At 41.9% G+C, this 121,896-nt stretch overlaps 1 protein-coding gene across 2 annotated transcripts; it reads left to right on the forward strand.

Moving 5' to 3' along the window:
• The first annotated feature begins 43,995 nt into the window (after positions 1 to 43,995).
• AFTPH (aftiphilin) lies at positions 43,996 to 120,120 on the forward strand. 2 transcript variants are annotated; one of them, XM_075535192.1, is made up of 9 exons: positions 43,998 to 44,220; positions 73,552 to 75,494; positions 87,667 to 87,818; positions 90,753 to 90,879; positions 91,212 to 91,268; positions 94,191 to 94,313; positions 100,281 to 100,341; positions 106,150 to 106,273; positions 118,973 to 120,120. In XM_075535192.1, the coding sequence occupies exons 2-9, from the start codon at positions 73,584 to 73,586 to the stop codon at positions 119,112 to 119,114; spliced, it is 2,697 nt and encodes an 898-aa protein (XP_075391307.1). In that variant the 5' UTR covers positions 43,998 to 44,220; positions 73,552 to 73,583; the 3' UTR covers positions 119,115 to 120,120. The 2 variants fall into 2 exon arrangements, with proteins under 2 accessions (XP_075391308.1, XP_075391307.1); XM_075535193.1 differs by lacking the exons at positions 100,281 to 100,341; positions 106,150 to 106,273 and having other exon boundaries at positions 43,996 to 44,220; positions 118,973 to 119,116.
• The last annotated feature ends 1,776 nt before the right edge of the window (positions 120,121 to 121,896 follow it).

Genomic DNA, 121,896 nt, shown 5'->3' on the forward strand with positions numbered 1-121,896 from the left:
AGTGCTTTGTTCTGCTGGGAGCGTAGCAGTTTGAAGGAACCAGCAGCTCCATAGGAGAAAGGTGAGACCTTCTACTCCGATGAAGAGCTAGTGGCTCGGAAGCCCATCAGGGCAGAGCTACCCTGTCCTATTTGGTCACTCTGAGTCACAGTCAACTTGATGACAGTGAGTTTGATTTTGAGTTTGGTGCTGTCGCCCGGTAGAGAACGTGGGAGAAACTAAAGGCCCTAAAGCAAGTTCAGATTGAATGACTCAAGTTAAGAGACTTCAGGTACTGCCTACAAAATTTAGAAGTTACAGTAATTTCACTATTTGGGGGCTGCTATTACCTTGCAATTAGACATATCATTTTGTAGCCCTGGTGGTGTAGTGGGTTATGCGTTAGGCTGCTAACCACAAACTCAACAATTCTAACCCACCAGCCGCTCCATGAGAAAAACGTAAGGCTTTCTACTGTAAAGAGTTACTGTCTTGGAAACCCACAGGGGCCGTTCTACTCTGCCATTAGGGATACCATGAGTCTGAATCAACTCAATGGCAGTGAATTATATATGCAGACGTATGCACAGATAAAAACAACAATTGTATGGAGTTGAATATATAATAATCTATTAAGTGTGCAATAGCTGTCTCGAAATGTTAGAAATATGAGAATTTCCAGTGTGTGTCACAGACACACAAAGTGAGCACTGGTTAGAAAAATGGTGTTGGTGGGATTTCTTGGGGCAGGGTTGCTACCAACGTTCAGTTGGCAACAAAGTACTGTATGTTCAGTCCATGAATTACACCTAGGAGGAGGTATTCCCCCCAAAGTGGATTTTTTTTTCAAAGCTAAGTATTTAATTTTTTTTTTTTTTTTTTTTACAAAACAAACCTTATCACCTTCAAAGAACTCTCCCTTACACTTACTGTATTTGTCAAATCTGCGATTCCATTCTTGGAAAACATTTTTTAAATTCATCTTTTTGAATGACTGACAGCACCTCCCTCCTTTTTTTTCTTCACTTCTTCTACATCTTCAACTCACTGTCCTTTCATGTCCCTCTTGGAAACAGAGAAGTCGCATGGAGCAAGGTCAGGTGAGTAAGGTGAGGATGGCAAGAGAGGAATGCTGCTTCGTGCCAGAAACTGGAGCATTGAGATGGCTGCGTGAGCAGGTGCATTGCTCCTGTGGTGGCAACACCAGTCCCTCATCTGCCACAAATCAGGCCATTTTTGTCACACACTGCTCTGCTATCTTTTCAGAACTTCTAAATAGAAAGCTTGATGAACAGTCTGACCTGGTGGAACAAATTTCAAGTGCACTATCCCAATCATATACAAAAACAAACAAACCACAAATGAGCATTGTCTTGAGCTTTGATTTCACTTGACGAGCTTTTGGAGGGCAAGGTGACAATGGGATCTTCCAGTGACTTGATCGATGTTTGCTTTCAGGGTTGTAAGAATAGCACCATGTCTCCTCAAACGTGACCTTGGGAAAAGTCTGGGTCACTTCAGAGCTGTTCTTTCAAAGCACGGCATGTTTCCACTCGAAGCTCTTTTTCCTGGTCACTCAGAACCTGAGCCACAAATTTTGCAGAAAAACCTTCTCATTCTCACATCTTATGTTAGAACTCACTTAACTGAGCTCCCAGATAATCCAGATAACTCCCCCATCTCTCCAGTGACCCTTGGACTTCAAGACAAGTGCACACATTTTGCCAACATTTATTGTTCGGGAAGTTGACAGATGTCCAGAACAAAGTTTATCATCCATCGACAGTTCACCTTTTTGGAAATGAGAAAACCACTCTTGCACTTGAGTTTTTCCCATTGCGCTGTCCTGTGTTCAACAGCACGACAGTTTCTGCAGCATTTTTCCAGAGCAGGAAACAAAATCTCACAACTGCACACTGTTCTTAAATCGGCCGTGGCCCAAAACGAAGTTCAAGTGAAACTGCTTTTACCAAAAAATTCTCTGTGTCCAGAGAGAACCTTTCCAGGCAATGCCACTGGGTACACAAACTCAGAGGGATACTATGAAAGCTCCACCTAGTGGTTTCTTCTGGGTACCCCCTCATATATCATCACGGATGAATACAAGATTTTTTGTGAATTTCCTTTGACTACAGTTGTTCTATTATTTCACCCACATCTTTATGTGGTTGTTCTGAGGTGCTGGGTCCACACAGGTACACTGTGCTTACATTTTGGGTCGTTGAAGACTCTGTAGAAGAACTTTGAGCAACAATGGTGCCCGTACCCCTTCATAACTAATGGCAGAGAGAGAGATCGTCCTTTGATGAACATCAGTGCCCAGGCAAATTTATTCTGATTTGAGACCTTCACCGTGATCCCATTAAGTGTCTAACAAAGGCTTTTGTGGTAGTGAAGTAGGACTTTAGTTCAGCTCTCCTTATCAACAGAGGAGCACATTAATAATGAACTACTAAACAAAGAAAATATTTTAGATCCTAGTGATTTGTTTCCTAGGTTGTTTAAAATTAGAATGCAAGTTTTAATCTGGACCCATCTATCAGCTATGTGACTTGTTCCACGGATATTTTTTCTTTTTTTGTGTGTGGTCATTTTACTGTTTCTTTTGAGAAGTTTCATAATAATTACTTTCTTATATTTAAAAGTTATTGCATTGTTATGTAGTTGATTCATTTTCTATTGTGTGTATCCATGCATATATACACACATATGTTGCATATATGCATATTTATGTAACAATAACATTTGTCATTTCAACATTTTTACATGTACATCTCAGTAACATTAATGATGGGTTTATCATGTTGTACACATGTCACCACTATGCATCTGCTAACTTTTTCATCACCACTAATAGTTCAATGCTCATAAGGATGATGATTCTTGTTTTTGTTTTGAGTCTTTTCTTTTTAATCATTTTTTTGGGAGCTCATACAACTCTTATCACAATCCATCCACCCATCCATTGTGTCGAGCACATTTGTACATTTGTTGCCCTCATCATTTTCAAAACATTCTTTCTACTTGACCCCTTAGTATCAGCTCTTCATTTTTCCCCTCCCTCCCTCACGAACTCTTGATAATTTATAAATTTTTATTTTTTCATGTCTTACACTGACCAATGTCTCCCTTCAACTACTTTTATGTTGTCTATCCCCCTGGGAGGGTGTTATATATAGATCATTGTGATCGGTTCCTCCTTTTGCCCTCTACCTTCCCCTTATGCTTCTGATATTGCTTCTCTAATTATTGGTCCTGAGGGGTTTATCTGTCCTGGATTCCCTGTGTTTCCAGTTTTTATCTGTACCAGTGTACATCCTCTGGTCTCCATCTCTTATCTGTACCAGTGTACATCCTCTGGTCTCCATCTCTTTTTTTTTTATACACTCCCCCCCACCCCTCCACCCCTCCCCAACTTGGTCTCCATCTCTTATCTGTACCAGTGTATATAGTCTGGTCATGAAATGGGATCATAAGAGTGGTAGGGAGGAAGCATTAAAGAAGTAGTGGAAAGTTGTATGTTGCATAGGTGCTATACTGCACCCTGGCTGGCTTGTCTCTTCCTTGTGACCCTTCTGTACGGGAATATACAATTGTCTACAGATGGGCTTTGGGTCTCCACTTGGCACTCCCCCTTCATTCACATTGATATGATTTTTGTTCTGGGTCTTTGATGCCTGATACCTGATCCTATCAACATCTCATGATCACACAGGTTGTTGTGCTTCTTCCATGTTTACACCCACTTCCTTTCCCTGCCTCCCCTCTCCCATGTCCCCACCTAGAACTATCAATCCCATTGATTTCTCCTCTGGATTGTTTATCCCACCTATCTTATCTAGATAGACATGCATAGGCAATAATAAGCACAAAAACAAGGCAGAACAAAACAAAAGAAAATTAAACAACAACAAAAACTAATAACCAAAAAGGGAAAAACCTACAAATAGTTCCAGGTTTGTTTTTGACCTTTATGAGTGTTTTCTGGTTGAGTCTGATTGAGTGCCACGCCCTGGCCCCCAAATCTATTTTTGGTATTCCCCCAGGGACTTCATTGCTCTGCTCCCCTTGCTCTTCTGTTGCACACCCTGAGTGTTTCTCTCCAGTGTGGTGGGGTCAGATTGGGAACAATCCCTGTACTGTGCCTCCAGTGTTGTCCCTCATAGTGATATGGGTCAGTGAGTGACATCTTGTCTCGTGGGGGGGGGGCGGCCCTATAGTCCTCTCTGTGCATTGGCTGCTCTGAGCAGGAATATCGACCTTGGGACTTGGTTGTTTCATAGACTTTTAATGGAAATCAATTCCCTTCTCAAGGGAATATATATTTCTAGGATTGTGTTTATTTGTTTTTCATGTAAATAGACTTTTCAGTGTTTTCCCAAATGTTTACGATAAACACGTTTTGCGAGGTAACTGGAATTTTTTTTTAATACCAGGGGCCAGTGATAAATGAAACCGCGTTTAAGGAACTTCAGTATGCATCCTGCGCCCCACGGCAATGGCCTCCCATGAAAGAGTCAGCGTGTCTCCTAGAACAGAAAGCTGAGTTCGTGCTAGAGTCAGCTCTGGGGACTAGGATTGCTTGACTGGACTGAGGACAGTTGTGGCCCTGGAAGAAGCTTCCACGTTTTGTGAAAATGTCACAGCTTCAATTGCCACTAGCTGCCGCTAGAATCTGTATTTCTGAGGCCACAGCCCTGCTGGTTTGGGCACCATCACCTCTGTTTCCTGCAGAAGGTGGAGCATGACTCATCCCAACAGTGGGTGTATCAACGAGGGCCCAGTCAGGAAAATCTTAGCTCACTAGGAGAGATTTAATATTGAGTTCTGGTTGTCCAGGAGGAACCCCGCTGACGTTGTGGGTTACACACTGTGTTGTTAACCACAAGTCAGGGGTTCACACACCCACGCTGCTCTGTGGAGAAAGGTTTCTGCTCCCGTGAAGCTGTGGAAATCCACAGAGGCATTCTATCCTGCCCTGGCAGGTTGCTGTGAGTTGGGATCCGCTTGATGACAGTGAGTTTGGGCTGTTTCTTTGAGTTACCCAGCTGTTGCAAGGGCTGCGAAGCCTGTGCCAGGAGCTAGTAGCATTTAGGAGTCTGAGTGGGCAATCACTTACCAATGCCCAGAAGCCAGGGCTGCCTGGTGAGGACACCAGAAAGCGAACGAGAGAAGGCCTTCTCGTGGGAGTTGGGTCAAGGGGGAGACACGACCACTGTTGGAGAGGCCCCTTGAAGAAGATCAAGAGGTGAAGGGAGTTGCGGGAGAGGAAAGGATGATCCCGGGGCTCTTTCTGTCACCTTCTGATCTCCCACTAGCTACAGCTATCCAGAAGCCATGTGCCGTTGGTCCTGGGAAGTGCAGAGCCAAACAGGAGAGAAGTACGGAATAGATCTGAGGACAAATGACCAATATAGTTGTACATCAACTCCAGCCACTCCTGTCCTTGCTCAATGTGCACATGAAGAGAGGATCTGTGGTGGCAGCGATGGGGGTTATGTGTGGGCTCAGCAGCATGGACTTCTACTCAGCAAGGCTCACTTGGGTACTGCCACTGCTGAGTGCCCAATCTAGCAGCAGAGACCACCAAGGAGTCCAGCCTATGGGACCACTCCTTGATCAAGCAGCATCCTGGTGGCAGATTGAGTGCATAGGACCACTTCCTTCATGGAAAGAGGAGCGTTTTGTTCTTACTGGAACAGGCACTTACTCTGGAGATGGACTTGCTTCCCCTGCATGCAATGCTTCTGCCAAAACTACCGTCCATAGGCTTACAGTATGGCTCATCCAGCACAGCATCCATCGCCTTAGATCAAGGGACCCAGTTCGTAGAAAATGAAGCGTGGCAATGGGCCCATGCTCATGGAATCTACTGGCCTTACCATGTTCCCCATCATTCTAAAGCAGCTGGCTTGAAAGAATGATGGAAGGAATGTTTAGGGGCACAATTAGGATGCCAGGTTGGTGGAAACACCTTGTCAGGTTGAGTCAGGGTTCTCCAGGAGGCTGTGTAGGCTCTAAACCAGAGTCTAATATGTAGTGCTGTTTCTCCAAAATTCTCCAGGATTTGTGCATTCAAGAGCCAAAAGGTGGAAATGGGAGTGTCATCATTCACTATCACTGCTAGTGACCCATTCACCACTTTTGTTTCCTGCTTGTGCGACTTTCTGCTCTCTGGGTCTGGAGGTCTTAGTTCCAAAGAGGGGAAGGAATACTCCCACCTGGAGACACCGCACGGATTCCACTAAACTGGAAGTTAAGAATGCCTCCTGGCCATTTTGAACTCCTCATGCCTCTGGAACAACAGACAAAGGAGGGTATTACTGTACTGAATGGTGTTACTGATCCTGATTACCAAAAGAAAATTGGATTCGCATTGCATGATGGTGGTAAAGAAGGATAGGGCTGGAATCCAGGAGATTCCTTAGGTCATCTCCTAATCCTACCATGTCCTGTGATTAAAGTCAATGAAAAGTCCAGCACCCCAATTCTGACATGGTTACTGTCAGGGTATGGGGTCTGCCACACTTGAACGGGTCCTCAGGAGGGACTTTGCAGTTATGGAAAATAATAAAGACAGACAAAGCGGTCCTATGTCAGGACCAAAAGAGGGAAGGTATTTTCCAATAGGTATATATAATGGAGCTGACAGATCTTTTCACAAGGCACACATGTCATACAGCGAGCATCTTACATAGTCAGTGCGTAATATCATATGCATATAATATAATATAATATAATATATCATATAATATATCATATAATATACCATATAATATCATATTTGTGAGTAACATAATAAACAAGCAGTGAGATGAATCATCCTCTTGACCTAGTGCTAGTTGATCTAGAATGCCCCTGAGCCCTCCCCAGGGGCAGTGCTTTCTAAGCAGTCTCAGCAAGAGATGTCAAAGCAGAGTTTCCTACATTTGACAGTGGGCAGGCTATAGAACCTGACTACGCTACAGATAACCTTCAATGCACAGTGAATAGCCAGACGCAGGTATGGCTCATCTTTTATGGTCACTCCTTTATGACAATTCCTTTATGGGGGATTATTGGAGGCACTGTGTTCAGTCATGAGAATGTGTATTAAGATTTTCTTATATCTTATAACCATGCAGGTCTTCCCCCACCAGAGTTGGCTTTCCAGACCCGTAATTTTGAGCATGGAGGATTTAGCTGCATGACATTCTCATGATGGTATGAGAGGCATTTGCAGAACATGAAAATCACCCAACCGTAGAAGGCCAGGGGAAGGTCAAAACTGGTGTGGTCGTGGTGTTTCGAAGCCACCCTGGCTCAGATGCCAGGGACCGCACGGGAAAGTATGAAGAAATGACATTGTGACTATCATTGACAGGGGGACCCACGAAAAGTTTTTAATGAATTGTTCTGAAGAATCAAATTCTACCTTTGGGACTATGTTGGTTATAGCAAGTGGCACAGACTTCCAATGGTGTTATCCCCACCAGGCCACAGTGGATGACATGGCATGAGGGAAGTCGCATACCTCCTTGTCCCGGTTATTGATGCTTAAAAAAGAACCTGAGCAGTGGGATTTGTGGAAAATGCCTCTTGCTACTAAACCCTTAACAGGATGTTTAGGGAGTTTTACAGGTACCAGGCAGTCTGCACTTACTCTAGAAATGAGACTCGGTGTGTAATCTCATGTGCAAAATCGCCTTATGCATTTGCTATTGGGCACATCGTGAGAAATGAACTACATTCAGTGTCACCTGTTTAGACTGTAGACTATAGACATGCCTTAGCCATTCTCTGCTTACAAACCTCTCTGAAGACAGCATCCTCATCTTAAAGAGTCAGTGGGGGCGGGGGGGGGGGCAGGTCCCAGTGCAGAAGAACCACAGATGGAAAGACGGCCCAGAAGCATCTCTCGTGTTGCAGATACTGTCAAAGATGTTGAAGAGACCTCGCTGGTTCATGGGAATGGTCATGGCGGGTATTCTCAGACTTATAGCAATTGCCACCACTACTGCGGCCACAGGAGGTGCACTCCAGGAATCTATTAAAACAGAACATTTTGTACAAAAGTGTCAAGCAGACTTATGTCAACTCTGAGCCACCCAAGCAAAAGTGGATGACAAGAGGAGCTGATATCGAGGACTCAAGTAGAAAGCTAATGTTTTGAGAATGATGAGGGCAGCAACTGTACGAATGTGCTTGACACAATGGATGGATGGGTTGTGATAAGAGTTGTACGAGCCTCCAATAAAATGATTTTTTTAAGTGGATGACAAACTGGAAAGGAAGGTGGCCAAGCTGCAGCAAACAAAAAGTGGTTAGGAGACCAAGCCATAGACGTGCAACAGCAATTGGAATATTACAGACCTTTGTGTAACCCTTTATCCATATAATGAAGCCTTACATTGTTGGTCCTTGATTAGAAACCATTGGCAGGGTTTTCAGGGAAACATCACATTAGATATCAAATAGCTTAGAAAGGAGATCTTCGATACTTATAAGGATAGGTTGAAAATGTCCCCTGGCACAGACACAATTAAACAGTTGGTAGATGATCTGAAGGAATTGGATCCACATGCCTGAGTTCAAAGCTCTGAATTAACTGTTTTGCTAAATGTCACCATTTTCGTCTTTGTAACTGCTTGCTATTCCTGGAGAAAGCTTCGGCATGTGGAAGAAAGTCAGACTGGATGAATGTTTGCCTTTTGAAAGATCTGTAAGCCTCATTATATATCCATTGGGAAATACATTTCTTCTCTTGGCCCTGACATAGGCATCCCTGTGCCCAAGGCGTTCCTGTGCCCCGCTTTGTTTGTCTGTCTTTATGATTTTCCACAATGGCAAAGTTGCTCCTTAGGCCCTGTTTGAATGTGGTGGACCCCCTACCCCGACAGATTACTAATAGCCCAGGCTATTCAGAAATTAAGGTTTGAGTCACCTCACCAGGCAAATATTCACGATCAGCTGTGGTACTCACTGAGGGTAAGCGAGTAGTGGAAGAGGGCAGCTCTAGATACCAGCTACAGCCATGCAACCAGCTACAGCCATGCAGCCAGCTACAGCCATGCAACCAGCTACAGCCATGCAACCAGCTACAGCCATGCAACCAACTACAGTCATGCAACCAGCTACAGCCATGCAACCAGCTACAGTCATGCAACCAGCTACAGCCATGCAACCAGCGACAGTCATGCAGCCAGCTACAGAAACAAGGAGGGTAATTGTTATGAATAATTTCTAGTTGTAAGTATGCACCAAATATTCTTTGTTTTGCTCACTTATAAAATAATGATTGCAGAAAAAAATATGATTGCAGACGATAATATGGGTACATAAGCAAATGTGAAGAAAGCTGGTGGTGCCTGGCTATTAAAAGATACAGCATCTGGGGTCTTAAAGGCTTGAAGATAAACGAGCGGCCATCTAGCAGGGAAGCAACAAATCCCACATGGAAGAAGCACACCAACCTGTATGATCACAAGGTGTCAACAAGATCAGGTATCAGGCATCAGAAGACCCCAAACAAACAATCAAATAGATGTAAACAAAGGGGGGAGGGGGCAGAGTGGGGACCCAAAGGCCTTCTGTAGACAATTGGACATCCCCTCACAGAAGGGTCACAAGGAATGGATGAGCCAGCCAGGGTGCAGTATAGCACTGACGAAGCATACAATTTGCCTCTTGTTCTCTAATGCTTCCCCCCCCCCCCACCGATTATCATGACCTCAGTTCTACCTTACAAATCCAGCTAGACCAGAGCATGTACGCTGATCCATGTAAGAGCTCACTACACAGAATCCAGGACATCTAAACCTCTCAGGAACAGTAATAGGAGTAGCAATACCATGAGGGTAGGGAGAAGGTCAGGGGGAGAAAGGGGAAACTGATCTCAATGATCGACGTATAGTCCCCTCCCCCACTGGGTGAAGAACAACAGAAACATGGATGATGGGAGATAGCAGACGGTGTAAGATATGAAAACAATAGTAGTTTATCACTTATCGGGGGTTCATATGGGTGGGAGGGTGAGGGAGGGAGGGGGAAAAAAGAGGAGCTGAGACCAAGGACTCAAGTAGAAAGAAATGTTTTGAAAAGGATGATGGCAACATATATACAGATATGCTTGATACAATGAATGTGTGGATTATTATAAAAGCTGTACAAGCCCCAATAAAATTATATATATATATATACATATATATATATGATGAAAATGGGGTTAGTGTTTTTTGGGTTGTACTTATATTGGTTGCATCATGTTAGGCTCAAGTATGGTTTTATGATTGTCTTTGGTGATCATGTGTGGTTAAAGAGTTATGTGCAAGTGTCAAGTTGAAAACGGGTGGACTGTGATGGTTCGGGATTATGTCAAGTAGACACTCCTGGCTAAGGGTAGAGTGGAGCTCAACCTTTCAATTGGGTCACAAGCTGATGACACCTCCTTGGGTGTGGCCTTTTGTGTAAGAGAGCGAGACCCAACAGACTCTTAACTCTTTTTGGCCCTTCACCTTCTACTGGGGCTGGATCTAGCATCTGGCTCCTTGATCTCCTGTCGTATCACCTGCCCATCCCAGGAGCCCTCAGCTGACTGAAGATGGTGGACTCATTCAGCTGACTTTGGGGCTCCGTTACCTCTGTATTCACCAGCCTGTGCCCCTAATGTCTCTACTTCATCTTCTCACTTCCTGTTGGTCAGCTTCCAGGAGTCAGGGGAAATCTGATTTGAACTGGATAGAGCTTATCTATTACTACAACCGTGTAAGCCATTTCTTTTTTCTTGGTTTTTTTAAAAATAATTTTATTGGGAGCTCTTACAGATATCATAACATCCCATCGTTCAATCATATCCAGCAGTATTATACAATTGCTACACAGTCAGTTTCAAAACATTTTTGTTTCTTCTTGAACTACTGGATATCAGGCCATTTCCTGATATCAATCTCTTTCTATAAGCAACATAGACAAGTGGCACTGCTCTTGGCTCTCTGGAGAACCCAACCCTACCCAGCATACACATGAGGCAATTGAGAATGCCATGCTAAGGTCAAGTGCATGGTATGGTATCAAGAGTACGATCAAGTCCTCAAAATGTTATCACTGCTTTTTAACACTGTAAAGGGTTCTTTTGAAGGAGATTTGTCCAAAGCATCATTTGATTTCCTCACTGTTGTCTCTATGAGCATTAACCATGGATCCTAGTAAATGACAGCTTGAATCTTTTGTCTGTTTACCCTGCTGTAGTTTACTGATCTATTCGTGAAAATTTCTGTTTTCTTTATGTTGAGGTGTAATCCAGAATTGATGCTGTAGTCTTTGATCTTCATCAATAACTGTGGGGGGAGGTCAGATGCTTACAGACATCCTCCCTAAAGGCAATCCCTGCCAGACTGCTGTCTCCCCCCACCACAGGAGTGGGCCTGCTCCCTGCTGCTGGGGACAATGGACTATTTCTCCCTGAAACTTGCAACCATTAGCTTGGTTCCTGTAGGTGGGGTTTACACCCTACTGATAATAGTTCCTATGGAGATCCAGCTGCCATCCTGACTCTAGGATCCCCCATCTTGTCACATGTATACCCCCAATCCCTCTTCCTATTATGTGTATGTGCCTAGACCACCCCCTCCTATTGCTGTATAACCTATAGTACAACCCCTTACGGTGATTCATGTCTTTACCTGTAATTAGTGGGCTTGCACACCCCCAAGGTATATAGGTCTGGGTTAGCAATAGAGATCTCTCTCTTCTCTCACACCCTCTCTCCCTGGTCTCTCCACCCCTCTCTCCTTGGATCCCTCTCCCCTGTTTCCTTTTCCCCTTGTCTTCCTTCCCTTCCCCCTCTCTCCACGTGGACCACCAAGCGGGGCTGAAGTGAGCAATGCTACTATGAAATGTGTCTGATCCCATTATTGCAACATCTCTTCTATCTCATGCTCTCAATGACATTAATATATATATATATAATGTAAAATTGTGCTTACTGACCCCATGATTAGTAGTGGGAGGCTGGCTCTCCCCAATTCATACTACAAATAACTGCTTCAGGAAGCTGATATCCAGGGCTCAAATAGAAAATAAATGTTTAGAAAATGATAATGGCAACATATGTACAAACATGCTTGATACAAAGGAACTATGGAACGTTATAAGAGCTGTAAGGGCCCCCAATAAAATGATTTTTTAAGTGCTTCAATCTTAAAGGCTTGTAGTTAAACAAGTGGCAGGAAAGCAATAAAGCCCACACGGAAGAAGCACTCCAGCCTGTGTGATCATGAAGTGTCAACAGAAAAGGGTATCAGAAGTTCAAAAACAAGCAACCAAATCAATGTGAAAGGTTGTGGATATAGTGGTGTGTCAGTCCAGGTTGACTAGAGAAACAAATTCATTGACACTCATGTGTAAGAGAGAACTTTATATCAAGAAAGAGCTGATACTAAGAGCTCAATAGAAAGTAAATGTCTAGGAAAAAAATGAAGGCAACATATGTACAAACATGCCTGATTCAATCGATGTATAGATTGTGATAAGAGTTGCATGAGCACCCAATAAAATTTTTTTAAGAATTATGCATCAATAAAACATCCCAGCCCAGTCTAGATCAAGTCCATAAGTTCAATATTAGCCCATAAGTCTGATATTAGCCCATGAATTCCTCTTCAGTTTCATGCAGCACATGCAATGATGTCGAATGCAGGAAGATCACAGGCCTGTGGGTGTAAAGTCCTGTGGGTCCAGTGGCAGTGGACGTATCTCCTGGGCTCTGGCTGCCATGGAATCATCTCAGCATGGCTCCATGTGACTTGTCAACAGGAAGGTGAAGCAGAAAGAGAGTGTGTCCTGCTTCCAGGGAGGAAGAGAGAAATCAGAAGGCCACACCGGTACGGAGGCATCGGGCTGTGACCTGATTGACAGGCTAGACTCCACCCCTTCATCTACTGATCAACTTGACATAAAATTGTGTAACTACCACAAGTGGAGACCCAAAACCCACCTGTGAGGAAGAGCCACATGGAAGGGATGATAAATCCAGGGTGCAGTACAGGACTGATGAAACACATAACGATCCTCTAGTCCAGGTCTTTACTATTTCCTCCCCTTACTATTATGGTTTTTATTTGTTTTACCTCATTAATCATGTTAGGCTTGCATATGTTATCTTGTACATGAAAGCCAAGATATGTTACCCTTCAGAAGAAGTGACTGAAGTAATGGTTCTCTGAGGGTACCGAAAGAAAGGGCGGAAGGGGGGGCTGGTAGCAGTGTTGACTGTATAGCCCCACTCGAGGGGAGCGAACCACAGAATTGTACGTGAAATGATTTATTGGATGGCGTAAGATATGGCTAAATAAATAAATAAGGGTTCCTGGGGGGTAGGGTGGGGGAAGGAGGGGATAAAAGGAAGTTGACATCAAGGAGTTCAAGAAGAAAGAAAATGTTTTGGAAGTGAGTGTGGTAGCAATTGTACAATAATGCTTGATGTGGTTGCACTATGGAATGTTGTGATATCTGTAAGAGCTCCCAATAAAATGATTTTTTAGTCCTTTTGGCTCAGTAAAAGAAGCTGTGTCATCTGTATACAGCAGGTTGTTCATGAGATTCCCTTTAGTTCCGATGCCCTGCTCTTCATGTAGTCCAGCTTCTCACAGGATTTTCTCAACATAGAGATTGAATAAGCATGGTGAGGGTATAGAACCCTGATGCACACACTCCTTGTTTTCAACCACATAGTCTCCTACCACTCGTTGGTCAGGGTGTCATACTGTGGTGGCTTGTGTGTGGCAGTGACACTGGAAGCTATGTCACTGCTATTTCAAATATCAGCAGGTTTTCCCGGGTTGAACAGGTTTCAGCAATGCTTCCAGACTAAGAAGGTATAGTCTGTTCTGAGGGATTAGCCCCTGAAAACCTTGTTGAGACCCATGGGACATTGTCACATATGGGGCCAGAAGGCGAGCCCCTCAGGTTGGAAAGCACTCAAAATATGACTGAGGAAGAGCTGCCTTCTCAAAGGAGAGTCTCCTTTAACAGCGTAGATGGAGCAAAGCTTTGGGGACCTTCATTTGCCGATGTGACACAACTCAAAATTCAAAGAAACAGCAGCAAATGTTAATTATCAGAATGCACAAGGTATGACACTAGGACATTTTGAAATAATCCAACATAAGATAGAACTCAGGCATCAGTGAGCTTCCATGGTATTGGCCATTTTGAATCTAACAATTACTATTCCGGGAATGACAAACTCAAGGGGATTAGTGTCACATTCATCAGCAAAAAGAACATTTCAAGATCTGTATTGCAGTACAATTCTGTTGGTGATAGAATAATATCAATACATTTACAAGGAAGTCTTAGTAATACAATTATTACTCAAATTTACTCACTAATCATAAAAGCTTGTGGGTAAGAAATTGAAGAATTTTACCAACTTCTTCAGTGAGAAATTGATCAGCCATGCAATCAAGATGCATTGATAATTATTGGAGATTGGAATCTAAAAATTGGAAACAAAGAGAAGGAATATTCATTGGAAAATACGACCTTAGTAATAGAAATTAAACTGGAGACCACAGGACAGCTTACTGCAAAACCAACACCTTGTTCATAGCAACCACCTTCTTACAGTAATAGAAATGGTGACATGCACCTAGACTTCGCCAGATAGAAAACACAGGAATAAAACGGACTGTATCTGTGGGAAAGATGATGGAGCAGCTAAATATTATCAGCCAAAACAAGGCTGGAAGCTAACTATGGAACAGACTATCAATTGTACATATGCAAGTTGTAATTGAAGCTGATGAAAATTAAAACTATTCCTCCAGAACCAAAATACAACAATGAGTACCTTCACTGGACTTAGAGAACATTTCAAGAGCAGATAAACACTCATGACAGAGGATGTTCCTATGAGCTGTGGGATGACCTCAAGAACACCATACGGGGAGACAGTAAAACACTGAAAAGACAAGAAAGGAAGAAAAGACCGAAGTGGATGCCAGACAAGACTCTGAAACTTGCCCTTGAAGGTAGAGGAGCTAAAGTGTATGGAAAGAGTGATGAACTAAAAGATCTGAACAGAAAAGTTCAAAGGGCAACTCAAGATGACAAAGTAAAACATTATAATAAAATGTGCGAAGCCCCAAAGGATGGTCTTAAAAGAAGCAGCCATCTCAGTGAGGTGTCAGCTACGTCCACATGGGAAAAGTACATCAGCATGTGTGACCCAAGGACTGCAAATAAAAAATACAAGACCAGAGGAGGGAACAGCATTAGAATTTAATTCTGAGAATCCAGTTTGCAGAAGTCTATGGATGACCATGAGAGCCCAAAATCCATTTTCAGGAGTTTGAATTACACCTCTGGTGAATCTCCTCTGGTCAATGACCAGAGATGCGGAAAGCCTTCCTACCAGACAGAGTGCATTGGAAGGCAGATTAATGCATGTATAATTAGGTTAACGTTTAATACCCTAGTATTTGTTCTCCCATTTGACCCGTTTTAAATCTGTTCTAGTTTTTCTAATGTGTTCTAATGTTTTCTCTTATCTTTCGACTGAACTTTTTCAGTTTTATTTTGTTGCTGGGTTTGTGTTGTGTGTTTTTCCGTATATGAAATCCAGGATGGGGAAGTCTATAGAGATGGTAACTTGAGGAATAGTTTCTTAGAGCTCTGGCAGGGGGACTTGGAAGGGAATGGGGCGGGTGGGGGGGGACGAATAATAATGAGTAAACAAAGAAAACGCCCTAAAATTGGTGTGGTGAGGATGGCAAAACTCTTTTTCATATGGTTAAACCATTGAATTGGTTTTTGTATGTTTGTTTTAATGCTTAAAGAATTGAAGAAACGATTCAAGCCTCAAGGGGCAACATTAAAGGATACTATGCAAAGGATTGAACAATGCAGGAACCGTCAAAAGAAAACGGAAGGAATATATGCAGTCACTGTACCCAAAAGAACTGGTTGCCGTTGAATCATTTCACAGCATGTGATCAAGAACCTATGGCATTGAAGGAAAAAACTAAAGCTGCCCTGGAGGCATTAGTGGGAAAACAGGCTTCAGGAATTAACGAAATACCAATGGAATTGTTTCCACAACCTAATAGAGCACGGAAGCACTCACACTTCTATGCCAAGAAACTTGCGAGACAGCTGCCTGGCCGGCCAAATCTGTTTCTGTACCTATCCTAACGAAAGATAGTCCAACGGAATGTGGAAATTACTGAACAGCATCATCCATATCACATATAAATAAAACTTTGCTTGAGATAACTCAATACTATTTGCTGCAGTACATAGACAGGGAACTGACAGAAAGTTAAGTTAGATTCAGTAGATGCCATGGGATGAACGAGATCATTGCTGACATCAGATGGATGTTTGCTGAAAGCACAGAATACCAAGATGGCCCCTGTGTCTTGCTAGCTGTGCAAAGGCACGCACTGTGTCGGCCATAGTTAAATAGGGGTAGCATGAGGAAGAATGGAAATCCTAGAAGTCTTCGCCATTCGCACGCGCAACCTCTACAGGGACTTAGAAGCCGTCGTTTGAGCAGAATCGTAAGGCTTAACATCGGGGAAGGTGTGCATCAGATTTGTAGCCTCAATCTGAATGTGGAACAAATATTTCAAGATGTTGGACTGTATCAGGGGTGTCAAACTCAACTAAAACACAGGCCATTCGGCGCAACAGGCAAGATTCGCGTGGGCCACATCCCATTTACAAATTCTGTTAAATGTATATTTTGAAGTGAGGATTCAGGAATATGGGTAGGATAGTTAAAACACTATATCATCACTTTTATTTAAACTTTTATTTTATTTAATGTATTTCTAAAACTAAAATTATTCTCTTTTACCTGAAACTTGCCAGCGCTTTCCTCCTACTAGTTTTCACTGACTTACCTCTTAGGTTGTGACCAGAAAATATAACAAAGTAATAAAAACACAAAATGCTGGACAGCTGACAAATGTGATGCACAATCGTAATGGCTTCCCTCTAAAAATGTTAACTAGCGCTGCCGCTAGCTATGATTCATAACAGCACGACCCAGAGTGCTCTTTTTAACCTTTTCGCTATTGGAATCTGTGTGCATTACATGACACTGACAGTGGCAGACATATCGCTTCCAAACATCACCAGAACTGAGTCAGCGCGTTTATACATGTCCACAGGCCCCCAGGAAAGGCACTGGGCCATGTGTACACTTGTCTTCAGTAGTTAAAGGGTTAATGAGCGAATTGTGTATACAGTATCTCCTTGATCTCCCCTAAGCGCTATTTTCTTCATAACAATTTTTTCTATTTTCATTTTATTTCAGAGCATCACAGGCCACAAAAAAGTACCTTCGGGCTTGCACCCCTGTACTATCCGAACAAGAATCTGACTTAAGGATTGGAGGAAGTCTTTTAACAGCCTGTGATGGGCAGAAGATCCGACCTTGCCTGCTGAAAGTGAGAAAGACTTGAAGCACTGCTGATAAAAATCTGACTGTAGCCTTCAGTCTGGATTGCAACTCCCTGTAAAGGAAGCCAAGCCCTCACAAGTAGACCAACAGATAACAGGATGATAAATGGAGAAAAGATCAAAGTGGTCAAGGATTTCCCTTTGTGTGGAGCCACGATCAAAGCTCATGGAAGCAGCTGGAAGGAAATCAAATGACACATTTCAGTGGGAAAATCTGCTGCAGATGACCTCTCTCAAGCACTGAAAAGCCAGGATCTCGCTTTGAGGACTAATTGTGCCCCTCACTCAAGCCATGCTATTCTCGGGCATCTCATGTGCACCTGACAGTTGGACATTGAATAAAGGAAGGTTAAAAAATAATTGATGCATTTAATTATGCTGCTGGGAAAGACTATTGAAAGTACTATGGAGTGTTGAAGGACAAACACATCCGCCTTACAGAGGGTCAGCCAGAATGTTCAACAGAAGCAAAGATCCCACATCGCCGATATGATCTTCCAATGAAAAATCGCCAACACTAGCCCATTTCAGCTCACTAACACCTAAGATATCTTTATGTATTCCGCTTCATTTTTGACAACTTACAATTTGCCTCCAGTCACACTTTGTCCATTCCACATTCTGATTATTCACGCATGTTTGCATCTGTTGCTTTCCATTTTGAGTCCTGCCTCATCAGTCAATGAAGCTCTCAAAAGTTTTGCTTCATCCACCTTACTAAAATCAACTCTACTTTCAGGGTGTAGCTCCTCCCCAGTTCTATTTTGTGTGCCTTCTAATCTGAAAGGCCCCTGATCTGACAGTAGATCGAATAATGCTCCACTGCTGTTCAGAAGCCTAACACTGGCCACATGTTTTGGAAGTAGAGAGCTGGGTTCTTCTTTTCACTGTCTTAGTCTGAAGGCTCTGCTGAAGCCTATCTACCATTGATGGCCCTGTGGCTATTTGAATTAAGGACTGGTAGCATGTCTTCCAGCAGCACACAAATTGCCAAAGGACACCCATAGCGTGAACTTTCCATGGAAATTTCAGCATTAATCTTGACTTCTTGGCGTCCCCAGCACCTAGGACAATGTCCTTTCTCTGAGTTTTGGTGGTGTAGTGGTTACACAATGGGCTGCTAACTGCAAGGTCAGCAGTTCAAAGGCAACAGTCCTTCTGCAGGAGAAAGACAGGCTTTCTACTCCTATAAGGAGGTACAGTCTTGGAAAGCCACAGGAGCAGTTCTGTCCTGTTTCATAGGGTTGTTTGTGGAAACGAACACTGAGGGAAATATGACAGGACTATATGCCCAACTTGTAACAGAGGGAATCTAGAAAGCTTGTATCCATGGTAGGAAAGCCAGCACTTTGGTAAGTTAGCGATAACGTCTTAGTACATTATCTTGGGTTATATATATTCTCAGATTCTCCCGTAACAGATATGCTGCCTTAATGTGAGCACATGGTTGACACTGTCTCCTTGTAATAGGAGACATTCTTGTTATCTCCTCCCGCCTCACCATTTATCCCCCTCATCCCTTCCCCCAATGCATGTAATGGGTTTCCTCACCAGAGAGCTCAGGGGCTTTACTATGGTTACCACCTTTGTGACGTATGTAACTACTGAATATGCATGACTTGTGGCTTCCTACAAAAGTCCCCAAACAGTAAAGATGTTCTCTCCTCCTCCCGCTCTCTGCAGACCTGGCTGCTGAGATCATGGCTGTCCCGGAGGAGAACATGCTACCATGAAATGTGTCTGACTCCTTTATTTTATCTTCTCTCCTACCTCTCCTATCCTCTATGACTTTACTACAACTTCATATCTTATCGCCATACAATTGCACCTACGGACCCCAACCCATGGTTGTCAGGGGCTGGTTTACCCTAGCAGTTGCTATGCGTCAGAATCAACTCACTGGCAGGGAGTTTATTGTTTGGAGTTTTGTGCTATTTACTCAAAGGGTGCACCATCAATGCCACTTGTGAGACATGCAGAATCTTAGACCACACTTAAAATCTACCGGCTAAGGTTTGGCGTTTTAACAAGCTCTCCAGGTGACTTTAAAATGTGAGAGCAGTGTTGGTGTAGATGAAGTGTTCTTAGACCTTGTCAGCACATGTGGTTAATTGTGATCCTGTTAACTTGAACGAATCCGATCTCCTAATCCTACCATCATATGCTTTTAATGCCCTTAACAGTTAACTGCTATGATGATATATGCTTCCTAATGTGCTCTGGGACACAGAAAAAGGACCTTTTCAGACAGTACACCCAAACATCTTCCCAAAGATGTGGTGTGTGAGCTAGTCTTAAAGGATTTGTAGGCATTGACAGGTAGGAAGGAGACGAGTGCTGTAGGCACAGGGAATCAAATGGAATCATCAAATATGTTTTAAAATGTTTAGGGAGCTTCAAGAAATTGAGTGTATATGAATAAGTAGCAGAACAGGAAGCTGGAGGCAAATTTTGAAAAGATCTTATTTACCAAGAAAGAGAGTTCTATTTTTATTATGCAGGTAGGCTAGGAAAAAATTATTGAAGTGTTTTTCAGTAATAAATGACAATTAAAGTTGTGATCAAAGTAAGTCATTTTGAGGTTGAATTTGAGGGAGGTTATATTGGCAACAAAAGCAGCAGATGCCAAAGGGGCCAGTATATCAGGAAGTGGCCCACAGGCCAAGATCAACACTTTTAATCTTGGGAAGTATTCCACCAGCCAGTGGTTGCCTTATACAGTCAAAAACCCCAGCAGCCAAGTGAGGACAGCTTTGCATTGCTGTTTGGTGATGGAGCTGAGCAAGAACAAGCTTCAGGCTAAGTGTTCCAAAAGAAAGAAAGACTGGATTCCCCAGCAGGTATTTTGGCAATCAACATCCAGTTGTTGAAGATGGACTGAAGTCAATGGAAGGCAACACAGGCATTAACATTGCTGATATTTTCAAGACATATGTGCTTACTAAGGTGCAACTACTGACCTCTGTCTAGAGGAATGATGAACATTTAGTCCAGTGGTCTAAAGGACCACACAAACATCAGCCCGAGACCAGAAGAACTAGATGGTGCCCAGCTGCCGCTACCAACTGCCCTGGAAAGGATCACATTGAAGGTCCTGGATCGAGTGAGAGGAAAATGTGACCCCAAACTCAATTCATGAAAGAGACTGGGCTTACTGGTTGGAAGAGATTGGTGGAACCCCCAAGACTGTGGTCCTTAGTCACCCTTCAGTCCTGGAATTAAACTCACCACAGTGTTAGAATAATCAACTGTTAAAGATCAGAAGGGTAGCATTTATCCAAAGACAAAGGACAGATGGCTAGGAAAGAAGGAGGAACGGAAACAGGAAACAGAGAGGATATGGGTTAAAGGAGAGTACATTGAGAGACCACAATGGATGGATTGAAACAAAATGTTTATGAATTATTGAATGTAAACCCGATGATCTCTGCAAACCTTCTCCGAACACATTAAAAAGTTTGTTTTGTTTTTTAAGTGCAGGCACTCGGTCACTCAGCAAACATTTAAGTTCCATATGTATTTGACACGGAGCCATGGTAGCACACAATTAAGTGCTCATCTGCTAACTACGAGGTTGGTGCTGAAACCCACCCAGCAGTTCCATGGGATGAAGACCTGGTCCCAGAAAGATGACAGCTAAGAAAACTGCAGGGCAACGCAACTGTGTCACAAACGGTCACCATGGATTGGAATCGACCTGATAACCACATGAACTTAATACTAATGGAAGGAAAAGCCCCTTGATAGATTTAAGGTTATAAGATTTTTCAGCATTTCAAGCTCTGGGTGTGGAGACCGGAAGCACGGGATTCCTTCTTATCCCCCACTGCACTCTTACACAGCGACTTCTGAGGATTCCACGGAATGGTCATTTGTCTACATTTATCAAATATGGGAGAAATGTTTCATTATTTTTATTGCTGAATGGTAAAGAACCAATTCATTTTCTTCTCAAAGGTCTTATTTCCAGGGCTCTAATGGGAGCTGAATATCAGCTTCTTCTAGGTTGTAAACTGGATTTGGATTATTTGTCTCCTAGGAGCAGCCTAGTGTAACCACATGTTGGACTGTTCATCAGATTGCCAGTTCAAAACCATCATCATCCCCGTAGGAGAAGGATGAGCCTTTCTAGTCCCATAATGATTTACAGTCTCAGAAATCCATAGGGTTTCCTTTCCCATCGGGTAATTCTGAGCTGGAAACGACTCAATGGCAAACTGCTCGTAATAAATGGAGACATAAATTTTGGAGGAACAGCAGCATTGAGACTCCTAATAAGGAGCTTGTTTGGGTAGTGTCCTCACTTGTGTAAGTAGTGGCCCTGGCTTTTCAAAGATCCGCTTTGGTCACCCTCTTCAGAGCCACGTCATCCTCTTCTTGGCATGACTTGTCTATCTTGAACGCCATGCAACTGCATAACAGGAAGAGACCAGGTCTATCTCCTTGGTGGGGATATAACTAATACTCGCGGAAAACCGCCAACCACAATGATATCAGCAACAGCTCACACGACTGGCATTTTAGTCCCAAGCGGCCTTAGTTGACTAGTTGTCTTAGTTGCCAAGGTTTCTCATCACAAAATGGGTGGCTAATGAGAACAGAAATGCTTTGTCTCACAGCGACTGGTGGCCAGGAGTCTGAATTCAGCGACTAGGCAGGGCTCTAGGGGAAGCTCTGTGCTGGTCTATTTGCTCTGACAACCCCAGACATTTCTAGACATTCCTTAGTTTGTAGAAGCACATGGCTCTCGCCCCTCCATTGTGTCTCTCTGTATCTGTTTGTCTCTAATAAATGGAGTTTCTCATGTTGAATTTGGAACCATCCTAGTCTGGAATGTACTCATGTTAGCTAATAACCTCTTCAAAGACCTCTCTCCCAACAAGGTCACACTCCCAACAAGGTCACACTCCCAACAAGGTCACACTCGAAAGTTCTGGAGGTTAGGGCTTAAACATCTCTTTTTAATAGGGCACCACTACATCCATTCAATTTTGTGTACGTTATTTATAACACCGCACCTAGACGTCAAATAGTTCCATGACCTAGGAACTGCTATTTCTAAAAAATTGTTTTAGACAATTATATAACCTATAGGAAAACACATGAACACAAGAAAAACTTTTACATGCATTTGATAGTAGGCTGCACGTTTCTGGAAGACAGGGAGAGTCTTACTCACCTGAATGCCCCGCAGCAGCAAGGACTGTCGTCGTTGTCTTTGGTTGCTGTCCAGTTGGTCTCTGACTCATGGGAGCCCCATACACAGCCATTGCCCTCCATGGGGTTTTCATTGGCTGATCTTTAGAAGTAGATCTCCAGGTCTTTCTTCCTACTCCATCTTAGTCTGGAAGCTCCCTTGGAATCTGTTCAGTATCATAGTAGCATGCAAGGCTTGATAGACAAGTGATGCCTACACATGATAGCACTGTGAGGAACTGAACCCGGACCTTCTGCGGGTAACGTGAGAATTCTACCACCACTACCCTCTGACATACTGGTTAATGTTTGTTACGTGAAGGAATGGTAAACTAATAGACAAAAGAAATTAATACTCCTTTGGCTTAGTGATTTTCAATGTCAGTGTTGGACTGCTAACCACAGGTCAACAGTTCTAAACCATCAGCCGCTCTGAGAGAGAAAGAAGAGGCTGTCAACTCCCATCAATACGGTCTCCGAAAACCCACAGGGGCAGTTCTATTCTGTCCTGTAGGGTCACTATGAGTCAAAATTTGCTCAATGGCAGTGAGTTTGGTTTGGGTTTTGGTTGGAACTTTGGGTGCAAAGCTGTCAATGTCCTTTATCTAGAGAAACCGACACAGTGGGTGGAGCCTGATTCAGTAGCTGGATTTTTTATAATGCAAATATTTTACTCACCTTTAACCTCCTGGTTTTCTTCAATGAGACCACATCTGTCATGCCTTCAATACATCATCAGCTAGAAACCCCAGGGGGTACTCACAAAGCGATGTCACTTATCCGACTCTCTCTCTTCAATGGTTAAAGTACTCTAGGGAATATCCCAAATGAGCTTTTTAAACCCACACTTTCAACGTTTTTACATCCAAAAGAATAAAAGTATTCATCAGAATAAGAATGAAAATTTCCGCAACTGCATAAAATGGAACTAGTTACTAGGAGAAGCAGCAGTCCATTAAGTTTGCAATGCCCTAAAATTTGCTCTTACTTTTATTGTCAGTAGAACTTTATAGGTGTTCTATTATGCCAAGAATATAAATGGTAAACACACACTTTGAAATGATGCCTGTTTCTGTTCAGAGCTGTGAGGGACACACTACATTTCAAACTGTCCACTTCAGACATTCAAATGTGTGTTCATCCAGCAAATGGTAGACGAGCACTGTTCTAGGCACTAGAAACACAGAGCTGAAGGATGTCATTCTCTCCCTTCCAGTGTTGTCGGTTTAGTGGGGCAGTGTAGGAAGTCAAAAGTTATAACGGATTAGAAGACGGGGTTTCACATGTTTGTCGACAAATCCCACTATTTGTAACTGCTTTATTGATGTATAATTCACATATCTTCCTTTTCAATAGTTCGATAATGCTCAAAAGAGCTGCGTGACCGTCACCACAATCAATTTTAAGGCATTTCATTATCCTTGTGCTCGTTGTTAGCTCCCCATTACCCACCATTGATCCAGTGGCTGTCTCTGTAGATTTACCTATCCTGGATTTCATCTACAGAAAGATCAGATCAAAACAAGACAAAAAGCCAATGACAGGACAACTTCTATAGAAAAGAGAGCTGAAAACATTAAAAATGGGAACAAATATACATTAGATCAAAAAGGAGATTAAACGAAAGGGTGTCATATTTTAACCTAACTACATCTGCAGCAATCCTCCCTACCTCGTACTCTTAATAACAAAGCCATTCCCATCACTGCTCCACAGACATAGGGAATTCACTGGAGACCTAATCCACGTGGGGGGCCATGCAAATAGGTTTTGGGTTTTCACTGTCATCCATAGGCTTCTGCAAACCAGGCTTTCTGAATTTAAGCTCTAATATTGTTCCCTCCTCTGGATGTGGCTTTTATGAGTTACAATTCTCGGATCACACCAGTTGGTGTGCTTCTTCTGTGTGGACTTAGCTGGCACCTCACTTAGATGGCTGCTTATTTTAAGGCAAGCCTTTAAGACCCTACACACTATTCTTCCTGACAGCCAGACACCGTCTGCTTTCTTTACCACATTCTGCTATTACACCCATCTCTTCAGTAATCTCTTCATGAGGGCAAGTATTGAGCAGGGTCATGTCTCAAGAACTACATAATTATTATGGCTGTGATTAAACACCACCTCAAAATCCACTCCTATTTCCGTGTTTGGTATATGTCTCTGGTTCACGTTAAAGACATTATTATCATTTTAATGATACAGAACATTATAAATCACCCCCCTGGAGCATATGGCAGTTCAACTGATACTATAATTAATTTCGCCAACGTTTAGAATTTAAAACACTGTTGAGAAAAGGGAGGTATGTATACAAGTATAGGACAGTTTTTTAAACCAAAATACATGGATTGTTGACTTGTGCAAATTATCGATTTAGATGGCTAAACACTATTTACACAACGAAGAGAATGTTTTGAAACTGATTGTGGTAGTGACTGTGCCCTGGAATGATATGATATCTGTATTAGCTCCCAATCCTATGTTTTGGTGGAAGGAAGAGAGATGAAAATAGCAACCATATGGTAGTCTTGAGCTTTCATGACTTGGGCCCCCTCAAAGCAAGAATGTTAAACCAAAGTCCAATGACTTCCAGGTCTAAATCCTTGCGATAGTAGCCCATCTGCTGCTTCTCACACTAGGGTGTTTCACCTTGAGCCCAAGGGAGTATTTCAGTTCTTTTAATCTCTACAGATGTGTTTAAGGTAGAGTCCTGTCCACTTAAGGAGAGTTTCAAGTTGTATTTCTCTGGTGTGGTCTATGAAGGATAGGATGTTGTATACCTCCGAAGTACAGAGTCTCCAGTCCTGGCTGTCTATAGTACACAGCCTGGGTCACCACGGGCCAAAGAAAGACTGGGTCAAAAGTGCCCAGTTAGGAACAGGAAAACAGGCTAATTCTCCCACTGAGGGTCTGTGTATTTAATGTGTTTTTCTCAAAGGCAGGCTGGTCTCTGGAGGTGGGGAGGACCACTGACAGCTGAATATTTACCCCTTAACCCTTGGACCACTGGGGCTTCTCTGTTAGGATTTACAATAGATATTGTTGGTTACCCAATTCATAACCTAATGTTTCTGTCAGTGTTCTCTGTCGCAAGCAATAGAAATCGCCTTTGGTTGATTAAGCAGAAAATAAGTGTATTTAAAATTATGTTAGACAGCTCACAGAATTTTCAGCATAACTCAACAATCAGAATTAGAGGCCACACAGCCAGAAACATCTAAGATCATGCCAAAGAACTGGTCCAGCGAAGATGCTGCTGAAGCTGGTGCTACCAGTGCCACTTTGCCTGCGTCCTGAGCACCAGTCTAACCCTGCTGCCTCAGACAACCCTGCTGTACTATCACCATCACTGTCATCCAAAAAGGTTCCCTTTGGTTCTGGTCCAACCCAAACCACGGCCGGCATATTGACTCTACTCATGAACCTAGAGAAGGCAGTAGAATGCGCCTTCAAGCGGCCAACACTATAAAGCTTTACGGGAACACATAACCTTACCTTTCTGCCCAACTCTGCATCACCAGGGCTCCTAGGGTTTCAGTTATTAGGCCTTTATTCAAAGTCTGGGGAAGAGGCACCACCTAGCACAACCTAGACCCTTGTCTTGTCCAGCTAAAGGCAAGCTAGGAAAGTAAGCACGCACCTGGTTTGCTCATCCATTGCTGCAAAGCCAACCTTGTATCTCTGAAAACACCAGCAACCATATCAAGATTCTAGAGGCTGACTGGGTTCACCTAGACAGTGCTTCTGCCCTGTGCGGTACCTGCTGAATCTAAAACCATCCGGGCTGAAATGTCTGAGAGGGCACGTTCACACAGCCGGCTGTTAGCTGGGAGTTCAGCCGGGCGCTCTTCCCCAGAACACTTCGGCTCTCCTCCTTGGGGCCTCTTCCCCCAGCATGGTGCTCTCACAGGACGTGTTCTCTCTTCCGAGAGGGAGCGTTTCAGCAGCCAGTGCAGAAGCTGCAGGTTCCTAACATCTACCTTTTGACGTTACAGAGAGTCTCATTCTATTGATCAGTTCAAGTCACAGACTCAAGAAAAGATGCACGCCGACTCTCAGCACAAGGAATCACACACACACACACACACACACACACACACACACACTATAGCTATCTTTATTTCCTTTGCTGGCCCTGGCTTTTTTTTTTAATGGGAGGAAGGCTTTATGTCCCACGTAGACTCCTGTCAATGCTAATTCGTAGCAATCCATGGAACAGAGTAGACTTGTCCCAGGGAGTTTTCTCCTCTGTACTCTTTTTGTTGTTGTTGGTCTATACTTTTTACCGAAGCTCTCCCACTGTGTGTGTGTGTGTGTGTGTGTGTTTGTGTGTGTACAACTCGCCTTCAGGTTAGGAGCCAAGCCCATGACCACCAGGACTCCTTCCAGCGACACAAATTAGAGATGTCTCCAAACAGGAAAGGTTACAATGCTGAGCAGTCAAAAAGAATGACAATTGTCCGGTGTAAGAAATGGAGAAGTGGAGTAGCTCAAGTAGAAGGAAGAGTGTTGGAAGTCACTCGGAGAGCTTCTGTGGATACTGCCACTTAAATAGTGCCCTCCTTGTGCTAATGTGACTCCGGCTATTCCCCTGCTAAGACGGCAGCAGAACTGCTACCTGGTGCGCAGATTCTAATGCTGCTGTATTTGCACATATTAGAGGGTTTGAACGAGTGACACTAGACTGGAAGTTTCAGTCCTTGCTTGTTTTCTCCTGGCTACATCGTTAGAACTCTTTTCAAGATCGCTGCTTGCAAGATCTGCTCCAGAATAGGAGAGGTTTATCGAATACCTGATCACCCAGGGAACAGTCATTTGGAAATAAGTGGAAAGAGACTTAGGCCTTATCTGTACCTTCTGGTGCTTTTAAGTAGATCTTTCTTTGAGCTCTTATGATGGAAATATTAAATCGCTGGTCGATCCACCACCTCGATGCAATTCAACGATAACAGCATTTTGCTGTATTTGCATGTCATATTTTTTCTGAGCCACTTTAAAACAAATTACAAATCTAAAGACATTTCAAACAAGGACATTCTCCTAAATAGCCATAGTTTTATTATTATAGAGACAAAATTGAGCAACAATTCTCTGATAGGCTCTAATAATCAGCCCATATTCAGATTTCAATTATCCCCATAATACCTTTCATAGCTAGTTTATTGAGCTGAGGATCTTATCAAGAGTCAGGCATCATGTTTGGTTATTTCTCTCTGGTTTCTTTTCATCCAGAAGGCTACTTTTGAAGAGACCAGGTTATTTGTCTTGTAGAATAATCCATGCCCTGGATTTGTACGATCGCTTCTTTGTATTCCTGCTTAACTTGTTCCTCCAGTATTTCTTAGATGTAAAGGCTGATTTAAATTCAGGTTAGATGTATTTGGCAAGAATGCCAAATGTATTTGTGTGATCTGTGGGCTTCATCCTTGGCCTGGGTCCCTCATGTTGCACCATATCAGGAAGGAATTGAATCATCGTGTTGAATTGTCTCTGCCTTTCAGATTGAGGGTAGGTGGCTTTGGTGAAGTGAAATTACTTGCTATGGCTCTCTGTCAGTTGTCTTTGTAACTCCTGCCAAATGACCGGCTGGGAGCCTGCATCTAAGGTGTCGAGAATTCTAACTAGGGAATTGGCCAATGTTGCCACTTCACTAAGTTTATTGTGAGTCATCTCAGAAACAGGACAAGAGAATCTCACAACTATGATGAAAGGGGAGCAGCAAGCAGCGCCCCTCGGACACTCCTCCTGGAGAAGGGATGGCGGCAGTGACTGAACAGCAGCAGAGACCATGAGACAGAGAGGTGGGCTTCCTGGCCCATGGAATGAGGACAGCTGAAGGTCATCAAGCCGAAGGCTGGCTTACAGAGTGGAGTGCCTATTGGGCATTGATCAATACTAAAGGAGCTTTGTAACATTTACCTGAACAGAAGGCAAGAACCTTATGGCTAAGAGGTCAAGGATCAGAGAGGAGAGACATGGCTGCCAGCATGCCTGAGAACAGACACTAATCTTAACTTGTAACCTATTGGGCTGGCTCCCTATTACATCGAGGGGATTCACCTGAGACTTACTGTGAGGACCCTGCAAATCGATTTTGGGCTTCCATTCTCATTCATAGCCTTCTGCAAACCAGGTATTCAGAATTTAAGCGCTGATACCATTTCCTCCTTCAGATTTGGATTTTATTATTTATAATCCTTGGATGACACAGGGTGGCGTGCTTCTTCCATGTGGACTTATTTGATGCCTCACTTAGATGGCTACTTATCTTAAGACAACCCTCTAAAATCCCAACGATTCTTCTGATAGCTGGGCCCATCTGGTTTCTTCACCACACTTCTTCACCACACTAAGCACCCATATCTTTTCTTGAAGCCTATTTTATCAAAAAACAACAATTCTGGGAGGGTGGATGGAAGGTGAGGAGAAAGGGGGAACAGAATACAAGGATCTACATATAACCTCCTCCCTGGGGGACGGATAGTGGCGAAGTGGGTGAAGGGAGACGTCGGACGGTGTAAGATATGACAAAATAATAATCATTTATAAATTATCAAGGGTTCATGGGGGAGGGGGATTGGGGACGGAGGAGGAAAATGAGGACATGATGCCAACGGCTCAAGTGGAAGCAAATGTTTTGAGAATGATGAGGGAAACAAATGTACAAAAGTGCATGACACATTGGATGTATGTATGAATTGTGATGAGTTGTACAAGCCCCCAATAAAATAATTTTTAAAAAAAACCTTAGTGCAAAAGAAAAAAACAGCACCAACAATTCATTGCTATCAATTCTGAGTCATAGCAACCTTATGAGACAGGGTAGAACTGCCACGGTGCATTTCAGAGCCTATAACTAAATCTTTATGAGAGTAGAAAGCCTTATCTTTTTCCCATAGAGTGACTGATGGTTTCAAACTGCTGACCTTGTAAGGCCACTAATAACATCTTGAGAAAGAGAGAGCAGATTAAAGTTGTCAAGGATTTTATTTTGCTTGGATCCACAATCAACATTCAAGGATGCAACAGTCAAGAAATCAGAAGAGGTATTGCATGGGGGGCCTGCTGCCCAAGACCTCTTTAAAGGGTTGAAGAGCAAGGATGTCACTTTGAGGCCTAAGGTGTGCCTGACCCAAGCCATGGTACTCTAGGCATGTGAAAGCCAGGCATTGAATAAGGAAGACCAAAAAAGAATAATTGATGCATTTGATATGGGGCTGTTGAAGAATATTGAAAACACCGTGAACTGCCGAAAAAACGAAACAAATCTGTCTCGGAAGAAATACAGCCCGAATACCCCGAATACCCCTTGTAATGGAGGACTGTGAAGCTTTATCGGACATGTTATCAGGAGAGACCAGTGTCTGGAGAAAGGCAGCATGCTTGGGAAAGCGGAAGGGAAACAAAGAGAAAATCCTCAATGAGGTGGGTCGGTACTGCGTCTGCCACACAGGTCTCCAGCATAATTGTGAGGCTGGCATAAGACTGGGCCATGCTCAGTTCTGCTCATCATGGGGTCGCTCTGGGCCAGGACAATTTGATGGTACCTAACAATAGCAACAATACCTCACTCCATATACAAAAACGAGTCCAAGATGGATTAAAGACTTAAATATAAACCCTAGAACAATAAAGATCATCTCTGAAAAACGAGGGACAAACATAAGGGCCCTAGTACAGGATATAAACGCAGTAGCAAGCATAATTAAATGCACACACAGTAGAAGACAAGATGACCGGAGCTTCCTAAAACTTGAGGTTTGTGTGCTTTAAAAGTCTTCACCAAATGAGCAAAAAGAACATACCAACTGGACCCCAAAAATGGAAATGACATCTCAGGGGACTAATCTCTAAATCTATAGAAAATGTCAACACCTCCACAAGAAAAGGAAAAACAGTAGAATTAAAAATGATCAGAGGATGTAGACAGATAGTTCACCAAAGACACCCATGTGGTCAACAAACATTAAGAAATGCTCATGGTCACCAGCTGTCCGATAACTGCAAATCAAAATAATGATGAGATACCACCCCACCCCAGCACTAAGAGCAAAGTTCTAAAAAACAAAAGATAACAAAATCTGGAGAGACTGCAAGCAGATTTGAACCCTCATATGCTATGGAAAGCAGTATGGCACTTCCCCCCAAAATTGGTATTAGAATACCTTATGATCCAGCTAGCTCTTTATTTGGTATAGACCCTCAGGAAATAAGAACAGTAGCCCAGATGTAGGCGCTATTCACAATAGCAAGAAGATGGGGGAAAGGTACCTGGCTGGCGTTGGTAAATGGATAAGTACACTTTGGTACATACAAAGTATGAAATACTGCTCTAAAGAGTAATTATGATCCTGTAAAACTCATGTGACATGGACGGACTGGGAGGATATTATGCTGTACAAAACTAGTCAGTCAGGACAGATATTATATACGATCATTGCTACTTTAAAATAAAAGGAATGGTTTTCCCACTAAAAGAAATGATTTTGTTGTTAAAGGGTTGAGGTCTTGGGGAAGGAGAGGCGAAGTTAAAGCCTGGCAGGTGGACAAATGTTAGCATGACCGAAGAAGATAATTTACGACAAGAGGGAGATGGGCAAAAAATAATGAAAATGAGGCAAAACATTAGGCATTTTGATGAGATACCAAATATAAAATGATGATTAGCATCTAACTCACATAAAATTTTTAAAATCATAATAATTCAATAAATATTTTTAATTTAAGGTTTAAAGATTAACCCAGGGCAATAGTTTCAGGGGCTCACAGAACCTTTAATTATGAAATCAGGAGTTTATGGGAATTTGAGATTCTGTTCTGAATTTCCCCCCTTTTGATGAGTATCCATTTATGAACTCTTTGACCACAATGTTGAGTTATGGTCCATTTCTTTGACCTTTGGCAAAGTAGGTAGTTGTTCACCGAGACAAATTAGCTGTCCATTCCAAATCATCAACCTGTCCCTGGCTCTCCCCTTCCTTTGATGAATGAGGTAAATAGAGACCATTGTTATGGCATGGAAGCCTGCTTGCAAGCCTTTGAGACACTGAACAATGAACTAAGAGAGAGAACGGATAACATTTAATATGTTTTTAGGCCCATTAACTGGGATGTGCTCTTGAACCATGACCATAAACCGCAAACCAAGAAACTAAGCCCATGAGGCTGATTATTATCAACCTCAGTAGGTACTTTTTTAATCTTTCCATTTTTTGTTGTTGGCATAAAGAAATCCATTATACAACTTAAAAAAACATTTTATTAGTGAATTGGGTGACTTGCACAAAGCAGAACAATTTTTCATTCAACAAGTTCAACACATTGCTGTGGATTTCAATCCCCACAACGTAACCCCCGCTTGTCCCACTTCCTCCCTGTATCTTCTGTTTCCATTCTACCTTGTTTCCTAACTCTTCTGAACTTTGTGCTGTCCTTTCTTAATCTCAAATAGCCTATTATCCTAAGGAGTGCACAGCTCCCCAGTGTTCACTTTATAGACCTATTATTTGGCTGAAATTTGATCCACGGGGGTGAGTTGCGTTTCCGACCTGAAGGGTCACTGAGGGTCACAGTCTGGGGAGTCCACTAGACTTTATTCCACTAGTAAATTTTAAAAATCTAATAATTTTGTTTTGTTCCACATTTTTCTCTCATGCTATCACACAACTTTTGCTAATTTCATTTCTTACAGGTGTACACACATTGAAAGCAATTCCAATATTCATCTCTTTAGCCCAACTCTTGATCAACAAGATATTTCCGTCACCATTAAGTATCGTCCCCTTCTCCTTCTTATCCCCTCTGATAACGACTAATAAATTTTGTTTTCTATGCATTTGCCTTCTCTTTTTATATAGTTGATGTCATACAATATTTGCCCTTTTGTGACTGACTCAGAGCAATATTTTCAAGGTTCATTGGCTGAGTAGGATTCTATTGCATGTATAGACCACATCTTGTTTATCCATGCATCTGTGGGTACTTGGGCTGTTTGCAACTTTCAGTTAGCGTGAATAATGCTGCCACGAACCTCAGTATGTCTCTGAGCCTCTTGGTGCAAGTATTTTTTGTATAGACCTAGGGACTTGCAGAGCAACTGTCACGCTGGTTTGCACAGGGGCGGTGCCACTTCGCGTCCTCTCCAGCAATGGAAGGGTTTTAGTTTCCCCACAGGCTCTCTAACACTTGTCACCTTCTGATGGGTGCGAGGGAAGGGTCTTTTTCTTTTTATTCTTTAAAAATGTCCTAGTGGAAGTAAAATGCTTTTACCTTTTTAGTTTGATTTGCATCTCTCTGATGCGAAACAGCTTTTCATGTCTTTGGTGACCATTTGAATATCCTCCTTAGTGAAATGTCTATGCAAGTCCTTTGCCCATGTTATGACTTTTTTGTTGTTCTTTCATTGCAAAGTTGTAAAAGTTATGTATGTATATATAATATACAGATAATATATACATATTTATAGTATCTTTATTGTTATTAGATTCTTGTTAGATATGTAGTTTCCAAAGATATCCTTCCAGTTGGTAGTTTGTCTTTTCCCTTTTTTAGTAAAATCTTTTTTTTCCCCTTGACGCGCACATGAGTGAATGAGAGAGCGAGAGAATTAAGTGGTGGTTTTAAAGAAAGATCATTAGTTTTAAGTTCAACAGTTCATACACATTTTGTTGCAACACATTCACTATAATCCCCTCAATGTATTGTCTTCGTAGAGTCTTTTGATGAACAAAAGTTATTCATTTTTATGAGGTCTCATTTATTTATTTTGTCTTTTGCTATTTGTGCTTTTCTGATTACATTAGCTAAGGTATGTTGAAAGCTAGGCTTGACCGTGTTGCTTCTGCTTGTTCTCAGAATTGTGTGGTTTTAGTTTGCAAATTTAGGTTCTTAATCCATTTTGGATTTGTTTTCTTGTATGCTGTGAGGCATGGATCTCTCATTTTTCTGCATATGGGATTCCAATGATCCCAATACCATCTATTGAAAAGATTTTTCTTTCCCCATTGGCTGGACTTAGCATTCTTGTCAAAATTCATTGATCATTGTTGCTATTGTTGTTGTTAGGTATCTTTGAGTCAGTTCCAACCCACAGTGATCCTATGCACAACAGAGCAAAACACTTCCCAGTCCTGTGTCATCCTCACAACTGTTTTTATGGTTGACCCCATTGTTGCTGCCACTGTGTCAATCAATCTTGTGAAAGGCCTTCCTCTTTCTCCTGCTCTTCTGTTTTACCAGGCATGATGGCCTTTTCCAAGGACTGGCTTTTCCTGATAAAATATCCAAAGGACATGAGATAAAGTATCACTAGCCTCGCTTCTAAGGAGCACACTGGTTGTACTTCTTCCAAGACAGATGTATTTGTTCTTTTGACAGATCATGGTACCTTCAATATTCTTTGCCAGCACTACAATTCAAATGCATTGATTCCTCTTTGGTCTTCCTAATTCAATGTCAATCATTTACATGCTTATGAGGCCATTGAAAACATCATGATTTTGGGTCAGGCACATCATAGTCCTCAACATGCCATCCTTGCTTTGCAACATGTTAAAGATATCTTGTGAAGCAGTTGACCATAGATATGTGGATTGATTTCTGAATTCTCAATTTGACTCCATTAGTGTTATATCTGTCTTTAGACCAGAAATTAGCTGCTTCAAATACTGTAACTATTCAGGGCCCTTGTCATTCCATACATTTGAAGAATGTTGTTTTCTATTTTTGTAAAGAAGGTTACAACAGTTGTGTAAGGATTATATTGACTCAATAGTTAGTGGAGTCTCAATAGTTACTTTGGGTAGTATTGACATCTTAGCAATATTAATTTAAGTCTTGCATTCCAGGAACATGGAACATCTTTCCATTTATCTAAGTTTTCTTTAATCTCCTTCAGCAGTGCTTTATAGTTCAAATTATCTGATTCCTTTGAGTCGTTGGTTCGATTAATTCCTAGATATTTCATACTCTTAGATGCTCTATTGAATATGGCATTGCTTACCTAGTTTTCCATTCAGATTTGTCAGAAATTTATATAGAAATGCAATTTTTGTTTGCTGGTCTTGAACCCTATACCTTTTCTAACTCCCTTCACCAGCTCTATAAGTTTTCTTGTAGAGTATTTGGGATTTTCTAATATCAATTAATATCATCCACATAACAATATCAATTCATATCACTTAGTTATGGTTTATGACTCTTTTCATATGCCATTGAATTCTGTTGGTTAGCATTTTGTTGAGATTTTTTCCATCTATATTTATAAAATCTTAACCTGTAGTTTTTTGTTTTTGTCTGGTTTGAGTCCCAAGTTGCTTCACAGAATGAAGTAGGGACTACTCCCTTTCTTTATCTTTTGGAAGAGTTTAAGTAGCATTTCTTAATTCTCTAAATTTTTTGGTAGAATTTCTCAATGAAGCCATCTGGTTCAGGACATTTTATTGTTTAGAGGTTTTTGATACTGATAATATCTTCTTTTTTATGGGTCTGTTGAAACTTTTTATTTTCTCTTGAGACAATGTGTTGTGTGTGTCTAAGAATTTGTCCATTTCATCTAAATTGTCTATATTATTGCCATTTGCTGCCATGAAGTTGTTCATAATATCTAATAATTCTAGTAATTTCTACATTGGTTGTAATATTCCCCTTTTCATTTTTATTTTGGATTTTTGCATCTTTTTTCTTCTTATATATGTATGTGCTTGTTTGGTTTTTGTTAGTCTAGCTCAAGATTTGTCAATTTTATTATTTTGCAGAACCAACTTCTGGTTTTGCTGATTCTCTCTGTTATTTTTGTTTTCAATTTTATTTATTCTGCTCTGGTAGGTTTAGGCTTAGATTGCCTCTTTCTAGTTCCACAAGTTGTTGAGTTAGGCTGTTAATTTGAGGATTTTCTTCTTTCTTTCAGGTGAACATTTACTGCTACAAATTCCCCTGCCTTCACTACATCCCATAAGTTTTAATATGTTGCACTTTAATTTTTATCTGACTCTTTAAAAATTGCTGTTTCTCTTGATCTTTTCCATGAATCCATTGGTCATTTAATGGTGTGGCATACATTTCCATATGTGGGTATATTTTCCAGGTTTTTTTGTTTGTTTTTCTATTATTGATTTCTAAGTTTATTCCATTGTGCACAGAGAAAATTCTTCATATGATTTCAAGTTTTTAAAATTTATCAGGGATTGCTTTGTGACTCAGCATGTGATCTATCCTGAAGAATGATCCAACTGCACTGGAATAGAATGTATATTTTGCTGTTTTAGGATGGAGTTTTCTACATATGCCTATTAAATCTAGAGAGTTCACAGTTTTATTCAGTTCTCTATTTCCTTGTTGATTTTCTTTCTAGATGTTCTGTCCAGTTTTCTATTATTGTTGTAATACCATCTATTTCTCCCTTCAATGCTGTCAGTGTTTGATTTTATATGTAGGTGCCCCAATGTTGTGGAAATGTGTATTTGTTAGTTCTTCTTGATTGGCTTACCTTTTTATTAGATGTAAGGTCCAGTCTCATCTCTTTTAACAGGTTATGTATTAAAGTCTACTTTGTCTGATTTATGAATGCCACCCCAGCTCTTTTCCCTTATTATTTGTGGGAGATATTTCTGCCCCCGCCCCCATCCCTTTGCTTTCGACCTATGCATGTCCTTGGAAGTAAGATGTCTCTTGTAAACTGGGTATACTTTGGTTTGGTTTTGTCTTGATTTGCTTTGTTTCTTTATCCATCCTTCCATCCTCTGCCTTTTAGAGGATTTAGTTCATTATATTCCCTGTAATAACTGCTACAAAGGTCTACTTTAACTATTTTGTTATTTGTGTGTATGTGTGTGTGTGTGTCTTAAGCCTTTTGTTGTAGTTACATAATCGGGTATCAACTTGAGACTATTAAGAGTGGAGGGGTAGAGTTTAGCGTGTTAATCAGGTTGCAGCTTGATGACCTCATTTGGAGGCATGACAGAGATAAATAGCTCATTGGAGGCTAGATTCACACTCTCTGCTATATATTTCTGTTGACAAGCCACATGGAGCTATGCTGACGGAGACAGAGGCCTGGAGCTGGAGGAGCCATGTGGAGACCCTTACCAGAGCTGAGATGCTTCCACTGCCACTGAAACCACAAGACTTTGCACGCACTGGCTTGTGATCTTCCTGCATTCGGCATCATTGCATGGGTTGTGTGGGTCTGAAGAGGAATTTATAGACTGGCATCAGACATATGGGCTAATATCAGACTTATGGACTTGATCTGGACTGGGCAGGGATGTTTTCTTAATATAAAATTGTTCTTTTATATAAAGCTCTTTCTTCTACACGCGTGTCTATGAATTTCTTTCTCTAGTCAACCCAGACTAACACACTTTTTATGTCTTTGTCCTTTTCTACTTTTGTGTTTTGCTGCTCTATTGTTGTGAGATTCCTTGGTTTACTTCTTTCCTTCTGAGTATATATTTTTTCTTAGTGGTAACCATGAATATTATATTTAACATCTTTTTGAGCAATGGTGGTGCAGTGGTTAAGCACTTGGCTGCTAAGTGAAAGATCAATGGTTCAAACCCACCCCATAGGAGAAAGATATGATCATCTGTTCCCATAAAAATTATAGCCTTGGAAACTCTAGGGACAGTTATTCCCTGTCATGTGGGTTTGCTGGGTCAAAATCAACTGCAAAGGCAGTAGGTTTTTTTTTTTGTTGTTGTTGTTTATAACATTCTAGGGAAAGTTGGTAGCAACTAACTTAACATCAGTCGCACACAAGGAATTTCATATCTTATCTACTCCTCTCCCTTTTCTGTTATCACTAATTATGTCTATTTTATCTCATGTGCCCTATAATATCATTTTATCCTTGCTTTTTACATATTTGTTATTTAAGAGCTTGAGAGAGAGGAGCAGGGGACAATCACTAACCAGATGACAGATATGCTAATTTGGGTGAAAGGAAAGGCAATATACAATAATGGGGTGAACAGCACAATATCCCTAAGCAAATAGCAAAGGTAAAGACTACAACATATATAATCCTGTAGTATCATTAATAAAAAATCTGAATCTATAAGTGAATACATAGACAAGAGGCAAGATGACAGGTGTAAGTAAGCCAAAAGGACTCCACCCAAGACTATACAGTTTTGCAGATGATATTTTTACATACATATATGGACATGCTGTAAACATATCTGTGTGCACACCAGAACAGACAAGGGGCAAAATGACATAAACTTCTTAGGCATGACCAAGCACCTTGAGGGAATGAATAGTTGGGTCTGGGAGTTCAGGATTATGGTCTGTGGGATATGGAGGCCAATTGGCCTAACATAGGCCCCAAAGACAACGCTCGACAATCTCCTTTGGTGAGTAACGACGGAGATCTTAAAAGTTTGTGAGAGTCATATAAGGTGCAACTATTGGTGTCCCCCACTTACAGAGCAAAGAAAAGTGAAGCAAGTCAGAACACGTGGAAAGAGTGAGTTCAAAGTCAGGCCGAGTGGGAGGGTATTTCGCTTTGGAAGCTTCTTGTAGCAGTTTGGAACAGTCTGCAACCAACAATTGCAGGGGGAGGGGAGGGGTGTCACACATTGGTCAGATGCCCATGGGGGGTCTGCTTTGTTTCCGTAAGTCTCCTTGGTAAATTGTTGGCAGTGAGTACAGCCTCTACTGGACTCCTGCCTCCTAGCATACAGCAGCTGCAGCCAGCAGAAGTGAGTATAAACTAACCCTACTTGACTCAGGGAGATGTGTGCTTTGGGTTTCCGACAGGCCTCTTCTTAACATTTCCTCAGCACTGTGCTGAGTGCATAAAAGGGTTCAATAAGTTGTTTTCATTAATTTTAAGAGATAACAAAAACAATGAGATTATATACTGATAATTGTAACTCACCCAAAAAACCTCGCTGCCATCAACTCATAGTGATCCTTTAGGACAGAGTAGAACCACTCCTGTGGGCTTCTGAGACTGTTATTATTTACTGGAGTAGAAAGCCTCATCTTTCTCTCATGGAGTGACTGGTGTTTTCAAACTGCCAACCTTTGGGTTAGCAGTCCAAATGCTTAACTTCTACGCCCTCAGATCTCCAGTAATTATAACTAGGTAACTATAAAGCCATTGAAGGACATGATAAATAGCAAAGCTTTAAAAAGCTGTTAATTAAATTTTTAAAACATTTCTGGATATATCATTTATTCAACAAATATGTATTGTCATCCACTATTTACCAAACTATATTATTGAAGTTAGAAATATAGAAGCAAACAAGGCAGAAATTCCTGTCCTGATGCAACTATAAATTGCATAAAATTATCTTTTTATTTTTTCTGTCCAACTCTTTAATCATAAAGAGAAAAACAGATATAAGTTCTTCACAAATGTAATATACTAGTTCTATATTATTCATAGAAATATAATGGAAGCAATATATGTGATGTAAACTTTCTAGTTGCTACATTTTAAAAAGTAAAAGGTGATAACTTAATTTAAGGATATCTTTTTTAAACCAAATATATTTAAAGTATTTTAACATATAACCAATGGTTTTCAATTACTAATTAAATTTAATTTTTTTGTACTGGGTCTTCAAACTCTCAAGAGGAATTGCACACCTTCCACAGACTCAACAATCACCTGAGGCTTAAGAACAAAGACAACTCACTGCCACTCAACTCACAGGGATCCTATAGGGCAGTGCAGAACTGTCCTTGTGGGTTTCCAAAGCTGCCAATCTTTACTTGGTCAAATTCCCATCAAATCAGCTATAAAATGAGCAAAAAATGTTCAGTTATGTCCCTATTACACAAATATATGTACACATACACACACTGTCATTCCACATGATTAATTGTAACATGATTTCTATCTGACATAAATATTTGGCTTAAACACATTCTGTATAGTGGTCACAGCCGAGCATATAGAAAACAATTTTATTCAGAATCTCAATGGGAATTTTTACTTTGGTGAAAAAGAGATTGTACAAACAAGTAGTAGCATAGGGTAAAGAGTGGGAGTTACTCAGGATTAGGAACATGAAACCTGACTTCTAATATTCAATTCTCTATAAATGTACTGGGCTACTGAGGAAAAATTTGCCATTTAACCTCTTCCTCAAACCAACAAAATCCACCACCATTGAGTCGATTCTGACTCATAAGGCCCCTAAGTAGTGTTTCTGAGGTTGAAAATCTATACAGAGCAGATAACCTCGACTTTCTCCCTCAGAGAGGCTGGAGGGTTTGAACCACTAACTTTTTAGGATGTCACTAATCTTACTTGTAGATTTGGAAGAAGTGGAGGAAAAGTTGCTGTTAGACTAGTTGCTGTTGCAACTTTTCCACCAATTTTTTCCGTGGCTCAGATTATATAAGTAGTATTTTAAGATATTACAGTAAATTTTCTCTTGGTTAATCTATCATACTCAAGGTGAAAAAAGAAAAAAACCCCACAACTTTGTATTTTATATTTTACAATGTTGTAACCTTGGAGATGGGAAAAGTGTTTTAAATGACAAAGCAAGTTAAGTTGTGGTTAGGTATGAGAAAACTGTGTGGACTCGAATGGAGGGACAACTTGTGAGACTCGAGTAGGATGGGGTAGCATTTCGTTCTGCCACGTGAGTCTGAGTCCAAACACTCACAGGCACCTAACAAGGCCAGCAACAGCAAAACTGTATTATTGTTTAAAGTGATAAAGTCAAACGGCGTGGGGGGAAAATAATTCTGAATCAGAAAAGCAGGGTTCTAGTCTCAATCCTATTTCATTTTGTACAAAGCTCTATTTTGTACAAAGTACAACATCTTGTGGTTTCATACAAATCACAACATCTCTGATCAATTCTTCTCTAAGACGACGTGAATCTGCTCCACGGGGTCGGTGTGTGAATCATCAGAAATAATAGACCAGTACTTGAACACACTTTTGAGAAGTTGCGCTAATCCCAGGCAGTAGTAATATGATAATGTATCAGGAGCTATCTTTAGTAGGCTTTCCACAAACAATGGTTGTAAACTAGCTGGTTCCTGGAAAAAGTGACTGCCAAGATGGCTTTTTAAAAAGAACACAGAGCATGTCAAAGAATTACATAAGAAGCACAATGCGTCCTCTACCTAGAATGTCAACACTTTGTGTCACATTTGCTTCAGATTTTATCAAATATGACAGTTTCAGATAAAGTCCTCTTCGGAGCTTTCTGATCCATTCCATAATTTATTATAAAATTATATACATTAATAATTACTGATTTGTTTTTAAAAATCACATGCATTGTAAAATAATTATTCTCATCTGAGACGGTTTTCACTTTTTGTTTCTGCAATCTAGCCATGTTCATTTTACCATGTGTTGAATAGTAATTCATACATCACATTTATTCACTAAAAAGCACTTATTTTTGCCCAGAAAATATTTACTGGGCTATAAAAGACTCAAAAGAAATGTATGTTAAGTCCCTTTCAACTTTTAGCTTTCTTTTCTCTTTGAAATGTTACCCACTGGTAAACCCAGAAATAAAGAAAGAAACCAAACTCACTGCCATCAAGTCAATGCCAACTTTTGGCAATCTATGGGACAGGGTAAACTGAACCTGTGAATTTCTAGGATTGTAACTCTTCCAGGGAGTAGAAAGCCCTGTCTTTCTGCTATCCAATGGTAAAGAGGCGCACTCTTATATTGCTGTGGCGCTATAAATTGGCACATCAAAACAATGCCATTAATCCATGACAACTCTTAGCGACCCTATAGAAGGCTTCCAAGGATATAGATCTTTGCCGGAGCAGAGCTTCATCTTTCTCCTACGGAGCGAATGGTAAGTTGGATTTGCTCAGGTTGGGGTTAGCAGTCTAAAATTTACCTAACAGGGTCACCAGGGCTCCTTAAAAATTGGTATAGTCTTTTGGAAAACAATAATTATTTATTTATAATAAATATATGCATTTATTAAATAATTAAGAAAATAAGAAAATTTAAAATATGAAATGCCAATCAGGCATTCATAGCCTTTTGCCCAGTGATTTTCTCTTATTAAGAAAAATATTGCCAAAACTGTATAAAGCCACCTATGTAAAATGCTGATCAAAGTATTATGTGTAATGGTGGGATATGTCCACTAATTGTATGAGTAAATCACGGTGTGTGTGCACTCAATTTTGAATGTTTCATAAGCAATTAGAAGTTAAGGTTTTATAAGATTTTAAGCAATAGGAGAAAATGTTTACAATATAACATTAAGTTTAAACAAGATGTAAAATCTACTTACATTCTGATCACAACTTTATGAAAGTCTACACATAGTAAATATTAAGTATAACATATAACTTTCATAATTCATATAATAATACTTTCAAAATGCAATATGGTCATAATTTTTCTCATTTTAAGTAAAGAAAAAATGTTACTATCATCAGGTCCAACTAATTAATTCTAATGAGTATATTTCCCAGACTTAATTTATCATCTTAAAAACATTCAGAGATAATCATTTTTTTTGGAATGCAATTTGATAATCATTAGAATGCTTATCTTCAGAATGAAGGGCAAGATTACAAATTACAGTTTGGTTGATTGCACTGACAAGCCCAGGCCCCAAACTACTCAATTTCCACAAAGAAAGTTGGACGATGATTTTTCAATTGCTGTCCCTAAGTGAAAAGGATTGTGTCACCATGGGCTACGCACTGAAATCAAGAAGGTACTTTCCTGAAAGCAAGGTTCTGATGTTTACACTCATTATTTTGGATTAAATATTTTCTTGGTGTAGGGCTTCAGGACCTTGTCATTTTTTATGCCGGTATTTCTGGGTAGTACACCTATCAAATTAAAATGAAGACGTGTTCGTTTAACATTGATTTATTTCCAGCTTCTGGGCACACACACAACCATTTTTTGCTTCTTTCCTTCCCAGTCAATAAACATTTGCAGCGACACGAGTTTTGCACAGACTCAAGCAAGCCCACGAGGGAAACCAGCAGGGGGCGAAACACAATAGGAATAAATTTGACAAACTATGGATTTTTCTGACTTTCGTGCCGGAGCCAGTAACAAAAAATCCAGGACCCTCCCAAAGTCATTGGTGCGCCCATGTAAAGCGATACCGTCTCCGCGTATCTTGCGACGACTGAGCTGTAGAGACCACTATGGGTCTGTTTGCGCTCGCTCCCAGGGAATTTATCCCGAACGTCGCAGAGGCTGGATAAGCCGAGATGGACTGCTATTGTCCTCATCCTTCTCCGGATTTGTGGAATTCCTCCACTCCGGGGGCTGGCCCGGTCTCTCTGGGGGAAGGTGTGTTTTGTTTATGTCTGTGGGAGCTGCTGGGCTCTGCTGTTTGCGAACGACTTTAAATTATTCAAATTGCCGGCGCCGGCTAGGAAAACAGATCCAATGCAGCGCCCGGTAGGCTCCGCCGTCCAGGACGATTAGCAATAATCCTCGGAGCCCGGCGACCGGGACGCCGAGCGAGGTTCACGACGCAGGGGGAAAGGGTACAAACGTGCAGAAGAGCGAATGCTTCGACTGATAGTACAGAAAAGATCATTTTTTGGACCTCTTTGAGAGAATGCATTTAAATAGAGAAGTTGGTGTGGCTTCTTTCGTCTCATCGGCTATTTCGCAGCTAAATGAAGAAAAATAACCGCCGACTTCCTCAGCGAAGTGTCAGGTGTTTCTTAACGGCGGTCCCATTCGGCGGCCACTTTCCCTTCGGCTTCCCATCTTAAGTTTGACTTGTAACCACAACCCTTCCTTTGTTGCTTACGAGTACCCGTCGAGATGCCGATTTTTTTTTTTCAAGGAACGAAGTTAAGACTGTCAATAAAAAGTAGTTTTTTCGGGGCAAAAAAAAAAAAAGGGAGGGGGGGACTGACAAATGCTCTCCGGGAGGTTTTTGGACGGAGAAGAGGATACGGTTCTGTCTTTCAAAAACCTTCCAAACGTTATTTAGAAAGGGAGCGCTTGCATCGCGTCCTGAGAGGAACCGTTTCCCCCGGCTGAGAGAAGCACCTGTCACTCGCCGGGAGCGCGGCTCGGGCTGGCGGCCGAGAGCCGGAGGACGTCTTCCCCCCCCCGCCCTCCACCCCCCCACCTCAGGGCTCGACGACTCGCGAGGAAGTGAAAGAGGGCGGCTTGCCCGCACCCAAAATGGCGGCCGGCGCGCTGCGCCACGACGCCTGCGCAGGGATAAGCGGCTGTGACACGAATTCCCCCGGAGTGTCCTCCCCGCCCCCCGCCAGCACCCACTAGCGCCCGGCCCCGACCCAGCCACCTGCGCCCGGAAGTGACGTGTCGGCGGCAGCGGTTCCCCCGCTGCATGATGGGAGAGTGTGTGGAGTGGGCGGGGGTCTCCGCGGAGGAGGAGGTGGCGGCGGCGGCAGCGGCAGCGGCGGCGGCGGCGGCGGAAGAGGGCGGAGGGTAGTGGGATGGGGGGTCCCGCGGCAGCGCTGAAACTCCGGGTTAGCGGCCATGGAGCTCGTTGGCTGACAGGACTGTGAACAGCCTGCTTCCCGCTCTCTCCAACTCCGCCTCGGAATAGCCGGTCCTTCCCCGGGGAGCCCGTTCCTCCCCGGGCCCCTGAGCCATGCCCATCGCGGCCGCCCGGGGCGAGCCAGGTAAGCGCCACCGCTCAGTTCCTCCTGCCGCGCGCCGCCAAGGGGCTCCGGGGACAGGGCCCGGCCCACCGGCGGGACCCTCGCCTGGACCGGGGCACCTGCCTCCCGCTGAGCCCGGGGCTGTGGGGACGCAGCCGGCGGCTCTGCGGGCCTGCGGGCTCCGGGCTCGGGCTCTGCCTTCCCCCGCGGCCGGTGCGGGGACCCCGCAGGCGGCGCGCGGCGCTCCGTGCGGCCCCCGGCCGCTCGCCCGCCGGGACCCCGGCCCGGCAAGTGTGAACCTCTCCTGCGCGGCTCCCACCTGCCCGCAGCTCCGCGCAGCCCGCGCCCTCGCCCTCGCGGGAGCTGTGGAGAAGTTTGGGGCTTCGCTGGGGCTTCCTCTTCCTCTCTCCCCTCCCTCGTGACAGGTGTAAACACCGCCCGCTCGGCTCAGGCCCGAGGCCGGCCGCTCCCGGACCGCGCTGCCCGCCAGCGGCTCGGAAGCCGGCGGATCTTGACCCCTCCGACTGACGGGGAGGAGCACCCCGAACTCAGGCATCCTTTCCGGAGAGGCTCTTTCTGCGCCCTTCTTGCACTCCGCGAGAAATAACCCGAGTCGCCTTCCCAGGTGCTGTGTGAGAAGTTGGGCCGTAACGTGCCCGTTGAGTGTTCACCTTGGCAGCTGCCTCGTCTCGCTTGGGGCACGCAGGGTACAGAGTACGGGGTGAGCGGGTTGACTCCTTTCGCCATCGGAGGAGAGTGGGGACGGCCACCTTTGGGGGTTCTTGGCCGACACAAGGTGTTGCTCGGTTTCCCATTCGATCTTCTGTTTGAGCTGGGGGAGAAGAGGGACGTGCAAATAGTTCACCGAGGAGGAGTGGGGCAAAAGGAAGGGGTGGGTGGGTGGCAAATGAAACACAAAACAACGTAGCCCCCCTTTTAAAGTGTTTGGTTTCGCAGAAAAGTGGCACTGTACTTCTGAACTTTTCCAGATGTATTAAACGGTCCCTTCTACCTGCGTTCTCGGACTACGGGAAAACAAAACAAAACGTTCTTGAAGGTGACATTTAATTGTTGCCGTCAGTTAACCTTGTAGACAAGCTTTAGGGGAAGAACAAATGTCCCGGCAGTGTTGTTGAAAGAGCCCGGTTTGTCTACATGGGATAAACGCATGCTTTCCCAGCTTGGTTGACTGTTGTCGTTGTCATTTTTAGTTCTTTACAGAAGTATATTTGTTTAACGAAAGCAGCCTGTTAGTCTTCCACATTTTGTCTATGAAGATTTCCCCCCTCACCCCCCCCCCCTACTGTATTGGAAGGCCTGGGTAGAACCTGCAGCACAGTGATGGGCACCTGGCAGCTATACACTGGCTCTAGTTCCTCTTTTACATGCGTATCAGATAAGTTCATTGATCTTCAAAGTGTAGACAGAGTTTAGTATATGTAAAATGCTGTTGAAAGTAACTTAACTAGGATTAATTTAGTATGTGGGACATTTGGGGTTCGAGGTTTTCTTGTCTTTTGACTTAGAGACTATTCTAAAGAGAATCCTTTATCAATAAGAAGACCATGTGCTCTTAATTTGCATGGATACATTTTACAGAATCCAGTTGTCTTTCTGGAAAGCCTGTAATCTAGGTAAATCCTATCCTAAAGCATTGCTTTAAATTTTAATTTGTTCCGCTTCGAGTTAGTTAAAAACTAGTTTAGAAAAGTAGTAAGACCGAGTACTAAGTCATCTGTCACATTTCATGAAATAAAAAGTGCTTCCCTTCCCTCAACAGGCCAAAAATGTCTGAATAGCAACATCTCAAAGGAGGCTACCAAATATTTAGGTAAATTGTTTTAATCAAATGCATACCTTCCAAGTTAAAAGTGCCCACAGTTATGTATCTTTGAATCAGTTCCTCCTCTTAGTGACTGTCAGACAGAGTAGAACTGCCTGCAGGCTTCCTAGTGATCTGTACTGGAGCTGCTCGCCAGCCTTTTCTCCCTCCAGTCAGTCAGCAGGGAACCACTGTACCAGCCACGCTCCTTCGTCTACAATTCTTAGTTGTTGCTTTTTTTTTTTTTAAAGGACTCATTTCCCCACCCCCACCCCTGCATGGTTAAGCACTTCTAATTCCTTTTTACGTAGCCTTTCCAGCTTGAATTTCATACGTATTTCTAATATTTAGTCAATTTTGAAAACATCTGGCATGATTCAGATTTTACATAAGCCGTTTTGGTCATCAACCTGTACATAAACGCACATGCACCGGTACTTTTTGCAACTTTATAAGATAATTGTTAACCATGATGTACACTGTTTTCTATGAGACAAATATCTTTTAAGGTGTTTTTATGTTTTTTTAATCCACATAACTCTGTCATCGAGCTGATTCTGACTCATAGACCTCATAGCAACCCTCTGAGAGTAAGTAGTCGTATCTGCCTTTCAGAGAGGAAACTGGCACAGAGATGTCCAATAACTTGCCCAAGGTCAAACAGCTGGTAAGTGACAGAGCCAGGATATAATATGCTACTAGTGTATATAAAGTTTTAAAACATGCAAATCCATGTTTCCTATAAATTCTAGTATATGTAGTAAAAGTATAAAAATGTGCAAGAAATAATAAACACCCAATCCGAATTGCTGTTAACCTTTGGAGAACTGGAGGAGGAAAAGGGATATAGGAAGGACCCATAGGTTTTTAACCTTACTATCTTTAAAGAAAATCAAAATCAGATTTGGCAAAAGGCTAAGTAAGATATAACACCTGCTACGTTTTCCCCCTGGATATTGTCTGGTTGAGATCCTTCATGATCACAGGATCAGATATTTCATTTTTAAACAGTTACATTAAAAATTGTCAGCATTGCATATATTTTGGAAAGACTACATTTTAATTTGTGTTGATTTGCTTTTAAAATAAAAGGAGCTTCACACCTAAAATTTCTGAGCTACGAACTACCTTCTCCAGGTTCCCTTTTCAGTAACTTCCCTTTTTCTAGGTTAGAGCAGGACTCCTTAAAAAAAACACCACCAACAACAATCCCATTCCCATCTGGTCTTTTTCCAATCACAGCGACCCGATAGCACAGAGTAGAACTGCCTCATTAAGCTTCCAAAGCTGTGCTATCACCTCCGTCTTTCCCAGAGCAGCTGGTGGGTTAGAACCCCTCACCTATCAATTAGCAACCGAGCCCTTAACCACTAAGCCATCAGGGCTCCTCAAAAAAAAGATAAAACCTCACTGTCACTGAGTCTATTCTCAGCTTATAGCAGCGACTCACAAAAAACAAATCCAAAAGTGTGTGTGTGTATAAAACACCAAACCCAAACCAACTGCCGTTGATTCCAACTCATAATGACCCTTCATAGGGTTCCTGAGACTATACATCTTTATTGGAGCAGACATCCTTATGTTTCACCTGCTGGACAGGCTGGTGGGTTTGAACTACTGACCCTGCAGTTAGCAGCCCAACCTCTAACCCAAAGCCCCAAAGGTCTGTAGGTTATATCTGCTCCATGGGAAATAGAAAAGGTCAGTGACCCTAGTGGGTGGAGAGGAAGAAGGAAGCGGGATGAAACCATTGCTCATTGGCTTGGGAGAATTGAAAAGAAGACTCCCATCTTGTTTCTGTCATTACCACCTCTAGTCCAAAATGACTACAAAGGTAACCCTTGAGGGATAAATTGCTGATAAAGGTTGCCTGCATGCCTCAAATCTTAATTTGCAAGCATTGTATTAGTGAATCGGTGTGGGCTGGTTTCCCCCACCTAGGGGAAATGAAATCCTAAATTAGAATAAACTCACTCTAAGTTCATTTATGTAGACGTTTATATTATATATTATGGTATTCTCTTCCATTCTTTTGATACAACACATGTTTATGGAATACCTGCTATACTCCAGACCCAGTTCAGGGTGCTAGAGATACTGAAATGAACATACTAGAAAGTAAAAATCTGCTCTTAGCTTCGATTCTTGTGTATCTGTGTGTGTGTGTGTATACACAGGCATACTCACAAAGACACAATGAAGTAAAATCAAGAAACGGCATATGATATATCTATAGTGAAGAATAGAGTTGGTGTGCTGGGCAGGGAAAGAGGTGGAGCAAATGTGACTTTTAAACCTTTATGGGTGGGGTAGAACTTGCTGTTTTATAGAGTGTGAGGTCAGAGAAGGGTTAAGCCCTGAAGGAAGAGATGAGACTAAGGGGAAGAGTGGTAGGCCAGAGTACGTGGAGTAGTCTAGGGAAATCCAGATTAGCACGGAGGCCACAAGTGAAGAGGAACAGTCGTGAGTCCTGAGTTAGAGGGTGGAGGGCAATGTTGTAGGTTACTGTAAGAATTCTAATCCCTGGCTTTTTGTTGTGAGATGGAAGACATTGCTGAGTAGCCATTCCTGGGTGGAGGTGTGACATGATCTGTGCTTTAAAACGATCTATCCTGCTGCTGCACAGAAACTAGAGTAAGAGTACAGTGGTAGGAGCAAGAAGATTCCGTTAGGAGGCCGTGATGGAGGTAAGAGATGGCAGTGACCTGAATCAAGATGGTAGCAGCAGAGGTGGTGAGCAGTGGTGGGCAGTTCTTTGAGTTGACACCTCTGGTAATCCTCCATTGCTAAACCTAGAACGTTTGCAGAGGAAAACTCCCCTGAAAAGGTAAAAATGCCTTGGAATTTTCTTAGGGCAGCCCTTGCTTCCTCATAGAACAAGCAGGTGCCTTGTGGTGGTGGGGAAAATTCCTCTGCACAACTTTCCTGCCCCTTTTCTCACATATGTAGCTTTCAGTTTTCTTAAAATGTCTTCCTAATAAGTCCTCGTACTTTTCTTGTATGCTTTGAGAAAATCTATTCATTTTATCCCTTTAGAATATCAAAAAGCAGCCACCATAACCTTCTGAGTTGACCTCTTTGCTTTGAATTGAACTGGCCCAGCAAATCCCACTGTTGTGATTGGGCTTTTTTTTTTTTAAGTCACACTGTTAAAACTAAGACAAGTGTATGGCTGAGAGAACTTGTTTGCAGCTGTCTACTGCTCACAGAGACTTGTTGAAACATGTTGTGTTTGGAACAAACAGGTGCATGTGTGAACCAGAACCCGACTTGCCATCCTTTTTTGACTCCCCCTTGAAACCTCCATGAGGTGATTTACTATTTCATCGCAATGGCCCATGTTCATGAACCATGTCTCCTCTCTCTTTCTCTCTCTCTCTCTCGCTCTCGCTCTCTCCCTCTCTCGCTCTCCTTGGGGTGGTTGGTAGTATTTTAAATGTTTGTCACTACCTCTTAGCAATTACAAACCTTCCTATTGAGTTTTGTGTGTCAACGCAAAAGTTAAACTCACTGTCTTCAAATTGATTCCAACTCAGAGCAAATAGATGTGGTGCAGCGGTAGGCTTTAAATCGTATTTTATTACAGAACATAGATGAGCATCACAGCAAGCAAATAAGCCCCCCTGTCCCCCAAAAAGGACACATTCCACTACTCAGAGGTCCTCACTGTTATGTTTAGTATGTACTTTCCATACATTTAAAAATATATTTGTACTTTTTATTTTAAAAAAAAAGAAATCTAATGGTACAGACACCCCAAATAGAAACTCAGTACTCGTTAATTAATAACTCCTTGTTTCCTCTCCCCGTAATCTCTAGTAACCACTTTTCTTTTGCTTTCTATGTATTTGCCTATAGAAGATATTTAATAAAAGTGGGATCATAAACAATAGGCCTTTTGTATCTGACTTATTGCACTTAACATATTTTTAAGATTCATCGATGTAGGATGTATAAGGGCTGAATAATACTCCATTGTATAGAAAAACCACCTGTTAGACACTACGACTGGATCTACCTTCTGGTTATTGTGAAAAAGCTGCGGTGAACATAAAAACTCACTGCCATGGTGGGCATAAATATGCACATCTAAAATGACCTAAATTATTATTTTGGATTTAGACCTTTTAGCAGTGTTGGTTGCTTGCAGATTTTGTTTTATAAGGGTTGAAATATGAAACATACTCTGGTTTGATAGGTTAAAAAAGCACCATCACTGCCATCAAGTGGATTCGGACTCATAGTGCCTCTAGAAAGGGTTTGTGAGGCTGTAAATCTTTACAAGAGCAGCATAAACACATCTTTGTCCCACAGAGCTACTGGTGGGTTTGAACCACTAACCTTGTGGTGAGCAGCCTGTCACTTACTGAACACCACAGGGAGTGCAAGAAATACAATGCTATTTTCTAGAACTATACTGCTCAATTATAGCCACTAGCCACTCATGATGTTTGAAATGTCAAGTCAGATATGCTATAAGTGTAAACTACACACCAGCTTTTTAAAATTTGAATTTATTTTTCAAATGATGTATCTGATTTGAAACCCAAGAATTGAAGGATGTGTGGGGCTGTTGTTTTAGGCACTGGAACTAGGCTTCCCTAATTATACTACAGGCTGAAAACAATTATGAATAGCCATGACTATTTCTGCTCTATTAATACCAAAACCCCAGGCTTACTACCATTGAGTTAACTATGACTCAAAGCTGTGTAGGATTTCCGAAACTGTAAACCTTAACAGTAGCATACAGTCTCATCTTTCTCCTAAGGAGCAGCTGGTGGGTTTGAACCACTGATCTTGTAGTTAGCAGTCCAATCAATGTCTAACCTACAGTGCCACCAGAGCTCCTTGCTATATTAATGGGTCAAAAGGAAATTGTGTAGATTCCTTCATAAATGCTGAAAAGACATTTTAAACTTTCCTATCTGATTTTTTAAAACAGCCACTTAAATTAGATAGTTCTGTGAAATGACGAAACCTATCACCTTAACTATAAAATTAGCATCTTAATTAAGAGGGGAGAACACTATATGCCTATTGTCTTACACTATCCTTAAAATGCTAGTATGGTACTTTCAAAGCCAGACTTCCAGTTGTAGGACTGCAATATTTGCAATCTTCATAAATTGATCTGGAATCCTTGCAGATAAAGTATTTCTACAGTAACACTGGATCTGAAATGATGATTTATTTTCCAAGCTTTTGTTTTCAGTAGCTATGTCTAAAAAATAATGAACCTCCTCCCTGGTGGGCGGGCAACAGAAAAATGGTGAAAGGAGACGTTGGACAGTGTAAGATATGACAAAATAATAATTTATAAATTATCAAGGGTTCATGAGGGAGTGGGGAGCAGAGAGGGAGGGGGAAAAAATGAGCTGATACCAAGGGCTCAAGTAGAAAGCAAATGTTTTGAGAATGATGATAGCAACAAATGTGCTTGACACAATGGGTGTATGTATGAATTGTGAGAAGAGTTGTATGAACCCCCAATAAAATGATTTAAAAATTTTAAACAAAAAAAGAATGCATAAATCAATTGAAAATTTGCTCTCTCTAGAATATATTTTTCATATGTATACTTAGTATATATTATATATAGTTTATATTATTTTTCTAACTATTTTATAATGCTTAAGTTATATATTTATATAAGTGAGTGTCAAAAGGGAAATTAACACATAGTTTTGGGTATTTTTTAGCTAATAACCAAAGCCAAACCCACTGCCCTCATCTGTTTCAACTCATAGTGACCTTACATAGAGTTTCCAACACTATAAATCTTTATAGAACTGACAGCGTCATCTTTCTCCTGGTGGGTCCAAACCTCCAGCCTTGAGATTCTGTGATTGGCAGTCTCTTGAGGGCTCCTTATTAACACACGAACCCCCTCCCCTAAAACCCTTTGCTGTCAAGTTGATTTCAACTCATTGTGCCCCTGTTGGTGGTCTCACTTTCCCAGTCTTTACAGAAAACTTCATATCTGGATCGAGTTTTAAAAGCCAATGTAAATCTTCATGGAAGCAAACTGCCTCATCTTTCTCTCAGGGACTAGCTGGTGGGTTTTAACCAATTGTCTTGCAGATAGTAGCCCAACGTTTACCCAACAGTCCCTTCAAGGCTCCTTAAATGATTGTCTAGAACTATGCAAGTAAGGTATTTGTGGCCCATCAAGGAGATTTGATAGTTTGCTAATGATGCTTTTAAATAAGGACATGGTGCTCTTATGGGAGTGAGACCATGTGGATAAGGTGTATGGAACCCTAATGAGATTATTAGTAAGTTTGCCATCCTGCTGCCACCAACACAGGAGATCAGATCAGATCCTTTGAACATAGGACCCCTGCATTAGGAACTTCCTAGACCTAGAAGACAGATGTAATACCAGAGACAGCACAGGCAGTGAGAAGCATCTGCAGAGACACGGTGGCAGCAAAACCAAGAGACCAGTGTGATACAGAACAGAAGTCAACCCACAGAGCCAGAGAAAGGTGACTGCCTTTGGGCCAAGACTTACTGATAAAGTAGGGTCCTGTGCACTCATCAACGTAGCTGAAGGGCTTTGTTATACTTGCCCTATTGTAGCTGAGTACCAAAGAGAGACCCACCTATGGCCATGGCGGAGAAACTCCAAGAACTATATCCTGGGTCATTCCTGAACCTGAAATATAATATGACTTCCTAATAAACCCCAGAGTGGTGGATACGGTTTGTTAATTCCGAGTAGCATTTCCGAAGAATTATCAAACTTCCTCAGAGTGCTGTGGGATGACTGGTGCTTAAAACAAAAAAAAAAGTGAGAGGGTGGAGGGAGGTATGACTGACCTCTGCCTCAGGAATCAGCCTTGAGCTGTCGATCTTGATTTTCTCCACCTTTGTGAAATTAGGGAGGTCTGACAGCCCCGCCACATGATCTTTGACATACTATTTAAAAATAAGGTCGATTATGAAGGAGAAGACCATAGGGACATCAAAACCTGCCATTTATGAGGTAAGCAGAAGTAGCAGAGCTATTGGAGAATGGGTATAATGGGTAGGAGAAGAGCCAGAAGAATGCCTTTTCAGAAAGCTTAAAAATATGTATGGTGTTTTAGAAACTTTGCCCTATCGGTAACAGTTTTACTTTTTTTAATGGCTTTATTTTTTAATGTCCTTCTTTATGCATAGATATTTAACTTGTTCATGAAACTTAACATTTTAAAAAGCAATGAAGACATTGGCATGTCTGTGAAAACACATGTATACATGCATCCATAGGCGACATTTGAACGGGATTGTGTAGAGGCATGCACATTGAAATGTTTTCTTTGACAGGGGTGCTCTCCAAATGTGAGAATTAACATATCCTCTCACCAATGGTTTCTTTAGAGAACTTTTAAGTTGTAGATAAACCAAAAACCAGTCATCAAGTTGATTGCAGTGCAAAGGTACCCTACCCGGGGTTTCTGAAACTATAAATCTTGATGTGAACAGATAGCTTCATTGTCCCCTGCTTAGTGGTTGGTGGATTTGAACCTCTGGCCTTGCCATTAATAGTCCCAACACTTAGCAACAGAGCCACCAAAGACCCTTTAAGTTGTAGACACAGCACAAAACCTTAGAACATTCCGTGAACTGAAACAATTGGTAAATATGCCTTCTGAAAGTGCACATTGTGAGAGTTTTGAAATACTTTTGTTTCGTGTAATGTGTGCTTTAAAACTTTATCCTTTAAAGTGGCTTGCTTCCTGGATCGAGGATAGTAAGAATGTAAAGAAAAGACTTCAATTATTTCTATACTTTTATAAATAACAAAAGAAATACTATTTTATTAGACTACTTAATTCATTCAATGAATATAATTTAACAGTGCAGTTTGTCCTTGTAAGCACAAGATTAAGGAAATATTTAATTAGAAATCTGGTTCTTTGTTTTAAAAGCAGGTCTGTTTTCTCATACTGGAAACACTAAGTAGGTTTAGAGGAAATCAATTGAAAAGATTTTCGTATTTTTGTGAAGTAGACTAACCTTGATTAAAGTTGATGCATGCAAACAGTTCTTGTCATTACTGTGGACATACTGATATTATCAACACAAGTTCTGTGCTAAGACTTTTCATAGAAAATATTTTGAAATTTTATTTTGCTGCTTGAAGTAAACCTTAATCAATGACCACAAGCCTATAAAATGAGTTAATTCCGATACAGTTTTGCTCTGAGAAGAGTTGATGTCTTGAACAATCCAGAGAGTAGAAATGCGGGAGATGTGTACAGCATGCCCTCTGTCAAATCACTTACACAAATCACAAACCTGGGCTTTGGGTTTTGTTTTGTGTTTTCAGGGACAAATCTCACAGCCTCATTAAAAAAAAAAAATTACTGCACCTTTGTGAACCTAGCCAACTCTCTGAATAATGTTTGGGGAGGAATTGACTTTGAGTTTGAATTGCTTTCTCTAAATTCTTAAATCTTCTTTATGTTGGAGTTTTGTATAATTTAAATTCTGTCTTATCTGATTTGTAAAATAAGTTTTGGGGATCATGGCTAACTTTGAAGAAAAAGTATGCAGAGAATAAAGCTAGAAACTATTTGGTGAACCTTTTTAAAATATGTGTATGTGTTTATTGGACTATCAGGTAAAACATATTTCTGGGGGTCATGAGGGAAAAAGAGGTTGAGCAATCTTTATATGACAGGCTAATTTTCAAAACCTTCCTAGCCAAAGATAGATAGTACTTTACAAGTACTATATTTCCCTGTTAGTCTTTCCAGTTCCCAGGAAAAAGTAAAACTTTAAACCAAGTAAAAAAGCAAGGAAAGGTCAACCAGCTGACCATCTGTTTGCCGCAGGAATTCTTTCCATAGTTTGCATGAGGTTATCAGCATAAGGAGACTCAAGCCGCATATCCCGCCCCCAAACACACCTGTACATTCAGGACCACTGTTTCAAAGAATCTTATTCTTCCGATACAGAAAGTGCCCTTTTCCTTTATTTTCTCCCTTCTGCACACCCCGGCCCCCGTGGTTGTTATCTGTGGATCATCTCTGGCTGTTTTTCAGCCTGGGTCCTAGTCTGCTTTCCTTGTGCCGTCGCAGCCATCTCTGGTCATCTTCCTCTCGCAGCTGATAGGCAGTCAAGGACCAACAGAGTGAAGTAAAGCTAGTAGCACCTGGCAAAGACATCATTGGAATAGTAAAGCTGATGCCCCAAAGTGTAGATGTTAAGGCCCAATTTGTGGTTTTCAGAGTATTTAGAACATTGTCTGCTCGGGTCATTGGATTCTAACTGCATTGGTTGCAGGTTTATGACCTTTCTTAGCCTCTTCTTAGCCCAAGAAGTGAGTTTCTCTGTGGTCAGCATTTGAGAGTAGCATTAGAGGACAGCTGTCAAGGGCATGCCAAGGTAGACCTTTTAGTTCACACTAGAATGGTGTCCTTAGGTTTGAAAGGCTACAACGTAGACTTCTTAAGGGGAGTGGGGGGTGCTGTGTCCCGGGATCTTGAAGTTGACCTTATCAGCCTCTACCAGAATGCTAATTCAGATGTTTACAGCGAGAAATTTCGTTCAAAGCATGTCAACTATTCATGTCAGTGCATTGCAAAATCTTGTATGGGGAAATTTACATGAAGCCCTAAAGAATATTCGTGCGGCGCGGAGAACTCAAACCAGGGAACACACTTGGACTTTCCCAAGCAAAGTCGCACCAAGATCTGTTGACTGACGCCTCCACTTAGGCTGAGGAATTGCTTCGAATCAAGCAGAGATGCAGGTTAGCTCGTCTGTCCAAACACACTAACAGATGTGTGTTGTTCAGCTGTTTTCTTCCCCAGCGAGGTTCCATATCAATTGCTCCCCCATTAACATATTCCTTCTTAAGATGGTTTGCAGCCTGATGGGATTTGTTTTCTTTCACATTCATCCCATTTCAAGCTAGCCTCTCTTAGGTCATGTCCCTTGATCGAACTTGGGTATTTCCCAACTTATTTGATGGTTCACTAGAACGCCAGATGAAGGAAGGGTTCTGGTCTGGAAGGTGGGGAGAAGGAAAGATTTCAAGTGGTCACTGTAAGAACAATAGTAATATCTTCCATCCTTTCTGTGAGCCAAGCCTTGGGGCGTGTGGGGGTAAAGAACAGAGGCCTAGGACTGCACAACCTTTTGGTCTTTGGAAGTCAAGTAGAGAAACTCTTGCAGAGGCCTTTTCATTGGAGTGGTGGCATGGATACCAGGTTGTATTGGGGATGGAGGTTAGGAAGTGGAGATACTGAATAGATAAGGCCCTTTAAGAAAGATGTTTGATGTGGAGAGGAAGCAGCGCTGGGAGGGGCTTTGCTTTGCTCCAGTTCATTTTTCAGGGATAGAAGTCTTGAGCCTGTAAAGACTGAAGTATTGGAAGAAGTCAAAAGAGCCCCTTAGCAAGAAATCGAGAAGGAAAACAAGAAGGTGAAAACAGATAGTATCCTTAGATATGATTGTAGTGTAGGGACATGAAGTTGAGGTAATGTCTGCCTTGTAGATACTGGTTTTGTTGTAAAGTTTCAGGGGTGTTAGGGTGGAAAATGAGTGGCTAATTTCTTCTGCCACTACCCAAGCAGCAAGAGTACAAGGGAGAAAATGTTTTTCAAGGACGAATGCATCTGCTGCTTCTGCTTGGTTGCCCTTGTTATCGTTAGTTATCCAGTGTCATTTATGCCATTCCAAGAGAAACAGCTAGTGAACACTCAAATATGGTCAGTTGATATTAATAAAGATAAGCCGAAGCTATGTCTAGGGTTTTTATTTATCTTTAATTTTTCCTGTCATGCTATTCAAACTAAACTATTGTGTTAATCTGGGTAGACTAGAGAAACAAATTCATGGACACACGTGTATAAGAAGGAGATTTATATACAAGAGCAATTGAACATGGAGAAATCCCACTCCAAGGCCATAATTCTAATATTAGGCCATATATCCCATACCAGTCTATAAAGTCTTCTTCAGATTCATGAAACACATGCAATGAAGCCAAATGCAGGACAATCACAAGCCAGTGGGTAGAAGGTCTTTGGGTCCAGTGGCGTTGTAAGCATCTCAGTGCTGACAGGGGTCTCTGTGGCTTCTCCGGTTTCAGAGGTCTGGTTGCTTCCATGTGTCTTGTCTTCTGCAATGTCTCCCAGGGTGCAGCAGAGAGAGAGAGAAGTGTCTTCCGCCTCCAAGGAGGAAGTACCAGATTTCCCAGAATTCTCAAGAGAAGGCCATGCCTACACATCAGTCTCATTGGCTGTCTCCAGATTGACAGCCTAGACTCCACACCTACACTCTTAATCCGTAAATTGACACCAGAGCAGAGATGGCTTCCACAACTATAAAATGTCTTATGAAGGATTAGTGTAAATATTTATAACAATCAGTATTACAATAAAAGGTTTTCCCATGGAATTTTTAAAAAACCAGCTTTTATGAACTATATTATTGCGCTGTTTAACACGGTAATTGGCACTTGTTCCACTTTGCATGTGTTTCAGCTCATTTTGGCATTGACATTGTATATATATGATAGATGAACTTTTGGGACTTTTTAATATCAAAAACAGGAAGACAAAATTTAGCTGTCACTTTTGGTAGGCTAGCTTTTTCAGGTGGATCATCTTTACTTCAGGACCTGGCTGGGGTCAGTCTGAAATCTATAGGGCAGGCCCTCAGGAAAGGCAGCCAGGAGTGCCTGGCCAGAACCGAAGCTGCACACCATAGACCCCTGCTGTGTTTCCCTACTCCACTTCACCCAGCCCAGCCCCTTCAAAGAAAGTTTGAGGTGAGGTGTTCTCCATAAAGCTGGGTTGTATATGCTAGGCTTATTTATCTGGCCTTGAGAGATGTACACATTGATGATGTTGGGCTACTGCCCTGTAAAAGATGTCAATTATTCACTCGTTTGTGAACAGTGTGTGCTAAAAGCTTTTTCACTTGTCTATAAGAAACCTTGATGGTTGATTCCAGGTGATTCCTAGAGGCATTTTACTTAGAGCCCCACCAAGACCAACACCAAAGGTGAGCAAGCCCAAGGCCTTTTAGGTTGGGTAGTACTTTGTAAAGAAGGTAGATAGAGGAAGGATGGGCAGTAGGGATTAACTAGCTTAGAGGAATGTGCAGGGCAAACTGCAGAATCTTTTTTATTCCAACCAGATACCTACGTAGAAACCTTTATGCTGATGGTCTTACCTCTAACTGGCTAATAGCTATACCTGGTTTACTTCAAGGTGCTGATAGGAATGGCGAGGCTGCATTTTTCTATTCCAAGTCAAAACCTCCATCTTCTAAGAGACTATTCTCAGTTCAGAAATTTTAGTCATACTCCTTCGCGCTTGAACTTCAGATTTGGTTTATCACCTACTCTACTCCCAAGCCTATGTCATTTTATAATTTACCTGTATCTATTCTTAGGGATTGGTTATAAAAATCAACAAAGTCAATTTTGTGTACCTTTGGCAGTGATGAGTATTTTTCTTAAATAAGTTACTCTGTGGTCTTCAGTCATGTGAATCTATGCCGATTAAGCAAACATTGACTTAGATTTGTTAAGTGGATTATGATATGAGCCAAGATTAAAATGTGCTCCATGTGTGTGAGGTGCAGAACTTAAGGATAGTCTTCACAGCAGCACTGACGGAGGGACCGGAAGTTCCGCCCCCAGCCCCCCCACACGCACATATTTTTAAATGAAGAAGCATGTTTTAAAGGGTAAGTAAGACCTTATCACTTGGAAAGGGTGAATCTGGATGCTGAGCTTAAAAAATCTGACGCCAAATCCAAAATCTTTTACTTATACCAGGCTGTCTCTTGAGGCATACATACCTATATGTATTGCCTTAAATCTCAGATTTAGGCAAGATATAAGAAAAAGATGATTATTTTGCATAATAGTATATGTATATCTATCTATATAGCCTTATATTCATCCCCGAGTAGTTGCTCTTAATCTAAGTATGTTGATTTTCTGAGAACTTTTTTTGGTGGTGGCTTTTTGTTTGTTTGCTTTAATCATTTTATTTGGGGATTGTACACCTCTTATCACAATCCATTCATCCATCCATTGTGTCAAGCACATTTGTACATTTGTTGCCATCATCATTCTCAGAACAGTGTCTACTTGAGCCCTTGATATCAGCTCATTTTCCCCTTCCTCCCTCCCTCCCTCCCCCACTTTCCCTCCCTCATGAACCCTTGATAATTTACAAATTATTATTATTTTCATGTCTTACACTGGCCGATGTCTCCCTTCACTCACTTTTCTGTTGTCTGTCCCACAGGGAGGGGGTTATATATAGATCATTGTATTCAGTTCCACCTCTCCCCCCACCCTTCCCATACCCTCCTGGTATCACTACTTTCATTAGAACTGAGATCATGATAGTGTGGGGGAGGAAGCATTAAAGAACTAGAGGAAAGTTGTATGTTTCATCAGTGCTATGTGCACCCTGACTGGCTCATCTCCTCCCTGTGACCCTTTTGTAAGAGGATGTCCAGTTGCCTACAGATGGGCTTTGGGTCTCCACTCCTCACTCCCCCTCATTCACAATGATGTGATTTTTGTTCTTTGATGCCTGATACCTGGGCCTATCAACACCTCGTGATCACACAGGCTGGTGTTCTTCTTCCATGTGAGGTTTGTTGCTTCTCAGCTAGATGGCTGCTTGTTTCAAGCCTTTAAGACTCCAGATGCTATATCTTTTGATAATCTGGTACCATCAGCTTTCTTCACCACATTTGCTTATGCATCCATTTTGTCTTCAGCAATCATGTGGGGAAGGTGAGCATCACGTAATGCCAGGTAATTGGAATAAAGTGTTCTTTTATTGAGGGAGTACTTGGGTAGAAGTCATATGCCCATCTGCTACCTTAATACTGAACCTATAAATATATGTATATAGATCTATTTCCCCATTGTCATATATACCATATATACTCTAGTATAAACCGACCTGAATATCAGCTGAGGCACTCAATTTTACCACAAAAACTGCATTAAAAATGTGCTGAAAATCTTGGCTTATACACAAGTATATACGGTAAATATATTTATATATATACATGCCTGTGTTTAGATCTCTATAAATGCCCTTTGCCTCCTAGTTCTTTCCTCTATTTCCGTTTGCTTTCCTCTTGTCCCACTATCATGCTCAACCTTCACTTGGGTTTCAGTAAGAATCTCTTGGTTACATTGCCCCTGATCAAGCCCTGACCAGGCCTCCTATACCCTCCTCACCAGCGATTTTGAATCCCTTGTTGTTCCCTTGTCCCTGGGTTTGTTAACCCACTTCTTTACCCCCCCTCCCCCTTTCCTATGTCCCCCTGGAACCATCGGTCTATTTTTTTTCCCTCTAGATTGTTTATCCCAACTATCTTATCTACAGAGATAATATGCACACAAAAAACAAGATAGAGCAAAACAAAAGAAAATAAAACAACAAAATTCAAGGATACAAAGAAAAGCCTGGAAATAGTTCAAGGTCTGTCTGTTGACCTTTAGGAGTGTTTTCTGATGGAGTCTGATGGGGTGCCACACCCTGACCTCCAAGTCCATTTTTGGTATTCCCTGGGGACTTCCTTGCTCTGCTCCCCTTGCTGTTCTGTTGCATGTCGTTAGTGTTTCACCTTGGTGTGGTGGCGAGGGGGGGGGGGGGACTTGGTGGTGGTTTTTATGGACATATGCATACAATAAGTACACAAATCTTAATGTGTACTTGTAACATTTTACAAATGTATGTGTGCATGTAACTGTAACCCACATCAAGAAAAAGTGGATGAAGGGAGACATCGGACAGGGCAAGATATGACAAAATAATAATTTATAAATTATCATGGGTTCATGAGGGAGGGGGGAGTGGGGAAGGAGGGGAAAAAATGAGGACCTGATGCCAGGGGCTTAAGTGGAGAGAAAATGTTTTGAGAAAGATGAGGGCAATGAATGTGCAAATGTGCTTTACACAGTTGATGTATGTATGGAATGTGATAAGAGTTGTATAAGCCCCAAATAAAATGATTGGAAAAGAGAAAAAAGAAATCACATCAACACTTACAGACTCCTTTAGGCCCCTTCCAGTCAGTGTCCTTCCCCATATAAGTGACCACTATTCTGAATTACCTCCAAAGATTGGTTTTGCCTATAAAACTAATGACACTGTGTGTGTGTGATAGAACTTTATATCAAGAAAGAATTCGGGGAGAAAAGGGAGCTGATATCAAAGAGTTCAAGAAGAAATAAAATTACTTATTTTAATTAATCATTTTATTAGGGGGCTCTTACAAATCTTATGACAATCCCTCATTCAATTATATTAAGCACACTTGTACATATGTTACCATCAGCATTTCCAAAACATTTTGTTTCTACTTGAGCCCTTGGTATTAGCTCCTCATTTTTCCCCCTCCTTCCCTCACCCTTGCGAATCCTTAATCAATTATATAGTGTTGTTGTTATTTCATGTCTTACACTGTCTGTTGCCTCCCTTCACCCACATTTCTGTTATTTGTACCCCTGAAGGGTGGACTTTATAGCCAACCTTGTGATGGGTTCCCCCATTCTCCCTCTTCCCTCCCCCCACATCCCCCTACCTTCATAGTATCACTACTGTTCCTGAGGGTTTTATCTGCACTGAATTCCATTTGTGGAGATCTCTTATCTGTACCAATGTGTGTATTCCGGTCTAGCCGGATTTGTAAGGTAGAACTGGGTCATGGGGTGGAGGGTAAGGAAACATTCAGGAACTAGAGGAATGATGTGTTTCATTATCGCTATACTGCACCCTGGTTGAATTGTTCCTTCCTTGTAACCCTTCTATGGGGGGATGTCCAATTGTCGACAGATGGGCTCTGGGTTCCCACTCCAGCCCCCTTCATTCGCTTTGATATAATTGATGTTTTGGATCTTTTAATACCTAATCCCATCGACACCTTATGATCACAGTCTGGTGTGCTTCTTCCATGTGGACTTACTTGCTTCCCTGCTAGATGACTGCTTGTTTAACTTTAAGTCTTTAAGACCCAGATACTGTATCTTTTGATAGCTGGACACCAACCACTTTCTTCATTACATTTGCGTATGCACCCATTTGTCTTCAGTGATCATGTCAGGGAGGGCCAGGTTCTTAGAACAAAGTGTTCTTGTGTTTAGGGAGGCCTTGAGTAGAGGCTCAAAGTCCGTATGCTACCTTACTACTTAATATATAAATATATGTACATTGGCCTCTATCCCTTTCATTATAAATTAATATATATACACCTGTATAAAAAGGTTTTGCTTCCTACTTCTTTCCTCTATTTCCTTTTACCTTTCTCCTGTTCCACTATCCTACTCACCTTCCACTCAGCTCTCAGAAATTCCTCTTGGATACATTGTACTTGATCAAACTCCACCAGGCCTCCTAGCTATCATTTTTAGATCTCTTGTTGTTTCCTCATCACAGTTTGTTGGCTCCACACTCCCTGCCCCCCTCCGCCATCCTCTCCCATGTCCCCTGGGACTGTTGTTTAATCTCAGGATTATTTGTCCTGCCTATCATATATAGATAGACATATGGTGAAAGGAAAAAATAAAGATAGTTTCAGATCTGATCTGTCTGCTGACCCTTATGAGTGTTTTCCAATCAAGTCTGATGAGGTGCCAAACCCTGCCCGCCCCCAAGTCAGAAGTCTGTTTTCAGGATTACTTGGGGACTTGGTTACTTTGTTCCCCCTGCTGCCCTGTTGCACTCTCTTTGCACGCACCCCCGCCCCGCTGTGCGTGGGGCAGACGGAGCACACTTTCGGAAGTGTCTCCAGTGTTGTTCCCTGTAGTGCTATGGGTCAGTGATGGAGCGTCATGTCTCTTGGTGGGGCAGGCCCCAGAGTCCTCCCTGTTCATTGACTGCTCCAAACAGGAATGTCATCCCCAGGTTCTCTCTGTCTCTCTCTGTCTCTTCCTCTTAGTTCACACCTGTATCTTCAGTGCTGTTCTCTGTGTTACATTCTTCTGGGGAGGGGGTCAGAACATGTTTTTAAACTGATGGTGGTAGCAATTGTACAGTTATACTTGATCTAATTGAATTATGGATTGTTATAATATCTGCAAGAGCCCCCAATAAAATTATCAAGAAAGAAACATCAAGAAAGCCCAGTCCAATTCAAGACCATGGTCAAATGCTAGCTGGAGACTACCACAGCTGCCAGCGAATAAAGCAGGACGGTGAAGTGGCCTGTGGGTGCAGAACTAAGTGGATCCACATTTGGCCGGAGCATGGCCAGGCACTGACAGCTTCCAGTGTGATTTTTCTGGTGGATTGAGTAGTGACATATTATGGTTTTAATGACCATTTCCATGATAGTCTCTCAGATGCTTATTGCCCATTTGAATATCCTCTTTTGTGAAGTACCTTTTCACATATTGGTCATTTTTTTGACATACTGGTTGTGTATCACTTATTTTTAGGAGTCCATTATATATTCTGGATATTAGTTCTTGAAATCTGATAGTTGAAGTCCTCCAACTTTGTTCTTTCTGAAAAACAATATTTCAAATGGCCAAACAATCTCAGATAACATTTGCCCAGTCCTTCTTTGTCTTTCCAAACCCACGTTGTCTGTTGACCACAGTTCTGCAATGTCTCTTGTTCCGTTACCACTTTAGACTTGAGACTGGAAGCCCATCTAAAAAATAAAAAACCTCACCGCCATTGAGTCGATGTTGACTGGGACCAATTCTATAGGACAGGGTAGAACTTCCCCTGTGAGTTTCCAAGATTGTAACTGTTATGGGAGTAGAAAACCCCATCTTTCTTTTATGTAGGGAGCTGATAGTATCAAACAGCGAGCCTTGCGATCGCAGCCCAATACATAACCACCATGCCGCCTTTCTAGTGACAGGTCAATATTGAATCACCATCACCATTATCTACCTGGGCACCGTCCCTGCTAATCTAACAGGCTCAGAGGTCCACTTCTGATTACTACGGGAACTCCTCTGGGTCATGTTACTATTGATAAAGGACTTCCTATATCTGAATTCTGAAACCCAAGACCCCGTGATTGTACTAGTTCAGCAGTCCTCACCCTGTGGGTCGCGACCCCTTTGGGGCTTAGTTGAACCTTTCACAGGGGTCACCCAATTCATAACAGTAGCAAAATTACAGTTATAAAGTAGCAACAAAAATAATTTTATGGTTTGGGGCTCACCACAACAAGAGGAACTATATTAAAGGGACATGGCATTAGGAAGGTTGAGAACCGCTGTACTAGTTTTATAACATTGAAGATCTTCTTTGGTTTGCATTTTTAGTTACTGCTGCTCACTTGCCCACAGTCTCCTTATAAGGACATAATTTTCCACACGCAAGCATCCAAACTGCAGGAAGTCTGTCCAAATTCTCTATTCCTGTGATTTACCCATTTTTAGGGTACTCCACTACTACCCAGTCTTGAGACCTTCATGTCAACTACTTGTCAATACAATGACCTGAGTCTTCCTTAGCTGCCAAGCCTTTGTACCCCATCATTTGATTGCTCCTCTCTAAATGGATTGTGGCAGGTGGCACAGTGGTTAAGCGTTGAGCTAGTAACCAGAAGGTTGGAGATTTGAAGCTACTTAGTAGCATCATGAGAGAAAGGACTGGGCAGTCTGCTCCCATAAGGTTACAACCGAGGAAAGAAGCCCTCTCTGGCCGTCTGTCCAGTCACACAGCAGCATCAGCAGGTTTAGGAAGAAGCCAACGTAAGAGGACTATTTGAACACAACCTGTTCCTCACAACTTCACAGTGCTTGCTCATATTATAAAGAAATTGGGTCTGATTGGGCCTTCTGGTCCCTAGTTCATTAAGGATGAAGAGACATGTATTGAGCTTGCTATGTATGTGTCAGGCACAATATTACAGTAGCCCATTTAGCCATTTTTCTTTCCTGGTAAATAAGAATGGCTTGTTTAAAGTCCTTATTATCTGTTTAAAAAAGAAGTGGGCTTTGTTCATTTGTAAATTTATTAGCAAATAATACTTCAATTACTATTAACTTACTATTTTAATTAGAGTTGGTGAATAAATGTCTGATTGCCTACATCTACAGAAGGGACAAAAAGAATTTAACTTCTAGATGCCCAAAGAAGGAGCTCTCATAGCCTAATAGTTACACGTTGGGATGCTGACTACAAGGTCAGCAGTTTGAAACCACCAGCTGCACCATGGGAGAAATACAAGGATTTCTACTCCTGTAAAAAGTTATAGGAAACCCACAGGGACAGTTCTACCCTGTTCTGTAGGGTTGCTATGAGCCAGAATAGACTGGATGGCAGTGAGTTTTATCTGCTCCAAGATGATTCCTGTGCGGCAGAGATCAGACATGCATCTACCCTCTTTTATTTTATTCTGACTCCGCCAACCCTCCCACCGCACTCTGCTCTGTCATGGTTTCAAAGATCTGTTGCCATGACCACACAGAACGCACAGACAATACTCACATGTATGGGGTTTATTAGAGAACCTGCCATGTTACAGAATGTTAAGGCTTCGTTTCTCTTGTCTGCAGCACCTAGTCTCAGCCATGCTGGTAGGCACATCTCTCTCCCGTCCTCCCCTTGAGTCATGTGGTTCTGGCACCTCTCCTGCATGGGCAAGTGTTACAGAGCTCATTTTAGCACCCCTAAATACCCAGGGGACACTCAACTCTGCAAGCCAGCCTCCTGCCCAAAGACACTGAGTTTTATATGGTTTATGGGCCAGGAAGCCTCCTCTCTGCTGCATGGTCTTGGTACGTTGCTCCTTTGCTTTCCCTCACTGTCTCAGAGCTAAACCCCCCCCCCCCCCCCCCACCTCCCGGTAGAGAGATGCACTCCTGATTCTTTGTCCTGCTGGTGGTGGAATTCTCTGTTCCTACAAAAGGCTCACTTTATGCCTCGTGGAATGGCAAAACTGCTGATCCTCTCTGTTACTGTGGCATATATCCTATTTGCATGCACCACCATTTGGTGGGAGTTACAAAAGAGCCGTACCAAGTAATTTCACCTCACTGCAGTTGGCCTGGAGGGAGACCATGTTTTAAAGGACATTTCAGGCCTCTTTTGCACTCCTTGGTTTCTGTCCTCTGCTGAAGAATGGGAGCAGCCGCACTCTGAGGTACTGAGGGGGGAGCTTGGCCCGAGCAAAGACCTGCTGGAGAGAATCATGCAGCTCAAGGTGACTCCCTTTAGACTTGGAATGTGGAACTGTCTGGAGTCTGGAAGACTGATAGGATACTTGTCTCACTCCACTTCAAAGGGGAGTCGGGGAGTTTCTTGCTAAAGTACAACAGAAAGAAAAACCACTTTCTAGGTTGTTGCTACCTTTGACAAGAAACTTCTTGATCCTGTTTTTTACATTTGCATTAATATTTTAGTTGAAATAAGCCTGGAATCATTGAGGAACTGCCCGACCTTAACCACTGCTGCCACTAGGGTTCCTTGGAAAATTGCATGTTTAAATTCATACATACAAATTTTCTTGAATGATTTTCATTTTGAAACTGTTTCAAACATGGAAAGTTTGCAAGTTCAGTATAAATAACTTCATTTTTTGAACAGTTTGTAAAGTATGTTGCCAATCTTTTGTTCCCATCACTCCCAGATACTTGAGTGTGTATTTCCGAGAATCAAGGACACTCTCTCACAAAACCACGGTGCTGCCCTCAAAATGAAGGCATCAACGTTGCTACATTGCACTGTGTAATCCTTGGACCCCAGTCAAGTTAGCCAACAGTTCCAGTAATGACATTTACAGAAATGGGATCCAATTGTATTTAGCTGTCTTTTCTTTTTCGTCTTCTCAAATCTGGAACAGTTCTTCAGTCTTGATTTTCATGACCTTGATATTTCTAAGATTACAGGGCAATTATTTGTAGTCTGTCCTTAGATTTGAATATGTCTGAAGTTCCCTCCTGGTTAGATTCGGATTGTTTCTGTGACAGGAATGGTGTAAAAGTGAGCCCTGTTCTTCTCTTTGCATCTCATCAGATGGTGGGTGATGGCGATATTTCTACAGCTGCTGCTGCTGTCCGCTCTGATCATTTGATTAAGGGAGTTGTCGAGTTACACTTCTTCCTTCTGTAACCAAGTATACCGTGGAGAGATACTTTGAAACTATGCACGTATCAGGTTCCTCACCTAACGTTCAGTTTCTTCACTTACATCTGTGAGGACTCAGTTTATTTTTTTAGTGGCTAGTAATCCATCATCATCCTTATTTTATTATGAAATTGTCTCAGGATTGGCCAGTAGTAGCCCCATCAAGCTGGCCTTTTGTCCTTTTGCCATGACCCCATCTTTATGAATGCTTTTAAATTAAAAAAAAAAAATGAGCAAGAATCCTGGCTGCTTAACATTGTCATTGTAGGGATATAGCATACTTTGTCAAATAATCCTTTTGGAGCATTTTATTTAACATTTTTGGAGAGCATAAAATACAGTAATCATTTTTGGACCTAAGTAATAATATACACACTTATGCTAATAATTTCCTTAGTCTTTAAAACTAAAAGTGGAGTTGATTGAGTCAAAGGGTTGTTTTGCATTTGTTCTGTAAGAGTTTATGTATATATTGGCAGCATGTCTCCTGAAAACTTTTTCAGGCCCCTGAATCACTCCAACATCTATCCCAGGAGGTGGTACCCACTTTAGGAAACACTGGTATAAATTTACTGCCCTCTATGGTTCCTGTCTAATATTTGAAGTTGCTGCAGTTTATTGATCTATTGTAGATAATTCTGTGTGACTGTGCTTTATTTTTTGTTTATTTATTGTATCCCTCTGGCTTTAAAAAAAAGTTTTATTGGCTTATAATTCATAGATCATTTAATAGTTCAACCATATTAAGAAGAGTTTTGCAATCATCACAATCAATTTCAGAACATTTTCATCTTTCTCATATTCATTGTTATCTCCCCATAAAAGTTCTCTCCAACTTCCCCTACCATACCCATAGGTAAATCCTGATCCAGGCACTGTCTCCGTTGAGTTAGCTATCCAGGATTCCATACACAGAAAATCATACGAGACAAAACAAGAAATAAGTAAGAACAATGACAAAAACAGAAAAACATCTAAATTGAAGAGAAAGCAGAAAATATTAAGCTGAAACAACTCTAAAATGGGTCAAAGGGGAGATAAAATGATAAGGTGTTACATTTTAACATAACTACATCTGCCATAATCAACTTTACAATGTTCTCTGTCTGACAGCCAGCCTATTCGTGCCCAGGGACTATGGTCCAAGATAATTCCCCACTGGAGGTTTATGGGTTTGCAGCTTTCACTGCCATCTTCAGCCTTCCGCAAACCCTCATGAAGTAAGAGACAACACAACCAGGTGTATGTATGCGCTCTCATGTTCATTACAGCACAGTTCACAACAGCGAGAAGCTGAAAACAGTCCAAATGCCTATCAGTAGAAGAATGGAAAAAGAAACTCTGGTACACGCAGAGAATGGAATACTATGCATCCCTTTTTAAAAGGGTGATGAAACCATGAAACACCTCAAGATATGGATGGACCTGGAAACTAGTATGCTGAGCAAAGTTAGTCACAAAAGGACAAATGTCTGAATCTACTACTGTAAGGATAAACACCAGGACAGTGGTCGGCTTCTGCTCACAGATCATGTCATCTAATCTGGTCTTTCAAACTTCAAGATAGTGAAGCTGCCTAGACCCCATGAACCATATATCACCCCTTTTATTTGTAGCTTAAAAAGAGCTTCAACAGAGGAGACCTCACCTCAGCTGTGGTCAGTTTCTCAAGATATGGGAGAGGAGAGAAAGAAGACCTGTTAGTGCTGCCATGCAACATTATTCTAAAGTCACCCCCAAATCAACAGACTCCTGGAAGAGTAATTAGTGAGCCTTACTGGGAGTCGACGTCAAGATGTGGAGGTGTGGGTGGAGGGTATGTCTGCCCCACAGAGGGCATTTGAACTTCTGTAGTGGGTGAACTGGGTGGAGCAACCTCCCACCAGGAAAAAAAAAAACACTAAACGATACCGGTAGAGAACCCAAACGGAGAACATGTCGGGTACTATTTTCTAACTAGACACTTTTGGCCTAGTTTCACCAGCCCATGGTGACTGAGGCCACTTGCTGTGGACAACTGGGACCTTGTACTCTGCCCTTTCAAAGTGCACAGCATCTTCTGTGGGCCACACAAGAAGGATCTGAGTTTGAAACCCCACTGAGCAAACTGGACTTTACCTTAAACTCACTGGTGGCAAATGTAAGGAACAAACAAACTCCCTTGAAACACCCTGGTTTGGGAAGAAGCAGCTGACCACTATCCCAGGGTTATGGAATTGGTCTTCATTGGACTTTGGTTTGGATCTCTAGCTTTGTGACTACCCAATGAATGGTGGCCTGGGACTATCATGTATGTACTCTTTTATGCTCTCTTTGCTTTCTTGTGGCATGTGTTAGTGTGGAAGACATGGTTCTGCCTTTGTGAATGAGAACTATTGAAAGCTTTTCTCTGTCCCCAACCTCATTGTTTGTATAAATAGTGTCCAGTAACTTGAGCTTTTAATCTGTACAAGTCAACAATGCATGTATTATAGTCTGAAAAGCTGGCCTGTACATGTATAATTTATATTTCTCAACAGTGTTTTAAATTCTATACCACGGACTAAATAATACCATCAGTGGAATTGCCTTATGCCCCATAGGGATGATTTATAAAGTTCTGTATTACAAAATGGTAATGATGTCTCTAAAGTGAACCAGAGATATATGTAAACCATAGAGAGATAAATGGATTTTGGGCTCAAATTTAATTGTTGACCTACAAAAAAACTAAACTTGCTGCCATCAAGTTGATTCTAACTCATAGTGGCCCTATAAGGCAGGGTAGAACTGTTCCTGTGGGTTTCTGAGACTATAACACTTTATGAGAGTAGAAAGCCTTATCTTTCTCCCTTGGAGTAGCTGGTGGTTTAAACTACTTGCCTTACGGTTAGCAGCCCAACACATGCCCCACTCCGTCATCAGGGCTCCTAAGAACAATTAGTTCTTATTATATGGCCCAACTCCATACTTGCCCTCATGAAGAAATCACTGAAGATATGAGTGGTATAACAAAATGTGGTGAAGAAATCAGAGGATGCCTGGCTATCAGAATAGCATCTGGGGTGTTAAAGGCTTGTCTTAAAACAATCAACCATCTAATTGAGACATCAAATAAGTCCATACAGAAGCAGCACGCCAGCCTATGTGATCCAAGGATTGTAAATAAAACCCAAATCCAGAGGGGAGGTATCGGCTTAAATACTGAACACCCAGTTCATTGATGATTCTTGAAAGAGCACAATGCACAAAAGGCAAAACTTCTTTTTACCAATTAAGCTAAACTGTTGTTTGGTTTTAAAGATAATTTCAAGGGATATTTGAGTAGATGTTGAAAGATGGCCTCTGAGCAATACTGGTAGCATCTCCATTCTCCACGGCTTCAGGAAGTCTCGAGTCCATGTTCTACATTTCCCTCCTTTGGTCAGAATTCTCCGTGGAATCTTTGATCAAAATATTTGGTTATGGTAACCAGGCACCTTCCAGCTCTGCTGGTCTCATGGCAAAGGAGTAAGTTGTTCATGCAGGCAATTAGCACACATTCCATCTCCTTTTCCTAATGCCCTTTCTGTTGCTGCAGGCAAATAGAGGCCGCTTGTTGTGTCTTAGATGGCCACTTTCAGGTGTTCGTAGTCCCAGGAACTACACAACAAAGTAGGCGGCAGAATAGAAGCACTGGACACCGAACGGACTGTGCATGAAACCTCCAAGCCAAAGAACCAAATCCCGTGAAGTGTTGGATTGTTCTAGCCTCAGCACTTGTCATTGTTGTAAATATATCTATCACAAAACCTTTGGCCAAGTCAACTTTCTACAGATGTACAATTTATTCGACAGGTGTTACAATCATTTTCTGTGCAACCCTACCCTTAATCAATGCAGTTTTTCCCATCACCATTAATTAGCCCTTTTCCCCCATCCTCCCACCCCTAGTAATCACTGATAAACTTTGGTCCATATACTGTTAACCTCTTGCCTTTTTATGTAAGGGAAGTCATAACAATATTTGTCCTTTTGTGTTTGGCTTGTTTCCCTTAACATAATGTCGTCAAGCTCCATCCATACTCTCACATAGGACATATATTTGATAATACTCAATTGGGTTTTTGGTGAACGGTTACACTGCAAGTTAGAGTTCCATTTCACACTTTCCACACCGATGGTTTAGTGACAGTGTGTTGATGTTCTCTGTATGCTCAGTTTGTTCTCTCTCCAGTGCTCTAGTTGCCCTGCCCCCTTATTTATAACCCTTGGAGGAATTATAGACCTTTTTTTTTTCATATTGTTGGTTTGTAATTAGGACACTGATCTTATGAATAATATATATAAATTGAACTCTGTTTTTTTCTCTCATCCAACTTGAAATCAACATTTGTGACTTAGAATGGTCTGTGAGGTCATCAAGCACCACATAATTTTTCTTGTCTCAAGATACATGAGCTTGTGGCTTGTGTGTAGACTTGTTTCTTCTTTGAGCTTCTGATTAAGTTTTTACTGTTTTACTCCTGGTGAGCAAAGGGCTGTAGTATTTTAGATGGCAACCCACATGTTTGTAAGACCCATGGCCTTAATTTCACTAGGATGCATGTCTGATATTTGCCATGGTAGATTTTTAAATAGTAAGACTTTCACAGATGCCTGGATGGCACAGGTAGTCACGTGCCCGACTACTCGCTGAAAGGTTGATCATTTGAGTCCACCCGTGGTAATTCAGAAGATAGGTCTGGCAATCCACTTCAGGAAGGTCAGTCTATGGAGCATTTCTGCCCTACACACAGGGCTCTCCTTGACAGGGAACAAACAGCAATTTCACAATTTTATACTTACAGACACACTGCTAAAGACCAAATTAATCATGTCCATAAAGCATTAGAAGGGATTATCAAGACAGTAGATGTAGGAGGGAAACAGATTATGTGTCTCGTACTCCTACCCCCTACTACACACACACACACACACACACACACACACACTTTTAACTTTAAACCAGTAGCAGAAAGATGGGTGTCTTAGAGCTAAGTCATTTATCCTTTTTGTAAAACAGATCATGTAAAGTAGGCATATTACAGTGGAGGCATTTACTTTCCTACGGCTTGCTCATTTTCCCCAAATAACTCTTAATGATTGGCCAGTCTTAGCCTCACAAATCCTTTTCAAAATTCCAAAACTCTGGCAAAAGTTCCCAGAAGCTTGGGATCTATTGTTGTTTAGCCAACTTAGTGACCTTTGGGGAAATTATTCCCCAGTAGGCCTCCTTTTCCTCATCTCTAAACTAAATTCTGTGGTTTCTAAGGTATCTTCAAACTCGAAAAATAGAAAATCCTGTGAAATTTCATTCTGAAAGTTAGAATTGACTTTCTAGCTTATAAAACTGATTGTATCATATAGTAAACATTTTTCTAATATGAGGGGTTTCAAGGAAATGTTTTCATCATTTTTTAATTCTATTCTTCCACAAACTATTTGAAGCCTATCACCACCCAAGTATCTAGGCTGGCAAATATCTTTTACTTGTTTATTCCGAGCTGGTTTTATTCTAGGCCTTTGGTGTCCTGCCTTTGCATTTAATGTCAAATCTGTTGTGTGGCCCCTTTGACTCCTTAGAACTGACCGACCCCAGAAATGTTCCATTTAGAAATCTCACATTTCATGTGAGGAAAAAAAGGTTATTATTAATTCTGTAAGTATGAAAAGGATTACTCAATATATGAGGTTTGGTAATTAGTTGGCTACTTAGGAAAAAAAATTAAGATCCTGTTTTTTACATATCATACTCCAAATTAAGTTTCAGGTGTATTAAAAATTAAGTATTAAAAATCATGCATCCAAAAATAGAAATGAATTATCTTGGCTTAGAAATTAACATTAAAAAGCAAAGTGAGGACATTTTATAGAAAATATTACAGAAAATTTTTATATTTCATTTACAGAGTTAATGCAAATCCATGAAAGCACTGGATCCAAAAAAACTAGAGAGCTTCAGAGAAAAGGCACATATCCTGAAACAGTTTTGAGAATTTAACTTTTATAAGATTCTCTGAAATTCTCTTCTTTGATAATATTAATAACTAATGCCCTTGATAGTATGTGTGTATATATATATATATATATAATTTTCCTTGTATATACTATAGCTGCTAAAGAAATCTCACATAAGGAAAAAGAAATCGTATTAAAGATACAAAGTGAAGTGATATAAATTAACATGGTTTTTAACTAGCTTGTGGAGTCCCTAGGTGGCACAGTTAAGCCTCAGCTATTAGCAGAAGGGCAGTTCAAACCCACCAGAAGACCCTTTGGGAGACAGGCCTGTGCATCTCCTCTGCACACATGAGATGAGAATTTGCCCAGAGCTGGAATTCACTCAGCAATTAACAACAAAGCAGCTTGTGAGAATTTTGAAAGACTTGATATGGGTTTTCTGTCCGCACCAAACACAAGAGACTTATTTATTCTTTTCTTTTTTAACAGGTACACATTAATTATTTGAAAGCAGTCAAACAATGGAGCCAGACATCATTCGAATGTACTCTTCCTCCCCACCACCACTGGACAATGGAGCCGAGGACGATGATGATGATGAGTTTGGGGAATTTGGTGGGTTTTCAGAAGTTAGCCCTTCTGGTGTAGGATTTGTTGATTTCGATGCACCGGATTATCCTCGTCCCAAGGAAGAGTTTGTACCTTCAAACCATTTTATGCCAATTCATGATTTCTCAGAAAATGTAGATAGCCTCTCAAGCTTTAAACCCGGGAAACACGGTAATGAGGAGGCTGGCACTACTGAACTTGCTGCTCCTGTGAAAGGGCCGGCCGATGTTTTACTCTCTGCCACCAGCAAAGAAATAGTTTCCCCTCAAACATTAGATCCTTCTATTGATGGTATGAAAAGTCCCCGAGATTTGAATACAGCACTGGAGCAGGTGCAGAATGTCGGAACTCCTGGAGGTTTCTCCCCAGGAGGTTTCAGAACTGATCTAACTGTGGTTCATCCAAACCAGCAGTCAGATAGCTGCAACGGTGAAACGCCGCCTTGTCTGGAGATCCTGACAAATGGATTTGCAGCTTTGGAAACTGTCAGTCCTCAGGGAACAGAGGAGCTGGACACTGTAGCTGACTCAGAGGGCCTAACGCCTCGGAGCACTGAGTATAACTTGGACTCTGCACCTAGCCCTGCTGAGGAATTTGCAGATTTTGCCACTTTTTCCAAAAAGGAAAGGATCCAGCTAGACGAAAAAGGATGTACAGTTTTAAAAGATAGAGAATCACTAACAATTCAGGAAAATAATAAAATTAACAGAGTCAATGAACTGAATTCCCTAAAAGACCTCTCTTTGGCCCGAAGCTCTGACAACCAAGGAAACTCTGACAGCGAGGATCAGGTTGGCGTTTCTGAAATAAGCATGGAGAGTAGAAGAGGTTTCCGTACCGACGAACAAGGTCCTGACGCCCTGCAACAAGATGCCTCGTTACACTCAAGTGCTCAATCACATGCTTGGAGTCTGGCAGCCACAGAGGATCGCTCAGAAGCCAGTAGGAGAGAACAGTGGCAAACTGAGGGAAAACTGGATGTATTTACTCCTAAAAGTGCCGACAGCCTGTGCATGGAGCACACTGAGACCAACGATGATGCTAATGACGTTGGCTCTCCCGAAGAAGAAATGACCAAGTTTGCTGAGCCGCAGAGCCCCAGCGTGCTTCCCACAGAAGAAAACGTTGTGAATGATTCCCTAAGTGACAGGAGGAACGACCCTGGGACTGGGAGCGACACAAATGAGGATGATTTCGGTGCCTTTGGCATAGCCTGCGGCACAACTCCACCGTTTGCTGTTGGCCCTCATGAACCAATGCGTGATGTCACTTTTGAGGAGTCCTCAGATCACTTTCCACATTGTAGTGAACCAGGTGATGACTTTGCAGAATTTGGGCATACGAATACTGTTTCTTGCCAAGAGATGACACGTACTGAGTCAGACTTGAAACCTACTTCTGACGGCTTATCCGAGGGATGTCAGCTGGCCAGAAAGTCTTCTGGGACAGGCATTCATCCTGTTTCAAAACTGAAAAGGGGGCAAGAAGGTGAATTTGGAGATTTTGATTCTGTGCCAAATATTCAGAATGACTGCAGTGGTTTTCAGGACGCTGATGATTTTGCAGACTTCAGCTCAGCTGGTCCGTGTCAGGTGGCAGATTGGGATGCTTTTGAGGATGGGCAGAAAGAGAGTTGCTCCTGGGCTGCCTTTGGAGACCATCAGGCTGCTGAATCTCATCATCGAAAGGAAGCCTGGCAGTCGCATAGGACAAATGAAAATGTTGATGCTCCAGGTACCCCCACAACTCACAGAGTCCCAGGAGCAGCTTCCGGAGGAGCCGTTGCTGCTGGCCACACTCAGGAATCAGCTACTTCAGTTCAGGTATACGAGTTTTTTCTATTTTGTATGGCATATAAATAGCCAGGGAGTTTCCTAACTTTGTTTTTAAAAAAATCTTTAAAAAGAAATTTTATGGGGTACCTGCTAAAGGACTCTTCTGATATATCTTACTTGACCTGAGTGTGGGTTAGTTATCTTTTCCACAAGGCTTGAGCCAGTTAGACAGACAGCCCTATAGTAAAGCTCTTGGTAAGGTTGTTCTTTATGTGGATGAATTTCTTTCATAATCATAATTGGTCAACTCTGTGTTTTGATTTGTTGATGAATATAAATAGCATTTATGTCAAACTCCTTTCATTAGTAAAATAACAAACAATTTGAGTGAATCCTTTGGTTTTTACCTTTACAGTAATTTTAAAAGAAGGTTAAATTGAGATTTTAAAAAAGTTTTGGGTTTTTTAATTTCAAAAAAAGATGTCTGTTGATTTTCATTTTGTTCATCTTAGACTCAGAGCATTGAAATTTACTTGTAGGGGAGAGAAAGCAAAAATTGAAGTATGCCTGTGCTGAAGGCTGTGGTCAATTGAAAGATAGAACAAGAATTTAGAAAATATGATTTGGACCTCATAATTTAGCAGTCACTTTTAAGAGACCTAGTGTAAAGGCGAGTAGGGACTAAGGCTTAGACCTAAAACAAAACAGCCATAGGTTGACTTACTGTGGATGTATTTATTTGCGTTTAATTTCTTAATATGTGTATTTATGGTCACTGTCCTTAGGACATATAAGTGTCTGGGAGACTATGTCCATCTCCTCCCTCTCCTGCATCTGCACTTCATCCTTTTCTGAGCTAAACTCATCCAAAGAAGCTTCCATAAGTTTTATTTTTATTTATTTTTTAAATCATCTATTGGCATCTCTTACAGATCATAACATTCCATACATCAGTTGTATCAAGCATATTTGTACATATGTTGCCATCATCATTTCCAAAACCATAAGTTTTATTTTGACTTCGAGCAGTCCCAAGAGGCACAGTTTGCTATCCAGGTTGTTCCCTTGCCTGGAGTTGTACTGTGAATTAAATTTCCCCACTACGAGTTAAATTTCCCTGTTCTCGACCTTGAGGGAGGGCAGGGGAGGAGTGAGCAAAATTGAACACTCATTTTATATTGATAATTGATAATGTTAAAATATTGTGAATAAAGCCAGAATCTACAAACTTTAGTTCTCGTTATCTTTTGTTAAAAAAACCATTTTCATTTGGAACTATTTCTGTAGTCTGGGTGTAAATTGAAGTTGGTTACACATCATTGCTTTGACATCTTAGGTGCAATCAGATGTTAGAGAAATTATGGTAGTATCATTTGGTGTGCACTGCTGGTCACTTTTCACTTGACTTGGTGTGTCTGAAGAGTTTAATTTGCTGATTCACTTGTTACATGGTTTTGACTAATGTGGGTTATTCCTATTGAGTAATTTATTACTGAGGCAGAAGATGATGAACTAATTATAATGCAAATTGAAGACTACTGCATTGGATCTTACCCTTTCCTTACTTAGTTTCATTTCACAGCTAAACGGTAGGTGGCACTGGTCTTGGAATACCTTTCCGTGGTGACCTTAGAACTTTGAAAAAAAATATAACCACTCAAATAGAGTTCCTTGTATCATGACTTTATATAATTTGCTAATTGGAATTTAGATCGTAATGAAGCATGTGAACTTTTTTGAATCTAATAGCTGAGTTCAAATTTTGACTCACCCTCTTGTAAGTTTTATGATTTTGGACAAGTTCTCTGAACTCACTTGTTTATAGGAAGGAGATGATGTTTACTTCAAAGGATTTTTGTATGGATAGAGTAAAAGTAAAAAAATACTCAAGTACATGTTTTGTAGTAAAATTTAGTTTAGTTTTCTTAAGATAATTTTATTGGGGGCTCTTACAGCTCTTATAACAATCTATACATTAATTGTATCAAGCATGTTTGTACATATGTTGCCATCATTATTTTCTAAACATTTACATTCTATTTGAGGCCTAGGTATCAGCTCCTCTTTTTATCCTCCTTCCCTCCCCACCTTTATAACTCCTTGATAAATTATAAATTATTGTTGATTTCATATTTTATACCAATCGCTATCTCCCTTCAGTTTTTGTCGTTAAAAAAAAAAGATGACAAAGATACGGTAAGGTGTTGAGAGCCAACAGGTGATCTGGTCCAGCTCAGACTTCAGGCTTTGCTTTTGCAGAATAAGCAACACAAATTGAGCAGAATTTTCATGTTGGATGTGGTGGAGGAGAAACTTCTAGAAGGGCCCCTGAATGGGCTAGAAGGAACAGTTTGGGCGGAGAGTTGAGGAAGGAAAGTGGGTCAGCCTTGCTGAGTAACTGGCCAAGCCAGTGTCGACAGATCACACAGGGACTTCTTCCTTGCCCATCTTCTTCCTTCCCATACAGAGAATTCTACTGACTATCGTGTTCCGTAAAACACGGCTGACTGCGGCAGTGTTAGGGAAGCCCAGAAATCATCACAGACCAGTTGCTTGGCTTGCTTTAGTCCTGTGGAAACCGACCTAAATGTAACTAGTGCCTAGAATAGAGTCCCGGCAAGTGACTTTGCCCAAATTCTGCTTTCAGTAAAGGCTGTGAAGCTCTTTTTAGGATTCAGGACTCGATAAAATTCTATTAGACAACTATGGGAGTAATTCTTGGCTTTGTGAATTCAAACAAAAGGTAGAGTCATTTCAGATTCCTCCAGTTTTCACTATATTTGGTATGTGACATGCCTCTTTTAGTACTTTTTTTTAACCCTACTAAAGAGGCACGTTAAAATTGTACCTGTACAAGGAGGCTTCAAAAAATTCATGGAAAAATGAAGTCAAAAGATAAGGGAATTTTTCCACCCGTTTTTTAAAGCCCCCTCATGTAACTCCCTTGGGTCATTATTTTGTTGCAGTAATTTGTTACTTGATTGAGAAAAAGTCAACCAAGAACAAATCTGTTCAAACTTACAAAATATCCGCAAGCTACTTCTCAGATGTGGACCCAATAAGCCTCAGGTCCCAATAAGCCTTTTGGGTCAAAGTCACAGTGTGAACATGTTGAGAAGTAGACAGTCTTCTCCCTTGGGTGACTGTTTCACCCTCTGAGAGTTGGTTATATTTCAATCTCTTGACAACATTCTCATATATTGTTGAAAAGCAAATGTTACCATCTCCATGGGATAGAGGGAAAGATGTCAAAATGGTTCTGGTTTAGAGCTAAGATTTAAAACAACAAAATAATAACAAACCCTCCTTTCTCAATCCTCTTTTCCAAAGACTGTTCTTGTTCTGTACATTGTTATAGCTTTTCAAAAACTGTTTAAATTTTGAATGTTCCAGAAACTAATTTCCATTGAAATTGCCAGAGTGCTTTTCAGCCTTTGTAGGGGAAAGGCTCATGTCATATGCACTGCATTGGACTCTGAGCTATTTCCCAGTGCTAGAAGCCACTCTGGATGTGATTTGAGTGTTTAGGTAACTGGTTGATTCCTTATTAGCTGTCCAATTAATATTACTAGAGAAAATGTTGTTAGCTGAAGGCTGGTGTTTGAGAGCTTTAACAATTAAGAGTATGACAAGGAAAAAGAAGAGCATGCTTCAGACTTTTCTAGAGGATTTTAAGTTGTCAGTTTGTTCACCAGGAAGTCAGTGTTCTGAAACTGGGAACAGCATTTTTCACCTTCATTGATTTAATCACTTACTTCCGATTTTGGGTAGGTTTTCCCTTTAGGTAAACATTTGAATTTTAGGACTGAAAACAGCAAAGTGAGAACAGGATAAGGGAACTAGACGGAAGGCTTTGGTTCTATAGCACTTTGTTTTTTAGATAACATTTCCTTCTTGCTATCCTCCCCTCAGAAACTTGACATTCTGGTCTTTAATTCCAAGCTAATACTTCATTAGATTTATTTCAGAAACTACAGAGAAAAATACAAATCTTCTTTTTAGAGTGTGGTGAATATCACAGTGGGTTACTCTTATTTATATGTAGCTTGAATGTGGGAATTGATAAATATACAATTGTAGGTTATACTTGATATCTTACTTAATAGTTAATGGTAGCGAGGCACAAGATATCCTTTCAAATGGAAGATTAAATTACCCAGTGGATTTTATGTTTCTTACAAACTTCCATTTCAGTTCCAGCACCTAGTGCTATCAATATAAAACTATTGACATGCATCAACTTCTGGTCCCAAGCAAAAAACTGGAGATACTTGAAGGAGTTTAGAAATGGCCTACGAAGCAGAGTCTAGAATCCTACGTTCTTGTAGGCCCCGTTGAAAAGCTGAATGAGGCTTGCAAAACATTTCATATTTTTATACTTTATTTATAACAAAGAGAGCCCCTGTGTCCATGTACAGACAGCTTGTATCCTGTATGAGTGAGACATGTCAGTTGGGAAGATCTGCTCTAGACAATCAGGTGGAGTTGCCCCAGTGGGGAAACTGAAATGCAGCTTTTACACCCCTGGTTTTCCCACACCCCAAGACAGGAATGTAAAACCAAACTGCCAGGTGGTGAAAATAGTAAATTTATACAACATGCTTTGTCCCCATTGATTAGCTAAGCCATCAGATATTTTATCATGTTTGCTGTCCCAGAAAACGAATCTGGCTTAAAAAAAAAAAAAAGCATAATTATGGAGACATCCAAGGTAGTGAAAGATCCGGAAAGGAAAACAACTACATTAGAAGTTTGTGAAAGAAGAAAGTATTGTAAAAGCCAGTGCCCCAAGGTTTCATTATGACTTGGGCGGTGGGGGGGGGGGCACTCTGAAAATAAATGTAAAGGAACAGTAAGTGGATAAGCACTCAACTGCTACCAGCAGTCGGTGGTTTGAAGCCAGCAGCTGCTCCCGGGAAGAGAGGTGGTGTGGTCTGCATCTGTACAGATCACAGCTGTAGAAACCCTGTGGGGCCGTTCTCCTGGGTCCTGTAAGCTTATGGGGAGCCCTAAGCAACTCAACAGCAATGGGTTTTGAGTACATGCACAAGAGTACATTTGAGTGCATTCCAAGAGGTATGGGAAAATTCCGCTCTTTGCATTCTATTCTTCTATGAACTTTTTGAAGCTCCCTTATGTGGCTTTTTGTATACACACATAGGTATATAATTATCATTTGAACAGTTCACATAAAGCTCTGCTAGCTATTAAAACATTATCATGGACCCACAAAATTATTGTAGTTCCTGGGTCCCGTGCCCACTGGATATATATACATATCTTGGTTAGAAACAGGGCTCTCCAGGGGCTTAGGTGGAGAGCAAATGTTTTGAGAAGGATGAGGGCAAAGAATGTGCAAATGTGCTTTACACAATTGATGTATGTATGGATTGTGATAATAGTTGTATGAACCCCTAATAAAATGATGTAAAAGAAAGAAAAGCCAGAAAGGGGAGTAGAAATACCAGGAGGGTAAGGGAAAAGTGTGTGTGTGTGGGGGGGGGGGGGTAGGAGAGGAGAACTGATCACAATGATCAATGCATAATTCCACCTCACCCCCACCCTTCCAGCAGAATAGCAGTCGGTGTAAGATAGGAAAGCAATAATTATCAAGGGGTCACAAGGGTGGGGTTGGGAGAGGGAAAAGAGGAGCTGATACCAAGGGCTCAAATAGAAAGTAAATGTTAGAAAATGATGATGGCAACATATGTACAAATATGCTTGATATAGTTGATGCATCAAATGTTATAAGAGCTGTCAGAGCCCCCAATAAAATTGTTTATTTAAAGAAAGGGGGAAAAAAAAGAAGAAACAAGGCCCTAGGGTCACCCTGCTGGATCCAGGTCTGGGTTCTGCACTGACTTGCATTAGTGATCTCCTTAAACCTCGAGTTTAGAGAATAATCATAGTGTCTACTTTGAAGCTGGCTGTGTACAGGCACAATAAAACTGTGCACAGAAAGGTGCTTATCTATCAGAGTGGCTGGTGCCTAATAGGTGCTTATTGAGTGCTAGTAGTTACCAAATGAACTGACCGGAAAATGGTTTTTAAGTATAGGAAACTGTTTCCAGTGTTCTCTCACCCCATGAACACTGGAAAGTCACAAGGCAACACAGAATATAGGTTCCCAGTTCAGGCCCTTGTCAATATACCAACCTCTGAGCTATTTTGAGAACAGAAGCTGCCATTTGGGGCTAGTTCCTGTTCTCACAATAGCTATGACAGGTAGGAGCTCTTCTGATCACAAGTGCACTTCTGTGCAAATAGCAGACCACCTCCTCCGCTTCTACAAGCCTGGATGCTAGCAGAGAAATTCAAAAGGAAACCAAGCGCCTGCCCTGCAGAACATTGGATGTGCCACCTAGCACTGATCAGCACCGAGTCCTTCCCATGCGAACTGCCTCCTGTGCTGCTGCTGCTAGCCTGAGAATTAGGTGCATGTAGGAATACCAGGACATGACAGATTTCCATAAGCCTCCCTTCCAGCTAACTAGTTACCAGGGTCTCTATTCCAGATCAGAGGAAATACTCAAAATGTTCCCCCAACTCTGTACTAAGTGTGTTAAGGGTGTGTGTATTTCTTGTAACCCTTATAGGCATGTACAGTATAGCACTGACTGTTTCATAAGAATGTAGTTTGCTGTATTGAAATCCATTGTAGTGTTAGATGAAAGAGCTTGCTTGCTTTATAAAATGTAGTCATTGCCCCAACTATTAGCCATGAAATCGGTTCTCTAAGGGCTAGAAATATTTACAATACCCCAGGAAGTGAGTGGAAGTGTGGCCTGGGGAAGAGCATCGTGTTGGCTTGCCAGAGTGTTGCAGACCAGCAGTGTTGCCGCAGCCAGCTGTCACTCAGGAGGCTTCAGTTCTTCATCTGTTATGTGGGCATAAGCTTACTTATCTTGTGGGTTTCTTTTAGAAGAGACGTCAAGTAATGTATAGCATTGGGCATAGTAACCAGTACATTCAGCTATTACTATTTAGATATGTTATATAAACATGTCCAACCTATCTATAGAAACTATTCAAATGGCTTTCAGTAAGATGTACTTTCACTAAGTGGAACAGATTTGCCCCCTGTGGTCGCAAATGAAAGTAAAATGTTTTTTCTTCTTCTTTTTTTTTACTCTAATGCATACTGGTTTCGTTAGCATTTATGACCTACTAACTGTGCAGGAAAACCTATTTGTGCTCCATTTTCCTTATCTATGAAATGGGTGTAATCATATTACTGTTAACTGCCTTCATATGGTTCCTAAAGCCTTAAATGAGTTTATGTGCATAAAACATTTATTAGAATAAGGCCTGATACAAGATAATCATTAAACAAAATCCAGGGGTGGGAAGGCTGGGGGGTAGAGAGATGCTGATACCAAGGGCTTAAGTAGAAAGAATTTGTTTTGGAAATGTTGATGGCAACATATGTAACAAGTGTGCTTAATACTGTTGAATGATGAATTGTTATAAAATTTGTAAGACCCCCCCAATAAAATGATTTTTTAAAATATTTAAAATCAGAAACCATAATACAACATATCAGGCTTTTGTAGTTTCTGTTTCCAAGGGCCCTTCTTTTCACCTTTGATTGAATTTAGGCCCTTACTTTCCTAAAGTGAATCTTAGTTTCCTAAAATAAATCATTTGCTTTACCTACACTTCTTTATGTGTCTAGAAAAATGAGTTCATCCAGGCCAATTCTATCACCCAGTCCAAATAATGAGGTTAAAAAAAAGTTGTGGTTTTTAAAAAAATATTACATTAATAAAAATTTACATATCCTGTAACATACTGTTGGCATCTTTTTTTTCTGAGTTTCCCAGACACATGGAGTTTTTAAGAGTAGACGGTATGCTCATTTAATCAATACCAGAATTAGGCCACCTATTTTAGCTAACTGCCTGACACAGAACCAGGGATTCATTTAAGCAAGAGAAGCCCAGTATATGAAGAGCCCAGGTAGTGCTGTCAGGTAAGCTGTGAACTGTCAACTACAACCTGAATGGTTCAAACTCACCAGCTGCTGCATGGGGAACAGATGAGGCTATCTGCTCCTGTAAAGATCTCCAACCTCATAAACGCTCTAGAGGAGTGGTTCTCAGCCTTCCTCACGCCAGGACCCTGACATACAGTTCCTCATGTGGTGGTGACCCCCACCTTAACATTATTTTCATTGCTCCTTCATCACTGTTATTTTGTTACTGTTAGGAGTCATCATGTAAATATCTGATATGCAGGATATATTTTCATTGTTACAAATTGAACATAATTAAAGCATAGTGATTCATCACAAAATTTCTCATGACAAAGAAATGAAATGTTGTCTTGGCGCATGGTGTAGCATGGGTAACAGTCTTCATGCCCGGTACTCGTCTGTGGGCATATCTGCATGTGGGAGGACCCACCTGGAGACGGATAGAGGAGCGGTGTCTCGGTTCCTATGACCATCAGAAATAAGTGTTTTTACGGTGGTCTTAGGTGAACCCTGTGAAAGGGTCATTCGACTCTCCAAAGGGGTCACGACCCTCAAGTTGAGAACTTCTGCTATATAGAGTTGATGTGATGTGAGTCGGAATCAACTTGATGGCAGCCGGTTCAGGGGGGTTTTTTTTAGTTGTTGATATCGGGACTTCAGAAATTTCATGGAAAATGGAATTAAAAGATAATGGCATTTTTCCACAAACCCTTTTGAAGTCTTGTATTAAAAAAGTTTCTTTTGACCCATCCACTGCATGTTGTCTTATTAAATATGTAGTTGTAATATTGATTATTTAACCTAACCAAAACTCACTGCCATCAAGTTGATTCCAGGTCATGGTGACCTTAATAGGACAGGATAGGACTTTTCCATTGAGTCTCTGAGGCTTGTAAATCTTTATGGGTAGAGGCTGTGGCATCTTTCTCCCAAGGAGCAGAGGTTGGGTTCCAGCCATCAACCTTTCTGTAGCATCCCACGCTCAACCCACTGTGACACAAGGGCTCCTGAACTCTCTGAGGACTGCGGCTTAACCTCATTTAATTTCTTAATGCAATCAAGATTTAAATCTTCCAAATACCAAGTTGATCAAAATGTTCACCAATTTCTAACATTTAAAAACCTTAAGAGTAGCATTAAGAGTTTTCATTATATAAAGGGCTCTTAAAATAGATATTTTAAAATTATCCCCCTCGCCCCAATTCTATAGGAATATCTCTAGGAGGATACAAAATATTTGGATTATTTAATTGCTTGCTCTGGTTGAAATCGATAGATTGAAACGTGTGTTTTCATCATTATTTAAGACACTACACAGCAGTAGAGAAACATCTTGAGTAGGCTGAGAGCCTAGTTTTGACAGTCTTTTATTTTATTCCCTGGCGAATTTTTTGTATCATTTGTTTATAATAGCAAAAACCAAACCCAACCCACTGACGTTGAGTTGACTCCAACCCTACTCTGTAGGTCGGAATAGTACTGTTCCTTCGGGTTTTAGAGGTGTGCGTCTGGATCGGAGCCGACTGCTTTCTCTTGAGCTGGATTTGAACCACGACCTTTAAGTAACAGCCATTTCCCCACCAGGGCTCCTCTTAATAGCAATAGTAGCAACAAACGCTCCCGCCTCTTGAATGGCACACTAGGTGCCAGTATGTAATGCTCTAATTCTACATCCACTGTGAGGTGGCCCCAGTATTTATAACTGCAGAGATCTCGTCTCAGCCCCGTGGGTCCCAGCCCTCTATCAACATGGTGCAGTTACACCAGCCATTGACTTACTGGAATGCACGGTGGGCTCTCTGTAGTATGGTGAGCAAGGGGGTGGTGATGGTTATACCATCAAACTGGCCTTGCGGTGGCTGAAATGGATTTTCTTTTCAAAGGAGCGTGTCAGAGCAGATTTCACTGTCATCATTGTCTTTGCTAATTACCCTAGCCACTTGCTTGCTTTGCTGCGTTCTTGAACTGCTCGCCCTTTGTGGTGGTCAGTCTCGGGCTCAGTTATTTGCCTCTAGTTTGTTTATTGCTCTACCTCAGGAACTAGCAAACTAAGACCTCTGGGTCAAATCTGTCATGTCACTGGTTGGTGTAAATAAAGTCTTCCTGGAGCACAGTTGCATTTATTTGTTTGTGGGTCACCTTTAAAACCTAAAATGTTTACTGTCCAACCCTGTGCAGGTAAGATCCCCTACCCCTGCTCTCTTCCTGCCTCACTCATCAAAACAGTTGAAGTAATCCAATTTTGAAACATCTGGTCCTAAAGATATGTAGAACTTTCTTTTTAAATTTTCGTATACATACAGTAAAACCTGCATGAGCTGCAGCTCCACAAGCTGCCTTGTTATCCGGGTCTCCCAAGGGTTCCTTCCACCTTTTGTCAGGGCGCAGTCGTAGCATTTTTCTGTTCATTTCAGTGGAAAATATTTTCCTTTTCCTTCTCCGATAGGTTGTGACACTGAGAAGATGAGGTCAAGATTAGTTTCTTGTAAGACATTCCCTCATTTGAGAACTAGCTCACTGGTGTACCTACAACCTGGTATTGCCCAGATAAGTCAATGTATTCTGAGGGCCTTTTTCTTTATTTATTTCTTGGATAAACTGCCCCCATCTCATTAAAGGAGTAACAAAAAAGATACAAGAAGAATTTTGTTTTAATTTGCAGGGAGATAAAAATTGGTCATATGTGAGCCTTTGTTTACCTCCCACCCAGGAGGAGCCAGTGCCGCATCATGTTTCCAATTAGATGGTTATCTGATCCCTTCCAAGGCGGCTCTGACCCCGCCTCTCTAGCCCCCTGATGTACTCGGGTTTCACAAGCCTGGGGATCTGGAGTCTCCCCCTTACTTTGGGTTTCTTAATTGCTGGTGAGAGCCTTTTCCCACATCGCACACAGCAAAGTAATGAAGGTGTTAGAGGAACTTAGGAAAGGAGGGTCAAGGGAGAGTACCCTGAGACTAATTATGTGGCATGAAGCTTTTTGCCTGTTGCTGCATCCAAAATAGATTTTGGTTTGGAAAATGTTTGTGAAAATGTTTCCCTCTTGCTTTTCATTCCCCTGCTTGCTGACTACAGCACCCAACAGAAACCTGCCAGTAACGTGTGTCTGTTACTTGGCAGGAAGTACAGCCCTGATGTGGCATTTTCCTGTCCGCTGAGTATCATTTAGACTGCACTTCAACTTCCAGAGGCTTGAACTTTCATGGAGAGTTGATATTCCTGTTTGAGGTTTAAGTGGTAAATTATGCTTAAGTTGAAAAATGTCTGATATGCATCTGAGACACAATAGGGCAAGTAAGAATCAATACTATTACAGGTCGGCATGTAGACTACTGACACCCAGAAAATTTAAATTGATTTAAAACCAGCAAGTTTCAATTAATAAAAATACTCCAAAATACCATGCAATTTATCTGTCTGACCTTGGTGAATGTACTCTAGGAAACATACAGGCTTTGTTTAAAAGAAAGGTCATTTTCTATTTTTAAAAAGTATACACACGCACATACCATGGACAAATGAAATTTCGAAAATATTGTTAAATCACCAAAATTATTAAACTGTTGAATTTCTTATGGAAAAATTGAGACATTCTTTCCTGCTTTGTTTTGTACTTTTGGCAGTAGAGGTAGTTTTTTAAAAGACTGCTAAAATTCAGGTGCCTATACTTTTCCAAAGCCTCCAATGTTCATATTCCTGAATCCAGAGGACCTAAATGGTGGTCAGTGAGAGCCCAGTGTGATGGGAAATAACAGGACTGTTGGCTGTTAAGTTGAGTCATTTAGTTTTGGGAAAATTATTCAAACTTTGCGATTGCTTTTCACTTTTGACGAAGGCTTAAAAGAATTCATGGGAAAGTGCAATAAAAAGATAATGGAAAATTTCCATGCATTTTTGGAAGCCCTCTCATACAGCTAGGTAATCTTTCTTGTTACAAAATCTTGAGGTAGGTTAGCTAAGCTACTGTATATGTAGTACCGGGAGTGGTGCTTGGCATGTAGCATTCATGCACTTGGCACCTACTGTATGACCACCATGATTATTTAGAGTAATCTAACGTTTAGAGCAGTTAGAGAACGTTCACTCAATGTTTCTTATATATGAGTGGTAATTTCCTTCTCTCTGTTACAGTAGTTGGGAAGATTGTGTGTGTGTGTTTGTGTGTGTGTGTGTTAGATAAATCTATGACATTATTAAAACAAAAGAAATGAAAACCATAAACCTTTTGGGGGGGGTGTCTTAATGCAGACAGCTTTACTAAACCGGCTGGAGCGAATTTTCGAAGCATGTTTTCCTTCTGTACTTGTCCCTGACGCTGAAGAGGAAGCTACCTCTCTGAAGCACTTGCTGGAAACAAGCACCTTGCCGGTAAAAACAAGAGAGGCCTTAGCTGACAGTGGGTAAGTAGTAGACAGTTTTTAGATAGCATGTGTTTCTGTTAGTTTCGTTTTAATAAGTGTCTTAAAACCTTAAGAATTTTTAAAATGGCAATTATCTGAAAGCATTAAACTTGTTAACTCCTTGCCTCTTTACTTCTGAGCTGTTTCTTTTGATATTTCTAGATCAGTAGCCTACTCAGCCGATTATCTTATGTATTATGTATTCGCTCTTCCTGATAGGATAAGTGTGACTTGAGCTCACGCTTATTTTTCTCTTCATCCAGTATGCTTATATCATCACACATTTTGACTAAATTATTTGTTGTTTTCATTATTATTATGTCAATATTATTTATAGCCACTATTTCCTTTGTAGCACAACTTTATTTTGACTTAATACCTGCCTTTATTTTCTTTCCTCATTTACCAAGCCTTTCAATATCCTCCACCAGCCTCTAATACAATTTTACTTGTGGTCAACGCGATGAGGTTACGTGTTTGATTGTCTTCCGTTCCAGTCTGGAATTGCTTCCCCGTGGGCCTCCCACATGCATGCTGTATAACTGCTGCCCGCACTTGGGTTTCTTGTTAGCTCCCACTGGATAAAAGGAGCTTCAGGGGTACTTTTTAAATTCATTCTGTCCTCACACTCACCTCATAGAGCAGGATCTCCCCACTGTTGTTGGTCGTTTGAAATTCCACAGCCTTGGGGTGCACCTTCTTTTCATTTATTGGGTTGAGCATTGGGGGGCCTGGCTGTCTGGAGGTTCTATTCTTTAGTATGGTACAGCTTTTTTATTTTCTGGACTATACTTCATAATCTCTATATTAAGGAAAATTACTATATGTAAGTATATACAAATACACATACAGTGAATTAGGTGTTTAACTTGAATTTTTAAGAAATATTATTACCCTTGTCGGCACGGGCATGTTAAAGGCTCTGCCCACTGAATTTGAAGGGCCGTTTCCTTATACAAGTACTCTGACTGATGCTTTATTTCTAGTGCTCTGCTTTATCTTTCTGGAATGCCTATTAGTGGAATAGTAGAGTATCTAGATTGATTTTTTTTTCATTTTAATCTCAAAGTTACTCTTACTCCTGAGCACCTCTTCCTCTCTTGCACCTCACTCCACATCTCCAGAGGCATTCCCTCCCTCTGTAGGGCTCTCCTTTCTCCAGTCTCCTGAGTGAGTTCCTACTCCTTCACCCCTCTTTGTGACCTCATATGTTTATGGGTTAAGTTCTTAATTATCTCTTAATTTTACAGAAAATACTGTTCCTTATTTCGGTGTGGTTCTGGAGAGAGGACAGAAAAGTTTATATTTTGCCATCTTGAAGTTGCTTAAATGTCATCTTTACAAGTATACTAGTTGTATAGACAGATTCAAAAGCGTTCATACTTTTCTAAAAAGTTTATACATTAGTTTTTCCCTGAGAGATTCATTCTAAAGAATGAATACAACTGTACAACAATGCATACCGTAGACTATTAGGAAGTAGTCATTGCTTCACTGTAAAAATGGTACGGTGGGGCCTTTCAACCTCCTCTGTAAGTTCACAAGGAAGGAAGAGTCAAAGATCAGCATCAGCCGAAGGCAGAGTCCTGCTAGACAGAGGTCACCAGTTCTGACACCAGCCTTCCCTCCTACAGCACCACGTCTCTGCTGGGTTCACTAATCTAGTGCAGAGGCCACATAGACTCACAGAGCGTACTCACAACTACAGGCTTCATGAAGTATAACGTTCCAATGTGAGATCAGGATTGACAGGTTATAGCTCAGGATCGGGAAGCATATAGGCAAAGTCTAGCTTCTTTAGTGCAGGACCACTTTCTCCGCATCTCTCATCCCAGTGAAGATAAACTTCCTCTCGACCCTTTGCCCCACTCAGGCCTGGCTGCTCAGGCAAATGTTCCGAGTGACACAGATAGATGCCCAGAGGCACCCCACTCTTCCAGGAATCCCCCAAGAGATTCATTCTAAAGAACGAATACGTCACTTGGCTCTCTCAAGACATGGCTCTGCACAGTCACAGTGCCTGCCTTGCTCAATGGGCCCATCGTGCCACCTCAGCCAGTCTCCGGGGTCTCGTGCCGACAGACATTTTCCTACCACTACTTCTCACTGTCCCCAGCAGTGAGGAGGTTCTCGGTGTGTGTGCTCCTCCGAGATCTCTTTTCCTAATGGTCATGAGGGCGGCTGAGTCAGAATCAACTCTACAGCAGAGGGTTTCTTTGGAGGTGTTAGTGAAGTTCCCTCTCCTAGCCTTTGGGTTGGCTCATTTATTTGACTAAGCTATCCCTTTGTTAAGGAAGGTTCCACGCTCCTTGTTTGCTTAGCACTGCCAGTCCTACCCATTCGATGTGTGGGCGTCCGCAGACTGGCTGGCAGGGCCACATGCAGCAGTTCAGTGCACAACACTTGGTAACAACAAGATTCAAACCATGACAGCAACTTATATAAAACTGTGGAACTATGACGGAGTAAATGCTGGTGCATCTGTCTAATAGCATGTGCAGCCTTTTAAAAAGATACACATGCAGACTAGGAAATGCATGAAATATGATTTATGTATGTATCACAGTCATAACCGGGTGTTAGTGGACCAAGACTCAAGGAAAAAACACAAGTATTGGATTAGCTGTATTAAGATGGTGGAGGTACTAAATGAGTTTTTTTCCCTTCCTTAATTATTTCTCTTTGTTTTTACAACAAAAAGGGAATAACTTACAGGTTAATTTCTACTTAATTGTTTCTGCTTGACTTCATATCATTTCAGATTTGTCTAACTTACTTTTCCAATAACTATAAGTGCTGGCTATTAGTTATATGCAGATAATAGTTATATGCTCATTTAGATACAAGATGATTGGAATGTGTACCATGTTCTAGTCACATTGAAAGTGGAATTCCAAAAGGGAGCTCTGAACTAACCCACTATTGCTGGTGTAGGGAACTGCTGGACGTGTGGACGGAGCTTCAGGACATCCATGATGCACATGGCTTGCGCTATCAGTGGGGCGGCTCCCATAGCAACAAGAAGCTTTTGTGCTCCTTGGGAATAGACACCCGGAATATTGTGAGTTTGTTACTGTGTTTAAAAATTCTGTTAGAGCCCTCTTCAGTAAGTTAGCTCCTCAGAAAAATAAATCTTCGCTTATTTAAATGTTTATCTATTTGAATATGCCAACTTTTCCATTAAATCCACCTTTTTCTCTGTAATCAATGTTTCTTATTCTTAGAAAAAGTTATTTCCATGTCTTTTCTTAATTATAAAATGGTGATGTTGACAGGGCAACAGGTTCTTCAGTATATTACAATGTATGTAGTGCATTAGAAACATGAGTTGGGAAATAGCCTGTGACGGATCATTCTCTAATTATGCCTTCTTTCTCTCCCACTCGTGTGTAGCTCTTCACGGGCAACAAGAAGCAGCCTGTCATAGTGCCCATGTATGCAGCAGGATTGGTGAGTACAAACTGTCTCTGGGTCATCACTACTTCTGATACGTAGCATGGCATGGAACGTGTACTTTATAAGTGTACTGATCTTTTCCATCTCAGAAATCCCTTCAATAAAAATTTTCTATATTCTAGTGATTGTAGATACACTTTTGTTTTAGATTGGTATTTTTCCCTTAGTAATATTAATTCTTAACATGTTCTATAAATTGTGCCTGGGAGGTGTCTCTCTCTTTTCTTTTCTTCCTTTTCCCTAAAAATTTTCTTTAAAAAAAAGAAGCAATAAAACTATTTTTCATGGTAATGGATAGTTTGTTTTAATCCAGCTGTAATCAGCCTTAAATAGTAGCTTTGAATATATACAAAAACTTGTCAAGACTGAATGATCATAAATGAAAATGAGCCCAGACCACTAGGGTCCTTAGTTTTCCCATTAATGTTTTGAGTGTGTTGAATTTTGTTGTTGTTTTTCTTTTTTCCAGGTATGCCAGGTAGTCCAGGATCACAGGAATTTTCATTCTATGTCTTATCAAGACTCAGCCCCATTTTAAAGTTTGATATGTGTGTGTTTATTAGTGTGCTTTGAGTTATTGGTGAATAAAAATGCCCCTAGGCAAACTAAAAATATTTACAGTTTTCACCAATAACTTAAAAGTCAAGGGGTAACACTATCATTAAGAAAGAAGGGAAAAAGGAATCCTCAATGTGGATTTAAATTATCCAGCCCATTCTATGCATGTGAAAGTGAATTTGCTGTGGAACTTGTTGAATCTGCAAAATTTTGCCATGAATAAGGATCCTTATTCATATCCAATTGGAACATTTTGCTTTGCTTTTTTTTCTTTCCAGTTTTGTTTGCTTTGTGGAATTGGGCAGAAGTTTTCTGTGTTTGAGCTTTCTTGTCAGTTTCTGTTTCCTTGTAAATAGTTAAGTTGTACTTAAAAAAAAATAATAACCTTGATGACTCCTGCCATCTTTTATGTTGTAGATCAGTATAGTCCATAGCTTTTTGTCTATTCGGATTTCTCTTTGTCGTATACAGTAGCATTCCTGAGGTTAGGAGCATTGTCATTGTCACATTCTGAGTAGGAACTGAGGATCTCACTGGTGGGGCTTTCACGTGGCATCTTGGGAATAGTGACCTGCTTCCTACTCTTCTGTAGTCTCAGCACAGCACCCAGTTCTTTCACGTTCACGAGGAGCTGGAGACTAAGGGTTGTGCCTTTTGGTGTGCCTTTGTTCCACTTGTTACTAGTAATCATTCGACCATTATGTCAGCCATAGTAAGAAGGCATATTTAGTGAATGTGAATTCCTCTCCTCTCCCCCATCTTTGTGATGGCTTTCTTTTAGAAACACTTTCCAACATTTGGTTTCAAATTTTCATTAGACATCACTTTTAAAGGGGTGTTTTACATTTTCCAAACTAAATCCACTGCCATCTAGTCAATTTTGACTCATAATGACCCTATACAGGGCTGCTGAAGCTATAAATCCGTACAGGAGGAGACAGCCTCATCTGACTCTCAAGGATCAGCTGCTGGGTTTGAACCACTGACCTTGGGGTTAGCAGTTCAATGCTTACCTGACAGCAGCACAAAGGCTCTTTTTGCTTTACATATTTGATGTCCCATCTCTTACCAGGGGTAATAGTATCTGAGATAATCACTCGAGTCACTGATTCTGGGCCTTTAATGTACATTAGAATCTCTGTTAACACCTCCCCCCCCCCCAAGAATTTCTTGCTCAGTTCATCGATGGGCCTAAGATTTTATACATACAGAACAAGTCGTCAGGTGAAGCTGAATTTGCTGATTGGGGTACCATATTTTGAGAATCATTGGTTAAAGTGGTAGTTCACATTAGAAAACTAGGCTGACACGGGTCATTATTTTGCAAAATTCATGTATCATCAGTTTGTACAGTGTCCAGAGAGCCTATATATTATATAAGGTATTAAGTTCCACAGTTGGACTTCATCACATTTGTCTTTCTTAACATGCACTGTTGTTTTGAATTGAACCTGTACATTGATTTAGGCAACTTGTGTCCTCTTGTAGCGAGAAATTCTCCTTAAAAATTTTTTTTTAATTTAGTATATTCGTATTACTGACCTCGTAATTTTAATTCTTCTAGTTTAAGGGAGAGTTTTGTCTGGGATATAGGCTTTAAGTGATAAATATTCAAGGGCTTATCAAGTATTATCATTAAATACATAAAAACTTCTATTTACCTGGAGTATTACTAATTTAGTGTTTGGTAGAGTGTTGACACATTTTTTTCCTTCTTTGTTGCCACACCTGAAGGTCTTGCTTTATACTCAAAAAGTGTGTTAGATTTGTAGCACACTGAAAAGAATATGAGAAATGTTGCCCTCTGATATGACAGCGTCTCTGCCTTAGCAGCGCAAAGACCTGAATACGCAGACTTCCTGCGTGGCGCTCGGACCCTCTCCGTGAACTCTCACTGGAGTATGTGCAGAGGATGGTGGGCTTCCGAGTCAGCGCTCTGCTCCCCAGGCAGCGCTGTGCGAATGAAGCCCTTCCCTGGCATGTCAGCTTCTGCGCAGTCAGAGAGAGGGTTCTGTCATTAGGGCCAGGTAGATTAGTATTGCCCTCAGCCCTGCCCCCAAATCCCAGATTGTGCGTAGGTTTTCTTGGGATAGTGATAACTTAGCACTTTAAAACAAATTTGATTTTAAGTGGGAAGTCTTCTCTCAAAAAGGTTAGGTTCCCAAGGTGTGATTATAAAACATTTCTCATTACAGTACAAGATTCTCTGTCAACACAATTAAGAATAGTTTCCTTTAGTACTTTCCAAATAACCTATGTTCTTATTTGTCTTCCGTTACATTAAATTTTGTATAGTTTCTAGGCTGGTTGTCTGCTCTGTCCCCACCCCTGTGTTAATGACTAATGTACTTTTTTCAGGGCATGTTAGAGCCCACCAAGGAACCCCTGAAGCCACTCTCTGCTGCAGAAAAAATCGCTTCCATTGGTCAGACAAGCACCATGTCACCAGAGATGAACACATGCACATCTGACCAATTCCAGGTAAAAACATCCAGATGCACAGCTATGTTTATATTTGCTCATGTATGCACATATGAGTTCTTTCCCTTGATAGATGCGCTTGTTCATTTGATGATAGATGTGATTATGATTATTTATAAACACCCTTTGGCTCACAGTGAACAAATTTTCTATAGTTTCAAAAATAAGACACAGTTTGAGAACTGGGTGAAGATGGTAAGTGGCTTAAAACTGTCTATACCTTCGTCTCCTTACCTTTCTTCATTTCTTATAAAATGAAAAGTTTGAAGCAAGTTATCTCCAAAGCATTGAGGGATCATAATGACTGACACACCGACCGGTCTGCTAAGTGCTTGATTTCCCCCAACAGGAAATAGTGTGCTCACGGCAATGTCTCACCTTTGCTGTTGTATGTTTTTACCCACCGCCTGAACCGATTTGTAAAGCAATAAATTCTGTAGGTGTGTCCATTTCCTCAAAAAACTGCTGTTGGAGGGTTTAAGGGGAAGAGTGCTGTTAAGTTTGGATTAGGAAACACAAAAAAAGTCCTTTGCCCTTGATACCCCTGTGCCTTTACAGCACATCTAAGCACAAGAGTACTTCCCTCTGCTAAATTTAATAGTGACATCTCCCTTCTCACATATTCTCTGGAAGAATGAGCCATTTTGAACGCTTCCCACATCGGATTAGAGCGGACTCAGTGGTGGTGGCACATTGGTTTTAGTAGGCTAATATTTCTGAGCAAACATTACCCATCTAAAGCATATCCTTTCCTTTCTTGACATTTTTAACCATAAATATTCAACGTTTTCTAACACAAAAGTGCATGTGTGGACGATCTTTCCCAGAATAAGTGTTGCAGGGAGCACTGTCCCCCAGTGCTGCTCTGTTTTACCCTCTCCCAGTGCTCTCTGGGAGTCCCAGCATGCCTGTTACAGATGCCAAAGAGTCCTGGTTCACTGATCTTTCTCATCTCTGTCCCTCTTCTTAAATGTACTTTACTGCAGAACGCCCCCCTTTTTTGTGGATGTTAAGTATAACTGCAGATCTAGTTTTTAGAATACACCATAGCTCAAACTCTCCCAGTCGGGTCTACCAAGAGGCAGCTGGCATTCCTGCGGTGTGTGTTAAGCATCACTTGGAAGCCAGTCTATTACTGGCCATAAATTCAAGAAATGCCCAGTTGGGCAGCAAGGCAGGTAGCTTGGACCAAATCTCTCGGGAGATAGGGTCAGTCCTTAGTTGGCATCTTTTTGTGGTCAAATAACTGCAGCTGGCTATCAGCTGTCCTTCCAAGCCTTACCTCTCCCCCAGCATGTCGTTACTTCTACCTAGCTAGTTGTTAAGGAATTCATTTGAGCAACTACTCAGGATGTCTGCTGAGCATGGGGCAGTTCTTACTCAAAGCCTCTTTTTGCCCCTTTTGCTTGCCTCCTTTCCCTCTTCCCCACCCACACACTTCTGGGTATTAACAACCCTGTACACAATCGCTTATTTTATCAGATGGAGCTATTGCTAGTCATTTCCCCTGAGCTGATGTAATTGATTTTATTCTGTATTTCCTTCTAGGCATACCTCATAGCTAATCATTTTTCTGTTGTTGTTTTATTATACATCTGACTAAACACAGAATAGTCTGGATGACTTAATAAAAACCACGGGTGTTCCTAAAATGGAAGCCCTTTAGAGAGGTGACTGCTAGCTCGGTGGTGTGTGTCATCTATACACACACACACCTGTTTGCACGTGGAAGGACTGTTGTCTCCCTGTTTGTAGGCAAGTATGCAAATTTTCGGCAACATTAAAGCCTAACTTTTGGGGAGAGAGGCAAGATGATGGAATTTAGTCTCTTGCTACATGTATGGAAAAGCTACTTTTAATCAAATGCGAGAGGGTGCCCCCCAAAAACCGGAATTTATTTCAGAGCTATGTATTTAATTTTTTTTTTCACAAAACAACCTTATTGCCTTCAATGTACTCTCCATGACACGTAATACATTTGTCAAATCTGCGATTCCATCCTTGAAAACATTTTTATAAACTCATCTGTTTGGATGGCTGATAGCACCTCCCTCTTTTTTTTCTTCACCTTTTCTACATTTTCAAATCGCTGTCCTTTCATGTCCCTGTTCATTCTCAAAAACAAAAAGAAGTCACACCGAGCAAGGTCAGGTGAGTCAGATGTGTGGGGCAAGAGAGGCATGTGGGTTTTTTGCCAAAAACTGACACACTGGGATGGCTGTGTGAGCAGGTACATTGTCGTGGTGGCAGAACCAGTCTCCCACCTGCCACAAGTCAGGCCTTTTTTTGTCCCACTGTTGGGCAATCTTTTTAGAACCTCTAAATAGAAAGCTTGATGAACAGTCTGACCTGGTGGGATGAACTCCAAATGCACTATCCCCCTCACATCAAAAAAACTAATGAATATCGTCTTGATTTCACTTGACGAGCTTTTTTTGCGCAAGATGACGATGGCATCTTCCACTGGCTTGATTGCTGTTTGCTCTCAGGGTCTTAAGAAAAGCACCATGTCTCATCACCAGTAATGACCTTGGGGGAAAAGTCCGGGGCACTTCAGAGCTGTTCTTTCAAAGCACGGCATGTTTCCACTCGACACTCTTTTTCCTGGTCAGGCAGAACCCGAAGCACACCCAAGTCTTCCGTAAAAATTTGCCGAACCGAGCTCTGAGATCGTGCAGTTAACTTTCCCATCCATCTCTTTGATGGTCGGTCATCGGTCTTCAAGAGCAAGTGCACAAATTTTGCCAACATTTTCTTCTGTTCAGGAAGTTGACAGACACCCAGAATGAGGTTGGTCATCACTTAACATTTCACCTTTTTTGAAACAAGAAAACCACTAGTGCATTTTTTCCCCATATTGCTCTCCTTGTAAGCTGTGTTCAACTTCACAAAAGTTTTTGCAGTATCTTTCCCAATCGTCCATCATTAAAAAATGAGGCCATCACAAAACTGCTTTTATGAAAAAATTCACTGTGACCAGAGCGAACCTTCCCAGTCCACGTCACTGGGTGCACTAACTCAGAGCTGTTTGTTGGATGCTCGCCTAGTGAGGAAAAATGCGCACTACAAAAGTTCTGTCCAGCAGAGCTTTTTTCCCAGTTTTTTGGGGTACTCCCTCATATACCTACTTTTATTCTGTTGGGACACACATTTTTTTTAAAACCACACATAAATATTAAATTAACAAGTTTATCCTCTGCTTTTTTCTGATAATGTGTGAGCCTCACCTTTAGTTTTTAGATGTTTTGGAGGAACCAAAAAAAGTACTGATTACTGATGGAAATTGGTCAAACTTATTTCTGAATTGACTTAGGCCTCTGTAGGTCTTCATTCTAACATATCCATGTCCATACCCTCAATTCCAGAATGCATATTAGGATGTATTTTTGTTTATAGTGCTAGAAACTAAGCAAAATGTGCCTTAGGATCTGAACAGTACTTAAATTGTTTTTTTCACAAAAAATATAGCAAACTTCCCTTTTGCAGTTTGGTTTCGGCATCATTAAACAGTGACTTTTAATCTTGGGGCACTGCGTAATTCTCACTGTGGCGGTGTACTAGCTGAGCTGTGTGCTGCTATCCCAACAAAGATAGATACCCGTTATGTTATTTTTGTTCCCCAGAGTGATTTGAACTCATTCATGAATCTTACAGCCATATTATCTCTTGTCTAGGAATTTACTCATTTATTACAACTATCAATAGTGGGTTTTTCCCTGAGATTTCTATCTGGAAAGACAGTTTACAGATAAACATTTAGTGATATCCTATGCTTATTGTGGCGAACTGCTTATAATAATTTTGTCATTGGTATCCCAAGACAAGTTGTTATTATCAAGAGAACATGTCATAATATCATGGATTCAGTTTCAAAAACCAATCACCTTTTCCTAGAAGAAGCACCTACCCAGAAAAGCATAAAAAATGAACATAACGGGTTAATAATGCCTCCCACACAGTAAAAGGTCCTTGGGAGGACAAATGGTTTTCACCCACCTGACGACCTAAAAGGAACCCCTGGTGGCGCTGTGGGTTAGGCATGAGGCTGCTAACTGAGGGTCGGTTGGTGGCCCACACCCAGCAGTCCCTCTAGGCTCTGTGCTCCTGTGAAAGTTTGGTTTCAGGTGCCCCATCCGGTTGCTGAGCCCTGGGGTCCTCAGAGGGTGTGCACTGGACTGTTAACCACAAGGGCAAAGCTGCCAGCTGTTCCGCAGGAGAAAGTGAGGTTTCTACTCCCCGTAAAGATTGACAGCTTCAGAACCAGGGGCAGCTGTCCCCTGTCCTATAAGGTTGCTGTGAGTTGGGATCGGCTCAGTGACAGTGAGTTTGTTTTTTATAGCATCACTATGAGTTGAAGTTGAGAGAGAGAGGAATCGAAATCAATTTGATGCCAGTATTAACCTAAAGTTGGTGGTTCAAACTCACCTAATGGCTACGAAAGAAAGGCCTGATGATCTGCTCTCTCATCATTACAGCCACGAACCCTACGGAGCACACTTCTCCTCCTTAACACACTTCTACTCCTTAACACACTCTACTCCTTAACACACGTCTACTCCTTAACACACGTCTACTCCTTGACACACGTCTACTCCTTGACACACGTCTACTCTTTGACACATGTTTACTCCTTAACACACTCTACTCCTTAACACATGTCTACTCCTTGACACACGTCTACTCTTTGACACATGTCTACTCCTTAACACACGTCTACTCCTTAACACACGTCTGCTCCTTAACACACATCTACTCCTTGACACACTTCTGCTCCTTAACACACTTCTGCTCCTTAACACATGTTTACTCCTTAACACACTTCTCTTTAGCACACGTCTGCTCTTTAGAGTCAGAATGGATTCTACAGCAATGGGATTGGTTATGGGTTTTTGACCACACAGTAAAGCATCGTGGTAAATAAGAGAAAGAGAGCGAGAGAGAGAGACTGACTGGTCTTTGTTTAGACCTAAAAATATAGGTTATGTTTCTGTTTTCAAACCTCTTCAGTCTTCCAATCTTTAGATCTATGTAATAGAACAGAAGTTTTTTAGTAAGTGTTGTCACTGCCCCTTCCCCAAGAAAAACAAAGGAAAAATCCAAAAATATTTTCTCTTCAACAGTATTCTTAAAGTGAATCAATGCTTGCTTAGAAAATAACGTGTCATTTACTCATCTTTATATTTAGGCACGTAGGAAATTTTAAATCCTAGGAAATTCAAATCACTACTGATAGCTCATTACTAACAATTGTTAAATTAGAGAACCTATTGAAAATAAATGTTTAAACTCTTTTTCAAAATGTAACTCTAATCTAGTGGCCCATAATGTTCTTCAGACTGTGGAGTGTTCTAAAGAACCAGAGACCTCGGGCTTTGAATGGAAGTTCTCTCGCTGCTGGGTTATGCAACCACTAACCGTGTGGTTCCTTTGTCTGAGTAACCAAGAGCTCCAATGGCACCTTCTCTGTTGCACTGTGTTACTGAAGAAATGTTAAGTAATGTCTAGTAGTCATCTAAAATAAATTCAACATTTTCAGATATACCTCATACTGAACATGATTCACTTGTACTTTGTTACATGACTCGTTAATAAGCAAAAAAAGTGCTGTTTTTAATATTTTAGCATCTTTAGTGTAATCAAGCCAGTATTGTGAATCGTAATTTGAGAGAAGATTGGAACCTTGACACAGAACCGGTCCATCAGTTTCTGTTTGAATATGTAGAGATGCCGAATTTCTCGGCTACAGCCTTGATGACATCATGAAGCCGTGCTGTCTGTCAGTTCTATAACCGCAGTTTGTGTTACTGTCTTCAGGTGATTTTCCAACACTGTAAATATTCACAGTTTTGTTGTTAGGTTATTTGTTGCCTAGTGATCTTGCTATAGTCATTAATAAAGAATTAAGTAAATCCGTTTGTTGCTACAACCTGTACTGATTAATTTTGATTTTTTGGTTTTCAACCCTAGGAGTCTCTCCCACCCGTCCAGTTTGACTGGAGTAGCAGTGGCCTTACTAACCCCTTAGATGGTACGTCTCTCCGTAGAGCCTCTAGCACCAGAGCTAGAGTTAAGAAAGCTACAAAGTTCAGACAGACTTCTCTCTGCTGATTTCCCTTTTTGTTTGACCCTAACTTCTTATTCTTATCTTTGGAAATTCAGGCTTTCTTTCCGAGTAGTAATTGCTTAAGAACCCAGGCATTACAACAATTAGCAGTACTGCTATTAAGGTAGTAGGAACTAAGTAGAATTTTAGTTTAAGTTGAAAGCCACCTTCTTTCTGTTCTACGAATCTCTAGGTAGTGATGTTTTGGCTAGGACCAATTTACTTGAAATGTTTTTCCTGGAGTTTGCACTTAGGGAATTTTCTTGGATGCAATGTCTTGTGGCTTGAGGCTGCTTCAGAGCACAAAGTACACTTTAACCAATAATAATGTGCAGATACAGACAGCCATGTCTGTGGGCTCCCAGTAGTTTTCAGACTTAGTAATGTTTTCTAGAGCACCTGTGTACAAATGAATACTGAAGTATTTTCCTGATACTTTTCTAAAACTTACCTCTAAACATGAGGCCGTTCCCGAAATAATTGAATTCACTATGGCTAAAAAGAATAGAAGGGGGAAGAGCCTGAAAAGGAATCATGTAGTGGGCCAGCAATGTGTGGAGCTTTAAAGCACGGAACCCACGGTGCTGGTTTCCAGTGTGTTGACGCACATGTTTTAAGCGGACCCAGAACTGTAATCACTGACGCCTGGTGCTTCATAAGTTGTTTGAACCATTGTCCCAAACTCCTGTCCCTCTGGGAGCGTTGCCCCATCCCGTGGTGTCCGGAAAGCTGAAGGAAAGCCTGGATGCACCTTTTGCTGTTGTCTGGCGTCTTATTCGGTCATATCCTCATGCCTTCTATTAACAAACAGCTTCGTTAAAACTGTATACTCTTTCTGATGACTGTTATGGAGTTAAAGGGGAACAGTACAACTTGAGGTTACACACCAGGGTAGGGTAATTACTCCATTTCTTGTGCTATTTTCTTTTAAACTAAGTTAATGACGTATTGGTGCGTATCCTGAAACTGACAGTTTTGTCACTTTCTGAAAAACCATTCATTAGAGACCAACATTACCAACATGAAAGATGGATTGGGGCCTGTTCAGTGACTCAGTGTTGGAATAAGACGAAAGTGTTGTTTCCCTTTAACAGGTACACTTGCCCATTGGCCTTTGTGGCATGGCTTCCGGTTTTGATGGAAAGAAAGGCACTCCTAATGAAAACCTTACTGAGTGTTCAATTATTTACATTGTACATAAAAAATGGACACAGAACTAAATTGTTACTTTAGAAATGTCCTTAGTAACTACGAAAAACTAATACTGTACACATTGTTTTACTGTTGATTTTTTAAACATGTAAATGACTACTAATTTTAACCTGCATGTTCAAGTGTGTGTCTCACCCCTTTTTACACATCACCCCTCCTCCCTTGGCTTACCTTCTGTGTGGCTGCCTCCCAACACGGTCACTGACTCTCAAGCTAGCGGAGGTTCCGCTCTTCTGAACCTTGATTTCTTTGGGCCCGTGGATGACAGTAGCTCTAGCAGCAGCACCACAATCCCAGGTCAGCCGAGTATTCAACCCACGGTTCTAGTTTATTTACTAAAAGCATGACCACATCACTTGACTTTCCTATAAACAAGGAAACAACTAGATTGTATTCTCTAGAATGTCTTTCGAATGCTTTTCTTTCATCTACCTGTTGTTATTTTCTAGTGTCTGACTACAACAAACGACCGTGTGAAATGTATTGTAAGGGAAGCATCCTCAGAGTGGAACACTGAGAGCTGACTGTAGTTTCTAGAAATAGAGCAGCCTAATGCATGAGACCGTTAAAAGCAGGGATTCGTTCCACTCTGAGTGGAAAATGTGATATTCCATGCGCTTATTTTTAAAGCATATGCCGTAGAGCTCTTCAGGGGTGGGGGCGGGGAAACTACACAAATTTGGAGATGATGGGAATAGTTTAATACACAGTGATGACTTTATATTGTAGTGCCTGTAATAGTACAGATTCTAGCATTCACTCAATTGTTCATTAGTGCTGCTAAATGTATAATTAGGTTAAAAAATATTGGAGTCTAGCTCTTACTTAGTTATATAGTCCACATAGAACTCTCTGGCTGTTTTTATGTTAGCTCGAAATAGAAAGTAGACTGTTAGCCTGCCATGGAGAGAGGAAACAACTTGTTACAGAGGTTAAGAGTGCCAAGTAATGACTTTGAGACACTGCCTAGAAAGGAAGGCGGACTGGAGTGCCTGTTGAATTCATGTTCAGCCCTGCGAAGGTTCAGTTCACTGAACAGCTGACTAATGTACTTTGTCATCTTCTAACTGAATAAAAGATTGAAATTATAATGGCATCTTTATGTTTACCTTTTATTTGATATGACTTCTATGAGTCCCTGTCATCCTAACATGTGATCTAGTGATCATGCCCATTTGATCAGCCTGGTTCCTGAGAATTTTCTGGGTTTTGCTCTGTCCCATGAGATTACCCTGCTACCCACATCCAACAGGGTAGGAACCATGATGGGAAATGGGGGAGTCCAGGAGAGTCTGCTGAGGGTGAACCTGGACTGCAGGGTGCACACCTTCTCTGAGATCTGGCTTGGAAATCTAACCCTGCTACAGGGAAGCCCCCAGGCCATTTGGGAGAGTCATTGGATCCCTCAAATCCAAACTTCTGATGGCCATTTCCATCATTTTCAGGGTCTTGTTATCATTTGAAAAACCAAGCTGTGTTTAGTTTTGACCTCAGAGTGGTCTCGCTTCTATTTCCTTATGTGATTTGCAGATACACATGCTCTTTGGGATGACTTGGGGGAACGAATTCGTTGTCTGACATTTTAAAGTTGTTCATAGAGAAAAACACCCCAACGATATCCCCAAAGGCATCACTTTCCTCAGCACTGTAGTCCCCAGAGCGAACGACCAAGCTCCCATTGAAAATAGGCTCTGAATTTTGTTTGCCCTGGTAAATTGACTTAAAATTTAAATGAGGTCAGTACTTTTTTTTTTTCACTTTTAATACCTGAAACCTTACACTAAATTTACTCTTTTGGTAGCATGTCCAATCTCCTTGAAAGCCCATCCGTAGGCACACAGTTAACTTGACTGTACAAGATCCAGGAATGACCTGATGACCAGGTTCAGTGTACACAGCTTTGAGAAAGACAATCCGTTTCAGAAACGTAGAGCTGTCATGGAAGTGAAATTAGCATGGTCAGATTGCAGTCTTCATTACTTCAGAATCTTTTCAAAATTTCTTTCAGTGTTTTCATTACTTATGCTCAAGCTGCTATATAAATTTAATTACTATAAATTTGCTTTGGCTTCTTTTTTTATTGCTATTGGGTTTTGTTAAAATTGACCATCAAGCTACAGATATGGACACCTTCCAGAGTATTCCATTTCACCATTTGCTTGCACTTTGTCTGACTTGTTTCTGGGAAAGTCATTTTGTCTTCGCTGGCGGTTATTTCATTATTTTGTGTGTGAGACATACGGAGGTTGGCATAAGACTTGGCTGGCTAGCTTTAGTTACATGACTAAACTCCCTCATTAAGGTTCTGTTTAAAAAAAAACCCTCTTCCATTAAAAACGTACATGTTAGTTATTCGTGAACAGTAAGTAGTTGCCGTGTTTTTTGGAAAGTTAGTCACCCCAGTAGGGTTTGGGGGGGGAGGTCGTGATTTGGAACAGGGAGGGGAGATTGTTGCCCCTTGTTGTTGTTTTATCTCCCACTTCACTGTTGGGTGGCTTAGTGGCCAGTATGTCGCAAACCAAATCAGTTAGTGTTGACGCAGTCCCATCGCCACTCAGAATGCAAAATTGTTCATTTTGTATCGTGCAGTAGACTGAACTCCAATTCTGTGCTTAATTGGAACCCCACCTTTCAAAGTGGAGGAGGGCAGTGTTTGGGGATTCAGCAAACCCCTGACAGGCATCCACAATTTTTTAAACATTTTAATTGCAACCAGTATTATATTTCCGTAGAACTGAAAAGACCTTTTAAAATAGAGTTTAAAACTGTGCCTTAATGAAATCCTCAAAACTCGGGAGAGTCAGCACGCATTTTCTGCCGCCTTCCTCCTTTGCCGGAGATGGGCACTGTGGAAGCCGCTGTTTGCTCGTTTGATTTCTGTAAACATCTGAGATCTGTATTGGTGGCTGCTGATCATCTGCAGAGCCAGTCAGCAGAACACCATCCCTGGTTGGTTGGTTGGTTGGTTGGTTGGTTTTCCTCCCTTAACCTTAGGACATCCTAGGAGGAGGAAAGTTGTTCATTTAAATATATAATTTATATCTCTCTCTATATATATGATAAAAATATATATTTTATCTGGTGCTCTTAGAGGGCAGGTTAAAAATTAAAAGGAAAATGTACAGAGCTATAAGAGATTCTTCTGTACAGTCCACTCATCTGTTATGCTGGAGACTACTGCATATTGTAGTCTTAGTAATTTGTTGGTGTCAAGGAAGTAGGGTTAAAAATGCTTTTTCGTCTATGTTTACTAAACTTTAACTTAAGTTTCAAATATTTCACTATACTTTTCAGTGTTTTGGTAGACATCACTTTTACTTAATATAAATACACTGTATATTCAAAAGTTGGATCTGCATATTTTAGTAGTTGAATGAAGCATTGGTCTGCTAACTGTAAGGCTGATGGTTCAAACCTACCAGCTGTTCCTTGGGAGGAAAATGAGGCTTCCTGTGGCAGTAAAGATATACAGCCTCAGGAGCACTCTAGAGCAGGTCTACTCTGTCCTACAGGGCTTCTTGAATCAGAATCAACGGAATGACGGGTTTGGGTTTTGGTGTATATTAGTGAGGTCAGGTGGCAGAGGATTGTGTCCATAAATCATTTTGAGTTGTTATAATAAGATATTTGACTTTATAGCTGCCAGGTGTAGATACAAAACTATAGATACATGATTAATGCTTGAGATAAAAATTTTCATTTTGTTCAAATGTAGTATTTCTATTTTTTTCTGAAAGTACTTTACTCTCCTCATCTTTTACCTAAAGAAAGAACAATGATATGATATGTAATTTATCTTTAGTAATAATTTGATGCTTTGACTAATAACCATATCCTCAGATGGTCAGAATATATTCAAACTGGTGTTTGAGACTTTGTGTTAGTTTCCAAATCATTTGGCATGCAGGGAAATAGAAGCAGTATTTGGGGGTAGAGGCGCAGAGGAAGGTCCAAAAGATGAGGTTAGCCAGGCATTCTAAAACTGGGAAGTGTCATATATCTGCATAATGTGCACTTTATTTCAGACTGATAGCTTCCATGTCACAAACTAATCCAAAATTGGGTGGGAGGGTTTTCTACTGCAGATAGACATTGGGGAGTACTTTAATGACGTCTGTTCTGTAAATATTAAGTGAATTAAAGGTGTATTTCCATCAGAACACAACTGTAACAAGTTGTTTCTTAGTTTGGAGAGAGCGGTCAGGTGGCACACCTGAAGCATGTCATTGGTGTCAGTGTCTGACACTTGGAGCAATGATGACTGAATTGGCCACTATTCCCCTGTGTGTACCTTTACCACCATTTGAAAAACAAAACAAGAAAACAAAACCTTTTCTGCTTTGTAAATACTCTGAGAAGGGCAGCTGTGAATGTTAAAATAGGTGCACGTGGCAGGGTTCTAAAGATGTGTTTGTGAAAGACTCAGATGTTTACAGAATGTCGCCCTGTGCATCTTGGAGTGTGGCTGATTGAATGATGCACTGCAGCCTGCCATCACTGACTGTGATTTTATACTGTAAGGTGTGGATCCCGAGTTGTATGAGTTAACAACCTCTAAGCTGGAAATCTCCACCTCAAGCCTCAAAGTGACTGACACGTTGGCCCGACTCATGTCCACAGTAGAGAAGACAAGCACATCGACCAGGTAAACAGCGAGAATGAATGGCCCCTGACTTTGAATGCTGCGTTCACGGGGCAGCACAAGTGCACCGAAACTGGCAGTAGTTCACGATATTATATTAAAATCCTCTCTCTATTTGTAGAAGCCAATAGACACCTAATTGCAGAAAATAGCATCCAATTATGTTTAATTATGAACTTTATTAGAGCAGAGAGAGCTATTTCATGAGAGTCTGGGAAGGGCTGGCAGATGTGGTTTTCCTCCCCTCTGCTCCATCCCTGCCCTCTGCCCCTCAACCCCGATAGGGTGAATTCTGATTAAGTGTGAAAATCGTAAGACTGGAAACAGAGATGGCCATCTTTGGGAACCCGCCAGGCTGTCACATTGACCTTGGCAGCGCTGTCACTCCTGGGCTCTGAAAGAGTACAGGAAATGGAATAGCTTCTGTTTTCAGAGCGTTATAATTTTGAAGTGAGCTTGCTTTACCAAGCTTGGGGGGGGCCCACTTCACAGCCAAAAGGAGCCTTGGTGGCACTGTGGGTTGGGTGTTGGGCTGCTCCATGGGAGAAGGTTGAGGTTGGCTGCTCCCATAAAAAATGTGCATCCTTGGAGACCCGAAATCAGCAGTTCTCAACATGCGGATCGCGACCCCTTTGGGGGTTTAACGACCCTTTCACAGGGGTCACCTAAGACCATCAGAAAACACTATTTCCAGTGGTCTTGGGACCCAAGACACCACTCCTCTATCCTTCTCCAGGCAGGTCCACCCACATGCAGATGGGCCCACATACGAGTACCCAGCGTGAATAATATTACCCGTGCTACACCATGCTTCAAGACAACATTTCATTTCTTTGTCATTAAAAATATTTCACATATATTATTTTGTGATGAATCACTATGCTTTAATTATGTACAACTTGTAACAATGAAAAAACATCCTGCATATCAGATATTTACATGACGACTCATAACAGTAACAAAATTACCATAATGAGGTAGCAACGAAAATAACTTCATGGTTGGGGGTCACCACCACATGAAGAACTGTATGAAGGGTCGTGGCATTAGGAAGGCTGAGGACCACTGCCCTAAGCAGAGTGGGAATCCACTCCATCGCAGTGGCCACTGAGAACTTGGTTTGTTGTTTTCTTCCAGGCTGTGGCTTTGAAAAGCAAATCCTCCCATCCAGTGTCAGGACCAGGTACAAGGCATGTTTGGGATGCAGGAAACCTTGATTTCACATAGTCAAATGCAGACTGACCCCAGAAGAACCCATGGGGTCCAGTGCATGGCGGCCCCATTGGTGTCACAGGGCAGCTGCTCCGCAGTGTTGTGATGACCGTTTTTTCCAAGATTGGTTTTCAGACCAACAGGCACCAGTTGGGGGGAATTCGCCATTTGCACCAGCCAGGGCTCCTGCCACAAGCACGCCTGTGGCCGGCAGGGAGCCCCTATGGCAGGAGCCACGCTGGTGATGGACATACCGACGAGGGTGTCCCTCTCACTGCCCACTTTGTAAGCTCTTCAACCACAGATGTCAAATTTAGATTTCTCTTATAAGCCAGCTCTTCTAAGGAATGAAAGCCTTTTTTTTAGCCTTTTTTTCTTATGAGTGTAAACATTTCTTAAAACTTGGCCTTCAATTATCATATTTTGTCTTTTCAACTTTAATATGCATTTAAGTATTCATTGATTCAACAGATAATTATCTTAATCTTGAAAAGCCATTATTATTCTTTTTGGGGTTATATAAGTGCCCCTTGGGTTCCTCTGGAGTGGGTGGGCCCTCGGCTTGCTCAGAGACCTCTCCTGTGCTCTGGGACACCGGGGCGGCCTGGTGCTGCATTCTCAGTGAACCTCCTTGTGAATGAAGCCATTGTGGGGCTTTCTGCTTGTCTTCGGATTTTCCTTTTCCTCTTTCCAAGTCAATAATACATTTAAGTGGAAATTCTCATACATTTTTCATCCATTTGTTAGCAAACGCTACATATTTGAAATCTCAAGATTAGAATTGAATGTGCATTTTCTTTATGATGTTTACATAAAGGGAGCCAAACAAACATACCGGGAGAGACAGAAACTTTTAGGGTGGTGCCCCATTCCCTCTTCCTTCCTCACCTTTTCCTCTGCTCTAGTCTGGCTGAATCCCTTTTAAAGTCCAACGATGAGAGTTCATTCTCTGTACCAGTAGGAGGAGCTCTGAACCGCGTTGGTAACTCGCCTGCCTTCTCTGAGGTCTGGAAATGTGCTGTGCTCGGGAGCTTTGTAAGCCGCACTCTTGCGAAGAGTGGTTTTCATCTTGCCCTCACCCTGTCCTCTTAGCGAGCAGCTAGAGCTGCAGGTGCACCCCCTTTGGGCTGCACCGGGGTCCTACTTGCTGTCCGCTGCTGCCCCCCCCCTTTTTTTTAAAAGAATGCAAGTTGCTGACTGTCGTTTCTATTGTGAGGAATTATTACATGAAAATAGTATGAAAGGCAGATATTCACAGGCCTTCCCTTAGCCGACAGTGCTATAAAGATGTTCCTCCCTGGGCTGCCCACTCTACGTGGACGAGAAAGGAGGCTCAAGGAACCTGGTTTCAGAAAGCATCCTCTGGCTGTCGGTTATGTTTCGGTATTGTCTCCTGTTTACATTCATCCTGTAGAAGTCACCACTTTGCTTGTTGGGAGTCTGCGGAAAGTGGTGACTCGCCTGGTGAGGGACCGCGCGGGAAAGAAGCGTGTACGTTGGACAGGCAGCGAACTGCGTGGGCTCCTTGACTATGTGAGAGGAAATAAACACACTGGAAAGTGACTTCACACTTTCGGTGTTTTAAAGAAATGCAAGCTATGTGTTTTAAAATAGTCCCATCTTCCGGCCTGTTTTTTTCTAATAGAGAGGGGATTTTCTTTCTCACCTTAGTGGGTAGCCAAGGACCTCTAACTGAGAATGTGTCAAAATACATAGTCTTGGGATACTTGGCATCAAAACCACCGGGAGCCTTTTTTTAATGTGTATTCTGGGTCCGGCTACAGGGTTCTGTGTTTCTGACTGGTTGCCTGCTAATGGCCAAGAGTCACTGTGGGCCCGGAGGCTCAGGTGGCACCAGCTGCCTCACCGCCCTGCCTTACTGAAGTGCACTAGTATCACCCACAGCAGAAGCAGTCTTGTGCCAAAATGGATTCGCTCCCCATGTATTGACCCTTGATGGCTTCTGATCCTGTTGACTTGAATGTTGGGACACTCTGCTCTAAGCTAATACCACTGTGCATTTTCCTCAGTAGAGGTAACCCAGATTCCTGACAGACACCAAACCACACCGAACTCCCTAAGGCGAGGGAAGGGAGCCGGAGAGGAGTAACTGTCTGTAGCTCAGTTCACAGAGATCAGCACTGAATACTGTGGCAGTAAAGCCACTGAAGACATGATCGTGAATGAAAGGAGCCAGACACAAAAGAATACAAGCCATGTGGCTGATCGTATACATTGAAAACCATTGTAATCCAAACTGCTGTCCGGGGAAGTCTGCCTAGCTGGTGACCTGATTGAGCAAGGAGGCGAGGGCTGTGATTGGGGAAGGACTAATTAAGGGCTTTGGGGTCTTTCTGATATTATGAAACTTGACCTTGGTTGCTGTTAGTGCTGTCGAGTAGAATCATGGTCCCCTGGGACAGAGTGGAACCGCCCCGTGGAGGCTCCTTGGCTGTAGTCAAGGTGGAAGCAGGCCCCTAGCCACTGCTCACACGCAACTGCCGGCGAGTTTGATGCTCCCACTGAGAAGGGAGCCAGCTGAGAGCCTCCTCGTGGCACCACCAGGGCCCCCTTGGTGACTGGGGCAGTAATTTTAAGTCGTACAAAACTTAGTAGCATTTCATTTTCTTTAGAAGAAAAGAATAAAAAATTGTAGTAATAGTGTTTGCTTCATTTAGTTTTTCTTCCTTTGCTCAGTGAAGCATGAACTTGGTTCTGGTACCTCCTTTTGGACTGTTGAGCTGTGGACCCCCAAACTCAATCACTCCCCTTAGCCTGCCCACTTTCTCTGGAGACGAGGCCTCTTGGGAAGGAGGATGGTCAGACGTGGCCCGGACTCTCCCCTTCCCTCCTCCTCAGGCGCCGGGCTTGGCCTTCCTGTAGCAAAGACCTGGACGATCAGATGGCGCTACAACACTTGATTTCCTTTGGATCCTAAAGATGTATGTTGTTTATTATTTGGGTAAACCCAGTTCAAAATGGTCTTTTAGAAGTAGAATTTCTGTGTGTTATAATTCAGCTGCAGCACTGCGGGTGACATGAACTCCTTAAAATCTTCATTCTTATCTCTGAAAGGCTGCACAAAGACTAGGAAAAAAGTGCCTCTAGTTGAGAGAAGAAATAAGGAAAGCTTAACGTGTCGTAGCAGACACACACACACACACACACACACACAGTCACACAATTAAGAATAGTAACACCGAGCTCATCGCCATCGAGTCAATGCCGACTCATAGGTTTCCCAGACTGTAGTTGTTTATGGGGATAGGAACCCCGTCTTTCTCCCAAAGGACTGCAGCTGTTGGTTTGAACTGCCGGCCACGCGAATCTCAGCCCAGTGCATAACCACGGCAGTATACCAGGGCGCTGGTGGTGTAGTGAAGAGTCCCCAGGTCACCACCACAAGATCAGCAGTTAGAAACCACCAGCTGCTCCCAGGAGAAAGATGGGGCTTCCTTCTCTATATAGAACCATCTCAAAACCCACGGGGACAGTTCTTCCTGTCCCATAGAGTGAGCCAGCATTGACTCAGTGGCAGTGAGTAAATGTGTGTATGCACAGATACATTTTTGTTTTCTGTTACATAGATCTATACTACCTTTAAAAAAAAACCTGTCCAGAAGTTACATTGAAAACCAACAGTCGACCTCTACTAATTGTGTGACCTAAGGAAAAACATAAATGGTTCATGATTTAGGCTGTTTGTCATCATTAATTAATTTTGAGTTTTACAAGTGTAGCAGAAAAATTGATTTGAGTTTATGTGCTTGGAAAGACCTCGTTCCTGTTGAGGGTTATCTGCCCTGTTTGCTCTCAGAGCCCGTGTGACGGAGGCGAGCTGCGCCCTGGGGCTTTATGGGCTCTCATCTGAACTGGACGGCGTGCCAGGCTTTCCTCCCCGGGAGCAGCTAGGGGGCTCAAACCTCTGGCACTTCTGTTAACAGCCAAACCCTGAACCTCTGCACTGCCAGGACCCTCTTCTAATGTCAGCCAGTATAATATAAATCCATCTAGCTTAAGCTTTGCATGAGATAAGACATTGAACTGGGAAGCGTTTCTGTGTTTTGCTTGTTGCTGTTGGTATGGTGATTATAGTCAAATGGATAGCATCTCATTGAGAAGTCTTCAGTCTGAGTATTGAAAAATGAAAAATATAAGACGAGTAGCTTTGCAGGCTTGATCGTTATTTTTAGTTTGGAACTCTATTCTGTTTGGCTTGGATTGTCCTTTTGGGGCCTGTGGTGCGCCGTCAGTGAAAGTGACTCAAGCTGATTCAGGTGAAAGGCCTATCTGTCTTTTTGTTGAGATACAGTTCGCCCTCTATGTACAGCCCGTGCTTTCCCGAGTGTACAATTCAGTGGTTTGTAGTGTAGTCACAAGATGCTCAACCGTTAAACAAGCACATTGCTGTTAAGTTCATCCAACTCAGGGCGGACCCATGTATGCGAGAGTAAAACCGTGCTGACTACTGGGTGGTCCGTGGCTCTACAAGTACGTGGAGAACAGGCCTTTTTCCTGAGGCACGTCTGGGTCCACTTGAACCTTCAACCTCCTCGTTAGTGGCCCAAGGCATTAACTGTGTGCACCAGGTGCATCTCAGAAATAATGCAGATTCCATTCCAGACCACTGCAAAAAGTCCATATTAGAACAAAGCGAGTCATGGGAATTTTATTTCTCTCCCAGTGGATATAAGAGGGATATCTGATGTGCTATAGTCCATTGAGTGTGCAATGTCATTAGGTGCCATCAAGTTGACTCTGACCCATAGTGACCTTACTAGGCACAGTGGAAACACTGCTTGGTCCTACACCATCCTCACAATTGTACCTGTGCCTGATCCCATTGATACAGCCCCTATGTCGTTCCATCTGGCTGAGGTCCTCCTCTTTTTCTTTTACATTTTATTTATTTTGTTTGTTTTAATCATTTTATTAGGGGCTCATACAACTCTTATCACAATCCAGATATACATCAATTGTGTAAAGCACATCTGTACATTCATTGCCCTCATCATTCTCAAAACATTTGCTCTCCACTTAAGCCCTTGGCATCAGGTCCTCATTTTTCCCCTCCCTCCCCGCCTCCCCCTCCCTCATGAGCCCTTGATAATTTATAAATTATTATTTGTTCATATCTTGCCCTGTCCAACATCTCCCTTTGCCCACTTTTCTGTTGTCCGTCCCCCAGGGAGGAAGTCACATGTAGATCCTTGTAATCGGTTCCCTCTTTCCAACCCACCCTCCCAGTATTGCCACTCACACCCCTGGTCCTGAAGGGATCATCTGCCCTGGATTCCCTGTGTTTCCAGTTCTAACTGTACCAGTGTACATCCTCTGGTAGAATTCGGATCATGATAGCGGTGGGGAGGAAGCATTTAGGAACTAGAGGAAAGTTGTACTTTTCATCAGTGCTACATCGCACCTTGACTAGACGCCGCCCCTTGACTCGTCTCCTCCCCTAGACGCCTCTGCAAGGGGATCCCCAGTGGCGACAAATGGGCTTTGGGTCTCCACTTTGCACTCCCCCCTTCATTCACTATGGTAAGGTTTTTTTGTTCTGATGATAGCTTATACCTGATCCCTTCGACACCTCGTGATCGCACAGGCTGGTGTGCTTCTTCCATGTGGGCTTTGTTGCTTCTGAGCTAGATGGCCGCTTGTTTACCTTCAAGCCTTTAAGACCCCAGATGCTATACCTTTTGATAGCCAGGCACCATCAGCTTTCTTCGCCACATTTGCTTATGCACCCATTTGTCCTCAGCGATCGTATCAGGGAGGTGTGCTCCCAATGATACAGCCTCCTCTTTTTCAGCACACCTCCACTTTCCCAAACATGGTATCCTTCTCCAGGCACTGGTGTCTCCTAACGGTATGTTCAAAATGTAAAATGAGGTCTTGCCATCCTTGCACCTAAGGATCTCTCTGGCGGTACTTCTTCCAAGATGGATGGATTTGTCCTTTTAGCAGTCCATGGTACTTTCAACATTCTTCTCCAGCACCACATTTCAAATGCATCGATTCTTCTATGGTCTTCCTTTTTCAGTGTCTGACGTTCCCATGCATTTGAGGCAACAGAGAATTCCATCCCTTGGGTCAGGTGCACCTTAGTCCACAAAGTAACATCCTTGCTCTTAAGTTTTCTAAAGAGGCCTTGTTTAACAGATTTACCCAATGCAGTACATCTTTTGATCTCTTTACTGCTGCGTCCATGAGCACTGATGGTAGATCCAAGTAAGACAAAACTCTTGACAACTTCAACTTTTTCTCCTTTTTATCTTGATGTTACCTAGTTACCTATTGGTCCAGTTGTGAGGATTTTGGTCTTCCGTACATTTAGTGGTGGAGGTGTGCAATAGCATTAGGAAAAGTTGAGAATTACCAGAATGTGACACAGACACCAAGTAGCACGTGCTGGTGGAATGTGGCGCCAATCGACCTTCTCAGCACAGGCTTGACATGCAATAATAATGATAATATCTGGTATGCACAGTAAAGTGAAGTGCAAGAAGATGAGTTATGCCTGCAATTCCAGAACACTTTCATCACCCCAGAAAGCAACGTGTGCCATTAGCAGTCGCCCTCGCCCTTCCCCAGCTCCTTGCAAACAGAGGTCTGCTTCCTGACTCTGGCTGTTTCTGTTTGGGACATTCCATGAAAATGAGTCACATGACACTCAGCCTTTTGTGTCTGACGTCTTTCACTCAGCATAATGTTGTCAAGGTTCATCCAGGTTATAACAGCTCTCCGTAACTCTCCATTCTGCTTTACGCCCGACTCCTGTCCCACTGTATAGCTATAATGGATTCATCAGTTAGGGTTGTTCGCACTCCGGTAATTATGAGTAATGGTACTATGAACATTCATGTCCAAGTGGACACAAATTTTCAACTCTCAGGAATGGAATTGCTAGGTCTTAAAGTAACTGTACTTAGCTCTCTGAGGAATTTGCCAAACTGTAATCCGAAGCAACTGCATCATTGTCCACTGGGGTGTGCAAGGGCTCCGGTGCCGCCACACTGGGTCGGCACTTGTCATCGCCCAAGCCTTCGGTCACGGCCATCCCAGTGAATGCCACGTTGCAAGCCATTGTCAGTAGTGCCCTTTGAACCTAGAGGTTTGACATTTTGATAGTATCCAATTTATCTGTGTTTTTCTTTGTTGCTTCTATCTTGGGTATAAGATCAAAGAAACCATTGCCTTATCCAGGCTTACATACACATATTTACAACTGTGCTTTCTTTCAGGAATTTTATTGTTTCAGCTCTTGTATTTAGGTGTGTGAGTTAATTTTTATACGAGGGGGTAGCCCCCCCCCCCAAAAAAAGGGAAAACAACTCATAGTGTGCATTTTTCCCACAAGGCGAGCATTGAGCAACTCACTCTGAGTCACTGCACCCAGTGGTGTTGCCTGGGAATGTCCTTTTTGGTCACCGTGAATATTTTCGTAGAAGCAGTTTTGCTCAAACCTCATTTGTTGTGCTGGCAGATTTAAGAGAACAGCGCAAGGCTGTGAAATTTTGTTTTCTGCTCAGGGAAAAATGCCGCAGAAACTGTTGTGATGTTGAACACAGCTTATAAGGATAGCGCTATAGGAAAAACTCAAGTGTTTGAATGGTTTTCTCCTTTCAAAAAAGGTGAAATGTCGGTTGATGACAAATCTCATTGTGGACTTCCGTCAACTTCCTGAACGGACAAAAATGTCAACAAAATTTGTGCACTTGTGCTGGAAGATTGACAGCCGACCATTAAAGAGATGGGGAAGATTTTTAATAAATCATTTTATTGGGGGCTCTTGCAGCTCTTTTAACCATCTATACATCGATTGTATCAAGCACATTTGTACATATGTTGCCATCATTTTCAAAACATTTTCTTTCTACTTGAGCCCTTGGTAGAAGCAACTCTTATTTTCCCTGCCTCCCACCCTTGTGACCCTTGATAAATTAAAAAGTATTGTTTTTATGTCTTAAACCATCCGCTGTCTCCCACATTTCTGTGGTGCATCCCCAGTTCAACGAATTTTAACGGAAGATTTGGAAATGAGAAGGGACGCTGCAAAATGTGTGCCTTGGGTTCTGCCTCACCAGGAAAAAGAGTGTCGAGTGGAAACATGCCTTGCTTTAAAAGAACAGCTCTGAAGTGACCCCGACTTTTTCCCCAAGGTCATTACTGGTGATGAGGCTTGGTGCTATTCTTAAGACCCTGAGAGCAAACAGCGATCAAGCCAGTGGGAGCCGACCTCATGACCTTGCCCCCCAAAAAAGCTCATCAAATGAAATCAAAGATCAAGTGGTGCTCATGTTTTCTTAATGTGAGGGGGACAGTGCATTTGGAGTCATCCCTCCAGGTCAGACTGTTTATCAAGCTTTCTATTTAGAGGTTCTAAAAAGATTGCCCAACAGTGGGACAAAAAAGCCCTGACTTGTGGCAGACGGGGGACTGGATTTGCCACCATGACAATGCACCTGCTCACACAGCCATCTCAGTGCACCAGTTTTTGACAAAAACCGCATGCCTCTCTTGCCCCACACATCTGACTCACCTGACCTTGCTTGGTGTGACTTCTTTTTGTTTTTGAGAATGAACAGGGACATGACAGCCATTTGAAGATGTAGAAGAGGTGAAGAAAAAAAAGAGGGAGGTGCTGTCAGCCATCCAAACAGATGAGTTTGAAAAGTGTTTCCAAGAATGGAATCACAGATTTGACAAATATGTTAAGTGTAATAAGGTTGTTCTGTAAAAAAATTTAAATATATAGCTTTGAAAAAATTCCGGTTGGGGAGAACCCCCCCGTCAAGGTGGTGGGTCCAACTCTGGCATGTGGCTGTCCAGTTGCCCCGGCACCTGCAGTTGAAAGACTGTTGCTTCTGCACCGCATTATCTTGCACCCTGTTGACATCAGTTGACCCCAAATGGACAGATTTTTTTTCTTTACTCTTAGCACTATCCCATTGACCAAATTGATAAATTTCACCTAAAAAGAATATAAACTTAAAATAGGTTTTAAAAAAATAGGTCCCAATAAAATGACTTTTTAATAAGAAAAAGAAATACGTCATTTTTCACTTTGGGGGAAAAAGTCATACGACAGCTTTAGGTTTTTTTAAGTTCTCCTCAAAAGTTTTCTTTCCTAGGTCATAAGCCTAGCCAGCATCCGGGCACAGTGAGGCCAGATTACTGCATAGACTGTAAGCTTCCGTGTTTAAAGACATGCACATCACACTGCCTCCCGATAGCACCGCGGTCTTCATCCAGTGTTCACTGGATAAAAGCTGCAGCTTTCCTCTGCCTCACTCTGCGGTTCCCATGGCCGGCAGCACTCGCCAAATGGGGAAAGCCTTTCATCTGCATTCATACCTGTTGATGTTGTCAGTAACCTTTTATAGTTATAAAAGCAATATGATATATTGTATAAAGTCAGAAAATACAAACAAAATTTTTAAATGAAAATCCTACATTCTTACCATTCAGACTATTACTGCATTGAATCTACACTCACAGTCAGTGGGCTCCATCTGTCCATCTCAGTAAGTTTTCATCTAGTACTGGGCTGCAGCCACCTTTCCCCAGCAAGGTGCTCCATCCCTGCCCAGTGTGCTGGCCTGCCCACACCGACGCTCAGGCCAGGCCTGTGGCTCCTGGACGTGTTGTATGGCTCTTGCGTCCTCGGACTCAGCAGATGTCCTCTCACCCGTGTCTGTGGTTTGGGGGTTGCATTCTGTTTAGTAATGTTTGCTTGTTGAAGCTTCTGTACAGAGAGCTCCAGCCCCTGGATTTGTCTGCTTGCCTCATTCTCTCTGGTCCCTTGATTTCCTATCAATGGAAACGGTGTCTACAGGCTTGGTGCATTTGGGATCAACACTTTGGACTAGAACACCCTTTGGGCATTATGTCGTATAAGAAGACATGTAATACCTGGCTGGCCCCATTTCTAGTGACACTCAGCTGACCACTGGGGAGAGGCTGACCGTTTCGATGGCATGGTGTAGTGTCAGTTTCTACCTTGAGACAAGGGCGGGCCCGATGGTTTGGGTTATGGCTGGTACAGATAGCCAGGCCCCTGGCAAGCACCCACCGAATGGAATAAAGCTGCCACCACGAAGGCTCAGCTGAAAGCGTAGACTTTACTGAGAGAAAAGTTTGAAAAGGTATTCCATGCTTCCAAGACATCCTGGAGCCGAGCTCAGTCTTGACCTACAAATGGTATTCGGCTGACTGAGTTGTCCACCTACTGGGAGACATTGGTTCTAAAAGTCTAATGTTAGATTGTGCAGTCCTCCTATAAAATCCTTTTTATTCTGACCTGGACTCGAAGTTACAACAGAAAAGTCTAGATATAAAATAAATGTTGCTTCCCCTTCCGACTGCCTCCTGCTCCCCATCCTAAGGGCAAAGAAGATATTTATTTGTGTGGAAGAAATAAGAGAGGGGTGGGGGTGGTGTGTGTGTGTGTGTCCCCTGTCGAGTAGATCTGCAACTATCCTGTCCCATGAAGAAAGCTGCTTAGAGTCCACGATTTACAATGGTGTGCAGTGCGTAACTGCACAACACCAGCTCTTGCCTCAGGAGATGGAGCCTCAGGAAGGAAAAGGCAGCGGCTGGGTTACAGTCGTGTGTCAGTGTGAGCCACACAAGGCCCAGTCACCAGCTCCGTGGGTGACGTCTGTCTGGGGCACTGGAGTCAGAGGCGGCTCACCTGCACCCCCCCGGGGTGTGGAGCTGTGCCCGTGCCCCGAGTGCCTCGGGCCTGTGTGCAGCCCCACCCGGCATGAGCTGCTCCTTTTCTGCCATCCTGTCCCTCCCCAGCACCGCCATCCCCGCTCTTCCCTGTCCTTGCATCCCGGCAGCCTGGTGAAGACCCCTGGGATGTTTTTGAGTCTTTTCTCCTGGAATTCCCCGTTGGGGTCCAGAAAACCTGAGGTTGGAACGGTTTGGGAGGCCTAACGCCCCAGCCTTGCTTTGCTTCAGGCGAGGCAATTTTGGTCATTCCAGGGACGGGGGAAGAGGACCCAGTTAGGCAGAGTGTGGTTCGGGCCTGGCATTCTCTTTCTGCTTAGTAATGTCTTCCATTTGCGCCCGGGGAAAGGCTTCTAGCCCTCAGGGAAAATGGCAACGAGACCTGGATTCGTGTGGCTTGCGTGCCTGGCCTCCCTCCCGTGAACATTCATAAATAGGCCCTGCCTCTCTTCACCAGCAACTTCGCATCTGGAGCAGGAAGCAAGCACCAAATGTGCCGAGGCGGAGGAGATGGCAGAGAAGAAACCCCTTGGCCCCAAGGATTACTGACAGGTTGAGTAGCAGTGTAGTGGGTTTCTCGCGGGCCAGCAGTGAAACCACCAGTGGGAAATGCCAGGCTTTCTACTCCTGTGAAGGACATCACAAGGCCGGCCGTTCGGCATCAGCTCGGTCGCAGGGAGTTTGCATTTTGAACTGGAGAGATTTCTTCCCGTTGGGCCTTGACAGAGCATTTCCTTTGTCCTTTGTCACTAGGAAACCTAAGCGAGAAGAGCACTTGAGCGAAGAAGCCAGCCAGGTGATCGCCAGCCTTCCGGACTTAACATTCATGCATGCCAAGGTGTTGATGTTCCCAGCCACGTTAACTCCTTCCCCAAGCTCCCAGAAGGCAGACTGAGGGCCCAGCTGCGGGGATCGGGCAGTTCCTACGGATTCTCCTGCCCCTGTTCTAATTAAACAAAACAAAACGCACGGTCAGCTGGTTTGTGGGTAAGCCGCCCTAGAAAGGTATACATAGTCATGTATATTTATTTACATACTGAAGTCCTAAATTTATATTAGAAAAAAGTGTAAATAATCAGGGGTGAACATTTTTGAAGATTTATTCTTTTTGTGTTGCGAGGGTGCACACATTTCCGTCTTTGTGAAATACACTGGTGGCGTCCTTCTTACAAAACTTTTGAAATAAAAAAAAAGAAAATTAAAAACTCCACTCTCCACTGTCTGTGAAATCCCCTTCATCTTTTCAGATTGCATTGTGGGCCCTATTAATTTCTCATTGCCTCTCTTGGACTTTTTGTTATCAGTCAGTTCCAAAGTCCCTGTTTAAATTGTTTCCTTTTTAAATTTTGTGTGTTCTAGGTTCGTTTCAGGTCTGCTTTTTGTTACCACTAGGAGGGGGGGAGGTCTTCTTTAATCTCTTCAATCTGGCATATTGCTGCTGGATCTCTGACGAGGCACTTCCGTCGATCGCTCGTTGGTGGTAGGGTGCGGATCATTGTCAGAACTCGATTGGAGAGGCGTAAAGAGATTGTGTCCGTTTTCAATTTGTTTGATTTTTTTTTAATTAGTTTGATTTGGAGAAGGACCAAATTATATGAATGTCTTCCCATGAAAATTCATTGTTAACTGATTTTTTTCCTTTTGTTGTTGTTGGTCTATTGTACTACTATCTTTTGAGGATTTTGCACAGTGTAAAATGACATAATCATAGATTGCTATGGTTTAGGCTGTATGTACAGTAAAAACTCTGGGTTTCAAGTGTTTGGGGAAATTCCTATGGAAAAAGAGAGACACGTAGAAGAACCTCTAACCAGGTTCACGTGCATGCCAAGGTCTTTTGAGATTCGAGTGTGTCAATTTCCTTTTAGCTTATACAAAAATAAAATAATTTAAAAGAAATGCAGCCTGGCGTCTTTGTCTTTGGTTACTTGAAGCAAAAAAAATGCGCCAAGTTGAATGGAAAGTTCTACCAAGTTCTAATTTCTTTCAGCCTTGAAGAAATCATTTGGTAGGCTACACACTTTGTTGAGCCCAGAGAGAATTAGAATCTGACCCATAAGAACCGAATCAAGCAGGATTTAGATGTAACATGCAAGATCACACCTAAAAGAAACTCCAGTAATCCATCACAACAATACCTTCACCAGAATATTGGCAAGGTGGTAATTAAGTAAAGACAGTGAATTGTGGTGAGCAAACCATCTGTAAAAGGACATTTTAAAATGCTGTGCTGAGCTACTGCTTCAGCAAGGAGCCAGTGGCAGGCTCTGTGAGGAAGGGCCCTGGCGCCCAGCAGCAGTCCCTCTGTGCCGCTAACTCCATGGCCCCTTCCTCGTGGCCGTTCCTGCGTGGCCTTCGGGCTGGCTGCCAGGCGGGGCTGCCTTTCGTGGAGAAGCCTTCCCCCAGATCCATCCACACAGGCCCCTGAGCAGAAGAAGACACAGCTCAGTCACGGGAACGAACGGAAAGGAGGACCGGAGCACATTACAAAGCACAGACTGCCAGGGTAACTCGGCGTGCTTCAGAGCCCACTTTCTAGATCTGTTTTCACAAGAAGAGGCCAGCGCGTCTCTGAGCCTCGCTGACATTATGTGTAATAAGAACAGGAAGAGCACTCCTACCTTGCAGGGTCACTGTTAAATAATGGATGTAAAACACTTGTCACGTGAGTAGACTATCAATAACGGTAGCCAAAGCACGGACTCAGCAAAACCGGGGTACAGTCAGCACAAACCTGGATTCCGGGTAGACCCAAGCAGCAGGGCTAGGAGGAAGATTCTCTTAAATGGCAAATGATTATTGAAAAACAACCAAGTGGGTCTTTGGCATGAAATTGACCCTGCTTTCATCCCTTGGAATAGATGCTTTCTCTTAGAACCACTTTCAGATCAGCCAAGTCCCCTTTTGTTTGTCTCGCTGGCTTTTGACGTTTAAAGTACATTCACATTGGATTCTCTTGAGCACCTGACGGGCACTCCTCAGACCAGATCGGGCCTTGGCCTGCACCAGAAAGCGGCAGCAGCTGGTGCAGAGAAAGACCTGCAGCTGCAAACTCCTCTTCACAGGCTGCTGCTAGGGCAGCTGCCGCTTGCTCCAAGTCAGCCAGGAGGACCCTGGGGTCATGGGGGAGGGGAAGAAACTAAGGAGTCGGAGCCCCTAAGGCCAAAGTACATACAGTGGAGATTGGTTTCGCAGTCAGCACTGGGCCTTTGGCTTCTTCAAGCCAGCTCACCGTGGCCAAGGCTAACTAGCCAGGAGGAATCTCCCCATCAACCCGAGACAGACTGAGAAGTTACGGGGGAGAAGAACTCCCTAAGCTGAGTCACGTGTCTCTACTCTCTTCATGAGTCATTCTTTTATATAGAAACGGATTCTTCCCACTACGTGATGATTGTGTTCTTTATTTAGAACTTGTCATCGTTCGCTCCTTCGTGTTTCTTGAATCAGGATTAGGGTTGACTGAGTAACGGGATCTAAAATACCGTAGTTCGTGTCATGAGACTCATCTTTGTCACATTTTAGCTTCTTTCAAAGTGAGCTGTATCATACAATTGGATGGGTGTCCGTTTAATTGGCAGTGTTTTTCTTAGCATGGCACAAAATGATGCTATGTTTTGCATTCCCTGTCAGAATTGATGAAAAATGGTAACTGGCTTAAACAAAAGAAGCTGCTTTCT

The sequence above is a fragment of the Tenrec ecaudatus genome, chromosome 17 (assembly GCF_050624435.1).
Source record: "Tenrec ecaudatus isolate mTenEca1 chromosome 17, mTenEca1.hap1, whole genome shotgun sequence".
Taxonomy (NCBI): domain Eukaryota; kingdom Metazoa; phylum Chordata; class Mammalia; order Afrosoricida; family Tenrecidae; genus Tenrec; species Tenrec ecaudatus.

Excerpts from the sequence above, each read along its gene's own strand:
- AFTPH (XM_075535192.1), top strand. The coding sequence starts at position 73,584 with ATGGAGCCAGACATCATTCGAATGTACTCTTCCTCCCCACCACCACTG. Across the intron at positions 91,269-94,190 it reads CCATGTATGCAGCAGGATTG|GGCATGTTAGAGCCCACCAA; the intron begins GTGAGTACAAAC and ends TACTTTTTTCAG. Across the intron at positions 106,274-118,972 it reads AAGACAAGCACATCGACCAG|GAAACCTAAGCGAGAAGAGC; the intron begins GTAAACAGCGAG and ends CTTTGTCACTAG.